General features: G+C 46.2%; 2 protein-coding genes across 3 annotated transcripts; one reads left to right on the top strand and one right to left on the bottom strand.

Moving 5' to 3' along the window:
- Positions 1–30212: 30212 nt before the first annotated feature.
- LOC121289037 (endonuclease 8-like 2) lies at positions 30213–50576 on the bottom strand. Its single transcript, XM_041207965.1, has 4 exons — positions 50439–50576; positions 49647–49984; positions 44515–44711; positions 30213–30549 (listed from the first exon to the last, which is right to left on the bottom strand). The coding sequence occupies exons 1-4, from the start codon at positions 50574–50576 to the stop codon at positions 30266–30268; spliced, it is 957 nt and encodes a 318-aa protein (XP_041063899.1). The 3' UTR covers positions 30213–30265.
- Positions 50577–63101: 12525 nt separating this feature from the next.
- Positions 63102–132914, top strand: gpn1 (GPN-loop GTPase 1). 2 transcript variants are annotated; one of them, XM_041175457.1, is made up of 14 exons: positions 63102–63278; positions 74970–75063; positions 75322–75361; positions 79137–79203; positions 80508–80545; positions 94099–94177; positions 97793–97887; positions 107891–107936; positions 108685–108831; positions 111454–111536; positions 119066–119105; positions 119234–119330; positions 132123–132236; positions 132471–132914. In XM_041175457.1, exons 1-14 carry the CDS (start codon positions 63129–63131, stop codon positions 132596–132598), a joined length of 1218 nt encoding a protein of 405 aa, XP_041031391.1. In that variant the 5' UTR covers positions 63102–63128; the 3' UTR covers positions 132599–132914. The 2 variants fall into 2 exon arrangements, with proteins under 2 accessions (XP_041031391.1, XP_041031394.1); XM_041175460.1 differs by having other exon boundaries at positions 132413–132914.
- The last annotated feature ends 11265 nt before the right edge of the window (positions 132915–144179 follow it).

The raw sequence follows: 144179 nt of genomic DNA, 5'->3' as shown, positions 1-144179 counted from the left end.
TGCAGTAGGATCTGCAGCTGGCCAAAGCGAACAGCCTACAGGAGGCTGCCAGACCTTCTTTTAAACAGACTACCCGCTGCAAAATTCACACTCCCGCTCTCCACGGGAGTTGGAAATACACTGGGCAGGCCTTAATTGGCCCGCCTGTGCAAATTGGCGGCATGGCCCTGATCACGGGTGGCAATCGGGTCCACGCCCGCCCGCGTCAGCACCTCCTCCGCCCGCCCGCCAGACAGAAAATTTTGGTCTAAATGTAATATCTTCAACTTTGCAGATGACACAAAGCTGGGTGGGAGGGTGAGCTGTGAGGAGGATGCAGAGATGCTTCAGTGTGATTTGGACAAGCTGAGTGAGTGGGCAAATGCATGGCAGATGCAGTATAATGTGGATAAATGTAAGTTTATCCACTTTGGTAGCAAAAACAAGAAGGCAGATTATTATCTGAATGGTGATAAATTGAGAGAGGGGAATGTGCAACGAGACCTGGGTGTCATTGTACACCAGTCACCGAAGGTAAGCATGTAGGTGCAGCAGGCGGTAAAGAAGGCAAATGGTATGTTGGCCTTCGTAGCCAGAGGATTCGAGTACAGGAACAGGGATGTCTTGCTGCAATTGTACAGGGCCTTGGTGAGACCACACCTGGAATAGTGTGTGCAGTTTTGGTCTCCTTATCTGAGGAAGGATGTTCTTGCTATAGAGGGAGTGCAGCGAACATTTACCAGACTGATTCCTGGGATGACGGGACTGACATATGAGGAGAGATTGAGTCGGTTAGGATTATATTCACTGGAGTTCAGAAGAATGAAGGGGGATCTTATAGAAACCTATAAAATTCTAACAGGACTAGACAGGGTAGATGCAGGAAGGATGTTCCTGATGGTGGGGGAGTCCAGAACCAGAGGTCACAGTCTGAGGATACGGGGTAGACCATTTAGGACTGAGATCAGGAGAAATTTCTTCACCCAGAGAGTGGTGAGCCTGTGGAATTCACTACCGCAGAAAGTAGTTGAGGCCAAAGCATTGTATGTTTTCAAGAAGGAGTTAGATATAGCTCTTGGGGCGAAAGGGATCAAAGGGTATGGAGAGAAAGCGGGAGCAGGCTATTGAGTTGGATGATCAGCCATGATCATAATGAATGACGGAGCAGGCTTGAAGGGCCGAATGGCCTATCCCTGCTCCTAGTTTCTATGTTTCTAAACTGAAGATACTGTATGCTTTATTAACTTCTCTCTCAACCTGTCCTGCCGCCTTCAATGACTTATATACAGCCAGGTGCCTCTACTCCTGCACCCCCTTTAGAGCTGTACCCCTTACTTTATACTGTTTCTCCATGTTCTTTCTACCAAAATAAATCATTTCACATTTCTCAAAAGTTACTGGTCCCCAACTGAGTTCATAACATAAATTGGGGACTCTTATGGGGATTTCAAATCCACAGGTATATATGAAGGCAAGGACTTGCAGAGGTTAAGGCTCATAAGATTTCAACGCTGAATTTTACTATACTTATTGAAAAGCAAAATGGCTTTGTCAGTTGCTATGACTTTTCTGGGTAGGGAAGATTTATCCCTGAGTGATTTGGAAAAATTAACTAAGGTTAGGTTAATCACATTAGCAGAAAAGTTGAAGTTAGAGTTAAAAGTAGGGTCTAATAAAGCAGACATAATTGAGGTAGTAATAGTACAGTAATTGATTGTCTGCACTGGAGTGCTTGATTTGAGTTTGGTGAGAAAGGGAGTTTGGTGAACAGAGAAGGAATTGAAACTATGAAGGTTTGAGATGTGAGTTGCTAAACATCGATTGAGGAACTTCAGTAAACGGCATGATGGTGGATAGAAAATGGCTAATATTTAAGGAACAAATGTATGCATTGCAACATTTATACATTCCTTTTTGGCACAAAAACAATGGCTAACAAAATAAATTAAGGATAGTATCAGATCCAAAGAGGAATCATATAAAGTTGCTAGAAAAAGTAGCAAGCCTGAGGATTGGGAGCAGTTTAGAATTCAACAAAGGAGGACTAAGAGATTGATTAAGAGGGGGAAAATAGAATATGAGAGTAAACTTGCAAGGAACATAAAAGTGGACTATAAAAGCTTCTGTAAGTTTGTAAAAAGAAAGAGATTAGTTAAGACAAATGCAGGTCCCTTACAGTTCAAAATGGGAGAATTTATAATAGAAAACATGGAAATGGCAGAGCAATTAAACTACTACTTTAGTTCTGTCTTCAAGGAGGAATACACAAATAACTTCCCAGAAACGCTAAGGAACCAACAGAGGAATTGAAGGAAATTAGTATTATTGAAAAAAACAGTGCTGGGGAAATTAATGGGACTGAAAGCTGATAAATCTCTAGGGCCTTGCTAATCTACACCCCAGGTTGCGAAAGGAGGTGGCTGTGGAAATAGCGGATGTGTTGGTTGTCATTTTCCAAAATTCTGTAGATTCAGGAACAGTCCCAACAGATTGGAGGGTGGCAAATGTAACCCCACTATTTAAAAAAGGAGGGAGGGAGAAAGCAGCAAATTACAGACCGGTTAGCCTAACATCAGTAGTAGAGAAAATGTTAGTGGTGGGAATGTGAGTAGTGAGGAGGTGTTAAGAGGCTTCAGGGTGATTTAGACAAGTTGAGTGAGTGGGTTAATCCTCATTATAAAGGATGTGATAACAGAACACTTAGAAAAAGCAACGGGATTAGACAAAATCAACGTATTTATGAAGGGAAATCATGTTTGACAAAACCTACTGGAGTTTTTTGAGGAAGTAACTAGCAGAATAGATAAGGGAGAACCAGTGGATGTGGTGTATTTAGATTTTCAGAAAGCTTTTGATAAAGTTCCACATAAAAGGTTAGTGTAAAATTAAACACATGGGATTGGGGTAAATATATACACATGGATTGAAAATTGGTTAGCAGACAGGAAACAGAGTAGGAATAAATGGGTCTTTTTCAAAGTAGCAGGCAGTAACAAGTGAGGTATCAGTGCTTGGACCCAGCTTTTCACAATATATATCAATGATTTGGATGAGGGAAGCAAATGTAATATTTCCAAGTTTTCTGATGACATGAAACTTGGTGGGAATGTGAGTAGTGAGGAGGTGTTAAGAGGCTTCAGGGTGATTTAGAGCAGTTGAGTGAGTGAGTTAATACACCATAGTTGGCCTCCAACAGTGTCAATGCTAGAGGAGCGCAGGGCAGCTCTATCTCACATCATCTTCCCCTTCTCCTCAAGGAGTCAGCCAGGGGCCTTTGGGCACCTGTTGGGAGGAAGATCAGCAGCTGCACACCCCAGGGCCATCTACCCAGGTGACTCTGGGAATATCCGGCTGATCCAAATCCCCTCTTCCTGTGACCCTGGCCTGAGCTCCAGCTCAACAGGCCAAGGAAGGTGCAGCTGACCGACAGCAGGACACCCAAAGCAGGCCAGGGCCCTCCAGATCTTGGCCTCCAGAGGACGCCCACCAAGGTAATCACAGACAGGATGTAGCAGTCAGCAGGCTGCCCCCACTTCCACTGTGGATGTCAGGGGAGCACCTAGACAGGGTTAGGAACATTAAGAAGCTGTAGTAGCACAGCTTGGGGATGAGTGTTAATCATTTGTACATAATGTTCACTATTGTCAATAAACTCCCAAGAATGTCATTTATGTTCTGAGGAACAGTGTTCGTGTCACTCAGATGTGAAACCTTGGTTCCTGCACAAGATAAAGGCAGGTGTCTCAGTCCAGGGCCTCTTCCCTGTGCAGCGTGTAACCTTCAGCCTCACACTCATTGGGAACATTACTGATGCCTGCACCTCGGCGATGCTGGTCATTGCTGCCAGAATGTGGTGGGCAGGCGTCACAGAGTTCCCTCATTCTCTCTGTGTGCTCTCAGCACCTCTGAGGTGGGGCTGGTCCCCATCTCTTCAGCATCTGTGATCGGTGATGCTGAGCTTCTGAAGGGAGCAGGTGCTGAAGACAGACAAAGAATCAGGTAACTTTAAAGTTTCATGACTGAGTCTCTATGATATGACCCTGATCACAGAGCGCAAGCGAGTTGCCCTCAGCCAGACAAGAGTCAGACATTCTCAGAGGCTCTGTGAAGATATATGGAGTCTTCTCACTGCATGTCATCATCATCCTCCTGCAATTGAGCGACTATTGGAGCCCCCACTTTGTCTCTAAGACAGAGGGTATTGGCGCTGAGATAAGCTAGACTGAAGTCAAACGTTCACAGATGCAAGGTGAGGATGTCAGGACTGCATCTTGTCATTATTCTCCACAAATCTTGCAGCTATGAGAGCCTCCCGAGCCTGCCTGCCCCATCTGGCCAGTGTGATGACCTCATCCCTGGCATCCTTGCCTTCATGGACCTCATCCCCTTCAATGTTCTTCTCATCGGAGAAGACTTGCAGCTCTTCTATCTCATCCTCAACCAGGTCCTCCCCCTGTTGCAGTGCCAGGTTGTGTAGCGCAGCAAGTGACAATGATGCGCGACACCCTCTGGGGACTGTATTGCAGGCTCCACCAGACCTGTCCAGGCACTGGAGCCTCATTTTCAAGATGCCTATCATTTGCTCCACCAAAGTCCCAGTTGCGAGACCAGCCTCATTTTACCATTGCTCTGCTGCAGTGTGAGGCCACCGCACAGGCATCATCAGCCACGTCCTCTGTGGGTAGCCCTTGTACCCAAGGAGCCATCCCTGCAGCCTCTGGGGATCCTGGAAGATGGAAGATGTCAGGGATCTGACACCTGCTGAGAATGGAGGACTCATGGACGGTCCGTGGGAATCGTGTGCAGACCTGCAAAACGTGTTTGTGGTGGTCACACACCAGCTGAATATTCAGCGAGTGGAAGCCCTTGCGGTTGGTGTAGTTGATTGCTTGTTGCCACGGAGATCTGAGCACCATGTGAGTGCAATCGATGGCTCCCTGCACCTGTGGGAAACCTGAGATCAGCGCAAGTCCCAGCACTTTTGCTTCCTGGCTTTCCTGATCCTGGGCGAAATGCACAAAGTTGTGTACCTTCGTAAAGATGGCACCCGTGACCTCCTGGATACACTTGTGTGTTGAGGCTTCCGAGATCTCATTCAGGTCACCTGTGGAGCCCTGGAAAGAGCCATTGGTGTAAATGTTCAGCAACGCGGTCACTTTATGGTCCCTGGCAGTGTCCCTGTGGCACCAAATCCTGCAGCAGGCAGCACATATGTTGCCTAGACATGTGTAATCTTTGGTGACACTGGTTCTCAGTCATTTGCAGGAATGATAAGTCCTGCTAACAGACCCTGGGTCTAGCGAGGCACCTCTGAGCGATGGCTCACAGGGGATCTTCAGCTGCATATGCAGCAGGCCCTGCCACACCTTCATCTCCTCTCTTTGCCGAGCCAGGCGCCTCCACCACTCTCTTCTTCTTCTCTGCTCTCTGTAACCATGAGACATTCCGCTAAATCACCAGGCTCCATGATCCTGATGTACTCCTCCTGCAGGGTCAAAGAGAGAGACATGTGGGTTAGCATGGGAGTACAAGAACCTCTCTTGGTTAAGTCTGAAGGCCCCTTCACACATGCAGGAGAGTGTTGGCCCCCACGTGGATGGCCAGAGTGTAGTGCACTCATTGGCTGTCTGAAACCCCGCCCACCTCCACCCCACTCCAGTTAACCGATTGGCAGCAGCTTTGCCCATTGGACTGCATGCTGTGCTCTCCGCTCAGGCACAGGCATTGTCCTAACCCACACCGCAAGGCTGCCCTGTTAGCTTGAACCATGGGGGAGACTGGTCCAAACCTGAATGATGACATTGCAAGAGGCTGTGAGCGTCTCCACCAGTGACTGCGCCATGGCTACATTTCACAAGGGGATTCTACAACTTACCCAGTTGTCCAATTGTTCTGCTGCCCCCTAAACCGCACATTAATTTGCAGTCGTGCCTGAGGGGTGAAAGGTTCTGGTGCGTTTGGGGAACTTGCACGCTTTTGCGTTGCTTGAGTGGGTACAAAAGTTTCAGAGGCCCCAATCCAAGTGCATCAATGGAGCTGCAGCTGAGCAGTCTCAGCTGTGGAAGAATGCTCCCTTTTGACAAACTTTCCTGCTCCCCTCACCCACTAGGTCCCATCGAGGTGTGTGTCTCTGTACTGGTGGAGGGTGTGGGTGATGCTGTGATGGGTCTTCAGGGAGGGTGTCATCAGATTCATCTTCCGAGATGTCTTCAGGGCTTGACTTGGAGGGCCTGGCTCATGGACCCCTCAGCTGTTTCCCACATGTGCCTGCGAAAACACACAGAGATAATTAGTGCACGGCAGTGGCCTGTGGAACAGGGGCTGACTCACGGCCTGGTTGTCTGATGGATGTTGCACTGCTGGATCCTCACTTGGGTGGAGCACTGCCAACCTCGCCATCAGCACAGGGATGGTCCAGATCCTCACCAGCCAGCTGGATGACTCAATTTTCAAAGTCCATGAGGACCTTGATTTCAGACATTCGTCCACCAGTCTGCGACCTCTCCCTTTTGTTGTGTGCCAGCTTGTCCTGCATGAATACAGATGGAGAGAGTATAAGCAGGACACCTGTCAGGGCAGATGAGAAGGATGCCCGGCATGTGTGTGGGTGGTGAGTGGTGCCATGGATGGGACGAGGAAACAATCCGCAGGGCAGATAAAACTGTGTGTGAGAGAATGAATGGTGATGTCCCTTGGTCTGGCAGTGAGTGAGCTCCCTGTGGAGGCAGTGGTGGGGGAGATGGTGGCGTGTTGGTATTGTCGCTAGACTAGTATTCCAGAGACCCAGGGTAATGCTCTGGGGACCTGGGTTCAAATCCCACCACAGCAGATGGTGAAATTTGAATTCAATTAAAAAATTCTGGAATTAAAAGTCTAATGATGACCATGAAACCATTGCCAATTGTTGTAAAAAACCCATCTGGGTCACTAATGCTCTTTAGGGAAGGAAATCTGCTGCCCTTACCTGGTCTGGCCTAAATGTGACTCCAGACCCACAGCAATGTGGGTAACACTTAAATACCCTCTGAACAAGGGCAATTAAGGATGGGCAATAAATGCTGGCCTAGCCAGTGACGCTCACATCCCATGAATGAATAAAAAAAAGGAATCTGTTATGGGTTTTTGAGTGTGTGAGTTGAGAGTGATGAGAAGAGTAACATTCCCCTGGTGGAAGGGAGGAGATCATTCATCCTCCTTAGGCATTGGGTGGCTGTCCTCTTTTGGAGGCCGTTGGCGCTGATCACTGCTGCCGCTGCCTCCCATGCTGGATTTGTCACCTTGGATGAGGTTCATCGTCCAGAGTGGGGGTAGAGGACTTTGCAGCAGCCTCCACTACATCCAGTAGGTGCTCAAAGGAGGCATCGCTAAATTTGGGGGCAGCACATTTCCTCCCTTTGGCAACCATGACTTTCCACCTACTTCCAGTCCCTGAGAGAGTGCGAGTTCTGTGCAGGAGCAACCTTTAAGTATGGCACACAGAATACAGAAGGCCTGAGGTGACAGCAGGGTGGGAAATCAGAGACTGCTCTGCCAGTGATCCGACGTGAAACCTGTCAACAGAGTGGCACAACATGACAGAAAAAGCCGCTATTGCCATCTGCAGATCAAACGCTGATTTCTCCGCCCATTTTTAGACTTTGCCGATTTCATGGAAATCCTGCCCTTGGATATTTAAATGTTGCTAATCTGAGTTGTTACATGTACTTGCTTTTGTTTGGGTTAAGCCTTTATAACTTTGTAAATACCATATGCATAATTGTGGAAAAAATGAAAAGGTTATTTGTACAGTGTGCAATAAGCTATTGTTAGACGTTTATGAGAAGAACTTAGAAACATAGAAACAAAGGTTTACCAGACTGATTCCTGGGATGGCGGGACTGACATATGAGGAGAGATTGAGTCAGTTAGGATTATATTCACTGGAGTTCAGAAGAATGAGTGGGGACCTCATAGAAACCTATAAAATTCTAACAGGTCTAGACAGAGTAGATGCAGGAAGGATGTTCCCAATGGTGGGGGAGTCCAGAACCAGGGGTCACAGTCTGAGGATACGGGGTAGACCATTTAGGACTGAGTCGAGAAATTTCTTCACCCAGACAGTGGTGAACCTGTGGAATTTGCTACCACAGAAAGTAGTTGAGGTCAAAACATTGTATGTTTTCAAGAAGGAGTTAGATATAGTTCTTGGGGCGAAAGGGGTCAAAGGATATGGGGAGAAAGCGGGAGCAGGCTATTGAGTTGGATGATCAGCCATGATCATAATGAATGGCGGAGCAGGCTCGAAGGGCCGAAACATAGAAACTAGGAGCAGGAGGAGGCCATTCGGCCCTTCCAGCCTGCTTCACCATTCATTATGATCATGGCTGATCCTCTATCTCAACGCCATATTCCCACTTTCTCTCCATACCTCTTGTTGCACCTAATATGCAAAAAATTATCAATTTCTTTCTTGCATATACTCAGTGACCCGGCCTCCACAGCCTCTGTGATAGAGAATTCCACAGGTTGACCACCCTCTGAGTGAAGAAATGTTTCCTCATCTCAGTCCTAAATGATCTGCCCCACATCCTGAGACTGTGGCCCAAAACTGGAGCCTTGTAGTATTTTCAAACCCGTTAGAAAGAAACCTTCACCATAGTGAAGCTTTCTTATTCCCAAGGGAGTGGGCTGTCACGAAATAATAACTTAAGACCATAGGAGCAGAAATTAGGCCATTCGGCCCATCGAGTCTGCTCCGCCATTCAATCATGGCTGATAAGTTTCTCAACCCCATTTTCCCGCCTTCTCCCCGTAACCTTTGATCCCATTACCAATCAAGAACCTAACCATCTCGGTCTTAAATACACTCAATGACCTGGCCTCCATAGCCTTCTATGCCAATGAATTCCATAGATTCACCACTCTCTGGCTAAAGAAGTTTCTCCTCATCTCTGTAATAAAAGGTGTTCCTTTTACTCTGAGGCTGTGCCCTCAGGTCCTAGTCTCTCCTACTAATGAAAAGATCTTCCCCACGTCCACTCTATCCAGGCCTTTCAGTATTCTGTAAGTTTCTATCAGATCCCCCCGCATCCTTCTAAACTCCATCGAGTATAGAGCCAGAGTCCTCAAATGTTCCTCGTATGCTAAGCCTTTCATTCCTGGGATCATTCTCGTGAACCTCCTCTGGACCATCTCCAGGGCCAGCACATCCTTCCTGAAATACGGGGCCCAAAATTACTTACAATATTCTAAATGTGGTCTGACCAGAGCCTTATAAAGCCTCAGCCGCACATCCCTCCTTTTATATTCTAGTCCTCTCGAAATAAATGCCAACATTGCATTTGCCTACCTAACTACTGACTCAACCTGCAAGTTAACCTTAAGAGAATCCTGGACGAGGACTCCCAAGTCCCTTCGCACTCCAGATTTCTGAATTCTCTCCCCATTTAGAAAATAGTCTATGCCTCTATTCTTCCTACTAAAGTGCATGACCTCACACTTGCCCACGTTGTATTCCATCTGCCACTTCTTTGCCCATTCTCCTAACCTATCCAAATCCTTCTGCATCCTCCCCGCCTCCTCAATACTACCTGTCCCTCCACCTATCTTTGTATCATCTGCAAATTTAGCCAGGATGCCCTCAGTTCCTTCATCTAGATCACTAATGTATAAAATGAAAAGTTGTGGTCCCAACACTGACCCCTGCGGAACTCCACTAGTCACTGGCCGCCATCCTGAGAAGGACCCCCTTATCCCCACTCTCTGCCTCCTGCCAGACAGCCAATCTTCTATCCATGCTAGTACCTTGCCTCTAACACCGTGGGCTCTTATCTTACTGAGCAGCCTCCTGTGCGGCACCTTGTCAAAGGCCTTCTGGAAGTCCAAGTAGATAACATCCATTGGCTCTCCTTTGTCTAACCTGCTCATTACCTCCTCAAAGAATTCTAACAGATTTGTCAGGCATGACCTCCCCTTGATAAAACCATGCTGATTTTGCCCTATTTTACCACGCACTTCCAAGTATTCTGAAATCTCATCCTTAATAAAGGACCCTAAAATCTTAACAATGACTGAGGCCAGGCTAATCGGCCTGTAATTTCCCATCTTTTGCCTCACTCCCTTCTTAAATGGGGGGGTTATATTAGCGATTTTCCAGTCCTCTGTGACCGTCCCTAACTCCAGTCACCACTGACACCTCCACTATCTCTTCAGCTATCTCCTTCAGAACTCTGGGGTGTAATCCATCTGGTCCAGATGATTTATCCACCTTCAGACCTTTCAGTTTTCCTAGCACCTTCTCCTTGGTAATGGCCACCATACTCACCTCTGCCCCCCGACTCTCTTGAACTTTGGGGATGTTACTCTTGTCTTCCACTGTGAAGACTGATGCAAAGTACCTATTCAGTTCCTCCGCCATTTCTTTGTTCCCCACTACTACTTCTCCAGCGTCATTTTCCAGCGGCCTAATGTCCACTTTTGCCTCTCTCTTACCCTTTATATATCTAAAAAAACTCTTGCAATCTTCTTTAATATTACTGGCTAGTTTACCCTCATATTTAATCTTCTCCCTCCTTATTTCTTGTTTAGTTGTCCTCTGTTGGTCTTTGTAGGCTTCCCAATCCCCTGGTTCCCACTGCTCTTCGCCGCATTGTATGCTTTCTCTTTAGCTTTTATGCTGTCCCTAACTTCCCTTGTCAGCCATGGTTGCCTCGTCCTCCCTTTAGTATGCTTCTTCTTCCTAGGGATGAATTTTTGCTGTGTCTCCCAAATTACTCCCAGAAACTCCTGCCATTGCTGTTCCACTGTCTTTCCTGCCAGGCTCATCTCCCAGTCAATTCTGGCCAGCTCCTCCCTCATTCCTCTGTAGTTGCCTTTATTCAACTGTAATACCCTTACATCTGATTCCAGCTTTTTCCTCTCAAACTGCAGGGTAAATTCTATCATATTATGGTCACTTCCTCCTAAGGGTTCCTTCACCTTAAGCTCTCTTATCAAATCTGCCTCATTACACATCACTAAATCTAGAATTGCCTGTTCCCTAGTGGCTCCACCACAAGCTGCTCCAAAAAGCCATCTCGTAGACATTCCACAAATTCCTTTTCTTGGGATCCACTACCAATCTGATTTCCCCAGTCTACCTGCATATTGAAATCTCCCAAGATCACTGTAACCTTGCCTTTCTTACACACCTTTTCTATCTCCTGGTGAATCTTGTGCCCCACATCCTGACTGCTGTTCGGAGGCCTGTACATAACTCCCATTATGGTTTTTTTACCTTTGCGGTTCCTCAACTCTACCCACACAGATTCTACATCATCTGACCCTACATCATTTCTTGCTATTGATTTATTTCATTTCTTACTAACAAAGCAACCCCACCCGCTCTGCCAAACTGCCTATCTTTTCGATAGGATGTATATCCTTGGATATTTAGCTCCCAGTCCTGATCCCCTTGCAGCCATGTCTCCATGATGCCCACCACATCATACCTGCCAATTTCAATCTGCGCCACAAGCTCATTTACCTTATTTCGTATACTGCGTGCATTCAGATACAACACCTTCAGTCCTGTATTTCCTGTCGCCTTTCACTTATTCGATCCGGGTGGAGAATGAGGACTCCATTTCCTGGCAGACCGAAGAGTTCTCTGCATGTGTGAAACTAGACAGAGTGACAGGCTGTGCATCCTCCGTTCTCACTTGTTTTTTCAGTTAAAGGCCTTGGCTATCTAGGACATCAGGAATATGCTTGCGTAGCATGAAAACAATGATCACAGTGTCCAGTTTTGCTGCTATAAGCAGGGGAGTCCTAGGAACGAGAGAGGGAACCAGTGAGAGAACCCGAGGAGAGTCCTCAGAAAGAGAGGACCTAGAGAGGGAGACCACTGGGGAAGGAGTCACCAGGAGGACACCACCTGGAGCACCCACCAGGGAGAGTAACTGCTATGGAGAACAGCAAAGATAGAGGCTTCAAGCAGCAAAAGTACTGCTGTTGGCAGGCTCCATGGAGTGAGGGCTTTGGAGAAGCTCTGGACAGCTAAAAAGGCAGTGAAAGGTTGGTGATTCTGTGCCGAAGGCCATTGGGGCAAAAGAAACCTTTTGGAGCAATGGTGCTCTGCTCATCATGGCCAAAGAGCTGGAGTTGTCCCTGTGAGTTGGTGCTGGAATGCAGCTTTCTGAACCCCATGGAAGGTAGTCTCAGGCAAAGAGATTGGACCATTGGGAAGTGTGCAACCATTGAGGCGGTCAGAGTCAGAATGGCTTCTGAGGGAATTCAGAAACTAGATCCTCAAAAGTGGAAACTTACACTCCCTTGTGATCGAGACTGTTTTAAAGAGACTGTAATTCACAGTGGACACTGATGTCTGGGTGGTTGCTGAGGAATAGGGAAAAGTGGGTTGCTGTCATTGGGGAATTATTAGAAGCTATTATTAAACATGTTGTAGAAGGGCACTTGTAAAAATTCAAAGCACTCGGGCAAAACCAACATGGTTTTGTGAAAGGAAAATCATATTTAAACAATTTATTAGAGTTCTTTGAAGAAGTAACATATGCTGTGGATAAAGGGGAACCGTACTGTACTGTATTTAGATTTCCAGAAGGCATTTGGTAAAGTGCCACATCAAAGGTTATTGTGAAAAATAAAAGCTCACGGTATAGGGGGTAACACATTGACATGGATAGAAGATTGGCTGGCTAACAGGAAACAGAGAATAAGCATAAGTGGGCCTTTTTCTGGTTGGAAAGATGTAACAAGTGGTGTGCCACAGGGATCAGTGCTGAGACCTTAACTTTTTACAATTTATATAAACAACTTGGGTGAAGGAACTGAAGGGATGGTGGCTAAATCTGCTGATGACTCAAAGATAGGTAGGAAAGTAAGTTGTGAAGATGACATAGGAGGGTACAAAGGGGTATAGATAGGTTAAGTGAGCGGGCAAAGATCTGGAAAATGGAGTATAATTGAGAAAATGTGAAATAGTCCATTTTGGAAGGAAAAACAAAAATGAAGCATATTATTTAAAAGGTGAGAGATTGCAGAGTTCTGAGTTGCAGTGGGATCTGGGTGTCCTAGTGCATGAATCACAAAAGGTTAGTGTGCAGGTACAGTAAGTAATTAGAAAAGTACTAGGAAAATGTTCATTTATTGTGAGGGGAATTGAATACAAAAGTAGTGAGGTTACACTTCAGTTATACAGGGCACTGGTGAGACCACACCTGGAGTACTGTGTACAGTGTTGGTCTCCTTATTTAAGGATGTAAATGCATTAGAAGCAGTTCAGACAAGGTTTACTAGACTAATACCAGGAATGGGTGGGTTGTCTTATGAGGAAAGGTTGGACAGGTTAGGCTTGTATCTGCTGGAGTTTAGAAGAGTAAGAGGCAACTGGACTGAAACATATAAGATCCTGAGAGGTCTTGATAGGCTCAATGTGGAGAGGATGTTTCCTCTTGTGGGAGAATCCAGTACTAGGGGCCAATGTTTAAAAATAAGCAGCTGCCCATTTAGGACAGAGATGAGGAGACATTTTTTCTCTCAGAGGGTCTTGAGTTGGAATTCTCTTTCTCAAATGGCAGTGGAAGCAGTGTCTGAATATTTTTAAGGCAGAGCTAGATAGATTCTTGAGAAGGGGTGAAAGGTTATCGGGTGTAAGTGGGAATGTGGGATTGAGGTTACAATCAGATCAGCCATGATCTTATTGAATGGCAGAGGGGGCTAGAACGGCTGAGTGGCCTACTCCAGCTCCTAATTCAGATGTTTGTAAGTAAATCCATGGGATTTGTCTTGGTTGCATCTGCCATTTATTGTGCAGTGTAGTGTGTTCATTCACATGTACCTCACGTTAATTCTGAACGTTAGAGTATAAGCTAGATTCTATAAATTGTTTTACTTTTCTGACTTTGTATAGTAAAGTTTGTTTTGCTTGTTTAACATCTATGGAGTTTGGTGGCTTTATTCTCTTAGTAAGTACCTGGCTTCTCAAACTTTACCTACTTTAAACAAAAAGTTCCTGGTCCCTAATGGCATCATAACAGATCTTGGCCAAGTGAAAAGTAAAGTCAGAGAAAAAATAATCATGGATTTGCCCAGATGCTCGTTCATAGCTGAAGGGTCACTTTCCACAGTCACTACTGCTTCTGGGGTTTCTTACTGGAACAATCATTCTGCACTTGTGATTGGCCGATTTTCTTTTCTCCTGGAGACAGTGGTGTTGATTTGGGATTCTCCTTTAAGAACACTTGGTTTGCAGCAATGAGGTCCTCTGGTAAGTTTTCAAATCACAAAAAGCTCATCTTTGATGAGAAAGGTTTGAGAGAGAGGCGGGTATACAGTTGCTCCTTCTATCCCTGTGGCAGTCTTTCTAACTGTTAATTCAAATCCAGTATATTTTACACCCAAGAGCTGGATCACATGACCTCCCTCTGGTTTCATTCTGATCTTATCTTAGCCACTGTCTCGGAGAGCTCGATAGTCTATGTGTCTCCATGAAGCAGCTTGTGTCCTTCTCAAATGCAACTTCGTAGTGCTGTAGGTCAGTGTCCTTTGCTTAGTAACAGTGTCCTTTTCAAAAAGTTAAATATATACATATGTCCAGCTGATGACATTATAAATTTATATTCTATATAACACATCTTCATAACACCTCTGCCTCACAGGGAATGCAACATGACATGTAGGTGCATTTCATTACCAGGTGTCAAAGGAAAAACCACCTGAACACCCTTTGGCCGAAACCCAGCTGACATGGTGTGGGGTGGGGGGTGGGGGTTGGGGGGTGGCGGAGAGAACAACAATATGGTGAGAAGGCCAAAAATCGGTTCCAAACTGGCGTGAAAGCACAATGGGATTGGGTGTCCACCACAGTGGATTGTCGATCCCACTGGAGGCCGGTATGAACACACTGTGCATCCTCCTAATGGGATACAAAGAAAGGCCCAACCAGAATCGTTTCCCCCCCCCCCAATTCACCATTACGCCAACGGGAAAACATTCCGGCCCAGAACACAGGGACAAGCGTGACGTGCAGAAGTCGGGACTTAACTTTAGGGCCTTGCTCAGATCACATAAATCAGAGGAGAAGAAGCTGCTGGGGCCCTGCAGTTAGGGGAGCTTGGAGGATCCCGCTGGGTGGATTCTCAAGCACTTGGCTCCGCCATGAAGCAGCTCTCGGAAGGTGGGAGGTCTCCGTTGATGCTTTGAGTCTGCTTCAGAACATCACAGTCTTGGCCATGGGCTGCTCGGTGGGATGATCGGTGAGGGGTGGGGTGGGGTCAGGGGGGGGAGAGGAGGGGCTAGCCACGTTGCGGAAGGTGCACTAGGACGGTGGGAGTGGAAGATCTAGGTTTGACTGGGAAAGGGAGGTGTACCGGGATGGGGGGGGGGTGGTTGAGGTTTGGAGGGGCGGAACAAAGGTTCGGGGCGGTTGAGGATGGGGGTGGGGAGTGAAGGTGTTGATGGGATTAGGTTGGGAAGGGGGAGGTAGGTGTAAGGGAAGGAGTTTGGAGTGGGGAAGGAGTCCAGGGGCTGGGGGAGGAAGGAGTAATGGTGAAGGAGGGAGTGTCCAGGTGAACATGCAAGAGAGGAGTCTCTGGAGTCAATGACTGCCTCCTGGGGAGCAAACTGAGGGCGGGTGTGGTAGGAGGGAATGGTGAGTGTGAGAGGGGGCAGAGGGTGAGGGTGAGATGGTAGCAGTAGAAGGGACAGCGAGGGTGGTTGGTGGGGACTTGGAGGCAAACGCAGACTCTGAGGGTGAGAAGGAGAAGGTTGGGAAAGTCAGTGTGGATGGGAGTGGGATTTTTGGGAAGCTAGGGAACGTGCACATTCACCTGGACATCCTGGAAAGAAAAGGATTTGGGTTGGTGGGTGACAGTGGGGAGGTGGAAGGTGATGCCTGGAAGGTCGACAATGATGGGACATGGGGGACTGGTGGAGGGGAAGGGTGGGAGGCTTGTGAGAAACTTAAGTACGACCATGATTTTCAAATCGAAAGTGAGCGGAGCGTCATGTTGGATGGGCACAGGAGCTGCCTGAGAGTGGACGGAGATGAAGGTCGGCCCAGATGGACAGCTGAAAGCGAGACGCAGCAGGCAGCATTGAGAATGCTCAGGACAGTGAGGTGAGTGTGCTGAGGGAGGACTCTGCGTGTGTGCGACAGGCTTGCACAAGGCTCCGATAGACCCTGCCTCACACACGCTTTTCCCTCTAGAATCACTTGTGGTCTGGCTGCAGGAGTGAAACCGCTAGTGGGGGGGATGCAGGAGGAGGACTCACAAAGCCTGTCAATGAAGCTGAAAGACACCATTACACGTTATTCAGTGAAAGTGAATATATTTTCCGATTATAAAGTGACTGAACGTGTTCGCCCATGTGACCACTTGTGATCAGAATTTTTTAACTTTTCTCGACCTAACACTTCCAGCTGTTGCCCTGCCGTCCACAGCTGGGGTGGGGACAGCCTGTGTAATGGTTGGCCCTGTTGTCACTGGTCACTCCGGTGTGGGTCCACTGGAGAGCCGAGGCCTAGAGGGCCCCAGCTTCCTTTGGCTGCCCTCCTGTGGTGACAGAGAATGAGGTTGGGGGGGTCACAGGCAAAAGGGTCTTGGAGGGAGGGGATCGCCTCTTAGATTCCTGAGTGGATGACCCAGGGGTGTCCAGCTGCCACTCCTCCTCCCTTCAGGTACCCAGGGGCCCTGGCCTGACTCCTTGAGGGGAAGGAGGGACATCAAGGTGCCCCATTTCACTCTCATGTTGCCACTGCAACATCTCCGCGTTCTGCTGGACCAGGGTCTTCATGGTGTCTGTCAACCTTCCCATGGAGACCTCCATGAGCACACATGTGGGCACCACTTCATCAGAGAGCAGGTGGACACATTCCTGTGACTTGTGAACCACTGTGTTGAGGGCTTCCAACAGCTCTGCATGATGTTCCCCTGCCTTCTGCTGACTCTCCACGATGAGTTGGAAGGCTGAATCCAGAGGCTCATCATCTGACTCGGACCTCACTGATGCCTCTTGCCCAGCAGTCCTCCGAGTGCCAGGGAGCTTATCTGAACCTGCCTCCTCCTGCTGCGGACACATGTCCATGTGGTGACCACTAGATTGTGAACCTGAGCCTGCTCTAGATCTAGGTCCCTCCGAGGTGTGTGTCTCTGTGCTGGTGGAAGGTGTGGGTAAGTGCTGTGAGGGATCTTCCAGGCTGCTTATTTCCAGCTCTTCAATGGAGGAGGTGTCCTCTTGGCTGGAGGTGAGGATGTGGATGGAGCTGAGGGACTGGCTGGCTAAGGGTGTCAGTCACCTGGCAGAGCTCCCTGTGAACCTAAGTAGAGATAGTTAGTACATGTCAGCAGAGTCAAAAGCAGGAGAGAGACACTCTCAGTTGCTTTGAGAGAGGGATGACGCGGTGCAGGATCCTCACGTGAATGTTCACCGCTGACCTCACTGTTGTCACAGGCAGGGTCCACGTCCTCACCAGTCAGCATGATAGCATCTCCTCAAAGTGAGTAAGGGGCCTAGTGTGAGCCACTTCCCCGCCCCCCCCTCCCTACCCCAAGCCTGGGACCTCTTCCTGCTGCTGTGAGCCAGCTTCTCCTGCGTGGGAGTAGATGGAGAGAGTGTGAACACGCAGAATGTTTACATGCTGAGTGGAGCCATGGACAGGAGGAGGATGTGATCTCCAGAGGATAGGAGCCTGATGGAGATGTGAGGGAATGTGTGAAAGTTAGCGGTGTTGTCTCTTGAAGTGACAACCTCAGTAAAAAGGCCTTCGTCTCCGTGCTCACTTCTTTGGGCAGAAGTCCTCCCCCTGGTTCAACTGATCCTTTTACCCATCTCCAATATTCTCCCTCCACCTGGACCCCTCCCTTTGGATTCTTACCTTCTCTTGATCTTTTCATTGAGAACTGTCGGTGTGACATCAGCTGTCTCAATTTCTCTGCTCCTCTCACCCACTCTCTTTCTGAACTTACTGCACTCCATTCTCTCAGGTCAAACACTGACTTTGTTATCAAACCCGCTGACAAGGGTGGTGCTGTTGTTGGCTGGTACACTGACCTCTGCCTCACAGAGGCTGAGCGTCAACTCTCAGACACTTCCTCCTACCTCCCCCTGGACAATGACCCCACCACTGAACATCAAGCCATTGTTTCCAGAACTGTCACTGACCTCATCTCCTCTGAAGATCTTCCTTCCACAGCTTCCAACCTGATAGTCTCCCAACCTCAGACGGTCCGCTTCTACCTCCTACCCAAAATCCACAAACAGGACTGTCCCGGTAGACCGATCGTGTCAGCCTGTTCCTGCCCCATGGAACTTATTTCTTCCTATCTTGACTCCGTTCTCTCTCCTCTTGTACACGGATATTCCCACCTACATCCGTGATTCCTCTGACACCTTACGTCATATCAACAATTTCCAATTCCCTGGCCCCAACCGCCTCCTCTTCACCATGGACGTCCAATCCCTCTACACCTCCATCCCCCACTGGGAGAGTCTGATAGCTCTCGGCTTCTTCCTCGAACAGAGGCCCGAACAATCCCCATCCACCACTACTCTCCTCCACAACAAAAACAGAATTACCTGGAAAAACTCAGCAGGTCTGGCAGCATCGGCGGAGAAGAAAAGAGTTGACGTTTCGAGTCCTCATGACCCTTCGACAGAACTTGCGTTCGAGTCCAAGAAAGAGTTGAAATATAAGCTGGTTTAAGGTGTGTGTGTGGGGGGCGGAGAGATAGAGAGACAAAGAGGTGGAGGGGGGGGGGTTGGGGGGGGTGTGGTTGTAGGGACAAACAAGCAGTGATAGAAGCAGATCATCAAAAGATGTCAACGACAATAGTACAATAGAACACATAGGTGTTAAAATTAAAGTTGGTGATATTATCTAAACGAATGTGCTAATTAAGAATGGATGGTAGGGCACTCAAGGTATAGCTCTAGTGGGTTTTTTTTTATATAATGGAAATAGGTGAAATAGGTGGGAAAAGGAAAATCTTTATAATTTATTGGAATAAAAAAAAAAGGGGAAGGGGGAAACAGAAAGGGGGTGGGGATGGGGGAGGGAGCTTACGACCTAAAGTTGTTGAATTCAATATTCAGTCCAGAAGGCTGTAAAGTCCCTAGTCGGAAGATGAGGTGTTGTTCCTCCAGTTTGCGTTGGGCTTCACTGGAACAATGCAGCAAGCCAAGGACAGACATGTGGGCAAGAGAGCAGGGTGGAGTGTTGAAATGGCAAGCGACAGGGAGGTTTGGGTCATTCTTGCGGACAGACCGCAGGTGTTCTGCAAAGCGGTCGCCCAGTTTACGTTTGGTCTCTCCAATGTAGAGGAGACCACATTGGGAGCAACGGATGCAGTAGACTAAGTTGGGGGAAATGCAAGTGAAATGCTGCTTCACTTGAAAGGAGTGTTTGGGTCCTTGGACGGTGAGGAGAGAGGAAGTGAAGGGGCAGGTATTGCATTTTTTGCGTGGGCATGGGGTGGTGCCATAGGAGGGGGTTGAGGAGTAGGGGGTGATGGAGGAGTGAACCAGGGTGTCCCGGAGGGAGCGATCCCTACGGAATGCTGATAAGGGGGGTGAAGGGAAGATGTGTTTGGTGGTGGCATCATGCTGGAGTTGGCGGAAATGGCGGAGGATGATCCTTTGAATGCGGAGGCTGGTGGGGTGATAAGTGAGGACAAGGGGGACCCTATCATGTTTCTGGGAGGGAGGAGAAGGCGTGAGGGCGGATGCGCGGGAGATGGGCCGGACACGGTTGAGGGCCCTGTCAGCGACCGTGGGTGGAAAACCTCGGTTAAGGAAGAAGGAGGACATGTCAGAGGAACTGTTTTTGAATGTAGCATCATCAGAACAGATGCGACGGAGGCGAAGGAACTGAGAGAATGGGATGGAGTCCTTACAGGAAGCAGGGTGTGAGGAGCTGTAGTCGAGATAGCTGTGGGAGTCGGTGGGTTTGTAATGGATATTGGTGGACAGTCTATCACCAGAGATTGAGACAGAGAGGTCAAGGAAGGGAAGGGAAGTGTCAGAGATGGACCACGTGAAAATGATGGAGGGGTGGAGATTGGAAGCAAAATTAATAAATTTTTCCAAGTCCTGACGAGAGCATGAAGTGGCACCGAAGTAATCATCGATGTACCGGAGAAAGAGTTGTGGAAGGGGGCCGGAGTAGGACTGCAACAAGGAATGTTCCACATACCCCATAAAGAGACAGGCATAGCTGGGGCCCATGCGGGTACCCATAGCCACACCTTTTATTTGGAGGAAGTGAGAGGAGTTGAAGGAGAAATTGTTCAGTGTGAGAACAAGTTCAGCCAGACGGAGGAACAATCCCCATCCACCACTACTCTCCTCCGTCTGGCTGAACTTGTTCTCACACTGAACAATTTCTCCTTCAACTCCTCTCACTTCCTCCAAATAAAAGGTGTGGCTATGGGTACCCGCATGGGCCCCAGCTATGCCTGTCTCTTTATGGGGTATGTGGAACATTCCTTGTTGCAGTCCTACTCCGGCCCCCTTCCACAACTCTTTCTCCGGTACATCGATGATTACTTCGGTGCCACTTCATGCTCTCGTCAGGACTTGGAAAAATTTATTAATTTTGCTTCCAATCTCCACCCCTCCATCATTTTCACGTGGTCCATCTCTGACACTTCCCTTCCCTTCCTTGACCTCTCTGTCTCAATCTCTGGTGATAGACTGTCCACCAATATCCATTACAAACCCACCGACTCCCACAGCTATCTCGACTACAGCTCCTCACACCCTGCTTCCTGTAAGGACTCCATCCCATTCTCTCAGTTCCTTCGCCTCCGTCGCATCTGTTCTGATGATGCTACATTCAAAAACAGTTCCTCTGACATGTCCTCCTTCTTCCTTAACCGAGGTTTTCCACCCACGGTCGCTGACAGGGCCCTCAACCGTGTCCGGCCCATCTCCCGCGCATCCGCCCTCACGCCTTCTCCTCCCTCCCAGAAACATGATAGGGTCCCCCTTGTCCTCACTTATCACCCCACCAGCCTCCGCATTCAAAGGATCATCCTCCGCCATTTCCGCCAACTCCAGCATGATGCCACCACCAAACACATCTTCCCTTCACCCCCCTTATCAGCATTCCGTAGGGATCGCTCCCTCCGGGACACCCTGGTTCACTCCTCCATCACCCCCTACTCCTCAACCCCCTCCTATGGCACCACCCCATGCCCACGCAAAAAATGCAATACCTGCCCCTTCACTTCCTCTCTCCTCACCGTCCAAGGACCCAAACACTCCTTTCAAGTGAAGCAGCATTTCACTTGCATTTCCCCCAACTTAGTCTACTGCATCCGTTGCTCCCAATGTGGTCTCCTCTACATTGGAGAGACCAAACGTAAACTGGGCGACCGCTTTGCAGAACACCTGCGGTCTGTCCGCAAGAATGACCCAAACCTCCCTTTCGCTTGCCATTTCAACACTCCACCCTGCTCTCTTGCCCACATGTCTGTCCTTGGCTTGCTGCATTGTTCCAGTGAAGCCCAACGCAAACTGGAGGAACAACACCTCATCTTCCGACTAGGGACTTTACAGCCTTCTGGACTGAATATTGAATTCAACAACTTTAGGTCGTAAGCTCCCTCCCCCATCCCCACCCCCTTTCTGTTTCCCCCTTCCCCTTTTTTTTTTATTCCAATAAATTATAAAGATTTTCCTTTTCCCACCTATTTCACCTATTTCCATTATATAAAAAAAAACCCACTAGAGCTATACCTTGAGTGCCCTACCATCCATTCTTAATTAGCACATTCGTTTAGATAATATCACCAACTTTAATTTTAACACCTATGTGTTCTATTGTACTATTGTCGTTGACATCTTTTGATGATCTGCTTCTATCACTGCTTGTTTGTCCCTACAACCACACCCCCCCACCCCCCCTCCACCTCTTTGCCTCTCTATCTCTCCGCCCCCCACACACACACCTTAAACCAGCTTATATTTCAACTCTTTCTTGGACTCGAACGCAAGTTCTGTCGAAGGGTCATGAGGACTCGAAACGTCAACTCTTTTCTTCTCCGCCGATGCTGCCAGACCTGCTGAGTTTTTCCAGGTAATTCTGTTTTTGTTTTGGATTTCCAGCATCCGCAGTTTTTTTGTTTTTACTACTCTCCTCCATCTGGCTGAATTTGTTCTCTCACTGAACAATTTCTCCTTAAACTTGTCTCACTTGCTCCAAATAAAAGGTGTGGGCATGGGCCCCAATTACCTGTCTCTTTATAGGGTATGTGGAAAGTTCCTTGTTCCAGTCCTACTCAGGCCCCCCTTTTCTCCGATACATCAATGATTGCTTCAGTGCCGCCTCATGCTCTTGTCTGGCCCTGCAAAAATTTATCAATCTTGCTTCCAATTGCCACCCCTCTTTCACATTCACATGGTCCATCTCTGACACTTCCCTTCCCTTCCTTGACCTCTCTGTCTCAGTTTCTGATGATGGACTGTCCACCAATATCCATTACAAGCCTACCAACTCCCACAGCTACCTTGACTACAGCTCCTCATACCCTGCTTCCTGTAAGGACTCTATCCCATTCTCTCAGTTCCTTCGCCTCCGTTGCATCTGTTCTGATGATGCTACTTTCCAAAACGGCACTTCTGACATGTCTTCCTTCTTCCTTAACCGAGGTGTCCCACCCACAGTGATTGACAGGGCCCTCAACCGTGTCCGGCCCATCTCCCGAGCATCTGCCCTCACCCCTTCCTCTTCCTCCCAGAACCAAGATAGGGTTCCCCTTGTCCTCACTTTTCACCCCACCAGCCTCCGTATTTAAAGGATCATCCTTTGCCATTTCTGCCAACTCCAGCATGTTGCCACCATCAAACACATCTTCCACTCAACCCCCTCTGAGCATTCCGTAGGGACTGTTCCCTCCAGGACACCCTGATTCACTCCTCCATCACCCCCAACACCCCAACCCCTTCCCACGGCACCTTCCCATCAATTGCAGAAGATTCAACACCTGCCCCTTTACCTCCTCCCTCCTCGCCGTCCAAGGGCCCAAACACTCCTTTCGGGTGAAGCAGCATTTCACTTGCACCTCCCTCAATTTTGTCTACGGCATTTGCTGCTCCCAATGCGGTTTCCTCTACATTGGAGAGACCAAACGTAGACTGGGTGACTGCTTTGCAGAACACCTTCGGTCTGTCCGCAAGCGTGACCCAGACCTCCCTGTCTCTTGCCATTTCAACTCTCCACCCTGCTCTCATGCCCACATGTCCCTCCTTGGCCTGCTGCATTGTTCCAGTGAAGCTCAACGCAAACTGGAGGAACAGCACCTCATCTTCCGACTAGACACTTTACAGCCTTCCGGACTTCAACAACTTCAGCCCATGAACTCTCTCCTCCATCCTCACCTCTTTTTTTATCCCCTTTCTTCAACGTTCATTTTTATTTGTTATTGACTTATTTTATTTTTATTTTTATTCATTTATCCATAATTTTATCCCCTTATTTATCCCATTTTCTATCCTTTTTGCCCGTTCACTCAACCTGTCTAAATCGCCTTGAAACCTCTTAACATCCTCCTCACCGCTCACATTCCCACCAAATTTCGTGTCATCATCAGCAAACTGGGAAATATTACATTTGGTTCCCTCATCCAAATCATTGATATCACAGAATCACAGAATCACACAGTGCAGAAGATGCCCTTCGGCCCATCGAGTCTGCACCAACAGGTGAGAAACACCTGACCTACCTACCTAATCCCATTTACCAGCATTTGGCCTTGAATGTTATAAGAACAAAGAACAAAGAAAAGTACAGCACAGGAACAGGCCCTTTGGCCCTCCAAGCCTGCACCGATCATATTGCCTGTCAAACTAAACCATTTTGCACTTCCGGGATCTGTATCCCTCTATTCCCATCCTATTCATGTATTTGTCAAGCTGCCTCTTAAACACCACTATCGTACCTGCTTCCACCACCTCCTCTGGCAGCAAATTCCAGACACTCACTACCTTGGTCCCGGTCCTGCTGGGGTGCAACCCGTCCAGCTTGTACAGGTCCCATATTCCCCAGAATTGGTCACAGAGCCTCAAGAATCTAAACCCCTCCCTCCTACACCCTCTCTCCAGCCACACATTCATCCAGTCTGTTCTCCTATTCCTGATCTCACCAGCATGTGGCACTGGGAGTAATCCTGAGATTGCTACCTTTGATGTCCTGACTTTTTATTTATTTCCTCATTCCCAATATTCTGCTTGCAGGACCTCATCCCTCTTTTTACTTATGTTTTTGTACTAGAACACCTAGATCCCCCTGCACCTCGGAATTCTGCAGCTGTTCTCCATTTAAGTAATACTCTGCTTTTTTATTCTTCCTGCCAAAGTGAACAACTTCACATTTTCCCACATTAAATTCCATTTCCCATATCTTTGTCCACTCACTCAACCTATCTATATCCGTCTGCAACCTCATGTCCTCTTCACAACATCCTTTTCTACCTATCTTTGTGTCATCTGAAAATTTAGCTACCATATTAACATATGAACAAAGAGCAGGAGTAGGCCATTCAGCCCCTCAAGCCTGGTTTGCCATTTAATAAGATTGTGCCTGATCTGATGGTAACCTCAAATTTGCATCCCACCTACCCCTGAAAACCTATCACCCCCCCTCTTGTTTACCAAGAATCTATCCAGCTCTGCCTTAAAAATATTCAAAAACTCTGCTTCCACCACCTTTTCAGGAAGAGAGTTCCAAAGACTCACAACCCTCTGTGTGAAAAAAAAATCACCTCATCTCCATTTTAAATGGGCCTTATTTTTAAACAGTGACCCCTAGTTCTAGATTCTCCCACAAGAGGAAACATCCTCTCCACATCCACCCTGTGAAGTCACCTCAGGATCTTACATGTTTCAATCAAGTCGCCTCTTACACTTCTAAACTCCAGTCCAACCTTGCCTCATAAGACAACTGCTCATTCCAGGTATTAGTCTGGTAAACCTTCTCTGAACTGCTTCCAACACATTTACATCCTCCCTTAAACAAGGTGACCAATGGGGAGGGGAGGCGGTAGCATGGTGGTATAGTCGCTGGACCAGTAATCCAGAGACCCAGGGTAATGCTCTGGGGACCTGGATTCAAATTCAATGAGTGGAATTAAAAATCTAATGATAATCATGAAACCATTGTCGATTGTTATAAAAACCCATCTGGTTCACTAATGTCCTTTAGGGAAGGAAATCTGTCACCCTTACCTGGCCTGGCCTACATGTGACTCCAGACCCACAGCAATGTGGTTGACTCTGAAATGGCCGGGCAAGCCCCTCAGTTGTAACAAACCACTACAAAGTCACAAAAAAGGAATGATTCTGGACAGACAACCCGGCATCGACCTAGGCACCGGAAATGACAATGGAAACCTCAGCCCTGTCGACTCTGCAAAGTCCTCCCTACTAACAGCTGGGGGCTAGTGCCAGAATAGGGAGAGCTGTCTCACAGACTAGTCAACAGCCTGACACAGTCATCCTCATTACAGATAATGTCCCAAACACCACCATCACCAATCCTGCCAGTGGGACAGGACATACCCAGCAGAGGTGGGGGCACAGTGGTATACAGTCGGAGGGAGTATCCCTGGGTGTCCTGAACATCGACTCCGGGCCCCATGAACTCTCATGGCATCAGGTCAAACATGGGCAAGGAAACCTCCTGCTGATTACCACATACCGCCCTTCCTCAGTTGATGAATCAATGCTCCTCCATGTTGAACACTGCTTGGAGGAAGCACTGAGGGTGACAAGGGCACAGAATGTACTCTGGGTGGGGGACTTCAATGTCCATCACCAAGAGTGGCTGGGTAGCACCAGTACTGACCGAGCTGGCCGAGTCCTAACTGACATAGCTGCTAGACTGGGTCTGTGGCAGGCGGTGAGGGAACCAACAAGAGGGAAAAACTTACTTGACCTCATCCTTGCCAACATGCCTGCCACAAATGCATCTGTCCATGACAGTGTCGGTAGAAGTGACCACTGCACAGTCATTGTGGAGACGAAGTCCCGTCTTCACATTGAGGATACCCTCCATCGTGTTGTGTGGCACTACCACCGTGCTAAATGGGATAGATTTTGAACAGAGCTAGCGACTCAAGACTGGGCCTCCATGAGGTGCTGTGGGCCATCAGCAGCAGAATTTCACTCAAACACAATCTGTAACCTCATGGCACAGCATATCCCCCACTCTACCATTACCATCAAGCCAGGGGATCAACCCTGGTTCAATGAAGAGAGCAGGAGGGCACGCCAGGAGCAGCACCAGGCATACCTAAAAATGAGCTGTCAACCTGGTGAAGCTACAACACAGGACTGCTTGTATGCTAAACAGCATAAGCAGCAAGTGATAGACGGAGGTAAGTGATCCCACAACCAACGGATCAGATCTAAGCTCTGCAGTCCTGCCACATCCAGTCGTGAATGGTGGTGGACAATTAAACAACTCACTGGAGAAGGAGGCTCCACAAATATCCCCATCCTCAATGATGGAGGGGCTCAGCACATCAGTGCAAAAGATAAGGCTGAAACATTTGCAACAATCTTCAGCCAGAAGTGCCGAGTGGATGATCCACCTCAGCCTCCTCCACAGGTCCCCAGCATCACAGACGCGAGTCTTCAGCCAATTCAGTTCATTCCACGTGATATCAAGAAATAGCTGAAGACACTGGATAGTGCAAAGGCTATGGGCCCTGACAATATTTCGGCACTAGTACTGAAGACTTCTGCTCCAGAACTTGCCGTGCCCCTAGCCAAGCTGTTCCTGTACAGCTACAACACTGGCATCTACCCGGCTATGTGGAAAATTGCCCAGGTATGTCCTGTACACAAAAAACAGGACAAATCCAACCCAGTCAATTACCGCCCCATCAGTCTACTCTCGATCATCAGTAAAATGATGGAATGGGTCATCAACAGTGCTATCAAGTGGAACTTGCTTAGCAATAACCTGCTCACTGACACCAAGTTTGGGTTCCGCCAGGGCCACTCAGCTCCTGACCTCATTACAACCTTGGTTCAAACATGGACAAAAGAGCTGAACTCCAGAGGTGAGGTGATAATAGTGCCATGGAATGTCAAGGGGCGATGGTTGGATTCTTTCTTGTGAGAGATGGTCATTGCCTGGCACTTGTGTGGTGTGAATGTTACTTTCCACTTGTCAGCCCAAGACTGGATATTGTCCAGGCCTTGCTGCATTTGGACATGGACTGCTTCAGTATCTGAGGAGCTGTGAATGGTGCTGAACATTGTGAACATCCCCACTTCTGACCTTATGATGGAAGCAGCTGAAGATGGTTGGGCCGAGGACACTACCCTGAGGAACTCCTGCAGTGATGTCCTGGAACTGAGATGATTGTTGCTGCTCCTGTCATGCCCTCCTGCACTCTTCATTGAACTAGGGTTGATCCCCTGGCTTGATGGTAAAGTTAGAGCGGGGTATATGCTGGGCCATGAGGTTACAGATTGTGTTCAAGTACAATTCTGCTGCTGCTGATGGCCCACATGGATGCCCAGTCTTGAGTTGCTAGATCTGTTTGAAATCTATCCCATTTAGCACTGTGGTAATGCCACACAACATGATGGAGGATATACTCTGTGTGTAGGTGGGATTTCGTCTCCACAATGACTGTGTGGTGGTCACTCCTACTGATACTGTCATGGACAGATGCATTTGTGGCAGGCAAGTTGGTGAGGATGAGGTCAAGTATGTTTTCCCCTCTTGTTGGTTCCCTCACCACCTGCCGCAGACCCAGCTTAGCATCTATGTCCTTTAGGACTCGGACAGCTCAATCTGTAGTGGTGTGACTGAGCCACCCTTGGTGATGGGGGCTTTGAAGTCCCCCACCCAGATTACATTCTGCACCCTTGCCACCCTCAGTGCTTCCTCCAAGTGGAATGGAGGAACACTGATTCATCTGCTGAGGAAGGGTGGTACGTGGTAATCAGCAGGAGGTTTCCTTGCTCATGTTTGACCTGATGCCATGAGAGTTCATGTGGTCTGGAGTCAATGTTGAGGATTTGCAGGGCAACTCCCTCCTGACTGTATACCACTGTGCCCCCACCTCTGCTGGACGTACCACAGGACATACCCAGGGATGGTGATAATGGTGTCCGGGACACTACCTGTAAGATATGATTCCATGAGGATGATTATGTCAGGCTATTGCTTAACTAGTCTGTGACTCCAGCACTAGCCCCAGATGTTAGTAAGGAGGTGTTTGCAGGGTCGACAGTGCTGAGATTGCCATGTGGTTTCCAGTGCCTAGATCGATGCTGGGTAGTCCTTCTGGTTTCATTCCTTGTTGACTTGCGTTTAGTGGTTTGATACAACTGAGTGACTTGCTCAGTCATTTCAGACGGCAGTTAAGAGTCAACCACATTGCTGTGGGTGGGTGTGGAATTACATGTCGGCCAGACTGGCAGGGGCATTAGTGAACCAGATGGGTTTTTACAACAATTGACAATAGTGGGTTCATGGTCATCATTAGACTTTTAATTCCAGATTCTTATTGAATTCACATTTCACTATCTGCTGTGGTGGTACTCGAACCTGGGTCCCCAGAGTATTACCCTGGGTCTCTGGATTACTAGTCCAGCGACGATACCACTACAACATCGCCTTCTACTTTGTCCTACATTGTGGTGACTGTTAGGGGGCCTGTAGACCCCTCCCACTAATGACTTATTTCCCCCACTAACCCTCATCTCCACCCAAACCGATTCTGCATCCTGACCTCCTGAACCAAGGTCATCTCTAACTATTGCAACAATGCCCTCTTTGATTAAGTGCTACGCCTCCACCTTTACCGAGCTTCCTATTCCTCTTGAATGTCATATACCCCTCAGTGTTCAGGACCCAGTCTTTGTTGTCCTGCAGCCACGTCTCCATAACGGCTATCAGATCATATTTATTTACTTTGATGTGCTCTATCAATTCAGTTACTTTATGAATGCTACGCACATTCAGATACAGAGCCTTTTGTTTTGTCTTTTTGTTATCTTTGTAACATCTAGTCTTGTCTGTTGGTGTATTGTTAGTAGTTTTTTTCTCTCTGTCCCTTCCTGACCCCCATTTCCCATATTACTGTTTTGCTCTCCTGCCTTGACTCTACCCTTTGCTATGCTACCTCTACACAAGCTTGATCCTTCACCCCTCGTTTAGTTTAAAGCCCTCTCTACTTCTCTAGTTATGTGGCTCGCTGGAACATTGGTCCCAGCATGGTTCAGGCATAAACCATTCAACACTTTCCCCAGTACTGCCAGTGCTCCATGAACTGGAACCCACTTCTCCCACACCGGTCTTTAAGCTACGCATTTGTTTCCCTAATCTTATCTGTCCTACATCAATTTGCATGATCCAGAGATTATTACCTTTGAGGTTTTGCTTCTTGTGGTGCTTAGCTCTTTATAGTGACTATGCAGAACCTCTTTCCTTGTCCTATGTCATTGGTACCTACACGGACCACGACAACTGGATCCTCCCCCTCCCACTGCAAGTTCCTCTCCAGCCCTGATCAAATGTCCCAAACCCTGGCATCTGGAATCTCTTTGCAGCCTCTGTGTCCTCCTCACAGTTTACATTCCTGTCTAGCTTTGTATCATCAGCAAACTTAGAAACCTTACTGAATCATTTGTAGATAAACTGAAGCCCCAGCACTAGCCCGTGCAGCACTCTAGTAGCCACAGCTGCCTCACCTGAAAATGCCCCATTTATCCCTCCAGTCTGCTTGCTGTCCATGAACCAATTCTCTATCCATGGGGTTCAAAGTCACCAAGGTTTTGAAAGATTAAATGAGGAGGAACGGTATCCAGTGGAAGAAGAGTTAGTAACCAAAGGAGATAGATTTAAGGCAATTGGAAAAAGAGATGAGGAAACTTTACTTATTAAAATACGAGTTGAGGATGTGGAAGCAGATTAAATAGTAACTTTTAAAAGGGAATTGCATAAAGGAAAAACTTAACAGGACCATGAGAGTAGAATGTGTAGACCAACTGGACTGTTCTTTCAAAGAGGCTCCACCTCACACATCTCCCAGTTTTGGATCATGAGCCATCCAGTCAAATTATTGCTTCAAAGACTGTAATGGACATGATGCAATATTTAAGCTATCAACTGTGCTTGGAAATTTGAGACAAAGAATGGCCCTCTCCATACACAGTGTGCTGGGTCCCACAGGAGAATAGGCTAATTGCAGAAAGGATCTTTTTATTTATACACTGGACACAATAACAAAGCGATGCCCTATGAGATCCTGCCACCTGAGCAAATAACACTGCTTCAGCCAGCAGCTTACTGCACCGCAGGTTGGCACACTGGGCACCACCAAGTGGCTCTCTGGAGCCCATGAGGTGGTCCCAGCTCTGCCCTCTCCACACCATGGCCCTCAGGGCACCGCTCCCTCTGATAGATGTGGTACTTTAAGCCTTTTCCCTTCGTCTTGTTGTCCAGCCATTCGTGGCTGAACTGGATCACCTGGTCCAGCAGAGTCTGGAGTTTCTCGATATCGAGCAGGCAGCCCAAAGACATGGGGTGAATCGCAGACAGATACAGCACCTCATTTTTAATGATATTACCTGGAAACAGAGAGTACAGTGTGAGACTAACAGAACAAAATAGCACCAAACCTAACTGAAAATAAACAGCAGGAAGAAAGGTCAAAGTGCAGCACAAAGAACAAAAGATCATGGGATAGTGACAGCAAGGCAGGCAACCTTTTCCAATGGAATATTCCCTCCTTGAAGGCTGGAAGGCAATGCAGACACACTAGGTAGAATAGCTATTTTATATGTGAAAATGTTAATTAAAGATATGAAACTTGTAAGAAAACATTGATGTTCAGAGAAGCTTGGGTGTATTCATACAAGGGACACAAAGTTAGCATGCAGGTGCAGCAAGCAATTAGGCAAATAGCATGTTTTCTTTTATTGCAAGCAGCATGGAGTCCAAGAATAAGGACATCTTGCTACAATTGTACAGGGTTTGGATGAGACCACACCTGGAATACTGTGCAAAATTTTGCTCTCCTCATCTTAAACAAGGATACACTTCCACTGAAGGCAGTCGTTGTCAGCTTTCCCCACAATTAAAGGGTGGTGTGGACTCAGGGTGGCAGATTTCTCCCATGGGTCTTCAAATGACTGAGCAGGTTGACTCAAGATCCACTCTGTTGGATGATGTTTTATGTGCCTGCATGCTATTGTAACGTAAAGATTCTCAGCAGGGCAAGAGTTTGTGGGACTGGAAAATACCATTACCCACAGTATGATGCATATAGTCACATGGTGACAGACACACAACACTCAAATCAGACTGCTCGGAGGTAACACCACCTTGCATGACAGTAACCTGGGATCTGTAAATACTTAAAGGTTGATAATAAAGGGTTCATTTTTAAATATACAAGTCTCAAGCTCTCATCATTGAGACATCTAAAGGACCCATAAAGGACCCATATTGCAACAGATCTTTAAGCACATGGGGCAACATGTTCCACAAGGTAGTGGGATACCGAGTGCAGGATTTGCTCCGTCCTTTTCCTTCTCTGCCTCATAATTAAGATGTTGAGACTCAAGCATGATGCAGTTTGATGGACAAGTTGTTGCCACTCTGAAGGATTGGTGGTAAGTTTCTCCCAGTCATTAATGTCAATGAAAATAAACCTTGGTTGTGGTTGTTGGAGGTCAATCATCTCAGCTCCAGGACATCACTACAGGAATTCCTGGGCCCAGCCATCTTCAGCTGCTTCATCAGTGACCTTCCTTCTATCATAGGTCAGAAGTGGGGATGTTCACTGACGATTGCACAATGTTCAGCACCATTTGTGACTCCTCAGATACTGAAGCAGTCCATGTCCAAATGCAGCAAGACCTGGACAAATCCATTCTTGGGCTGACAAGTGGCAAGTAACATTTGTGCCACACAAGTGTCAGGCAATTACCACCTCTAAGAGAAACCAACCATTGCCCCTTGATGTTCAATGGCATTACCATCACTGAATCCCCCACTATCAACATCCTGGGGGTTACCATTGACCAGAAACTGAACTGGACCAGCCATATAAATAGTGTGGCTACAAGAGCAGATCAGAGGTTAGGAATCCTGCAGTGGGTAACCCACCTCCTGACTCCCCAAAGCCTGTCCACCATCTACAAGGCACAAGTCAAGAGTGTGATGGAATACTCTCCACTTGCTTGGATGAGTACAGCTCCAACAACACTCAAGAAGCTCAACACCATCCAGGACAAAGCAGCCCCGCTTGATTGGCACATCCACAAACATTCACTCCCTCCACCACCGACACACAGTAGCAGCAGTGTGTGTACCATCTATAAGATGCATTGCAGGAATTCACCAAGGCTCCTTAGACAGCACCTTCCAAACCCACGACTATTACCATCTAGAAGGACAAGGGCAGCAGACACATGGGAACACCACCACCTGGAAGTTCCCCTCCAAATCACTCACCATCCTGACTTGGAAATATATCACCGTTCCTTCACTGTCACTGGGTCAAAATCCTGGAACTCCCTCCTTAACAGCACTGTGGGTGTACCTTCACCACATGGACCGTAGCAGTTCTGAAGGGGAAATTTGGGATGGGCAATAAATGCTGGCCTAGCCAGCGATGCCCACATCCCCGGAATTAATAAAAAAATCAATAGCCAGTGTTCCGGGTGGAGAAAATAAAACATTTCACGGGCACTCTGAAGCTCTCCTTTGTTGTGTGACTTTTGTGTTTAATTAGAGTTGAAGTACTTGCATTTTCTGGAATGCTTTTTTTGAATTTCTTCCTTTGTGCTAGGGATGACTCCAACCAGTGGAGAGTTTCTCCACCGCCCCCCCCCACCCCCCCGATTCCCATGACTCCAGATTAGCTGGGGTTCCTTGATGCCACACTCAGTCAAATGCAGATTTGATATCAAGGGCAGTCACTCTCACCTCGAGTTCAGCTCCTTTGTCCATGTTTGAACCAAGACTGTAACCAGGTCAGGAGCTGAGTGACCCTGGCAGAACCCAAACTGGGCATCAGTGAGCAGGTTATTGCTAAGCAAGTGCTGCTTGATAGCACTGTTGATGACCCCTTTCATCACTTTACTGATGCCAGAGTAGACAGATGCCATGAGGCTTAATGAGGTCTGGAATCGATGTTCAGGATTCCTCCCGACTGTATCCCACTGTGCTGCTACCTCTGCTGGGTCTGTCCTGCCAGTGGGACAGGACATACCCAGGGATGGTGACGGTGTCGTCTGGGACATTATCTGTAAAGTATGATTCCATGAGGATGACTGTCAGGCTGTTGCTTGTCTTGTCTGTGAGACAGCTTGCCCAACTTTGGCACAAGATCCTAGATGTTAGTAAGGAGGACTTTGCAGGGTTGACATGGCTGAGATTGCTGTTGTTATTTCCAGTGCTTAAGTCAATGTCGAGTGGTCTATTCAGTTTCATTCTTTATCCAATTTTCTGTAGTGGTTTGCTAGGGCATTTAAGTGTCAACCACATTGCTGTGGGCCTGGAGTGATACGTAGGCCAGACCAGGTAAGGACATCAGATTTCCTTCCCTAAAGGACATTCATGAACTAGATGAGTTTTTACGACAGTCAACAATGGTTTCATAGTCACCATTAGACAAATCCAGATCTGCCATGGTGGGATGCGGACCCAGGTCCCCAGAGCTTCACCTTGGGTCTCTGGAATACTAGCCCAATGACAATATGCCAATGTCTCCTCCAGGGAGATGCTTTTTGGTAGCTTGACAGTATTCAGTCTAAGTCGATTTTGCAGGAGTTTTGTATGAATGCTTCTGAAGCTGGCTTCAAGGACACCTTGTGTTTGTTCGATGGTCCTCCCAATAAATCTGCAGGCAGAGGCACTGCTGATGGAATTTCTCAAGCACCTTATTTGTCAGGTATACAAATGTCTCACTGCAGTACAGGAGTGTGGTGACTCTGTATAATACTGCTCTGTATATTAGGGCTTTTTTTGACATGGAGCTCTGTTGTTAAACACTCCCTGTAGTTTGTAGAAGGTTGAGCTGACGCTGCTGATTTGGTGTTGGACCTCCATCAATGGTGGCTTTTTGGCAGAGGTGGCTGCCAAGATATGGGAAGTGTCTCTCCTTCAACATATATGGGAGGTAGAATATTTGAAGCACAGGCTGAGTTTCTTGTTTGTAAAATTGAAGAGATCAAGGAGTGGCTCATAAATCCGGAGGAGTGGACACTGCAGTCATCCGCAAACTGTAGATTCCATATGTCTATGGTGGTCAGTCTAGTTTTAGATTCTGGAACAGTCCCAGCAGATTGGAGGGTGGCAAATGTAACCCCACTATTTAAAAAAAAGGGAGTAAACAGGGAATTACAGATGGGGTTAGCCTATCAGTAATAATGAAAATGATAGAGATGTGATAACCATTCAAAATATCAACAGGATTAGACCAAGTCAACATGGATTTAACGAAAGGAAAATCATGTTTGACAAGTCTATGAGAGACCTTTGAGGATGTAACTAGCAGAATAGATAAGGAAGAACCAGTGGATGTGGTGTATTTGGATTTTCAGAAAGCTTTTGATAAAGTCCCACATAAGAGGTTAGAGTGTAAAATTAAAGCACATGGGATTTGAGGGGGGGTAATATATTGACATGGGTTAAGAATTGGTTAACAGACAGAAAACAGCAGGAATAAATGGGTCTTTTTCCGAATGGCAGGCAGTGACTAGTGGGGCACCGCAAGGATCAGTACTTGGGCCCCAGTTATTCACAATATATATCAATGATTGGATGAGGGAAACAAATGTAATATTTCCAAGTTTGCTGATGACACGAAACTTGGTGGGAATGTGAGCGGAGAGGAGGGTGTTAAAAGGTTAAGGCGATATAGACAAGTTAAGTGAGTGGGCAAGTACATGGCAGATGCAATATAACATGGATAAGTGTGAAGTTATCCACATTAGTAAGAAAAACAGAATGGCAGAGCATTATTTAAATGGTGAGTGATTGGGAAATGTTGATGTACAAAGGGACCTGGGTGTCCTTGTACACCAATCACTGAAAGTAACCATGCAGTTGCAGCAAGTAGTTAAGAATGGAAATGGTATGCTGGCCTTCATTGTGAGAGGACTAGAGAACAGGAGCAAGGATGCCTTACTGCAGCTGTACAGGGCCTTGGTGAGACCACACCTGGAGTATTGTGTGCAGTTTTGGTCTCCTTACCTAAGAAAGGATATACTTGCCATAGAGGGAGTGCAGCGAAGGTTCACCAGACTGATTCCTGGGATGATAGGATCGTCATACGAGGAGAGATTTGGCTGTATTCACTCTGGAGTTTAGAAGAATGATTGTGGGGGGGCGGTGGGGGGTGGATCTCATTGAAACAAAATTCTGACAGGGATGGACAGACTGGATGCAGGGATGATATTTCTTCTGGCTGGGGGTCTAGAACAAGGGTTCACAGTCTCAGGATACGGAGTAGACCATTTCAGACTGAGATGAGGAGAAACTTCTTCACTCAGAGGGTGATGAAACTGTGGAATTCTCTACCACAGAGGTTGTGGAGGCCAAGACTGAATATATTTAAGGAAATAGATAGATTTCTAGACTCTAAAAGGTGTCAAGGGGTCTGCAGGGAGCACAGGAGTATGGCGTTGAGATACAGGATCAGCCATGGTCAGATTGAATGGTGGAGCAGGCTCCAGAGGCTGAATGACCTACTCCTGCTCTTATTTTTTATGGTTCTATGTTTTAGCACAGAGGTGACTGATGTTAAACAGTTTTCCATCTATGCAGTATTACTTATACCAGAGAACAGCTGATTTTTGACAAGGTGAATATCCACATCATGTAGATTGTAAACAGTATTGGGGAGGGAGGGGGCGGGGGGGAGGGGGTGCTGCTAATGTGCAGTCTTGTTGACACTGGTTTGGATTTTGAAGGCGTCTGTTTCAGATCTCCCACTAAAGGAAGCTGCAGTGACATCATGAAGCAGCACCTTGGACACCCAAATCTTTGGAGCACAATCCACATAGCCTGGTAATTTACTGAATCAATTACTTTCACCAGATTCTTCTTGATATTTTCTTGGATTTGACTGGCAACAAAGACCATGTTGGAGGTTCCTCTGGATGGTCTAAAGCCACACTGTCTCTGGGAGGATTTCATCAGCCACAGGAAATAGGTGATTCAGGAGAATCGGGATTTTCCCAACAGGGAAACTGCTCAATAGTGTCCACTATGACTTATCTCCCTTCTTGAAAATGATTACAAATGTCACATTCCTGAAGTTGGGGTGGGGGAGTTGATTTTCCTCCGAAATCTGTAGGATGGGTACAGGGAGTCTTGATGTGAGCAGAAGCTCACCAGCTTTGAAGATCTCAGCTGGGTGGCTGGTTTGATTCCAATCTGTTTCCAGATGAAATTACATTGTTTCATAGTTTGCCATTGTGAGATTTGAACTCTTGATCTTGGGGTTGCAAACCCAGTACCATAACCACTTGGCTATTTAGGCCAAGAGCACACGGAATTGTCAGTTGCTGATCAGAGTTGATTAGTTGTTGGGCTTTCACACAGAAGATGATTTGAGAGTTTCAGCACTGTGCCTGTGTTCCACACTGTCATAGGCACAGAAGACAACAAAAGCTGTTTCTATCTTCAGGCCTTTCTGGAACCCAGTCTAGATGAGTGAGGTTGGCTTTAGGACCTGCTGGGAGCAGTTGCCTGTTGTGGGCTGGGGAGCAATCACTGCTTCCAGGGTGGGGCTAAGTCTGGAGGAGGAGGAATTCCAGGACCTTTTGTACTATTGAAAGAAGAGCAATGGAGTGGTAGCTGCATGGGATGTCAAGTAGCTTCCCTGGCTTGGCAATGGGCACTATTTTGGGTTGCAGCTGCATGGTTGGCATGGTGTCTGTGCTGTGGGTGTTGGGTAAACAGTTTTACTAGCCACTTCCCTCTTATCTGATGTTCAGGAATTCTGGGTTATCCCCATTGGCTCTTGCTTAGCCAGACTAGGCGGCCATCAGGGCCTTGTCCACTTCCTCTCATGCAAGGGTTTGAGAAATCTGTCTGCTTTGGGGAAGTCTTGAGAGACTGCATCAGGGCTGCTTACCTTTACTCATGGCCAGCATCTTCCAGTTTATTAGGAGCTGTAAAGTGACTGCAAGTGTCCACTCTGCCTTGCTGATGTGGCTATTTCTCAGCTGCTTCCTGGCTCACAGGAGTTTCGACACCTTTTGGCTTGAGTCAAGGAAGTCAATCTTCTCCACTGTTTCCCTCCATCTTATGTGACATCCTTCACCAAGGGATGAGGAGTGCTGTAGCCCTATCAGCATCGACATTTTCCCGGTACCCATCCCGTGGCTGTTTACTTTGTGGCCCAGCATGGTGGGGGAGGGGAGGGGAAGGGAGTCTTTCTGAAGCTTCAGGGAAGAAATTTGATTGCTGCCAGTTTCTGAATATGTACTGTCAGCATCACAATGTGATTGTGGCTTTGAGGCAGATGCAAAAGGAGGCTGGGTGATATTGGGAGTGGGAGAAGATGGGCAGCTCATGTCAGGAACACATCAAGGAGGGAGAAAGCAACCTTCCTCCTGTTAAAATAAGCTTTCCAATCAAAAAAACAAATTCAATCCAGCCAATTACCGTCCCATCAGTCTACTCTCGATCATCAGGAAAGTGATGAAAGGTGTCATTGACAGTTCTATCAAGCGGCACTTGCTCAGCAATATTAGATGCAGGAAGGATGTTCAGAACCAGGGGTCACAGTCTGAGGATACGGGGTAGACCATTCAGGACAGAGGAGGAGAAATTTCTTCACCTAGAGAGAGTGGTGAGTCTGTGGAATTCACTACCACAGAAAGTAGGAGCGGTCAAAACATTGTATGTTTTCAAAGAGGAATTAGATATAACTCTTGGAGCAAAAGGAATCGAAGGATATGGGGAGAAAGCGGGAGCAGGCTAGAGTTGGATGATGAGCCATGATCATAACGAATGGCAGAGCAGGCTTGAAGGGCTGAATGGCCTACTCCTGCTCGTGGTTTCTATGTTTCTTTGTTTCTAATAACCTGCTCACTGACGCCCAGTTTGGGTTCTGCCAGGGCCACTCCGTTCCTGATCTCATTACAGCCTTGGTTCACACATGGACAAAAGAGCTGAACTCCTGAGGTGAGATGAGAGTGACTGCCCTTGACATCAAGGCAGCATTTGACCAAGTGTGACATCAAGGAGCCCTAGCAAAACTGGAGTCAATGGAAATCCTGGGGTGGGGGGGGGGGTGCAGGGAGAGAGACACACCACTGTTGGAGTCATATCTAGCATCAAGGAAGACGGCTGTGGTTATTTCTGGTCAATCTTCAGTTCCAGGACATCATTGCAGGAGTTCCTCAGTGTAGTGTCCTCGGCCCAATCATCTTCAGCTGCTTCATCAATGACCTTCCTTCCATCATAAGGTCAGAAGTGGGGATGTTCGCTGGTGATTGCACAATGCCCAGCACCATTCATGACTCCTCAGGTACTGAAGCAGTCCATGTCCAAATGCAGCAAGACCTGGACAACATCCAGACTTGAGTTGACAAGTTGCAAGTAATATTCACACCACACAAGAGCCAGACAATGACCATCTCCCACAAGAGAGAATCTAACCATCTCCCCTTGACATTCAATGGCATTACCATCACTGAATCCCCCACTTAATCCCCAGGATGTTATCATTGGCCAGAAACTGAACTGTACCAGCCACACAAATACCGTGGTCCCAAGAACAGGTCAGACGCTGGGAACCCTATGGAGTGTAACCCACCTCCTGACTCTCCAAAGCTTGTCCACCATCCACAAGGCACAAGCCAGGAGTGCGACGGAACACTCCCCACCCGCCCGGACAAGTGCAGCACCCACAACACCTAAGAAGCTCGACACCATCCAGACAAAGCTCACTTGATTAGCACCCCACCCCCAAACACTCACTCCCTCCACCATCGACACAGCAGCAGCAGTGTGCACCGCCCACAACACGCCGCAGGAACCCACCAAGGCTCCCTAGACAGCACCCTCCAAACCCACGACCACCACCATCCAGAAGGACAAGGGCAGCAGACAGATGGGAACACCACCACCTGGAAGTTCCCCTCAAAGTCACTCACCATCCCGACCCGGAACCACATCGCCGCTCCTTCACTGTCACTGGGCCAAAATCCCGGAACTCCCTGCCCAACAGCACCGTGGGCACACCCACACCACACGGACCGCAGTGGTTCAAGAAGGCAGCTCACCACCACCTTCTCAAGGACAATTAGGGATGGGCAACAAATGCTGGCCCAGCCAGCGAAGCCCACATCCCCTGAATGAATATTTTTTTTTTTAAATCTGCAAATACTGTCAAGAGGATGACTGCAACCTGGCAGAGGGCTCCCAGTCCAAGCAGTAAAACTCCCAGGATGTTGATAGTGAGGGATTCAGTGAGGGTAATGCCATTGGATGTCGAGGGGAGATGGTTGGATTCTCTCTTGTTGGAGATGGTCATTGCCACTTAACGTTCAGGCCTGGACTGGAATGTAGCCCGTCCTCTTAATTTAAGCCTTCCAGCACCAGTATTCTGATGAATATGCACTGCATCCCCTTCGATGCCAAAATATCCCTCTTGAAGTGTGGGGCTCAGAACCAAACCCATTTTCTGAGTAGGGTCCAGTCAGAACTCAGTATAGTTGCAACTTAAATTCCAATTTCTTGTATTTTAGCCCTCTGGAGATGAAGGCCCACATTCCATCAGCCTTTTAATTATTTTTTGTACCTATCCACTACTTGGTGATCTTGGTACATTGATTCCAAAAACTCTCTGCTCCCCACAACTTCTAGCTTCTCACCATTTTGATCCATCATTCTTAGGTTCAAATTGGATGAGCTCTCACTTTCCCCACATTGAACTCCCATCTGTCAGTTTTTCCTACTCCCTTAATCTATCAATATCCCTTTACATACAAAACACACAAATTAGGAATAGGCCATTAGGCCCCTTGAGCCTGCTCCACTATCCAATAAGATCGTGGCTAACCTGACTGCAGGCTCAACTCCACATTCCATCTACTCCCCCTATAGATTCTTGACTAAAAAAGGGAGTCAAAGGTTATCTAACTCTGCCTTACAAACATTCAATGACCCCACCTCCACCACTCTCCAGGGAAGAATTCCAAAGACACATGTCCCTCAAAAAAATTTCTCATCTCCCGTCTTAAATGAGACACCCCCTTATTTTTAAACTGTGTTCCCTAGTTCTAGTCTCTCCCACAAGGGGAAACATCCTTTCACCATCCACCCTGTCAAGTCGCCTCAGGATCTTATATGTTTCAATAAGATCACCTCTGAGTCTTCTAAACTCCAATGGATACAGACCCAGCCTGTCCGACCTTTCCTCAAAAGGTAATCCCACCTCCAGCCCAGGTATCAGCTGAGTGACCCTTCTCTGAACTGCTTCGAATGCATTTATATCCTTAAGGAGACCAAAACTGTACACTGTATTCCAGATGTGGGCTCACCAATGCCCTGTACAAGTGCAGCAAAACATCCCAACTTTTACTGGAACAGAAGTAGGCCATTCAGCCCATTGAGCCTGCTCTGCCATTCAATTAGATCATGGCTGATCATCTAACTCAACACCACTTTCTCACACTATCTTCCTACCCCTTGATGTCATTAGTCTTCAGAAGTCTGTCTTGAACATGCTCAATGACTAGCCTCCACAGCCCTCTGGTGTAGAGAATTCCAAAAATTCATCACCTTCTGAGTGAAGCAATTCCTCCTCATCTCAGTCCTAAATGGCTTGCCCCTCATCCTGAGATTATGTCCCCTGGTTTTAGGCTCACCAGCCAGGGGAAACACCCTATCTACATCCACCCTGTCACACCCCGGAAGAACTTTGTAAGTTTCAATGAGGCCACCCCTCAGTCTTTGAGACTCAAAAGGAATACTGACCCATTCTCCCTAATCTCTCCTCATAATCCCAGGAATTAATCTGGTGAGCCTCCGCTGCACTCCCTGTATGGCCAGTATATCCCTCCTTAGATAAGGGGATCAAAACTGTACACAATACTCCAGGTGCAGTCTCACCAAGGCTCTATACAATTGCAGCAAGACACCTTTACTCCGTTACTCAAATCTCCTTGCGAAGGCCAATATACCATCTACCTTCCTAATTGCTTGCTGCACCTGCATGTTAGCTTTTAGTGACTCGAACAAGGACACCCAGGTCCCTTTGGACCCCAACACTTCCCAACCACTCACCATTTAAGAAATACTCTGCCTTCCTGTTTTTTTCTACCAAAGTGAGTAAATTCACAATGTTTCTCATCATATTCCATCTGACACATTCTGATCCACTCACCAAACTTCTCCAAATCCCTTTGAATCCTCCTTACAGCTCACATTCCTACCCTGTTTTGTCTCATCAGAAAATTTGAGAATATTACATTTGTTCCCCACATCCAAATAATTTATATAGATTGTGAACAGCTGTGGCCCCAGCACTGATCCTTGTGGTACCCGACCAGTAACAGCCTTCCATCCTGAGAAATGATCTGTTTATTCCTACTCTTTGTTTTCTGTTACCAATTCTCAATCCATACCAGTACATTACCCCCAATCCCACGTGATCCAATTGCATTTACTAACCTCCTGTGTGGGACCTTATCAAAAACCTTCTGAAAATCCAAAGACACCACATCCACTGGTTCCCCTTTATCTGTGCGACAAAGTAACATCCTCAAAAACTCCAACAGGTTTGCCAAACATGATTTCCCTTTCATAAATCCATGTTGATTCGGCCCAATTTTACCATTCTTTTCTGAATGCCCAGTTACACATCCTTTACAATAGGTTCTAACATTTTCCCTACTACTGGCGTCAAACTAACAGGTCTGTAGTTCTCCATTCTCCCTCTTCCTCCCTCCTCTAGTGGGGTTACATTTGCTACTTTCCAGTCCACAGGAATCTTTGCAGAATCTATAGAATTTTGAAGGATAACCACCAATACATCCACTATCTCTACAGCCACCTCCTTCAACACTGGGATGAAGCTCATCTAGTCCAGGGGATTTGTCAACCTTCAATCCAGTTAACTTTTCAAGTACTACCTCTTTAATACTCATTTCTTTTAGTTCCTCAGTTGCACAAGTCCCTAGGTCGCCTAATATTTCTGGGAGATTTTCTGTATCTTCAGTGAAGACAGACACAAATTAACTGTTTAGCTTCTCCACTAACTCCCTGTTCTCTGTTATAAATTCCCTGTCTCCACCTATAATGGACCCACATTTATCTTTGCTAATCTTTTCCTTTTCACATACCTGTAGAAGCTTTTACAGTCCACCTTTATGTTCATCGCTAGTTTGCATTCATATTCTCTTTTCCCTTTCTCAGTTGCTTGGTCCTCCTTTGCTGGATTCTAAATTGCTCCCATTCCTCGGGGTTACCACTTCTTCTGGCAACCTTACAAATCACTTCCTTTGATCTATTGTAATCTATAACTTCTTTCATTAACCACAGTTCATTTACTTTTCCCTTTGGGTGTTTGTGCTTTAGAGGAATGTATATAGAACCATAGAAAAGTTATGGGGTAGAAAGAGGCTTTTCAGCCCATTGTGTCTGTGCCAGACTGATCTGTTATATTCTGTCCCCCTTGCAATTACTACCAACATTCCATTTGCCTTTCTGTACCTGCATAGTGGATGTATTTCACTTGCTGTACCTGCATACTAATTTTTGAGATTCATGTACCAGGACACCCAGATCCCTCTGTACCTCATGTTAAATTAAATTCCAATAGCTGCTTTATAACAAAGACAGAAACCAAGCCTTGACCTCTCCAAACAGAGTTTTATTCTGATCACATAAAACTTCAGACCCACTGTCTCCCTTGTGTTCCCTTCAAATACCCCGTGAAATGTTTAACTTGTTAACTTACAATTACCCACTTAAGCACTCCAACGGTTAACCATTTCCTTCCATAACAGCCGAGTTCTGAAATCTCTTAAACAGTATGCTGCTTTTCTATTCTTCTTGCCAAAGTGGACAAGTCCACACTTTTCCCACATTATACTCCATGCTTGCACACTCACTTAACCTGTGCCCCTTTGCAGACTCCTTATGTTTTCTTTACATCTGTCTTTCCTACCTGTCTGTCTCATCAGCAAATCTTACAACCACACATTGTCTCTTCATCCAAACGATTGCAGCTTTCAGCTATTTACAGTATTTACTGTGTCACCTGACCTAGTGTTGACCCAACCTAGTGCTGTCAGCAAACTTAAAGAACCCATGTCAATGATAAACGTAGTCAGACATTAAGGCTCCACTACTGATCGCTAGGGAACACCACTTATCACATTACACCAGAGAACATTCCCTTTAACCCAGTGCACTGTCTCCTACCTGTAATCTCTCCAAGTCTATGATACCTGATAAAAGAGCTTAGCCACTCTCATCTCAGATAACAAATTCAGTCACTTGCTCACAACTGATGTCAAACTGACAGGTCTTTAGTTACCTGGTTTGTCTCTCCCTCCCTTCTTAAATGACACAGTGACATAACCAGGGTATTGGAGGAGTTGTGGAACAATGGAGAGTTCTGGAATGGTGGGAGGAACAGAGTAGTAACAATCTCCGGACTGCCTGTGGTGGGGCTAACGTGTTTTTTATATTCGTTTATGTGATGTGGGCATTGCTGGCTGGGCCAACATTTATTGTCCATCCCCAATTGCCCTTGAGAAGGTGGTGGCCTTCTTGACTGCAGTCCATGTAGTGTAGGTACACCCACAGTGCTGTTAGAGAGGGAGTTCCAGGATTTTGACCCAGTGACAGTGAAGGAACGGTGATATATTTCCAAGTCAGGATGGTGAGTGACTTGGAGGTGGTGGTGTTCCCATCTATCTGCTGCCCTTGTCCTTTTAGATGGTAGCAGTCATGGGCTTGGAAGGTGCTGTCTAAGGAGGCTTGGTGAGTTCCTGCAGGGTATCTTGTACATGGTACACACTGCTGCTACTGTACATTGGTGGTGGAGGGAATGAATGTTTGTGGATAGGGTGCCAATCATGTGGGCTGCTTTGTCCTGGACAGTGTCGAGCTTCTTGACTGTTGTGGGAGCTGCACTCATCCAGGCAAGTGGGGAGTATTCCATCACACTCCTGACTTGTGCCTTGTAGATGGTGGACAGTTTTTGGGGAGTCAGGTGGGTTACTCATCGCAGGATTCCCAGCCTCTGACCTGCTCTTGTAGCCACAGTATTTATATGGCTAGTCCAGTTCAGTTTCTGGTCAATGGTAACCCCCAGGATGTGTCCGAGATTATAATGGGGTTACCACAGGTTATGAGGCAAAGGCACAATGGTATTTAGAAATTTCTTTCAACCCCTGACCCAGTTCTGAATTAGAATCAAAACAAATAAATTAATAAACATCACGCATGCATTCTGTCTCTCTCTCTCTTCCCCCCCCCACCTCCATTCACCAGCCTTGACACAAACACTCTCCCTATCCCTGTTTCTTTCTATGATGGAATGTGTTACTGACCCAGGCCAGAGAAGAGGTGCTGGTTGAGAAGGGTATAGCAGATAGGCTGAGCTAGTTGCAGTGCCTGCAGTGCCAGATTTCTGTCAAACTCTGGGCAGAGGATGTCTGAGGTGTGGCCAGAGGGAGGGCTGCCACAGGGACAGATCCTGCAGTTATAGAACACGAGGAACTGCCCTCCTGGAAAATACAAAACCAACCTGTGGAGAGGGAGACGGAGAGTGATTAGTATATCTCCTCAGAGAGCCACACTTCAAATTTCAACCTCCTCAGCCTCACCATTCCCCACTTTGGCACCATGCTTTCTCCCCCGCACCCAGCCTCTCTTGCAAACGTCCAGGTCCCAGTTGCCCTTCTAGGTGCTCAGTCCAAGAATCAATTCTCCCAGTCAGCCTGCACAGTGAGTGTCAGCATGCAGTTCCACCATGGGAAGTGTCCATTCACATCAGAGTCCAATACAACCCTAACCTGATCCATTGTCCCAAACTCCCAGCCAGAACCCCTCTACCTCAGGAAGGCTAAGTCCAGCTGCATTCCTAACCACTGTGCCTGGTTAGAACGTGCAAGATTAAGGGGAGAGACTGGCAGAATAGCACTAAGGGAAATGCTCAGAGAGCCGGTGCAAACACAATGGGCCAAATGGCTTCCCTCTGCACTATAACAATTGAGATTCTGTTCGATCAGGAAAACAGTGAAAACGTAAATAAATATTTCATAATTTTCACTGAACCTACATTTCATGGAGCAAAAAAATCTCAACAGTAAAAGAGATCGATCAATGGCTAAAGAGATTAAGGATATTTAATTAACAGAACCAAGGGTAATAATCCTCATCTATGTTATTTTAAAAAGGAGAGAGATTGCAGAACTCTGTAGTACAGAGGAATGTGTGTGTCCTGGCACATGAATCTCAGGAAGTTATTATTCCGGTACAGCAAGTAATTAGGAAACAAATGGAATGTTGGTATTCATTGCAAGGGAAAATAGAGTACAAAAGTAGGGAAGTTTTGCTACAACTGTACAGGGGCTTAGTTAGACCACATCTAGAGTGCTGCGTGCAGTTTGGTCTCCTTACTTAAGGATTAATATAATTTCATTCAAAGCAGTTTGGAGATGGTTCACTTGACTGATTCCCAAGATGAAGGTACTGTCTTATGAGGAAAGGTTGGGCCTGTATCCATTGGCGTTTAGAAGAATGAGAGGTGATCTTACTGAAACATATGAGATCCTGAGGGAACTTGACAGGGTGGATGCCAACAGGCTGTTCCCCCTTGTGGGAGATACTAGAACTACAGGACAGTTTAAAAATAAAGAGACTCCCATTTAAGATGGAGACAAGGAGATTTTTTTTCTCTCAGAGGGATATCAGTCTGTGGAATTCTAATCTCCAAAGAGTAGTAGAGGCAGAATCATTGGGTAGACTGAAAAATAGAGTTGAGGTCACAATTGGCTCAGCCATGATCGTATCAAATGGTGGAACATGCTTGAGAGTCGAATGGCCTACTCCTATATGTAGGATGTAGCTTGAGGGATTGGGAGAAGTTTAGATATCAGCAAAGTGCAATCAACAATTGATAGAGGATCCCAGGCTGTTCAAGGAGGCAAGAGAAGAGATATCAGGGGCCCTGGCAGTAATTTTCAATCCTCTCTGGCCACAGGTGAGGTGCCAGAGGACTGCTAACGTTATCCCATTATTAAAAAAAAGGAAGGGACAGGCCAGGAAATTACAGGCTAGTCAGACTAACCTCAGTGGTGAGGAAGTTACTAGAAAGAATTCTGAGGGACAGACTATATCAGCACTTGGAGAGACACAGATTAATTAGGGATAGTCAGCATGGATTTGTTAAGGGAAGGTCGTGTTTGACAAATTTGATTGAATTTTATGAGGAAGGCACTTTTTCCCCCATTTGTAGAGGGGTCAATAACCAGGGGGCATAGATTTAAAGGTAAGAGGTAGAAGGCCAAGAGGGGAATTGAGGAGAAATGTTCTCACCCAGAGGGTGGTGGGAAGCTGGAACTCACTGTCCGAAAAGGGTGGTTGAGTCAGAAACTCTCGTAACATTTGAGAGGTATTTAGATATTCACTTGTGTTGCCATAGCCTCCAGGGGTCTGGGCCAAGTGCTGGAAAATGGGATTAGTGTAGTCAGATCTTTGACTGGTGCAGACACGATGGGCTGAATGGTCTTCTGTGCTGTAAATGTCAATGACTATGAAAAAAAGAATGACAGCAAACTATACAGAAATATAAAAACATCTTGTAAGTAACAGCTTATATCCAGAAAGGGAGAAGAGTGGGTCCAAGACTAGTATTTTAAACTTAAATATGGGCATGAAAGCTGAGCTAGCTGAAGTGAACTAGGAAACTAGGCTAGAGGATAGATCAATAGAGAAGCTGTGGCAGACACTTAAGGGGATATCTCAGAGTATTCAAAATAAGTATATCCTATTATAAAGAAAAATTCTAAAGGGCGGACCCACCATCTGTGGTTAACTAGGGAAGTTAAGGAAAGCATCAAGCTTAAGGAAAAAGTATATAACAGCGCAAAGATGAGTGGCAGGACAGATGATTGCTCAGAATATAAAGAACAGCAGAGAATGACTAAAACGTTAATCAGGAGAAAGAAATTAGAGTATGAGAGGAAGCTGGCAATAAATGTAAAAATAGATAGCAAGAGTTTCTACGGGTATTTAATAAGGAAAAGAGTGAAGTTGACTTCTAGGGAAGAGAAAGTATATCCTATTATAAAGAAAAATTCTAAAGGGCGGACCCACCATCTGTGGTTAACTAGGGAAGTTAAGGAAAGCATCAAGCTTAAGGAAAAAGTATATAACAGCGCAAAGATGAGTGGCAGGACAGATGATTGCTCAGAATATAAAGAACAGCAGAGAATGACTAAAACGTTAATCAGGAGAAAGAAATTAGAGTATGAGAGGAAGCTGGCAATAAATGTAAAAATAGATAGCAAGAGTTTCTACGGGTATTTAATAAGGAAAAGAGTGAAGTGGACTTCTAGGGAAGAGAAAGTGGGGAGTTAATAATAAAGAAATGGCAGATGGAATGATCAAATATTTTGCTTCCATCTTCACTATAGAGGATACAGAAACATTCCAGTAATAGCTGTAAACCCGGAGTGGAAGGGAAAGAGGAACTTGGTGAAATTACAATCACTAGGGAAGCGGTACTGAGCAAACTGATGGAGCTGTGGGCCGACACATCTCCGGGTCCTGATGGACTTCATCCTAGGCTCTTAAAAGAGGTGGCTAATGAGATAGTAAGTGTGTTGGTGTTAATTTTCCCAAAGTTCCCTAGATTCTGGAAAGGTTCTGTCAGACTGGAAGGTAGTTAATATAACCCCGCTATTCAAGAAGGGAGGGAGGCAGAAGACAGGAAACTATAGGCCAGTTAGCTTGATGTTTGTCGTGGGGAAGGTGTTAGAATCAGTCATTAAGGAGGTTATAGCTGAGCACTTAGAAAAACTCAAGGCAATTGGGAAGAGTCAGCATGGTTTTGTGAAAGGGAAATCATGTTTAACCAATTTATTGGAGTTCTTTGAGTAACATGCACTGTAGATGTACTCTATTGGATTTCGAGAAGGCATTTGATGAGGTGCCATATCAAAGGTTATTGTGGGAAATAAAAGCTCATGGTGTAGGGAGTAATGTATTAGCCCGGATAGGAGATTGGCTGGCTGGCAGAAAACAGTAGGCATAAATGGGTTTTTGTTTGACTGGCAGGATGTGATGAGTGGGGTCTCACAGGGGTCTGTGCTGGGGCCTCAACTTTTTACAATTGACATCAATGGCTTTAGATGAGGAGAATGAAGGCATGGCAGCTAAATTTGCAGATGAAACAAAGATAGCGAAGAAAATAGAAACAAAAATAAAGCACTGGAAAATACTCAGCAGTTCTAGCAGCATTTGCTGAGAAGAAACAGAGTTAATGTTTTGAGTCTGTATAACCCTTCTTCAGAGTCATATTGGACTTGAATCATTAACTCCTCTCTCCACAGATGCTGTCAGGCCTGCTGAGTTTTTCCAGCAGTTTCTGTTTTTGTTTTATATTTCCAGCATCCACAGTATTTTGCTTTTATCTTAGGTAGGAAAGTACATTGTGAAGAGGACAGGAGGAGGTTGCAGATGGATATAAATAGGTTGAGTGAGTGGGCAAAAATCTGGCAGATGGAACTTAATGTGGGAAAATGTGAAGTTGTTCACTTTGGCAGGAAGAATAAAAAAGCAGAGTATTACTTAAATGGAGAATGGCTGCAGAATTCTGAGGTGCAGAGGGATCTAGACATTCTAGTGCTTGAGTCACAGAAAGTTAGTATACAGGTACAGCAAGTAGTTAAGGTGGATAATGGAACGCTATCCTTTATTACAAGCTAAATCAAACACAGAAGTAAGGATGTTATGTTTCAGTTATACAGGGTATTGGTGAGACCACATCTTGAATATTGTGAGCAGTTGTGGTCTCCTTATTTAAGGAAGGATGTAAATGCATTGGACGCAGTTCAGAGGAGGTTTACTAGATTGATACCTGGAATGAGTGGGTTGTCTTATGAGGAAAGGTTGGACAGACTGGGCTTGTTTCCACTGGATCAGCCATGATCTGATTGAATGGTGGAGCAGGCTTGAGGGGCCTACTTACGCTCCTATTTCATGTTAGCTACGAGCTCAAAAAAGAGAGCAGCTAAAGTAAATATGGGTCTCTTAGAGGCAGAGATAGGAGAAATTATCATGGCGAGTAAAGAAATGCAGAGGCCACGAGCAAATATCATGTCTGCCTTCACAATAGAATGCACATAAAACATGCTGGAAGCACTAGTTCCCAGCAGAGGGCTCTCCTCATCTGTCTATGGGGCCCCACCAAGGCCCTAGCTCCAATCTGTCCTACATATTGGGCCCCCCAGCTTCCACACTCCCAACTGGATCCTCCTGCTCTCTCCCTATCCCCCACCCAAAACCTGGCCTCCTCCTACCCTTGCTACCCTCCTAGCACAGCAATAGGCAGGCCACCCCCCCCCACCCCACCCCGCTTCCTGGCCAATGGGATGATGTCAGTTTATTAACTCTCCTCCCAGGTTGGGCAGCTTGGATGATAACCCATTTCTCTCACCAGCTCCTTTAAACATACCTGGGTGGTGGATCCTGCCAGTCGCCCCTCTTATTGGCACGTTTTGCCCGTGAGAACCCATTGGCCCGGACACTTCCGAACATCCCAAAGTGAAATTGTAGCCACTGCCCCTCCCGCTGGAGAGTCAATGGGCTCTGGCCAGAGAGAGCGCTGCTTCCCACCTCCACCTCCACCTCTCCCAGGGCACTATCCATTACTTGCTGCCGGCTGGGAATGTCCAGCACTGGCCCCAAGGCCAGGTCCGGCCTTTCCTGGCTTTGTGCAATCACCATCTCTGCACCCTTGGATTCCAGTCTGCAGCCAGAAGTGAATCCCAGGTAGAGCTTTTTGCCATGGACCTGGAGCAGAGAGAGAGACAGAGCTGGTGTTAATCAGAGAGAGACTGTAGGAGGCAGACAGTCAGCCAGAGCGAGCAAGCGAACTAGACCCAGAGTGAGAGCCACGAACCAGACCAAACAAACAGGGCAGCGGCTGCCAGAGTGAACGAGATGTAAAGTGAGAGACAGAGGAACAAAGCGAGAGAGGTAGGAGGTGAGGAAGAGGTAAAGGAACAACTCATTGCTATCATTACAGAAACAGAAATAGCTGGAAAAACTCAGCAGGTCTGGCAGCATCGGTGGAGGGGAACACAGTTAACGTTCCGAGTTCTCAGGACCCTTCAGTTCTCCTCTCACCTGCTGAGTTTTTCCAGGTATTTGTTTCTGGTTTTGTTTAGGATTTCCAGCATCCGCAGTTTTTTGTTTTTAATCTGTGTTTAATTGCTATCATTAAACTCATTACTATCAAACTGACCTGACACTGCCGCAGCTTCAAACCCACCAACTGTTCCGGACGCACTTGCCTGGTCCTCCCTGTAGCTCTCTGCACAACTTCCCCAACAAACAAACAGGCTAGAGAGTAAAACCTCCTCACCGAGGGGCCTTCAGGCATCTCTCACTCCCTCTGCCAGCTGTGTGACAAGCTCAGAGTGATGAACACTCACTATCTCTCTCACACTCAGATTTGGAACTTCCACGTGAATTCCATTCTTCTAATTGGTTCAAGGGCTGGGGAGAAAGGGAGCCAATTGGGACTGGAGCTCAATAATTCCAACTCACGGGGCGCATCATCCCGCCCGGTAATGACACTGATTTGATTTAGTAGCTTTCTTTTCACCTTTATGTTTTAGTTACAGCCCCACTGGTTTATTTATTTTAGTTTAATTTAGTGATTTTTGCTTTGATTAAAAGGATACAATTACAACCAAAACATTTGGCTTGGCCTAAATAGCCAAGTGGTTATGGCACTGGGTTTGTAACCCCAAGATCAAGAGTTCAAATCTCACAATGGCAAACTATGGAACAATGTGACTTCATCTGAAACAGAATGGAAACAGGTTTGTACTTGAAAGAGTATCAAGAGTTCAAATCTCACAATGACAAACTATGATTTAAAAGATTATCAAGAGTTCAAATCTCACAATGGCAAACTATTCAACAATGTAACTTCATCTGAAACAGATGGAAACGGGTTTGTACTCGCAAGAGTTACATATTCTTAACCTTCCTAACCCTGCTGCTATGTCTTGGTGCTCCCCTGACACCCACACAGAGGTTGCCTGACCACCGCCTCACAAGCCCGATTGGTGATATGGCTGCTCATCCCGCAGCCAGGGCAGGGGTAGAGGGCATCACCGCAGGCCTCCGGCACTTGAGGGATGCGTCATTAAGTTGGGGGGGGGGGGGTTGGGGGGCTGCAGTCCTTTTACCCTGCAGCGATACCTCTACGTCGAGCCTCCTAGATGGTGTGCCCTGATGACGTATTTCTTTCGTCAGGTGCACGGCCTGAATTATGACGTGCAGCTCCTGTTTATAGAACAGCTGGGCCCCGGTGGCTCCTTGCAGGCGTTGCCCGTCTTTTACCAGGACCTGATCAAAGTCTGGAAAGTGGTCGCCTCGCGACGCAGCTCTCCCCCGTCAGGAGTAGCGGCTATCGTCAGAGAGCCGCTGCTCAGGAATCCGCCCCTCCGTCCTTTTCAGTGGTTGGCGGAGAGGAGGGCTGTGGCCGCAGGGGTGACCAGGATCGGGGACGTGCTGGGTGGCGGAGGACTGGACTGGATGCTCCCGCAGGAGTTGGCGCGACGCGCATCTGTGAGTGTCCAGGTCGCAGCCGATGCCATCCAAGACCTGAGAACGGTTGTGCTCGGACCCGACGTTATTTTGGGTCTTGAGGTGGCCCAGGTGCGCGGTGGTCTTCCGTCTGAGCGTTCCCCTGTTCGGACAGAATTCCACATTGGCCCCAAGCCCCGAACCCTCCCTCGGGTGCTGGTGCCCCACAATATGAGCCGCCTCGGGGACATGCCCTCTGTGCCTTTTGGCACGGCAAAGAGGGGCTTTTTGTATGGACTGCTGCTGCACACCTTCCATTTTCTCGCCCTTGTCCATCGCCCGGACACGCCCTGGCGTACCTTGTTGCCGTCCAGCGGCGGAGGCCCCCGATGGGAGGCCCTCTACGGAGGTGTCCTCCCCCTTTCTATCGGGGACCTGGGTTGGAGGGTGTTGCATGCAGCAGTCCCTTATAATAAGAGGATGCATAGGTTCACGGACTCCCAGGACACGTGCCCTTTTTGCGGTCTTGTGGGGTCCGTGGACCATGTATACATAGGGTGTTGTAGGCTGCACTCCCTTTTTAGTTATTTGAAAAACCTTTTATTGATGTTTTGTTTGCACTTCAGCCCCACGCTCCTGATCTATGGGCACCCGGTGCGGAAGGGGGTCGGGAAGGAGGAGGACCTCCTCGTGAACCTGCTCCTGGGCCTGGCCAAGTTGGCCATTAACAGGTCCAGGCAGCGGGCAATCGACGGGGGAGTCCCGCCCGATTGTTTGTCCCTCTTCCGTGGCTACGTTCGCTGCCGGATGTCCCTGGAGAAGGAGCACGCGGTGTCTGCTGGCACTCTCGAGGCCTTCCGTGCTCGGTGGGCACCGCGGGGACTGGGGTGTTTTGTTGACCCCTTTAATCACATTTTGATTTAAAGTTTGTAAGTTTCCTTTAAACTTTGTTCTTGGTTTTACAGCTGACCTGAATTAGGGGCTGTGCCTGACTTATCCCAATTTTGTTGATTTGGTTTTCATTTAAAAGATTATCAAGAGTTCAAATCTCACAATGGCAAACTATGAAACAATGTAACTTCATCTGAATAGGAACAGATGGAAACGGGTTTGTACTCGAAAGAGTTACAACCAAAACATATGAGCTGCCTCGGAGACATGCCCTCTGTGCCGTTTGGGCACCGTGCCGAACCACATGATCCACCCTGACCAGTCCTACACCGTCCCGGACCGTACAATTTACGATAACATCCATCTGGTCCGGGACATCATCCACCATTCCCAGAGGGCTGGTCTGTCGAGTGCCTTCCTGTCTCTCGATCAGGAGAAGGCGTTCGACAGGGTGGATCACGGATACTTACTCGGAACTCTGCGAGCGTTCCGGTTCGGGAAGCGATTCGTCACCCGGATCCGACTTCTGTACACCGCCGCGGAGAGTCTAGTGAAGGTTAATGGGTCCCTGACGGCGCCCCTTCACTTTGGGAGAGGGGTACGTCAGGGCTGCCCCCTGTCTGGCCAGTTGTATTCTATTTGCGTGGAGCCTTTCCTGCGCCTCTTGCGGAGGAGGTTGTCGGGATTGGTTCTGCGCGGGCCGAGGATCGGGGTGGTCCTTTCGGCTTACGCCGATGACGTGCTCCTTATGTTTAGTGACCCGGCTGACCTGCGGAGGATGCACGAGTGCCAGGAGGTCTACTCTGCCGCTTCTTCTGCCAGGATCAACTGGGATAAATGTTCTGGACTCCTGGTCGGTCAGTGGCAGATGGACCCCCTACCCGAGGAGCTCAGGCCTTTCACCTGGAGCAGGACCAGCCTCCTCTACCTGGGGGTCCATCTCTGCCCTGCTGAGGAATCCTGGCCAGTGAACGAGCAGGCACTGGAGACGAAAGTCACCGCTCGCCTGCGGCGCTGGACAGGACTGCTCCAAGTGCTATCTTACCGAGGTCGAGTACTGGTCATAAACCAGCTGATCGCCGCCATCTTGTGGTATCGACTGGTCATTTTGACCCCTCTCCCGGACTTTGTCACAAGAATCCAGAAATTGTTAGTCGACTTCTTCTGGAACAAAAGATTGCACTGGGTCCCTGCTGAGGTTCTGAGTCTCCCGCTTAGGGAGGGTGGTCAGGCGCTAGTGTGCCTATGCACACAGGTGGCGACTTTCCGCCTTCAGACCCTGCAGCGATACCTCTACGTCGAGCCTCCTCCTAGATGGTGTGCCCTGACGACGTATTTCTTTCGTCAGGTGCACGGCCTGAATTATGATGTGTAGCTCCTGTTTATAGAACAGCTGGGCCTCGGTGGCTCCTTGCAGGCGTTGCCCGTCTTTTACCAGGACCTGATCAAAGTCTGGAAAGTGGTCACCTCGCGACGCAGCTCTCCCCCGTCAGGAGTAGCGGCTATCGTCAGAGAGCCGCTGCTCAGGAATCCGCCCCTCCGTCCTTTTCAGTGGTTGGCGGAGTGGAGGGCTGTGGCCGCAGGGGTGACCAGGATCGGGGACGTGCTGGGTGGCGGAGGACTGGGCTGGATGCTCCCGCAGGAGTTGGCGCGTCGCGCGTCTGTGAGTGTCCAGGTCGCAGCCGATGCCATCCAAGACCTGAGAACGGTCGTGCTCGGACCCGATGTTATTTTGGGTCTTGAGGTGGCCCAGGTGCGCGGTGGTCTTCCGTCTGAACGTTCCCCTGTTCGGACAGAATTCCACATTGGCCCCAAGCCCCAAACCCTCCCTCGGGTGCTGGTGCCCCGCAATATGAGCTGCCTCGGGGACATGCCCTCTGTGCCTTTTGGCACGGCAAAGAGGGGCTTTTTGTACGGACTGCTGCTGCACAGCTTATGTTTCCTCGCCCTTGTCCGTCGACCGGACACGCCCTGGCGTGCCTTGTTGCCGTCCGGCGGCGGAGGCCCCCGATGGGAGGCTCTCTACGGAGGTGTCCTCCCCCTTTCTATCGGGGACCTGGGTTGGAGGGTGTTGCATGCAGCCGTCCCCTATAATAGGAGAATGCATAGGTTCACGGACTCCCAGGACACATGCCCTTTTTGCGGTCTTGTGGAGTCCGTGGATCATGCATATATATTGTATGGTAGGCTGCACTCCCTTTTTAGTTATTTCAAAAACCTTTTACTGATGTTTTGTGTGCACTTCAGCCCCACGCTCCTGATCTATGGGCACCCGGTGCGGAAGGGGGTCGGGAAGGAGGAGGAACTCCTCGTGAACCTGCTCCTGGGCCTGGCCAGGTTGGCCATTAACAGGTCCAGGCAGCGGGCGATCGACGGGGGAGTCCCGCCCGATTGTTTGTCCCTCTTCCACGGCTACGTTCGCGGCTGGATGTCCCTGGAGAGGGAGCACGCGGTGTCTGCTCGCACACTCGAGGCCTTCCGTGCCCAGTGGGCACCGCGGGGACTGGGGTGCTTTATTGACCCCTTTAATCACATTTTGGTTTAAAGTTTGTAAGGTTCCTTTAAATTTTGTTCTTGGTTTTACAGCTGACCTGAATTAGGGGCTGTGCCTGATTTATCCCAATTTTGTTGATTTGGTTTAATTGTTTTCATTTAAAAGATTATCAGAGGGTCAGTACGGAGGGAGCGCCGCACCGTCAGAGGGTCAGTACGGAGGGAGCGTCGCACCGTCAGAGGGTCAGTACGGAGGGAGCGCCGCACCGTCAGAGGGTCAGTACGGAGGGAACTCTGTTGTCGAAGTCTCGGTACTGAGGTAGCGCAACCAAGTTTATTTCTAAGATAAAAGCAAAATACTGCAGATGCTGGAAATCCGAAACAAAAACAGAAATGCTGGATAAACTCAGCAGATCTGACAGCATCTGTGGAGAGAGCAAAACAGAGTTAACGTTTCAAGTTCATATGCCTCTTCAGAGCTAAAGAGAAGTAAAAATATGATGAAACTTATACTGTTCAAGGGGGTGGAGCAGGTGGAGCTGGATAGAAGGTCAGTGATAGGTGGATGCGAAGGAGAGATTGACAAAGATGTCAAGGACTAAAGGACAAAGAGGGTGTTAATGGTGGTGGGTGAGGACTAAAGGAGGTGCTGATGGTGACATTAAGGTCAGAAAGCAGAGTGTTATAATAGCAGGATAAGGGTAAGCACTCTGGAAAGAACAACATGAACAAGTGACTGATGGCCCCTGTGGGGTGGCGGGAGGGGACAGTGGTGGGGATAAAAGATTGAAAATAGGATAAAAGTTGGGGATAAAACAATGAATAAAAAATGAAAATATAAATAAGTTGATAAAAATATTGAGGAATGGATATGGAAAAAGGGGTAAAAAGGGTGAGGATCTTTTACCCCCTTTTTCCATACAGATCATGAACTCATCCCCTTTTTTGCATATTCATTTTCATTTCTATCCACTTATTTTCATTTATTCATTGTTTTCTCCCCACCTTTTATCCTATTTTCAAACTTTTATCCCCACCACCGTCCCCTACCCCCACCCCACAGGGGCCATCAGTCACTTGTTCATGTTGATCTTTCCAGAGTGCTTACCCTTATCCTGCTATTATCACATTCTGCTTTCTGACCTTAATGTCACCATCAGCACCTCCTTTAGTCCTCACCCAGCACCATTAACACCCCCTTTGTCCTTTAGTCCTCACCCACCACCGTTAACACCCCCTTTGACCTTTAGTCCTCACCCACCACCATTAACACCCCCTTTGACCTTTAGTCCTCACCCACCACCATTAACACCCCCTTTGTCCTTTATTCCTCACCCACCACCGTTAACACCTCCTTTGACCTTTAGTCCTCACCCACCACCATTAACACCCCCTTTGACCTTTAGTCCTCACCCACCACCATTAACACCCCCTTTGACCTTTAGTCCTCACCCACCACCATTAACACCCCCTTTGTCCTTTATTCCTCACCCACCACCGTTAACACCCCCTTTGACCTTTAGTCCTCACCCACCACCATTAACACCCCCTTTGACCTTTATTCCTCACCCCCCACCATTAGCACCCCCTTTGACCTTTAGTCCTCACCCACAACCATTAACACCCCCTTTGTCCTTTAGTCCTCACCCCCCACCATTAACACCCCCTTTGACCTTTAGTCCTCACCCACAACCATTAACACCCCCTTTGACCTTTAGTCCTCACCCCCCCACCATTAACACCCCCTTTGTCCTTTAGTCCTCACCCACCACCATTAACACCCCCTTTGACCTTTAGTCCTCACCCACCACCATTAACACCCCCTTTGTCCTTTAGTCCTCACCCACCACCATTAACACCCCCTTTGTCCTTTAGTCCTCACCCACCACCATTAACACCCCCTTTGTCCTTTAGTCCTCACCCCCCTCCATTAACACCCCCTTTGTCCTTTAGTCCTCACCCCCCCTCCATTAACACCCCCTTTGTCCTTTAGTCCTCACCCCCCTCCATTAACACCCCCTTTGTCCTTTAGTCCTCACCCCCCCTCCATTAACACCCCCTTTGTCCTTTAGTCCTCACCCCCCCTCCATTAACACCCCCTTTGTCCTTTAGTCCTCACCCACAACCATTAACACCCCCTTTGTCCTTTAGTCCTCACCCACCACCATTAACACCCTCTTTGTCCTTTAGTCCTCACCCACCACCATTAACACCCCCTTTGACCTTTAGTCCTCACCCACCACCATTAACACCCCCTTTGTCCTTTAGTCCTCACCCCCCCTCCATTAACACCCCCTTTGTCCTTTAGTCCTCACCCACCACCATTAACACCCCCTTTGTCCTTTAGTCCTCACCCACCACCATTAACACCCCCTTTGTCCTTTAGTCCTCACCCACCACCATTAACATCCCCTTTGTCCTTTAGTCCTCACCCACCACCATTAACATCCCCTTTGTCCTTTAGTCCTCACCCCCCCTCCATTAACACCCCCTTTGTCCTTTAGTCCTCACCCACCACCATTAACACCCCCTTTGTCCTTTAGTCCTCACCCACCACCATTAACACCCCCTTTGACCTTTAGTCCTCACCCCCCCTCCATTAACACCCCCTTTGTCCTTTAGTCCTCACCCACCACCATTAACACCCCCTTTGACCTTTAGTCCTCACCCCCCCTCCATTAACACCCCCTTTGTCCTTTAGTCCTCACCCACCACCATTAACACCCCCTTTGACCTTTAGTCCTCACCCACAACCATTAACACCCCCTTTGACCTTTAGTCCTCACCCCCCCACCATTAACACCCCCTTTGTCCTTTAGTCCTCACCCACCACCATTAACACCCCCTTTGACCTTTAGTCCTCACCCACCACCATTAACACCCCCTTTGACCTTTAGTCCTCACCCACCACCATTAACACCCCCTTTGACCTTTAGTCCTCACCCACCACCATTAACACCCCCTTTGACCTTTAGTCCTCACCCCCCCACCATTAACACCCCCTTTGTCCTTTAGTCCTCACCCACCACCATTAACACCCCCTTTGACCTTTAGTCCTCACCCCCCCACCATTAACACCCCCTTTGTCCTTTAGTCCTCACCCACCACCATTAACACCCTCTTTGTCCTTTAGTCCTCACCCCCCCACCATTAATACCCCCTTTGACCTTTAGTCCTCACCCCCCCTCCATTAACACCCCCTTTGTCCTTTAGTCCTCACCCACCACCATTAGCACCCCCTTTGACCTTTAGTCCTCACCCACCACCATTAACACCCTCTTTGTCCTTTAGTCCTCACCCCCCCACCATTAACACCCCCTTTGACCTTTAGTCCTCACCCTCCACCATTAGCACCCCCTTTGACCTTTAGTCCTCACCCACCACCATTAACACCCTCTTTGTCCTTTAGTCCTCACCCCCCCACCATTAACACCCCCTTTGACCTTTAGTCCTCACCCTCCACCATTAGCACCCCCTTTGTCCTTTAGTCCTCACCCTCCACCATTAGCACCCCCTTTGACCTTTAGTCCTCACCCACCACCATTAACACCCTCTTTGTCCTTTAGTCCTCACCCTCCACCATTAGCACCCCCTTTGACCTTTAGTCCTCACCCACCACCATTAACACCCCCTTTGACCTTTAGTCCTCACCCCCCACCATTAGCACCCCCTTTGACCTTTAGTCCTCACCCCCCCACCATTAACACCCCCTTTGACCTTTAGTCCTCACCCACCACCATTAACACCCCCTTTGACCTTTAGTCCTCACCCACCACCATTAACACCCTCTTTGTCCTTTAGTCCTCATCCCCCCACCATTAACACCCCCTTTGACCTTTAGTCCTCACCCCCCCACCATTAACACCCCCTTTGACCTTTAGTCCTCACCCACCACCATTAACACCCCCTTTGACCTTTAGTCCTCACCCCCCCACCATTAACACCCCCTTTGACCTTTAGTCCTCACCCACCACCATTAACACCCCCTTTGACCTTTAGTCCTCACCCACCACCATTAACACCCCCTTTGACCTTTATTCCTCACCCCCCACCATTAGCACCCCCTTTGACCTTTAGTCCTCACCCACAACCATTAACACCCCCTTTGTCCTTTAGTCCTCACCCTGCACCATTAGCACCCCCTTTGACCTTTAGTCCTCACCCACCACCATTAACACCCTCTTTGTCCTTTAGTCCTCACCCCCCCACCATTAACACCCCCTTTGACCTTTAGTCCTCACCCCCCCTCCATTAACACCCTCTTTGTCCTTTAGTCCTCACCCCCCCCACCATTAACACCCCCTTTGACCTTTAGTCCTCACCCTCCATCATTAACACCCCCTTTGACCTTTAGTCCTCACCCTCCACCATTAACACCCCCTTTGACCTTTAGTCCTCACCCTCCACCATTAGCACCCCCTTTGACCTTTAGTCCTCACCCTCCACCATTAGCACCCCCTTTGTCCTTTAGTCCTCACCCACCACCATTAACACCCCCTTTGACCTTTAGTCCTCACCCACCACCATTAACACCCCCTTTGTCCTTTAGTCCTCACCCACCACCATTAACACCCCCTTTGACCTTTAGTCCTCACCCACCACCATTAACACCCCCTTTGACCTTTAGTCCTCACCCACCACCATTAACACCCCCTTTGACCTTTAGTCCTCACCCTCCACCATTAGCACCCCCTTTGACCTTTAGTCCTCACCCTCCACCATTAGCACCCCCTTTGACCTTTAGTCCTCACCCTCCACCATTAGCACCCCCTTTGTCCTTTAGTCCTCACCCACCACCATTAACACCCCCTTTGACCTTTAGTCCTCACCCACCACCATTAACACCCCCTTTGTCATTTAGTCCTCACCCACCACCATTAACACCCCCTTTGACCTTTAGTCCTCACCCACCACCATTAACACCATCTTTGTCCTTTAGTCCTCACCCACCACCATTAACACCCCCTTTGTCCTTTAGTCCTCACCCCCCCACCGTTAACATCCCCTTTGACCTTTAGTCCTCACCCACAACCATTAACACCCCCTTTGACCTTTAGTCCTCACCCCCCCACCATTAACACCCCCTTTGACCTTTAGTCCTCACCCACAACCATTAACACCCCCTTTGACCTTTAGTCCTCACCCACCACCATTAACACCCCCTTTGTCCTTTAGTCCTCACCCCCCCACCATTAACACCCCCTTTGACCTTTAGTCCTCACCCACCACCATTAACACCCCCTTTGACCTTTAGTCCTCACCCACCACCATTAACACCCCCTTTGTCCTTTAGTCCTCACCCACAACCATTAACACCCCCTTTGTCCTTTAGTCCTCACCCACCACCATTAACACCCCCTTTGTCCTTTAGTCCTCACCCCCCCACCATTAACACCCCCTTTGACCTTTAGTCCTCACCCACAACCATTAACACCCCCTTTGACCTTTAGTCCTCACCCACCACCGTTAACACCCCCTTTGTCCTTTAGTCCTCACCCACCACCATTAACACCCCCTTTGACCTTTAGTCCTCACCCACCACCATTAACACGCTCTTTGTCCTTTAGTCCTCACCCACCACCATTAACACCCCCTTTGACCTTTAGTCCTCACCCACCACCATTAACACCCTCTTTGTCCTTTAGTCCTCACCCACCACCATTAAAACCTCCTTTGTCCTTTAGTCCTCACCCCCCCTCCATTAACACCCCCTTTGTCCTTTAGTCCTCACCCACCACCATTAACACCCCCTTTGACCTTTAGTCCTCACCCACCACCATTAACACCCTCTTTGTCCTTTAGTCCTCACCCACCACCATTAACACCCCCTTTGACCTTTAGTCCTCACCCCCCACCATTAACACCCTCTTTGTCCTTTAGTCCTCACCCACCACCGTTAACAACCCCTTTGACCTTTAGTCCTCACCCACCACCATTAACACCCCCTTTGACCTTTAGTCCTCACCCACCACCATTAACACCCTCTTTGTCCTTTAGTCCTCACCCACCACCATTAACACCCCCTTTGACCTTTAGTCCTCACCCCCCACCATTAACACCCTCTTTGTCCTTTAGTCCTCACCCACCACCGTTAACAACCCCTTTGACCTTTAGTCCTCACCCACCACCATTAACACCCCCTTTGACCTTTAGTCCTCACCCACCACCATTAACACCCCCTTTGACCTTTAGTCCTCACCCACCACCATTAACACCCCCTTTGACCTTTAGTCCTCACCCACCACCGTTAACACCCCCTTTGACCTTTAGTCCTCACCCCCCCACCATTAACACCCCCTTTGACCTTTAGTCCTCACCCACAACCATTAACACCCCCTTTGACCTTTAGTCCTCACCCACCACCATTAACACCCCCTTTGTCCTTTAGTCCTCACCCCCCCACCATTAACACCCCCTTTGACCTTTAGTCCTCACCCACCACCATTAACACCCCCTTTGACCTTTAGTCCTCACCCACCACCATTAACACCCCCTTTGTCCTTTAGTCCTCACCCACAACCATTAACACCCCCTTTGTCCTTTAGTCCTCACCCACCACCATTAACACCCCCTTTGTCCTTTAGTCCTCACCCCCCCACCATTAACACCCCCTTTGACCTTTAGTCCTCACCCACAACCATTAACACCCCCTTTGACCTTTAGTCCTCACCCACCACCGTTAACACCCCCTTTGTCCTTTAGTCCTCACCCACCACCATTAACACCCCCTTTGACCTTTAGTCCTCACCCACCACCATTAACACCCTCTTTGTCCTTTAGTCCTCACCCACCACCATTAACACCCCCTTTGACCTTTAGTCCTCACCCACCACCATTAACACCCTCTTTGTCCTTTAGTCCTCACCCACCACCATTAAAACCTCCTTTGTCCTTTAGTCCTCACCCCCCCTCCATTAACACCCCCTTTGTCCTTTAGTCCTCACCCACCACCATTAACACCCCCTTTGACCTTTAGTCCTCACCCACCACCATTAACACCCTCTTTGTCCTTTAGTCCTCACCCACCACCATTAACACCCCCTTTGACCTTTAGTCCTCACCCCCCACCATTAACACCCTCTTTGTCCTTTAGTCCTCACCCACCACCGTTAACAACCCCTTTGACCTTTAGTCCTCACCCACCACCATTAACACCCCCTTTGACCTTTAGTCCTCACCCACCACCATTAACACCCTCTTTGTCCTTTAGTCCTCACCCACCACCATTAACACCCCCTTTGACCTTTAGTCCTCACCCCCCACCATTAACACCCTCTTTGTCCTTTAGTCCTCACCCACCACCGTTAACAACCCCTTTGACCTTTAGTCCTCACCCACCACCATTAACACCCCCTTTGACCTTTAGTCGTCACCCACCACCATTAACACCCTCTTTGTCCTTTAGTCCTCACCCACCACCGTTAACAACCCCTTTGACCTTTAGTCCTCACCCCCCACCATTAACACCCTCTTTGTCCTTTAGTCCTCACCCACCACCGTTAACAACCCCTTTGACCTTTAGTCCTCACCCACCACCATTAACACCCCCTTTGACCTTTAGTCGTCACCCACCACCATTAACACCCTCTTTGTCCTTTAGTCCTCACCCTCCACCATTAACATCCCCTTTGACCTTTAGTCCTCACCCTCCACCATTAACATCCCCTTTGACCTTTAGTCCTTGACATCTTTGTCAATCTCTCCTTTGTCCCCACCTATCACTGACCTTCTATCCAGCTCCACCTGCTCCATCCCCTTAAACAGTATAAATTCATCATATTTCTTATTCCACTTTAGTTCTGAGGAAGAGTCACAGGGTCTGGAAACGTTATCTCTGTCCATCTCTCCACAGAGGCTGAAACCTGCTGACTTCCAGCATTTTCCGTTTTTGTTTCAAGCTTTTTTTCTCCTGGAGAGCGGGGATCCGGTCACGTGACTGATTTGAAGGGGCGGGGCCGCCATTGGTGCTGACGGCGCCGCCTGATGACGTCACACCCCCGCTGGAGCCGGGATGGAGTCGGCGCGAGAGGCGAGTGGCCCCGATCCGGATCCCGGTCCCGGTCCCGGTCCCGGTCCCGGGGGCCGCCCGCAGCTTCAGCCCAGCGCCGTCTGCCTCATCGTGCTGGGCATGGCGGGCTCGGGGAAAACCACCTTGGTGCAGGTACGGCGGGGAATGGAGGGAACTCCCAGCTGGTCCGCCAGCGCCAGCGCCGGCGCCGCTTCACCGGCCTTTCCCACAGCTGCGTCTCTCTGAGGCCATTTGGCCCGTCGTCCCTGCTGGGCCCGCTCCCGCTCCCGCTCCCGCTCCCGGTCCCAATCCCAGGCCCCTGCCTTCCCCACCTTTCCAAATACCCGCAGATAATTATCCAGTTTCATTTTGAAGCTGTGGTTGAACCTGCCTTTGCCACTGTGGAATGATGCATTTTGGAGGAAGAACAAGGAGCAGCGATTTAAAACCAGGAATTCCATCCTAAAGGGGGAGACCTGGGGCTGTATGTGCGCAAATCATTGAAGGTGGCAGGACGGGTTGAGAAAGTGGATGAACAGGCATATGGGATACTAGGCTTTATAAATAGAGGCTCAGAGTTTAAAACCAAGGAAGTGATGGTGAAAACGCTGGTTCAGCCTCATCTGGAGTATTGTGTCCAATTCTAGGTACTGCTCTTTAGGAAGAATACAAAGGCTGGAGAGAGGCTCCAGAAGAGATTTACAAGAATTGTTCCAGAGATCAGGGACTTCAGTTATGTTGAAAGATTAGACACTTGGGCTGTTCTCCTTGGAGAAGGTTGACAGAAGATTGAGAGGTTTTCAAAATCATGAGGGGTCTCGAATAATGGATCTTGGACTTGGCGATTATGATGGAGTGTAATGGCATACTCTCCACTTGCCTGGATGAGTGCAGCTCCAGCAACACTCAATAAGATTGACACTGTCCAGGACAAAGCAGCCCACTTTGTTGGCACCCTATCCATAATCATTCACTCCCTCCACCACTGACACACAGTAGCAGCAGCGTGTACCATCTACAAGATTCACTGCAGGAACTCACCATGGCTCCTTAGCACCTTCCAAACCCACAACCACTACCAACTAGAAGGGCAAGGGCAGCAGACAGATGGGAACACCACCACCTGGAAGTTCCCCTCCAAGTCACTCACCATCCTGACTTGGAAATATATCACCATTCCTTCACTGTCACTGGGTCAAAAACCTGGAACTCCCTCCCTAACAGCACTGTGAGTGTACCTACACCACATGGACTGCAGTGGTTCAAGAAGGCAGCTCACCACTACCTTCTCAAGAACAATTAGGGATGAGCAATAAGTGTTGACCCAGCCAGCGAAGCCCACATCCCATGAATGAATAAAAAGCAAAGTTTTGTGTCATCTGTAGATTTTGAAGTTGTGCTCTGCACACCAAGTCTACGTCAGTAATCTCAATCAAGAAAAGCAGTGCTCTTGTACTGGTCCCTGGAGATCAAGTTGGTTAACCACAATTTACCTTTAACAAACCCTTGCTGGCTTTCCTTAATTAATCCACCCCTTGTCCAAGTGACTATTAATTTTGTCCCCGATTATTGATTCTAAAAGGAGGATCAGTATTGTGATCCAGTTAGGAATAAACTACGCAAGTAAAACTCAGAGGTATGTTCCATTTTGGGAGTTTGAGTCTTTAGGATTTAAATTAAAACCCAAGAGCTCAAAGGTAATATTCCCTGGATTGTTACATGAGCCACTGGTTCAAACCGATGAGAGAATTAGATGTGGTTTAAAGAATGATGTGGTTAGAAGGGGTTTTGATTCATGGAGCACTGGCATCACCACTGGGGAAAGAGGGAGCTGTTCCATTGTGTCATGCTCAACTGATCAGTCTGGTTTCATTTCCCTGCAAATCATATAATTAGGGCTCTTGACAGGGCTTCAAACTAATAGAGGGAGGAGTCAAATGAAGAGCAATCAAGCAATCTAAAAAGAATAGGCAGCTGCAGTGCAGTGATTTGGCAAATGAAGAGATAAGTGGTTTATTGCTAATTGCCATTACAGACATTTTTTTTCTTTCGTGGGATGTGGGTGTTGCTGGCAAGGCCAACATTTGTTGGCCATCCCTAATTGCCCTTGAACTGAGTGGCTTGCTAGGCCAATTCAGAGGGCAGTTAAGAGTCAACCACATTGCTGTGGGTCTGGAGTCACATGTAGGCCAGGCTGGGTATGCCTGGCAGATTTGCTCCTCGAAAGGACCTTAGTGAACCTGCTGTGTTTACATCAATCAATGATGGTTTCATGGTCACTATTACTGAGACTAGCTTTCAATTTCAGATTTATTAATTGAATTTAAATTCCACCAACTGACATGATGGGATTTGAACCCCTATCCTTAGGGCATTAGCCTGGGCCTCTGGGTTACTAGTCCAGTGAAATTACCACTACCCCACCGTCTACCCCAAACTTGGTTTCAACGAGACTAAGGTATGAAATAAATATTCCAGGGTACACAACTTCTTGAAAAGATGGGACAGAATGGAAAAGGATGGGTTGCCCTGATAATAAAGGCTGACATAAGGACATTAGGGAAAATGGATCATGAAGTACAATCAGTATGGGTGGAGATTAGGAATAGCAAGAGTCAGAAAACTGCTGGGAGTAATTTCTAGGTCTCCTCATTTGTAAAAGTAGTCTGGCAAATTGGCAAAGGCACTGTGGAAGTAGAATGACCATAAAACATAGGAGCAGAAATTAGGTCATTCGGCCCATCGAGTCTGCTCTGCCATTCAATCATGGCTGATAAGTTTCTCAACCCCATTCTCCCCGTAACCTTTGATCCCTTTACCAATCAAGAACCTATCTATCTCGGTCTTAAATACACTCAATGACCTGGCCTCCACAGCCCTCTGTGACAATGAATTCCATTGATTCACCACTCTCTGGCTAAAGAAGTTTCTCCTCATCTCTGTTCTAAAAGGTCTTCCCTTTACTCTGAGGCTGTGTCTTCGGGTCCTAGTCTCTCCTACTAATGGAAACATCTTCCCCACGTCCACTCTATCCAGGCCTTTCAGTATTCTGTAAGTTTCAATCAAATCCCCCCTCATCCTTAAAACTCCATCGAATATAGACCCAGAGTCCTCAAACGTTCCTCATATGTTAAGCCTTTCATTCCTGGGATCATTCTCGTGAACCTCCTCTGGACCCTCTCCAGGGCCAGCACATCCTTCCTGAGATACGGGGCCCAAAATTGCTCACGATATTCTAAATGTGGTCTGACCAGAGCCTTATAAAGCCTCAGCAGCACATCCCTGCTTTTATATTCTAGTCCTCTCGAAATAAATGCTAACATTGTATTTGCCTTCCTAACTACCTACTCAACCTGCAAGTTAACCTTAAGAGAATCCTGGACTAGGACTCCCAAGTCCTGCACTCCAGATTTCTGAATTCTCTCCCCATTTAGAAAATAGTCTATGCCTCTATTCTTCCTACCAAAGTGCATGACCTCACACTTGCCCATGTTGTATTCCATCTGCCACTTCTTTGCCCATTTTCCTAAAATCCAAATCCTTCTGCATCCTCCTCGACTCCTCAATACTACCTGTCCCTCCACCTATCTTTGTATCATCTGCAAACTTAGCCAGGATGCCCTCAGTTCCTTCATCTAGATCACTAATGTATAAAGTGAAAAGTTGTGGTCCCAACACTGACCCCTGCAGAACTCCACTAGTCACCGGCCGCCATCCTGAGAAGGACCCCCTTATCCCCACTTTCTGCCTCCTGCCAGACAGCCAATCTTCTATCCATGCTAGTACCTTGCCTCTAACACCATGGGCTCTTATCTTACTGAGCAGCCTCCTGTGCAGCACTTTGTCAAAGGCCTTCTGGAAATCCAGGTAGATAACATCCATTGGCTCTCCTTTGTCTAACCTGCTCATTACCTCCTCAAAAAATTCTAACAGATTTGTCAGGCATGACCTCCCTTTGATGAAACCATGCTGACTTTGCCCTATTTTACCATGCACTTCCAAGTATTCTGAAATCTCATCTTTAATAATGGACTCTAAAATCTTACCACCGACCGAGGTCAGGCTAATCGGCCTGTAATTTCCCATCTTTTGCCTCACTCCCTTCTTAAACAGGGGGGTTACATTAGCAATTTTCCAGTCCTCTGGGACCCTCCCTGACTCCAGTAATTCCTGAAAGATCACCACTAACACCTCCACTATCTCTTCAGCTATCTCCTTCAGAACTCTGGGGTGTAATCCATCTGGTCCAGGTGATTTATCCACCTTCAGACCTTTCAGTTTTCCTAGCACCTTCTCCTTGGTAATGGCCACCATACTCACCTCTGCCCCCTGACTCTCTTGAACTTTGGGGATGTCGAATGCTTTTTTGACAGTTTGCTGGAATTAACTAGCGATAAAGCTATTTTGGATTTAGTATTGTGTACTAAGGCCGGTTTAATGAATTGCAAAGTAAAAAACGCTCTGGCAGGAGACGGGGTGGGGAGAGAGTGCTCATGATCGAATTGAATTCCATATTTAATTTGAAAATAACAGACTCCAGTACCAAACAAGAATCTTGAGCTTAAAGCCAATGACATAGGTCTGGTTACGATTGATTTGGTAAATAGACTAAAAGGTATGGCGATAAATTAACAATAGGTAACACTTAAACATTTCACAATGTTCAACAAAAATACATTCCATTTAAAAGGAAAAACTCAGCAAGAAACTTCTGGGGAAGTTGGAGATAGAATTGGATTAAAAGAAAAGGTTTATAATGTGGCAAGGAATAGTAAACCTGAGAACTGGGAATATTTTAGAAAGCAGCAAAAGGCAACCAAAAAGTCAAAAAGAAAAAATTAGATTGAGAATAAACTAACCAGAAATATAAAAACAGGTTTTAAGATCTTTTACACATATAAAAAATATATCTAAAGTAAACATTGGTCCCTTAAAGGCAGATGGGAAATGTGGAAATGTCAGAAATGTTGAATAAATACTTTGTTTTTCAACACAATAGAAAACATAAATTACTTATAGAAATAAAGGGGTAACCAAGGGGCTACTAAGAGTGAGGAATTAAAGTTAATCAATATCAGAGATAAAGAACTGGAAAAACCCAAGGGAGTAAATACTGACAAATCCCCAGGACCTGATGACCTACATCCTAGAGCTCTGAAAGAGGTAGTTACAGAGAGAGAGAGGATAAGCTGGCTATGATTTTCTAAAATTCCTCTCATTCTGGAACAGTCCCAGGGGATTGGAAGTTAGCAAATATAATACCGTTATTCGATAAAGGGCGAGAGAAAACAACGAAGTACAGGCCAGTTAGTCTGAATTTAGTCATCGAGAAAATGCCAGAATCAATTAATAAGGCCGCCTTAACAATGCTCTTAGAAAATCATCATAAGGACAGACAAAATCAACATGGTTTTTCAAAAGAGAGCTCATGTTGATAGATTGACTTTTTTGAGGATGTAACTAGCAGATTAGACAAAGAGGAACAAGTAGATATAGTACACTTGGATTTATAAAAGGTGTTAGATTAAAGGTGCCGCACAAAAGGTTAATATGCAACATAAGGGTTCATACAGTTGGGGGTAATATATTAGCAGGGATGGAGGATTGATTATTGGACAGGAAGCAGAGATTAGGAATAAATGGGGCATTTTCAAGTTGGATGTGACTGGTGAGGCGCTGTGAGGATCAGTGCTGGGGCCCCAGCTATTCACAATTTATATCAATAACTTAAATGAAGAAACCAAGAGTAATGGTACTAAGTTTGAAACATAGAAACTAGGAGCAGGAGTAGGCCATTCGGCCCTTCGAGCCTGCTTCGCCATTCCTTATGATCATGGCTGATCATCCAACTCAATAGCCTGCTCCCGCTTTCTCCCCTTATCCTTTGACCCCTTTCACCCCAAGAGCTATATCTAACTCCTTGAAAACATACAATGTTTTGGCCTCAACTACTTTATGTGGTAGCAAATTCCACAGGCTCACCACTCTCAAGGTGAAGAAATTTCTCCTCATCTCATTTGGTTTGCTGACACTAAAAGTTAGCTAAGCATCTAAGCTGTGAGGAAGATTTGAAGTTGGTGCAAAGAAATGTAGACTGGTTGGAATGAATGGGCAGATCAAATATAATGTTAGAGAATGTGAAGTTATTCCCTTTGGCAGTAAGAATAGAAAAGCAGAATATTTTTTAAAGGCGTGAAACTTGTAAATGTTGATGTTAAGTGGGTTTTGGGTGTACTCTTAAAAGGAACGCAAAGTTAGCATGCAGGTACAGCAAGCAATTGGAAAGGCAGATGACATGTTGGCCTTTATTGCAAGTGGATTTAGTACAGGAATAAGGAAATCTTGCTATAGTTTAAAGGGTTTGGTGAGATAGCACCTGGAGAGCCTTGCTCAGTTTTGGTTCCATTCTTAAGGAAGAATATATTTGCATTGGAGGCGGTACAGTAAAGGTTCTCTATGTTGTTCCCTGGGATGAGGAGGTTGTCCTATGATGAGAGGCTGAGTAAATTGATTTTATACCCTTTTGAGTTTAGAATGTAGAACATGGGAGCACAGTCCCATGAGATGAGAAATTTCTTCATTCAGATGCTTATGAATCTTTGGAATTTTCTGCCGCAGAGCATTGTGGATGTTTCATTGTTGAATATATTTAAGCCTGGAATACACAAATCTTGGGTGTCTCAGATAATCAAGAGATATGGGGAGCGGATGGGAAAGTGGAGTTAAGATCGAAGGTCAGCCATGATCCTACTGCGCAGTGGTGGAGGCTCAAGACAGGATAGTCTATTCTTGTTCCTATTCCTTACCACTATTTCCTACCACCGAGGTTAAACTGAACAGATTGTAGATGCTGGATGTAACATTTGCAATTCTCCAATCCGCTGCTTCCACCCCCTAATTAAGGCGGAGTGGAAGATTATGGGCATTACATCAGCTATTTCAGCCCTCACTTTCCTCAGCATCCTTAGATGCATACCCTCTAGCCCTGGTGACTTATCAGCTTTTAAGTACAGCCTGTCTTTCTAATATCTCCTCTTTAGCAATTTTTAGCACTCATTCAATACCTCGGCTAGCCCTTTATCTACGTGCATAGATCCTCTTTCTAGCCCTTTGTTATGACGTGGCAGAAGATGTGTGCCAAGTGGACCAAATCCACAAGGGAAACTTGGTTGTGCTATCACAATGGTTTTGCAATTTGTATTTATTATGAGAAGATGTGTACGCTGAATTCAGAAGTAATGAGTCCACCAAGACCTTTAGAGATTTGAAAAAAAATTAAGTTAAAATATTAATTAACAAAATAAAAGATTTCAAGCACATTACATACAACTACAATTACCACTATAACAAATCGTAAAATTCCTAATTGACCTGACTCCTAGTTATACACCCACTTTTAAGGCAAAATAGATTTTAGATTTAAAACAGAAGCAGCAAGTTAACTCAATATCCACTTGACAGTGGAGTTCCAAATGGTTTTCCCAAACTTCAGTTACCTTACATAGCAGACTTATGCACAAATGGCTGGAGGCTTCTTGAAGGCTGTTTCACACGCTCTGGTTAGATCTTAGACACATAGACGCGGCCTTTTCCACATAGCCTTTCATTCTCCTTTATATGTTTCTCTCTTTTTAATATGTAAATTCTGTTGTTCCATATGTCTTTGAAACTATCTTCCTCATATAAAAACTTTCATGCTACCAATATTGTCAGTAATCTTAGGGAAAAATAAACACACTCTTTAGCCTTGCTTATCTGGCTAGTTTTAAATAAACTAACATCCCTTTGAAATCCAACAATCCCTTCATTTATCTAAAAATGTAAATTCCCTCCACATCTTACATGCTAAGCCAGCTTCCATGTTTACTCATTAACATGTCAAGCGCATTTTTACACCTAGCTTCTTTTGATGATTTCAAGCTTGCAGTCTATTTGACTCCAAATGTAATTGAATCACCTTTGGTACCACCTATACTTACCTCCCATAAACCTACTTCACAAAAAAACAGAAAAATATTATGAAAATTATTATACTTTCGTCACACCTTAATCAGCCCACCACTTCTCTTAGTAACTTTTTATAAGGCATATGGCTGTAGAAGACTTTTGGCTTTCCCTCTATATTAGTTGCCAGGCTCTTCTCATACACTCTTACTCTTTTGCTACCCCGCTGAAATTTCTATATTCAACACGGCTTTCACTTGTATTGTCCACCAGATTTCGGTTTCATCGTACACGCTATCTTTTGTCAGGAAAGTAGGCTTTGCTTGTTCTAACTTTCCCTTTTTTGGGAATGTATCTCAACGGTACCCAAACCATCTCCTTTTTAAAGGCATCCCATTGTTCTCTTACACTTCTACTTGCCAATCTTTGACTTCAGTTCACCTGGATATAAAAGGTGTGTGAATGAGGGGAGAGTTTTTTTTAATTCATTGACGGAATGTGGGTTTCGCTAGCTGGGCCAGCATTTATTGCCCAGCCCTAGTTGAGGTGGCGGTGGTGAGCTGTCTTCTTGAACCGCTGCAGACCATGTGGTGTAGGTACACCCACAGTGCTGTTAGGGAGGGAATTCCAGGATTTTAACCCAGCAACAGTGAAGGAACAGCGATATATTTCCAAGTCAGGATGGTGAGTGACTTGAAGGGGAACTTCCAGGTGTTCCCATCTATCTGCTGCCCTTGTCCTTCTAGATGGTAGTGGTTGTGGGTTTGGAAGGTGCTGACTAAGGAGCTTTGGTGAATTCCTGCAGTGCATCTTGTAGATGGTACACACAGCTGCTAATGTGCATCGTTGGTGGAGGGAGTGAATGTTTGTGGATTTGGTGCCAATCAAGCTGGCTGCTTTGTCCTGGACGGTGTCCAGCTCCTTCAGTTTGTAGGAGCTGCACTCATCCAGGCGAGTGGAGAGTATTTCATCACACTCCTGACTTGTGCGTTGTAGATGGTGAACAGGCTTTGGGGAGTCAGGAGGTGAGTTCCCATGGCACGATTCCTAGCCTCTGACCTGCTCTTGTAGCCACAGTACTTATATGGCTAGTCCAGTTCAGTTTTGGTCAATGTTAAGCCCCCTGAATGTTGATAGTGGTGGATTCAGTGATGGTAATGCCATAATGGTTGGATTCTCCCTTGTGGGAGATGGTCATTACCTGACACTTGTGTGGCATGAATGTTACTTGTCAGCCCAAACCTGGATATTGTCCAGGTCTTGCTGCATTTGGACTTGGGCTGCTTCAGTATCTGAGGAGTTGCGAATGGTGCTGAACATTGTGCAATCATCAATTACATCCCCACTTCTGACTTTATGATGAAAGGAAGGTCATTGATGAAGCAGCTGAAGCTGGTTGGGCCCAGGACACTATCCTGAGGAACTCCTGGAGTGCTGGCCTGGAGCTGAGATGGTTGACCTCCAACAACCACAACCATCTTTGTGCTCGGTATGACTCAACCAGTGGAGAATTTTCTTCCTAATTCCCATTGACTCCAGTTTTGCTAGGGCTCCTTGATACCACACTCAGTCAAATGCTGCCTTGAAGCCAAGGGCAGTCACTCTCACCTCACCTCGGGTGTTCAGCTCTTTTGTCCATGTTTGAACCAAGGCTGTAATGAAGTCAGGAGCTGAGTGACCCTGGCGGAACCCAAACTGGGCGTCAGTGGGCAGGTTATTGCTAAGCCAGTGCCACTTGATAGCACTGTTGATGACCCCTTCCGTTACTTTACTGATGATGGAGAGTAGACTGATGGGGCGGTAACTGGCTACGTTGAATTTGTCCTGCTTTCTGTGTGCAGGACATACCTGGGTAATTTTTCACATAGTCGGGTAGATGCCAGTGTTATAGCTGTATGGAACACCTTGGCTAGGGGCATGGCTAGTTCTGGAGCACAGGTCTTTAGTAATGTTGCCTGAATATTGTCAGGGCCCATAGCCTTTGCAGTATCCAGTGCCTTCAGCCATTCCTTGACATCATGTGGAATGAATCGAGTTGGCTGAAGACTGGCATCTGTGATGCTGGGGACCTCCGGAGGAAGCCGAGGTGGATCATTCAATCAGCGCTTCTGGCTGAAGATTGTTGCAAATGCTTTTGCACTGCTGTGCTGGGCTCCCCCATCATTGAGGATGGGAATATTTGTGGAACCTCCTCCTCCAGTGAGTTGTTTCATTAATCTCCACTTTTCATGATTGGATGTGGCAGGACTGCAGAGCTAAGACCTGATCCGTTGGTTGTGGGATCGCTTAGCGCTGTCTATCACTTGCTGCTTATGCTGTTTGGCACGCAAGTAGCCTGTGTTATAGCTTCACCAGGCTGACACCTCATTTTTAGGTATACCTGGTGCTGCTCCTGGCGTGCCCTCCTGCACTCTTCATTGAACTAGGGTTGATTCCCTGGCTTGATGGTGATGGTAGAGTGGGGGATATGCTGGACCATGAGGTTACAGATGTGTTTGAGTACAATTCTGCAGCTGCTGATGGCCCACAGCGCCTCATGGATGCTCAGTCTTGAGTTGCTAGATTTGTTTGAAATCTATCCCATTTAGCACAGCGGTAGTACAACACAACATGACGGAGGGATCCTCAATATGAAGGTGGGACTTTGTCTCTAGAATGACTGACTGTGCGGTGGTCACTCCTACAGATGCGTCTGCAGGCAGTTTGGTGAGGATGAAGTCGAGAACATTTTTCCCTCTTATTGGTTCCCTCACCAACTACTGCTTTGTCATTTAGGTCTCAGCCAGCTCAGTCAGTAGTGGTGCTACCGAGCCACTCTTAGTGATGGATGTTGAAGTTGAGGAGCACTGATTCATCAGCTGAGGGAGGGCGGTACGTGGTAATCAGCAAGAGGTTTCCTTGCCCACGTTTGACCTGATGCCAACAGACTTCATTGGGTCCGGAGTCGATTTGCAAGACTCCCAGGGCAACTCCCTCCCTCCCACTTGTGCCACCACCTCTGCTGGGTCTGTCCTGTCGGTGGGACAGGGCATACCCAGGGATGGTGATGGTGGTGTTTGGGATATTATTTGTAAGGTATGATTCCGTGAGGATGACTATGTCAGGCTGTTGCTTGACTGGTCTGTGAGACAGCTCTCCCAAGTGGAGGGGGCAGGGGGTGGTGTAGGGAGGAGAGGGGGTGGGGGAAGAGGAACGTAATGGGGAAGTGAGAGAAAGAGGGGTTGAGGGAGGAAGAAAGGAGGAAAGGATTGCGGTTGAAAGGGGAGGGGAGTGAAATTTTGCAGGAAGAATGGAGAAAGGAAGGAAGGATGGGACAGAGCTGGAAAAGGCATGGGCAAGGGTAGGAGGGAGGGTGGCTGAAGGGAGGGTGGCTGAAGGAAGGGGACGGGGGGGGAGGGCAGAGAGGGAGGTGCGAAGGGAAAGAGGAGAGGGTGAGGGGCACAGAGGAGGAGGGGGAAATGTAGAGGGGTGGGGGGGTACAGGTTATGGGAAGGAGTGGTATGGGGGCAGAGGAAGAAAAGTAGTAGGAGCTGGCGGGGAGGGAGACAGTGGGAAAGGGAGAGGAGGAGGAGGTGGGGTAGGGTAAGTTAAGTGGGGGAGAGGTGACAAGGAAAGAGGACAGCAGGGATACAGAGAAAAGGACATTGAATGACGTGAAAGGGGGTCTTGGGGACAAGAGAAGGTGTGCAAAATAGAGCCGAACAAGCAGTAAGGGGTGGATGATGAGAGCTGGGGGGTAAGAGTGGAGAGAAATGAGGGAGCTAGGGTGATTAAGAGGATTAACAAAAGATGGAGTTAGAGAAAGAGAGAGAGAATGGAAGTGGGATGTGGGGTGCTGTGGTATGTGCATCATCTAAAGGTCACCATGTGATTCTTTTTCCCATTTATCTTTCCTTACAGAGACTGACCGGCTATCTCCACAGTAAGGGAGCTCCTCCTTACCTTATAAACCTGGACCCAGCGGTACATGAGATTCCATTCCCAGCCAACATAGGTGAGGGGCTAAATGGGGGTCAGGGAGCAGGTTCTGGACCTGGCTGGGGTGTGGGAGCAGGACAGGCGGGTGAGATGGGAATCAAAGTGGGGTATCAGTGGGGGAGAGTGGTTGGGACGCTGGTCGGAGGGGTCGCAGTATTAGGGTGGTGCAAGAGTTATGGATCAGGACTGGCCTGTGTCTCCACTTTCCCATGTGGCCAGATCTATGGTGTCAGTTGGTATGAACCACAATCTGACAGAGCTCTCTGTTTTGCAGATATTCGGGACACGGTGAACTACAAGGAAGTGATGAAGCAGTATCCTTCTCATGGAGGGGCTGTAGGGCTATCTGAGCGAGAAGTGTGAAGCATAATGCTGAATGAGCTTATGTGCATGAAAGGACGTGTGTTACATATAGTGTACAGAAACAGGCCATTCGGCCCAACATGTCCATGTTGCTGTTTATACTCCATAAGAGCCTTCTTCCACCCTCTTTGTCTAACCTCAGTCTAACTCTATTCTATTCATTCCTCCCTTAGGCTTATCTAGCTTCCCTTTAAATGCATATATGCTTTTTGTCTTAACCACTCTTACCTCGCAGTGGGTGAAGAAGTTTTTCCAGGAATGTGAAAATATGATGACGTGGCAATAACAGAGACCTGGCTCAAGGAAGGGCAGAACTGGGTGTTGTACAAGGTGTTCAGAAAAGATAGGAAAGGAGGATGGGTGGCGGTATTGGTTAAGGAGAGCATTGCAGTGCTGGAGAAAGAGGATCAAAGACAGAATCAATTTGGCTCGAGCTAAGGAGCAAAAAGGGTGCAATTACATTGCTCGGTGTAGTCTATAGACCGCCAACTAGTGAGAAGGATGTTGAAGAAATTGCAGAGATGCACAAGCATTTTAGAGTAGTTATAATGGGTGACTTTAATTACCTGAATGTAGACTGGGACGGTCGTAGTGTAAAGGGTGGAGAGGGGCAAAAGTTCCTTGATTGTGTTAGGAAAATTTTCTACAGCAGTATATGTCCAGTCCAACAAGAAAAGATGCTCTGTTGGACTTGGTTCTTGGAAATGAGGTAGGCCAAGTAGATCAAGTGTCAGTGGGGGGGCATTTAGGAGACAGTGAATGATGATAGAAAAGGACGATAGGCAATCAGGGTAAAAATAATTAACCGACTTCGATGGGGCAAGAACAGAGCTGGGTCAGATAGACTGGAATGAAAAAACAAAAACAGAAGTACCTGGAAAAACTCAGCAGGTCTGGCAGCATCGCCGATGCTGCCAGACCTGCTGAGTTTTTCCAGGTAATTCTGTTTTTGTTTTGGATTTCCAGCATCCGCAGTTTTTTGTTTTTAGACTGGAATGAAAGATTGGCAAGAAAAGCTGTAGCTGAACAATGGGCTACCTTCAAAAAAGAATTGGTTTGGGCACAGTCAAGATATATTCCATTGAAAGGGAAAGGCAGGGCAAACAAACCCAGAGCTCCCTGGATGAAAAAGGAGATTGAAATTAAGATAAAGAAGAAAAAGTGCACTTACGATAGGTATCAGGTAGAAAATAGAGTTGAGAACTAAGGAATACAGAAGGTTCAGAGGGGAGGTGAAAAAGCATATTAGAGAAGTGAAGAGGGATTATAAGAAAAGACTGGCAGCCAACATAAAGGGGAATCCCAAAGTCTTCTATAGGCATATAAATAGTAAATGGAGGAGGAGGGCCGATTAGGAACCTCAAAGAGAATTTACACATGGACGAAGGGGCCATGGCTGAGGTATTGAATGAATACTTTGCATCTGTCTTTACCAAGGAGGTAGATGCTATCCAGGTCATGGTGACAGACGAGACTCTGTCACTTGAAGGGGTCAAAATTGATAAGGCGGAAGTGTTGAATAGACTGCCTGTACTTGGTTGACAAGGCACTGGGACCGGATGAGATGCATCCAAGGATATTGAAGGAAGAGAGAGTAGAAATTGTAGGGGCATTGCCCATAATCTTACGGTCTTCCCTAGATTCAGGGGGGTTGCCAGAGGTCTGGAGAATTGCCATTACGCCCTTGTTCAAAAAAGGTTATGAGGATAAGCCCAGCAATTACAGACCAGGCAGTTTAACTTCAGTGGTGGGATTCTTGAAACAATTATTCGGGATAGAATTAGTAGACACATGGAAAAATGGGTTGATAAGGAAGAACCAGCATGGATTTCTAAAGGGGAAATCATGCTTAACTAACTTGCTGGAGTTTTTTGAAGAAGGAAAAGAAAAGGTCGATGAGGGTAATGCTGTTGATGTGGTGTACATGCATTTTGAAAAGGCATTTGACACAGTGTCACACAACAGACTTGTGAGAAACTTATTGCTCATGGAATAAAAGGGACAGTAGCAACATGGATACAAAATTGGCTGAGGGATAGGAAGCAGAGAGTAATGGTCAGTGGATGTTTTTCAGACTGGAGAAAGATTTGTAGTGGAGTTCCCCAAGGGTTGGTATTGGGACCCTTGCTTTGCCTGATATATATTAATGATGTAGATCTTAGTGTGCAGGGCACAGTTTCAAAGTTTGTGGATGATATGAAGCTTGGGACAGTTGTGAACTGCGAGGAGGACAGTGTAGAACTTCAAAAGGACGTAGACAAGTTGGTGGAGTGGGCAGGTAGGTGGCAGATGAAGTTCAATGTGGAGAAGTGTGAGGTGATTCATTTTGGTAAGAAGAACATGGACAGACAATATAAGAGGTGAAATTTTGAAGGGGATGCAGGAACTGAAAGACTTGGGTGTATATGTGCATGGATCATTGAAGGGGCAGGACAGGTGGAGAGAGCAGTTAATAAAGCATATATTATCCTGGTCTTTATTAATAGGGGCATAGAGTACAAGAGCAGGGAGGTTAAGTTGAATTTATATAAGACACTTGTTTGACCTCAGCTGGAATATTGTGTACAGTTCTGGGCACCACATTATAGGAAGGATGTGAACACATTGGAGAGAGTGCAGAAGAGGTTTACAAGAATGGGTCCAGGAATGAGAAACTTCAGTCAGGAAAATAGATTGGAGAGATTGGGACTGTTCTTGGAGAGAAGGTGGCCAAGAGGAGATTTGATAGAGATGTTCAAAATCATGAGGGGGCTGGACAGAGTAGATAGGGAGAAGCTGTTCCTGCTGATAAAAGGATCAAGAACAAGAGGGCACAGGTTTAAAATGATTTGCAAAAGAAGCAAATCTGATGTGAGAAAAACCTTTTTCATACGAGTGGTTTGGGTCTGGAATGCGCTGCCTGGAAGTGTGGTGGAGGCAGGTTCAGTCGAGGCATTCAAGAGGGTGTTAGATGATTATTTGAATAGAAATAATGTGCAGGGGTACAGGGGAAAGGCAGGGCAATGATACTAGGTCATGATGTTCATTTGGAGAGCCGTTGCAGACACGATGGGCCGAATGGTCTCCTTCTGTGCTGTTAAAATTCTGTGATTCTGCGAATTCCTTCTTGGATTTATCAGTGACTCTTGCATTCACGTTTCCCACAAGTGAAGCATCACCCCTACGTCTACCCTATTGAATTCTTAAATAATATGAAAGATCTCTATTAGGTCACGCCTTAGCCATTTCCTTTCTAGAGAAAATACCGCTAAACTGTTTAATGTTTCTGACAGGTATAACCTCTCAGCTCTAGCATTATTCTAGTAAATATTTTTGTACCTTCTCCAGCGCGTGTATGTCCTCTTATGAATATGGAGATAAAAAGTGTTCACTCTACTCCCAAGTGTGGTCTAACAAGACCAGAACTCTGCACATTCACTCGATGTGTCCTATACATGTTTAACATCATTTTAACAAAAGCCTCTGCTTTTCGATTTTACCTTTCTAGAAATGAACTCCAGTGCTTTGTTTATCCTATTTGTGACTGACCCGCTCGGCCCAGCCCAACCAGTGCCAGCTTCCCTCCCTATCCGGCCCGGCCGGTGCCAGCTTCCCTCCCTACCCGGCCCAGCCGGTGCCAGCTTCCCTCCCTACCCGGCCCGGCCGGTGCCAGCTCCCCTCCCCTCCGGGCCCGTGCGCCTGTTTTAAGTCTGTCAGATGATTTCTTTTCCTGAACCACTGCTCCAGGTACGGTCTTGGACCCAATGGTGGCATCGTCACAGCTTTGAACTTATTTGCCACGCGGTTTGATCAGGTGAGAGGTCATTGATTGAGGGGAGGGGTGGGAGGAATAGGTTAAATTTTTTTGTAACTTTTAAACATGATTTCTTCGCTTCATCCCACTCCCCTCCAATACCATCCTCGCTGATGGCCTTGGTCACGTTGCCCCTCCCCCAACCCCCCGCTGCCCTCTGTCACCTTGCCCCTCCCCCCGCTGCCCTCTGTCACCTTGCCCCTCCCCCCGCTGCCCTCTGTCGCCTTGCCCCTCCCCCCGCTGCCCTCTGTCACCTTGCCCCTCCCCCCGCTGCCCTCTGTCACCTTGCCCCTCCCCCCGCTGCCCTCTGTCACCTTGCCCCTCCCCCCGCTGCCCTCTGTCACCTTGCCCCTCCCCCCTGCTGCCCTCTGTCACCTTGCCCCTCCCCCCGCTGCCCTCTGTCACCTTGCCCCTCCCCCCGCTGCCCTCTGTCGCCTTGCCCCTCCCCCCGCTGCCCTCTGTCACCTTGCCCCTCCCCCCGCTGCCCTCTGTCACCTTGCCCCTCCCCCCGCTGCCCTCTGTCACCTTGCCCCTCCCCCCGCTGCCCTCTGTCACCTTGCCCCTCCCCCCGCTGCCCTCTGTCACCTTGCCCCTCCCCCCGCTGCCCTCTGTCACCTTGCCCCTCCCCCCGCTGCCCTCTGTCACCTTGCCCCTCCCCCCGCTGCCCTCTGGCGCCTTGCCCCTCCCCCCGCTGCCCTCTGTCGCCTTGCCCCTCCCCCCGCTGCCCTCTGTCGCCTTGCCCCTCCCCCCGCTGCCCTCTGTCGCCTTGCCCCTCCCCCCGCTGCCCTCTGTCGCCTTGCCCCTCCCCCCGCTGCCCTCTGTCGCCTTGCCCCTCCCCCTGCTGCCCTCCGTTGCGTTGCCCCTCCCCCCCACCGCCCTCCATCGCGGTGCCCCTCCCCCCCACCGCCCTCCGTCGCGGTGCCCCTCCCCCCCACCGCCCTCCGTCGCGGTGCCCCTCCCCCCCACCGCCCTCCGTCGCGGTGCCCCTCCCCCCCACCGCCCTCCGTCGCGGTGCCCCTCCCCCCCACCGCCCTCCGTCGCGGTGCACCCCCCCACCCACCTTGGTCAACTTGACCCCCATACCGCACCCGTCGCCACTGCCCTCAGTCATGCTGTGCATGCTCCCACCCCCCCCAACACTCCCCTCCTCGCTCCCCTCCCCTTCCTCGTGACTCATTGACATTCTAGCCTTTGATTTTCCTGTATTCATCCTCTGGTGTTTTAACTTTGAGGAACATGTCATTTTAGACAATGTTTGTAATTTTTGTTGTTGATGCTATTCCTCTTCACTTCGTCTCAAGCAGGTTATGAAATTTATTGAGAAGAGGCAGCAAGACTGTCGGTGAGTGAATTTTCAGCACAAGTGGAGGCCTTTTGAAACATCAGTTGGTGCTCTACTGCACCCTTTCCTATTTCCTTATGAACTGGTTTTCCAATCTCTGCCTCCACTGTCCCGATGCTTGAAACATTCTCAATTGCAATAACCCAAATTCTTCAGGTTGTTGGGAAGAACTGGATCACCGCTCTGTAGTGTGACCATCATGTTCAGACAGAATCCATCTAGAGAGAACTGAAATGGCCAATAAGTAATGAAATATGATGTACCGAGCACAGTACAGTTAGGTTGAATGAAAGAACATGAGGGAGACCGGAGTCAAAGATAAGGTCCTAGGCTACAAAAAAGCAATGTTCAGTGAGACAAGCGATCTGGGTTGAAAAATTAAACAGGTCAATGGATCAACAGTGGGTAAACTTCAAATGCAGTGGAGACAATATGTTTGTAAAGTACCAGGAAAAAGATCTATCAATGAATAGAGTTCTGTGAATAAATAGGGGGATTGAACTAAACTGAAACAGAAAGGAGGGTGTGATAAAGATCAGGCAATGCACAAGGAATCTTGAGAAATGCAGAAGGTTCTAATGACAAGATGCTAAGAGAAGAAAGGTTTGGGACTTAAGAGTTTCTTCAGCAGTGGACATACTGAAGCCTTCACACTGAGATTCCACTCAATGGATCCTGGTGCTGCCTGGCAGAGTACTTCTAATGTTCTTAGTTCTTGTTTGAGAATACCATCATCCACGTTATTTAGCTATTGTATATTTGTAAAGATTAATGGGGAATATGTCAAAAAGACTAAGAGACAATTTCTAAGAAAATAGTGTGGGCTTTTATCAGCATATTTGTTTTGGATGGATTCTGGGTGACTGGGAGAGAGAAAGTCATCAGGATCATTTTGCAATTAGTACAGGGTTACGGCAATAGTGGGGCACTGACTTCAAATTGGGATTGATAGAGGGCTGTGGGGAGAGGACATAAGGACATTAATAGGAGCAGGAGAAGACCCTATGGACTCCATTCAATAAGATCATGGCTGAACTTTTATATCAGCTTCACTTTCCAGCTAAAATACTATTTGCCTCCCTAATTGCTGCACCTACAGTGGGCTGAGTTTTGGATTAATACAGGTCTGTGGGGAGTTGGATTAGCTTTGGAGAAGACACCTTAAAAGAACTGAGATCTCCCCAACACCTACTTTTCTGCATCCATTTTGTTAGTCCTGCTATGTTTCAGCATTAACTGCTCTTCCTTTCACATTTCTTAACAATAACTTCAATGTTACACATCCTGATTACGTAGGATATGTGCTATAGAGACAGGGCATTCTGCCCAGTCAGTCCATGCTGATGTTTCTGCTCCTTTTGAGCCTCCTCTCATCTCTCCTCAGCTAAATCTATCATCAGAACCCTCTATTCTCTTCTCCCCGGTATGCTTGTCTAGCTTTCCCTTAAATGTATCTGTACTGTTTGCTTCAACCACTCACTGTGGTAGCGAGTTCCACATTCTTACCATTCTTAGATAAGGAAGTTTCTTCTGAGCTCCTTATTGAATTTCTTGGTGATTAGCTTATAGAACCATAGAAAACTTACAGCACAGAAGGAGGCCATTCGGCTCATCTTGTCCATGCCAGCCCGAGGACACCCAGGTGCCCTTTCTAATCCCACCTTCCTGCACCCGGCCCACAACCCTGCAACTTACAGCACTTAAGGTGCAGATCCAGGTGCTTTTTAAAAGAGTTTAGAGTTTCTGCCTCTACCACCAACTTGGGCAGCGAATTCCAGACACCCACTACCCTCTGTGTAAAAAAAGTTCTTCCTCATGTACCCCCTACACCTTCTGCCACTTATCTTGAATCTATGTTCCCTGGTTCTAGAATTCTCCATCAAGGGAAACAATTTTATCCTGTTCACTCTATCTATTCCCCTCAATTTTGTACACCTCAATCAAGTCACCTCTCAGCCTTCTTTGTTCCAGGGAAAATAACCCCAACCTATCCAATCTCTCCTCGTAGCTACACTTTTCTAACCCTGGCAACATTCTTGTAAACCTCCTCTGCACTCTCTCCAGAGCTATTACGTCCTTCCTGTAATGTGGTGACTAGAACTGCACACAATACTGCAGTTGTCGCCTCACCAGTGTTTTATACAATTCCAACATTATATCCTTACTTTTATATTCTATACCTCTGCCAATGAAGGAGAGCATTCCATATGCCTTCTTTACAACCTTGTATACTTGAACTGCTGCCTTCAGGGACCTGTGTACTTGTACGCCAAGATCTCTCACTTCATCTACCCCTCTTAGTATATTTCCATTTATTTTGCAATCCTTGTGACTGTTTGACCTCCCTAAATGTATGATCTCACACTTCTCTATGTTAAAATCCATCTGCCACTTTACCGCCCACTCCACCAACCCGCGTATATCATTTTGGAGATTATGGCTATCCTTTACACTATCCACTACTCGGCCAATCTTTGTGTCATCTGCAAATTTCCCAATCGTACCCCCCACGTTCACGTCCAAATCGTTAATATATAACACAAACAGCAAGAGTCCCAACATCGAGCCCTGTGGAACACCACTTGAGACAACTTTCCATTCACAAGGGCATCCATCGACCATTACCCTTTGTTTCCTGTTACAAAGCCAACCTTTTATCCACTAAGATAAAAGCAAAAAACTGCAGATGCTGGAAATCCAAAACAAAAACAAAAATACCTGGAAAAACTCAGCAGGTCTGACAGCATCTTCAGCAGAAGTGTCATACAGACTCAAAACATTAACCGTGTTCCTCTCCACAGATGCTGTCAGACCTGCTGACCTTTTATCCAGTTTTCCACATTATCCTGAATCCCATGGGCTTTTACTTTCCTGACCAATCTGCCATGTGAGACTTTGCTAAAATCCATGTACACATTTACTGCACTACCTTCATCAACCCTTCTTGTCACTTCCTCAAAGAATTCAATCAAATTTGTGAGGCAAGACCCTCCTTTAACAAATCCATGCTGACCATCCCTGACTAGTCCATGCCTTTCCACATGACAGTTAATCCTATCTCTCAGGGTTGATTCTACTAATTTGCTCACCACCGATGTAAGACTAACTGGCCTATAATTGTTTGGCTTTTCCTTTGATCCCTTTTTAAACAATGGAACTTATATCGAAGGCCTTTCAAAACAGAATCACAGAATTGTTAGAGAGTAAGGAGGCCATTTGCCCATTGTGTCTGCACTGGCTCTCTGAATGAGCTATTCACTTAGTGCCACTCCCCTACCTTCTTCCTGTAATCCTGCACATTCTTTCCTTTTAGATAACAGTCTAATTTCTTTTTGAAGGTCTCAGTTGAACCTGCCTCCACTGCACCCACAGGCAGTGCATTCCAGACCTTAACCACGCGCTGTGTGGTAAAGCTTTTTTTCTCATATTGCTTTTGCTTCTTTTGCCTGTAACTTTAAATCTGTGCTCTCTGGTTCTCAATCCTTTCACAAGTGGGAACAGTTTCTCCCTATCTACCCTGTCCAGACCCCTCATGATTTTGAATACCTCTTTCAAATCTCCTCTCAGCCTTCTCTTCCCCAAGGAAAACAGTCCCAGCTTCTCCAATCTATCTGATCTATCATAACTGAAGTTCCTTAAAGAGTCATAGGAAGTTTATGGCACAGAAAGAGGCTTCTTGGCCCATCACGTCTGTGCCAGCCAATAAAGGAGCCACCTTACCTAATTTCACAATGCAGCATTTGTTCTGTAGCCCTGCAGGTTACTGCACTTCAGGTGCATATTGAGACACCTTTTGAATGAGTTGAGCGTTTCTGTCTCTATGACTCTTTAAGGCAGAGCGTTCCAGATGCCCACCACCCTCTGGGTTGAAAAGCTTATCCTCGAGTTCCCCCCAAATCCTTCCACCAATCACCTTAAAACTATGCCCCTAGTCACTGACCTCTCTGCTAAAGTAAATAGGCCCTTCCCATCCATTCCACCCAGGCCCCTCACAATGTTGTACATCTCAATCAAACCTCCTCTTGGCCTCCTCTGTTCCAAGGAGAACAACCTCAGCCTATCCGAACTTTCCTGCAATTTTCCAATCCTGGCAACATCCTTGTAAATCTCCTCTGTACCCTCTCTAGTGCAACTACATTCTTTCTGTAATGAGGTGACCAGAACTGCACACGGTACTCAAGTTATGGCCTGACTAATATTTGATACAGTGCCACATAAGCCTTGCCAAAATCCATGTTGACCACATCATGATTGTGCACATCAACTGCACTACCCCCATCAATTTTCCTTGTTACTTCCTCAAAAAAATTCAGTCAAATTAGTCAGACATGACCTTCCCTTAACAAATCCACGCTGACTGTCCTTAATTAATTTGTGCCTTTCTAAGTGGCAGTTTATCCTGCCACTCAAAATTGATTCCAGTAATTTGCCCAACCCCAAGGTCAGACTGTCTGGCCTATAGGTCTATCCCTCACCCCCTTTTTAAACAAGGGTATGACGTTATTGCATGACTCTTAGCTATTCTCTCTGCTCGCTCCTCAAAAAATTAATTCAGTTTGGCCAAGCAAGATTTGCCTTTTGAAATCCATGCTAAATGTTACATTTTTCTTTCTAGCTTTTCTTCTATTCTTTCCTTTAGTAGGGAATTTTATTATTTTGCCTATAACCACTCGTGTTGCTACTGCTTATTAGCAGAGCGAATTGGCTAACTTCACCTGTTGTTCAAATGTTTGCGACACCTTACCCTTCCAGGGGAATCTAAGGTAGACTGGGCATTTTCTAGGACCGAAAGTGGCAGCCTTAGGCCCATTCATGAGTTTGCGCGAGCAAGCAGCGATCTGATTGGGTTAGCCATTATTCCACCAGACAGCTTTGATGCGCTCTATTTCGGCATCAAGCTTGTCCGGTGAGCCTGTTTTAACGAGGTTGCCGATGTGATTCCATGATTGGATATTGCTTACTAAGTAATCCTGATTGTGCTAAGAATTACACTGACAACCAATTTAAAATGATCAGTCAGGTTCGTAGTGTGGCTCACTTGCGCATGCTAGAAGCTACTTCTAGTTGCACACAGGGCCATGTCCTTTGCAAACAGAAAGAACATGTCCATATATTGTACCTTTTTCAACTAAATAAAAGCTTGGGGGAATGTCATTATCTGGTTCATTCCACATGGCAATGCATTGACGATAGACTTGTAGATATTTCAGCACAGAAGGAGGCCATTCGGCCCATTGAGTCTGTGCTGGTCAACAAAGATCTGACTACACTAATCCCATTTTCCAGCGCTTGACCCATAGCCCTGGTGACTTTTGCCACCCTCCAATCTGTAGGAACTGCTCCAGAGTCTATGGAATTTTGAAAGACGCATCCAATATTTCCAGGGCCACTTCCTTTCGTACTCTGGGATGTAGATTATCAGGTCCTGGGGATTTTTCAGCCTTTAACCTCATTAATTTCTCTAGCATCAATTTTTTTACATATCTGATTTTCTTCACTTCCTCCCTCTCACTAGACCTTTGGTTCCTTGACAATTTTGGGAAATTATTTGTGTCCTCTTTTGTGAAGACAGAACCAAAATGTGTTTAATTCTTCTGCCATTTCTTTGTTCTCCATTATAATTTCCCCTGTTTCTGACAGAGTCACATAAGGGGGGACATGTTTTATTACATTTTTATTTTCTTTGTTATAATCTCCCTGCCTCGGAGATTATGCAGCACCCACTCGCGCACGTGCGCTAAGTTCACGCTTGTCCTATTCGCCCTTCTCCCACCCCCCCGACCCCACACACACACACACACACACACACAGACAGTGTGAAATCGCAGTGCTGTGCTGATCGCAGGTGGCAGGCGGCTTCCCGACTACCCCTGCTGAGCCCGTCTGCCAAGGGCAAAATTCTGCCCATGGTTCCCCTTTGCCCGCCCATGGTTCCCCTTTGCCCGCCCATGGTTCCCCTTTGCCCGCCCATGGTTCCCCTTTGCCCGGCCATGGTTCCCCTTTGCCTGCCCATGGTTCCCCTTTGCCCATGGCTCCTCTTTGCCTTCCTAATTGCTTTTAGACTTTTCTCCTAATCTATCGGTCTTTTGTAACAGAAATCCATGAATTCCAACAGCTTTTTAACCATACCATCTGTGGGGGGGTTACTTTGCCTTGTGAGCAGCCATTTGTCTGATGCAAACTGCATCAAAGCTTTCTAAAAAACATTTTTTTATTTATTTGTTCACGGGATCTGGAGCATTTAGGTGACCGGGCATGGCTGGTGAGGCCAGCTTTTATTGCCCATCTCTAATTGCCCTTGAGAAGGTGGTGGCGAGCTGCCTTCTTGAACCGCTGCAGTCCATGTGGTGTAGGTAGACCCACAGTGCTGTTAGGGAGGGAGTTCCAGGATTTTGACCCGGCAACAGTGAAGGAACGGCCATATATTTCCAAGTCAGGATTGTGAGTGTTACTGGATGCAGTTGATGTAGTTTAAAAAAAAAAGAAAATAAATCAGTAGCACAGAAACAAAGTACTGCAGATACTAGAAATTAGAACGGTCACTGACCTGAAACGTTGGGCAGAATTGTCCGTGCCCACTGGCGTCAGGCGTGCTCGACTGTGAGCAGAAAAATTGGGTGAGAAGGCAAAAATCGGTTTCACGACATTGTGAAACCAGTTTGCGATCATCTGCTCAGCCTGTTGATGGCTCCTCTGTATCGGGGAGGTGAATGGAAGTGGGATTTTTGGGAAGCAGGGAATGGGCACGTTCACCTGGACATCCCTGAAGGAAAAGGGTTGTGGCTGGTAGGTCACAGAGGGGAGGTGGAAGGTGATGCCAGGGTGGTCAACAGTGTTTGGGGGAGGGGCGAAGATGGGGGAGCTTACCAAAAAGCGAACCAAGACCATGCTGTCTAAATTGAAGGTCTTTTTTTGATTAATTCACGGTATCTGGGCTTCACTGGCTGGGCCAGCATTTATTACCCATCCTTAGTTGCCCTTGAGAAGGTGGTGGTGAGCTGCCTTCTTGAGCCGCTGCAGTCCATGTGGTGTAAGTACACCCACAGTGCTGTTAGGGAGGGAGTTCCTGGATTTTGACCCAGCGACAGTGAAGGAACTGCAAAGTATTTCCAAGTCAGGATGGTGAGTGACTTGGAGTGGAACTTTCAGGTGTTGGCATTCCCATCTATCTGCTGCCCTTATCCTTCTAGATGGTAGCAGCCGTAGGTTTGGAAGATGCTGCCTAAGGAGCCTTGGTGAATTCCTGCAGTGCATCTTGTAGATGGTACACACTGCTGCTATTGTGCGTTGGTGGTGGAGGGAGTGAATGTTTGTGGATGTGGTGCCAGTCAAGCAGGCTGCTTTGTCCTGGACGGTGTCAATCTTGAGTGTTGTTGGAGCTGCACTCATCCAGGCAAGTGGAGAATATTCCATCACACTCCTGACTTGTGCCTTGTAGATGGTGGACAAGCTTTGGGGAGTCAGGAGGTGAGTTACTTGATCCAGCATTCCTAGCCTCTGACCTGCTCTTGTAGCCACAGTATTTAAATGGCTAGTCCAGTTCAGTTTCTGGTCAGTGATAACCGCCAGGATGTTGTTCGTGGAGATTCAGTGATAGTAATGCCATTGAATGTCAAGGGGTGATGGTTAGATTCTTGTTGGAGGTGGTCATTGCCTGCCACTTTGTGGTGTGAATGTTACTTGCCACTTGTCAGCCCAAGCCCTGGATAATGTCCAGGTCTTGCTACATTTGGACATGGACTGCTTCAGTACCTGAGGAGTTGTGAATGGTGCTGAATATTGTGCAACTTCTGACCTTATGATGGGAGGAAGGTCATTGATGAAGAAGCTGAAGATGGTTGGGCCTAGGATGCTACCCTGAGGAACTCCTGCAGTGATGTCCTGGAGCAGAGATGACTGACCTCCAACAACCACAACCACCTTCCTTTATGCTAGTTATGAAAGGGAAACAACAGTTGTGGGTGAAATCAGATGCTGCATTGGAGCGTGATTGTTATAGAGTTGATTTTCCAGGCAGCTTTTCTTGGTGGAAACATTGGGCAGCAGCAGTAGCTACATGTGTGCATCTAACTTTATAACTAAAGAAGAACTCCCTATTGGCGATTTCCTGTGCTGCAAACTGATTGGTTTACATAGTTGATCTGGGTTACATTGGTTGATCTTACAACACATGATTATTCTTAAAGTTACAGTGCTACGTTTATCAAAATTATAATTACTACATTCCTCTCCCTTTAACTTTTCTGTACATTTTATATTTACAAGGATATTTATCTCATGACATTGCAATATTTACACAGGGTCATGAAATTACAAGTTCAGTCTTTCAGGTGGTTTCCTGATCCATGTAGAACGTCGCAGCTCCACGACTTCTGATTCTTTGACAGGAACCACATTCCCTGGAACCACATTGACATCAGGTACCTCATTAGGCACAGGCGGTTCAGTGTCATCCACTCCAACAGAGATATCGGGCATGTCTGTCCTTGGTTGAGCAACTTCAACAGGACCCACAGGTTCAGCAATGGTTACAGGTGGAACGTCATTTTGCTGGGATGTCTGTCTTCTTAAATGGTCCGCGTACTTATGGGTGATCCGGCCCTCCACTTCTGTGTGGTACGATAAGGGTCTGGTCACAGAGCTTACTTCACCAGATAACCACTTCGGTTCTCCACCGAAATTCCTTACATATACTGCTTCACCAACAGTAAATTCTCATTCATGACTGCAAATCATGAGTTGCTTTTTGGCTCCCTTGACTTTTCTCCACCTTCCCCTCCAAATTGGGAAGTATCAGGCTTAGCATTGTTCGAAGACAACGCCTCATCAGTAACTCTTCTTCCTCCTTCCTGTGTGTCTTCCTCTTTCTACCACAGAATTTAGTCTCGGCTTTTACTTTGGCTCCATTGTTGGCCAGATTTCTCTCAGGTGAAATCTCCACTTGTCTTAGTTCGGTAGTTGAGCTACCCATAACTTCATTATCCGCTTGCATCTTGGAAAGTTCTATGACTTTTCCTACCAATGCCTCTTTAGCTTCATTCAACTGATTTTTCAGCTCTTCTTTCTCTCTCTTGTATCTGTTGGCTTCCTCCTGGAAGCTTGAACATTGGTGCATCTTCTCTGCCAACTGGTTCCTCGGTTTGTTCAGAGTGACGATAAATCCTTCCTGTTTCTCTTTGTAATTTTCTGGAGGTACAAGCTTTGATTTGAAAGATCCTTGTAGTGTGTGAAGGTCTTCCAACAAATTTCCCCTTTTCCTTTTCTTGACTAGTTTCATCTTGAGACTTTGCAGAATGACAGAATTCCTGGTGTGCTTTCACGCCACTGCTTAAGACAGATTTCATTTCCTCAAGTTTCTGAATGGCTATACACTTCTTTTTCATCCAGTTATGGTCCTTGGACTCTCCAGGCTCTTTCTGAAGTACTTTGCCTTGTTCCTTTTCCAACTCAGGAACTCTTCCAACTTATTTTTGAAATCTCACTGGCCAATCAAAGTTGATTTCCCTCAACCAATTTCGACCCAGAAGGCTTGGTCCTCTGCCTTCTAATACCATCAGTGGTAGTTGTACTGTTTGGTGTTTATAAGAAACAGGTACACTAGTAATACCCTTTACTTGGATTTCTTTGCCTATATATGTTTTGGCAGAAGTCTGTTCCAAAATTAATTGTTGAGCACCTTTAGTTAAATACCTGAAAGTGTGTTCTCCTGTTACAGTGGTAGAAGCATCAGTGTCTACTGCCATTTTTAAGGGTCTTCCATTCACCTGTAAAGTGAGAGTCATTGGCTCTGTCTTCCCAACTTTCATGCTGAATAAGAAATAAATGTCAGAATTGGTTGTTTCCACATTATTTACTTCATTGGACTTGTTTGTTGCCTGGAAGCCTGTTTTAATCTTACCTTTGCAATGTTTCAATATGTGCCCTCTTTTGTGACAAAAATAACACTGCATCTTTTTAAATCGACAGTTGTTAGGAGTATGACTGTTTCCACGTTGTTAACAATTAGTTTTCGATTTTTCTTCAGAGCTGTTTCCTGTAAATTTTTTGTTAGCGGAGGCTGTTTCCCGCTTTGCGGTAGAGTCCTGGCTTTTTGTGTTACTTTTGGCTGACTGTTCCCAGCCAGCTAGGAAATGGCATCATTTTGCGCATCTTGAATTGCTTGTGAATCTCTTACAGCACTTTCCATGGTAAGCACTATTTCTAACGCTTTCTTAAAATCAAGATCCACTTCAGCCAGTAATCTTTGCTGAACAGCATCGTCTTGCACGCCACATACCAAACAATCCCTGAGCATATTATTCAGGGTTTCACCAAAATTACAATATTCCATTAGTTGTTTTAATTTCGCCATATGGGTAGCAGTGGTCTCGCCCGGGGCTCTCTTCTGTGAATTGAACCTGAACCTCTGCATTGTGACTGAGGGTTTGGGTTGAAAATGTGCCTTAATGAGGTCGACCAATTCACTGAAGGTCTTCCAATCAGGGGCACGAATTAAACAGTAGGTCTTCCTCCCACAAATACTTAAGAGAATTGCTCTCCTCTTTTCCTCTCCCGTGATTTTGTTGGCTTGGAAGTAGAACCTAAGAAAATCTATATATTGGGACCAGTTGCCTGTGGCTGGCTCAAAGGGATCAATTCTGCCAAACTGTGGCATTTCGGCTGAGTATATCTTTCTTTCTTTTTAATTATCTTAGACACTCGCAATCGATGGGCAAGGGACAGCACCGTACCTGATTTATCCTTGTCACCAGTTTGTTATAGAGTTGATTTTCCAGGCAACTTTTCTTGGTGGAAACATTGAACTTAATTTACAAGACAGCAGCAGCAGCAGCTACATGCGTGCATCTAACTCTATAAGTAAAGGAGAACTCCCTCCTAGAGATTCTCCACACTGCTAACTGATTGGTTTACATGGATCATGTGATATTACAACAAAGGATTATTCTTAAAGTTACAGTCCAATGTTTATCAAAACAATAATTACAACAATGAACATTGGGTGGGCGGAAATGCAGGTCAGCTCAGATGGACAACTGAAAGCAAACCCCAGCAGGCAGCATTCGAAATGCTCAGGACATTGAGGTGAGTGTGATATGTGAAGGATCCACGTGTGTGAGAGTGCGCTTGCACGAGACGCCGAAAGGTCCTGCCATGCGCGCGCGCGCACACACACACACACACACACTTCTCCCTCCAGAATCACTCGGCCAGCTACTCCCTCTGCGGTGAAGGAGGATGTGTTGAGGGGCTTACAAGCAAATGGGACTTGGAGGGAGAGGACAACCTCTGAGATTCCTGAGTGGATGACCCAGGGGTGACCAGCTGCCACTCCTCCTCCCTTTGGGTGCCCAAGGGCCCTGGCCTTGAGGGGAAGGACCACCTGGGGTGACATTGAGTTGCCCTGTTTCCCCCTCGTGTTGCCACTGCAGGAACTCGCCTTTGGCTCTCGCGATAGAGTGCAGGTCTGTACACATCTGTGTTCTGCTGCACCAGGGTCTCCATAGCGTCCACAATCCTCCCCGTGGAGACCTCCATACACGCACATGTGGGCACCACTTCATCAGAGAGCAGGCGGACGCACTCCTCCGATTCCCATGTCACTCTGAGGGCTTCCAGCAGCTCTGCGTGATGTTCCCACGCCTTCTGCTGACTCTCCAGGTAATGAGTTGGAAGGCCAAACTGGTCATCTGACTCTGATCTCTTGGATGCCTGTTCCCCAGTAGTCCTCTCTTGAGTGCTGGGGTGCTCGGCCGAACCTGCCTCCTCCTCCCGCTGCAGACATGTGTCTGTGCGGTGACCGTCAGATTGTGAACCCGAGCCTGCTCTGGATCTAGGTCCCTCTGAGGTGTGTGTCTCTGTGCTGGTGAAGGATGTGGGTAAGCACTGTGATGGGTCTTTCAGGCTGCTTATTTCAAGCTCTTCAATGGAGGAGGTGTCCTTTTGGCTGGAGATGAGAATGTGGTTGGAGTTGAGGGACTGGCTGGCTAAGGGTGTTGGTCCCTTGGCAGAGCTCCCTGTGAACCAAAGTAGAGATAATGAGTGCATGGCAACAGAGTCAAAAGCAGGAGAGAGAGCACTCAGTTGCATTGAGAGGGAGATGATGTGGTGCATGATCCTCACAAGGGTGTTTGCCACCGACCTCGCCGTCAGTGCAGGGACAGCTCATGTCCTCACCAGTCAGCACGATGGACCTCTCCCTGCTGAAGTAAGCAGGCTTCTGCTGCATGGGAACAGGTGGAGAGTGTGAGCAGGACACATGTCACTGCACGGAATGTTTGTGTGGTGAGCGGAGCCATGGACAGGGCATGAGCCTGTTGGAGATATGAAGGGGTGGGAGAGAGTTAGTGGTGTTGTCCTTTGAGGTGTGAGATCCCTGTAGATGTGTGATGGATTTGTGAGTGAGAGCTGAGAGTTACCCTGGTGGAACTGATGCGACCATTCGTCCTGTAGTGGCACTGGTTGGCTGTCCTCTTTTGTAGGACATTGGCACTGACCACTGCTGCTACCACCTCCCATGCTGGAGTGGTGATTCAACTGCCCATCCTGTAGACAGAATGGGATTGGAGGATATCACGGTGGGCCTGCTGGGCATTCAAAGGCGCTCGAGGGACGTGTCACTGAATCGGGAGGGGGGTGGTGGGGTGGGGGCTGCAGTCTTTCAGGACCATCCTGTCTTCTGTGCAGCAGTCCTGGACTGGAAGCTGCACTTTAAATGTGGCGCCCAGCGTGATGAAGCGGTGAGGTGATGGCGTAGCGAGCAAATGAGAGTGCACTCTCCATGGAAACGGCATGTTTCCCAGGAATGCATAATTAATGTGGCAGGTTTGGGATGATACAGTGTGAAAAGCCAGTAATGCATTCGGTGGGTAAAATGATGTTTACCCACCTGCTACTGCACTTAGTGCAAATCTGGGACAATTCAGCCCCTTGTTTCTCTCTCCGCAGTTGCTGCCAGACCTGCTGAGTATTTCCAGCCTTTTCTCCTTTTTAAAAAATCATTAGCAGTCTTATTTGATCAACCCTTTCCCAACAATCAGGTTGGTTTTTAACAACATTTGTAGGAATCCTTGCCTTTATTAAATAGAGCCATAAAGGTACAGAAGCTGGGACACTATGCCAAACCTTTATCATAAATTGGTTATGCCTCAGCCAGAGTATTATTCTAATTCTTAAAAAGCCAGGTGGTGAGGGACAGAACTGAAGCCTGATCTTTACACACATCATAAGCTTTTATTTAGAAATACAGATTATAAACATACGCCTCCCAATCTAACAATCATAGTTTGTCTGCTCCTATGTTTGGGCACAAGTGAATCTCCAGTTAATGTCCACCAGCTGAATATAATTTAGCACTCAATTAATATACAGTTAACAATTGTGCCCAATTCTGGGCCCCACACTTAAGAGAGGATATCAAAGCCTGGTGAGGGCTCAGAGGAGATTTACTAGAATGATACCAGGAATGAGAGACATCTGTGATGCAGCGAGACTGGAGAAGCTGGGATGATTCTCCTTAGACTACTGAGTTATGTTCTCCTCTCTTTTATTTTAAGGTTTGTTCTAATAGACACTCCTGGACAGATTGAAGTATTCACCTGGTCCGCATCAGGAACCATCATCACTGAAGCTTTGGTAGGTATTAAAACACAGAATGGATCTTTTGATTCCTGTCAGTTCATTCCAACCAGTGGTTTCACTCATGGACAGTACAATCCATCTACCTTTGTTGAACTGCTTGGGGTGGGTATATATTCTGTATCTAACCCCGTGCTCTACCTGCCCTGGGAGTGTTTGATGAGGACAGTGTAGAGGGAGCTTTACTCTGTATCTAACCCCGTGCTGTACCTGTCCTGGGAGTGTTTGATGGGGACAGTGTAGAGGGAGCTTTACTCTGTATCTAACCCCGTGCTGTACCTGTCCTGGGAGTATTTGATGGGGACAGCGTAGAGGGATTCAACTCCACTTTCTTGCATGCTTCCCATATCCCTTGATCCCCCGAGAGGTCAAAAATCTGTCCATCTCCACCCTAAATATATTTAACAATAGATTGGGGGGGGGGTGGGGTAAACACATTTCAAAGATTCACAACATTTTGAGAAACGAAAATTTTCTCCTCAGTTCTAAATGAACGTCCCCTTACCCTGAGACTGTGCTCCATGTTTCAGATTCCCCAGCCAATGGAAACCATGGACTGAATTTTACGGGTGGGCAAACAGGTGGCTGAACCCATAAGTTAGGGCACTGTGCTGCCTCTGGCCCCGTCTCCTCCATAATTTACAGGTGGCAGGTGAGGCATTGGGTGGGTCACCTGTCCATGGTCTTAAGTGGGCAATTAATGGCCTCACCCCACTGCTGCTGCGATATAATGGAGGGTGGGAGAGGCCTGCACCCAACGGTTTAACCTTGCAGGCTCTGATCAGTGAAAGGGTGGGGCCTAGCTCCTTCCTGGCCTCCCAGTACTATTGGGGTCCCCGCTCCCACGACTTTGCCCTCCCAAGTCCATCCTCTACTCTGTCCTACCAAACATGTCCCCACCGCCCATCGCTTGGGCCTGTCAGCCTGACCCCTACGACATCTCGGACATGGCTGGCTGTCCCGGTCCATTGCTGACTGCTGCCTGCTTGGCCTACCTGCACTACCAGTCGTGGCCACCGCTCCTGCTTGGCGCTGCTGGCCTCTGGCTAGGAGATCTATGAGGTGGGATTTCCTCCCGAAGATGTTCTAAAGTCCTGCCTCATACTAAGTAAAGGGCCATTGCCTGAAAACTTGAAGCGAGGTGAGCCGGCTAAGCAGAATTAGGCCTGCCCCAGAAATTTATGCAAGGGTGTGAGGAGCTTGCCGTCAGCGTAAAATCCAGCCCAACCTCTGTCAACCCTGTCAAGCCCCTTCAGAATCTTGTATGTTACAATGAGAAGCCATCCTATGTCAAATTGATGCTGTACCTGCCCTGGGATCTTTGATAGCATGGACAACGAGAAAGTGGGTAGGTCTGAATGGGGCTATAGGGGGAAGGTGTGTTGGTCAGGATGGATTTATGGGAAGAGGTGAGTGGATGCTGCTGGTTATATGCAAGAGAAAGTGTATAGGTTTGGATGGTGATTAAATAGGATTTTGGCTTGTTTCACTGCCATTTCAGCCCAAGTAGTTCATGTCAGTGTTTATACTCCACTTGAGCCTCCTCCCATCTTTTCTTATCCAAATTTACCATCATAGCCATCTGTTCGCTCCTCCCTCACCTGCTTGTCTAGTTTCCCCTTAAATGCATCTAAACCATTTACTTCATCCATTCCCCACGGTAACAAGTTCAATATTTTTTATTACTTTTTGGATGTAGAATTTTCTTCTGAATTCCCATTTGGAATTTTTGGTGACTGTCTTATATTGATGGCCTCTAGTTATGTTCATGCCCATAAGAGGAAACATTCTCTCTGTATCCACACTATCAAAACCATTCATTTTAAAGACCTCGATGAGGTCACCCCTCTTTTTTTCAAGAGAGAGACCCAGGCTGTCAATCCTCTCCAGACCTGTAAATCCACACGTTTCTAATATCATCCTTGTAAATCTTCTCCACTGATGTCAAACTGATTGCTGTATAATTCCACGAACATGTTCAGCCTCCCTTCTTAAATGTAGGAATTACACTAGCTACCTGCCAGTCCTCTGGCACACCATTTTCTATCAAATTACTAAATATGGGGGAGGTGGCAGCTGGAGATGTTAGGAGGCAGATGTGTAGATGGGTTTATGGGGAGAAAGTGTGTACCGATGGGGCTGGGGACAAAGGAGAAGGTGTACGGGTGGGGCTGGGGGCATGGGGGAAAGTGAGTAGGTGGGAATAGTTTTCTGGTGGTGTTATGATGTGTGCCAGGTGGATCAAATCCACAAGGGAAACTTGGTTGTGCTATCACAAAGGTTTTGCAATTTGTATTTGTTATGAGAAGATGTGTGCACTGAATTCAGCAGTATTGAGTCCACCAAGACCTTTAGAGATTTTTAAAATTAAATTAAAATATTTATTAAAAGGAGAAAAGATTTCAAGCACATAAGACTACAATTATTACTGTAACAAATCCTAAAATTCTTAATTTGTCCCGACTCCCAGTTATACACCCCCTTTAAAGCAACAGTCCAAAATAGATTTTAGATTTGAAACAAATCAGGAAGTTAACACAATACCCACTTGACAGTGGAATTCAAAACGACTTCCCAACTTCAGTCACTTTACATAGCAGACTTATGCACAAACAGCTGGAGGCTTCTTGAAGGCTGTTTCAAACACTCCTGTTAGATCTTACATTGCCATCTCTTCACACAGCCTTTCATTCTCCTTTATATGTTTCTCTCTCTTTAATACGTAAATTTTATTGTTCCATGTCTTTGAAACATGAAAAAAGACATTGTTCCATATGTTTTTCTCATAATATAAAAACTTCCATATTGCCAATATTGTCAATAACCTTTGGGAAAATAAACACACTCCTTAGTATTGCTTATCTAACTAGTTGTAAGCAGAGAAAGACCCCTTTGAAATCCAACAATCCCTTCCCTTTATATAAAAATGCAAATCTCCTTCCCAGCTTCCATGCTAAGCCAGCTTCCATGTTTACTTATTAGCATCTCAAGTACATTTCTACACCTAGCTTCTTTTGACGATTTCAAGCTTGCAGCCAAATGTAAATAAATCACATGCAACCACCTAAACTTACACCCATAAACCTACTTCACAATAAACCAGAAAAATATGAAAATTATTATACTTGTGTCACAGGGGAGAAGGTAGGTAGGTGGGGAGGAAGGTAGGTGGAGTTGAAGCCTCCCTCTAGGGTGAGTCCATAATCTAGAAGATCCTTCAGGACAGTTGTGAAGGTTGGATGTGGGTGTTGTGGTTTGGGAGATGGGTTGAAAGGTGTAGATGGGTTAGGTGGATCCACTAGTCCTCATCCCCACCCACACCTTTTCCTTCAATATCCCCGGCCCCACCTAGCCATTTCCCCCCATGTCCTCAGCCCCACCTATATACCTGACCCACCTTCTGTCCACAAATCCACCTACATCTACACATCTTCGTCCCCTGGCCCCACTTCTCCCTACCATATCCCCAGCCCCACCTACCCATCTCTTGCCCATATTTAGTGCCAGCTTAAAGGCTGTCTGTCCTCCCAGTGTCTTGCCTTACTCTAGATGTTAGTGTTGTAGCCTGACCACAACACTTCTGTAATTACATTAACTCTGATCTTCCCACAGGCCTCCACCTTCTCCACAGTTGTCGTCTATGTGATGGACACATCGCGCAGCACAAACCCAGTCACTTTCATGTCCAACATGCTGTACGCATGCAGGTATGAGCCCAGGCTTTGTATCGGGAAGAGAAACTAGTCACTCTGCAATTCAGTGATTTGGATATCAAGCTGGAGAGGGAGCAGTGTTCAAGTTTACAGATAATTGTAAAATGGAAGGGATAATAAATAATTGAGGACCAAAGGAAGCTGCAGGGGGACATTAATACAATAGTGAAATGGACAAAAACTATTAGGTGGAATTCAGTGTTTGTAAATACAAGGTGAATCATTTTGGTAAAGTAATTTTTCTTTTTGGGGGAGCAGAAGGGTTTGGGTTCACAGGACATTTTAAGAACAGCTTAAGTTGATAAGGGTGTGAAAAGACTAAAGGAATGCTGGAATTTATGGAATATAAAGGTTGAGCAGTAGTGGTGAATCTGTATCAAACCTTACTCAGACCACAGTAAATGTCAATTTGCAATTTTGGACTTTACCAGATGGGGACAGCACAGTAACTAAGATTCTGCCCGATATTAGAAAACGTCAATACTAAAACATCAGGGCTGTTTTAATTAGAACAAAGGGACTTAGAGGATGATTTAACTGAGATGCTTAAAATGATAAAGTGATAGGACAGAATACGAGACAGCATGTTTCCAGTCTAGAATTAGGGGCATGGATACAACATTAAACACAGATTTAAGAGAAGCTTTTTATAAGGAAAGTATTGAGGCTTTGGAACTCAGAGTTGGTGATTGAAGCAGAGATCAGATCAACGTGTAAGAGAGGCTAGACAGGTGGCTGAGGGAATTGAGGAGAAAGGGGTATAGGACCAGTGTGGGCTTGTGTTTTTAGGATACTGCTCATGTGGAGGGTCAACACCCAAATTGATTGATTGGGCTGAGGGTCTGGTTGCAAGCTGGATTCTCTGTAGAACCCTTTGGAACACCATTATTCACCACCCACTCAGACTGCCCTTAAGTCCAAAATTAAAACAGAAAATTCTGGAACCTGAAATGTTAACTCTGTTTCTCTCTGCACAGATGCTACCTGACCTGCTGAGAATTTGCAGCATTTTCTGTTTGTATTTCAGATTTCCGTTATCTGCAGTATTTTACTTCTATATTAGCCCTTAAACCCAACTCTGTTTCCTCCCACCTAACCATCTTTAAACCAGCTTTGTCCCCTGCCCCTCAATTTAAACCCCTTAATCTACTCCAGTGACCTCTTGTGTGGTCCTTTGTCAAAGACTTTCTGAAAGTCTATGCTCACCACACCTGCTGCAGTTCCCATCTAACATTTCCACCACCTCCTCAAAGAATCCATCTGCTTTATCAGCACCACATTCACTCCTACAACTTGGGTTTTTAATTCTGTATGTTTTGGGAATTGCATTCTCTCTTCTGTTTTCTTCCGACCCCAACAATGAATTCAAATCTTTGACGTCAATCATGCTGTTATTCCTAAGATAAAAGCAAAATACTGCAGATGCTGGAAATCTGAAATAAAAACAGAAAGTGCTGGAAAAACTCAGCAGGTCTGACAGCATCTGTGGAGAGAGAAACAGAGTTAATGTTTCAAGTCTGTATGACCCTTCTTCAGAGCTAAAGAGAAGTAGAAATGTGATTTAAAATTTATACTGTTTAAGAAGGATGGAGCAGGTGAAGCTGGATAGAAGATCCGCGATAGGTGGGGGTTAAGGAGAGATTGACAAAAATGTAATGGACACAAGACCAAGGGAGTGTTACTGGTAGTGGCAAGGGCTAAAAAAAGTGCTGATTGTGGCATAAAGGTTAGAAAGCAGAATGTGTGAATAGCAGAACAAGGGTCAGCACTCTGTGAAAGAGCAACATGGAACAAGTAACAGATGGCCCTTTGGGGGTGGGCTAGGGGAGGGGCGGTGATTGGAGGGAGAAAAGATAGAAAAAGGGATGAAAAAGGTGATAAACCAATGAATAAAAATAAAATTAAAAATAAATATAAATTCCTGCTCTCTTGCCCGCATGTCTGTCCTTGGCCTGCTGCATTGTTCCAGTGAAGCTCAACGCAAACTGGAGCAACAGCACCTCATCTTCCGACTAGGCACTTTACAGCCTTCCGGACTGAATATTGAGTTCAACAACTTCAGACCATGAGCTCTCTCCTCCATCATCATCCCTTTTTGAATCCCTTTTTTAAAATGTATTTTTATTTTTCATCTATTTTATTTTTATTCATTTATTCATTGGTTTGCCCCTTTTTTTGCCCCCCACGCCCCCATGACCAATGCAGTTGGTAAAGTGGAGGTATTTAAACATCACAAGGGAAACTTTAAACAACTGTCATAACCTATAATTTTAAGTGTTATGTTTAAGATGCGACTCCAAATTCAGGAACCAGTTCTCGAGGCTTTACATTAAACTAATTGAAACATTTTATTAATTTTTATTATTTTAAAATTTATTTCCATCTTCATTCATTGTTTCATCCTCACCTTTTAGCCTTTTTTGATCTTTTTCCTACATCGTCCTCTCCTCTCACCCGCACTAGGGCCATCTGTCACTTGCTCATTCTGCTTTCTACTCTTAATGTCACCATTGGCACCTCCTTTAGCCAGTATCACCACCATCAGTACCCCTTTGATCTTTTGTTTGACATCTTGCGCAATCTCTTCTTTGCCTCCCCTTGTCACTGACCTATCTAGCTTCACCTGTCCCACTCCCTTTAAGCAGTATATATTTCACCATATTTTTACTTAGTCATAGAGGTCTACAGCACAGAAAAAAGCCCTTCAGCCAATCGAATCTGCGCCAGTCAAACAAGTACCTAACTATTCTAATCCCATTTTCCAGTACTAGGCCCATAGCCTTGTATGTCATGGCATCGCAAGTGCATATCCAAATACTTCTTAAATGTTATGAGGGTATCTGCCTCTACCACCCTTTCAGGCAGTGAGTTCCAGATTCCCACCACCCTCTGGGCGAAAGAATTTTTCCTTACATCCCCTCTAAACCTCCTGCCCCTTACCTTAAATCTATGCCCCCTGGTTATTGATCCCTCCACCAAGAGGAAAGGTTCCTATCTATGCCCCTTAATTTTATACACCTCAATCATGTCCCCCCTCAATCTCCTCTGCTCCAGGGAAAATAACCCCAGCCTATCCAACCTCTCCTCATGACTAAAACTCACCAGCCCAGGCAACATCCTGGTAAATTTCCTCTGCACTCTCTCTAGTGCACTTCTCTTCAGTTCTGGAGATGAGTCATACGGACTCTATCTTTCTCTCCACATCCACATCCCTTAACATCTTCGTCAATCTCTCCTTAACCCCCATCTGTTGCGGATCTTCTATCCAGCTTCACCTGCTCCATCCTTCTTAAACAGTATAAATTTTAATCACATTTCTACTCTTTAGCTCTAAAGAAGGGTCATACAGACTCGAAACATTAACTCTGTTTCTCTCTCCACAGATGCTGTCAGACCTGCTGAGTTTTTCCAGCATTGTTTGTTTTTGTTTCAGATTTCCAGCATCCACAATATTTTGTCTTTATTTTATTAATTTACACAGGTTAAGATATATATACATGGCTGCGAATTACTATCATCATAACTTTGAACAAATTCCCAAATGAATCTCCATTAAGGCAATAGCAACCCATAGACTTAACCAAACACCAGGCAAAGCATTTTCACCTTATGAATTCAAAATGAGGTTCTTTTCACTGTGGAGCCAGTTGAAGACTTACAGCTGCCTTTTGATCTCTCATTGCCTCTGCTGTGCACACCCGAAAACTACTGAAGTTATACCTACTACCACTGATTGAATTCAAATTGTCATTGGCTCACCAGTCTCTTTGTACTTTACCTTTTAACAATGAAACCCCATTCATTGTACCAAATTTTATTAGTAATATAAACCTATTGCTCGGTAGCTGCTAGAAAGGCGTCAAGTTTTCACCCCCACTTCTTGAATTCTCTATTCAAAAAATGCAAATACGCTCTACCTCTCTCTGTTTAGATCTCAAACTAGTACATACCCAGACTGGCTGTCTTTAATCCAATTAAGACACACCCACAGACTAAACCTCTATTTTAAAAGAAAAATATTTTCCAAAATATATATATTATATATATTAATAGCTTCATGACATCTCCCTCCTTATCGAAAAATGAACCGACATAATTCTAAAAGGCGGCGGCTTCATTTTAATAACCCATCTCACACCATCTCTAATGCTCATTACACTATTACATTACCAGATGCATGCATTAACATAAATTTACATATGCAAGTCCTTGGTATCAACAGAAATCACTCCAGTTCAGTGTCCAGGTTTTTTTTTAAATGCCCCATTATCCTTTTAAGCCTCAAACTCTTGATAATGCACCTGCAAACAGAATTTCTCTTCCAGCAACATGTATAATATGTAGTTTAAATAGTTCTAATAATAGACTCCATCTGAAAAGCCTTGCACTTTTGTCACAAAATTTGTCCAAAGACTTCAAAGGATTATGGTCTGTATAAACAACTGTTTCTGATGAATTGTTTGCGACATAATTTTCAAAATGCTGCAAAGCTGACACCAAACTCAAAGTCTCTTTTTCAATCGTTGAATATCTTCTCTGTTGTACATTCAACTTAAGTTTTTCAATCCCAGTATTATCATCTTGTAACAGTACAGCCCCAATGCCTATATTGCTTGCATCAATGGCCAACTTAAATTGCTTGGCATAATTGGGTACTGCCAAAACTGGTGTCGTAGTTAATTCAGTTTTCAAACTATCGAGTACCTCCTGACACTCCAGTGTCCATTGAAACTTCCTGTTTTTTTTAATAGTTCAGTCAGTGGAGTAACCGCTTGGCTGAAGTTTGGTACAAATTTCCAGTAAAACCCACTCATGCCCAGAAATCTAACTTCTCGTTTGTTGTAGGCACTGGGAAATCCACGATAGCCTTGACTTTGGTATCTCTCGGAGCCACCTTACCATGTCCAACGATGTGGCCTAAATATCTAACTTGTGCTTTTGCAAATTCACTTTTAGCCAAGTTCATCACCAAATTAGCTTCTTGTAGTCGAGTAAATAATCGTTCCAGATGCTATAAGTGCTCCTCCCATGTCTGACTGAAAACAATTAGATCGTCAATATAAACAACGCAATTACTTTGTCAGTCTTTGAAATGTCGCAGGTGCATTCTTCATACCAAATGGCATGACTTTAAACTGATATAGTCCACTTGGTGTTACGAAAACTGAATCCCCTTTGCTCTCTCCGTCAACAGTACCTGCCAATGTCCTTTTAGTAAGTCAATCTTTGTGATAAATTTTGATTGTCCCACTTTCTCAATGCAATCCTCCAATCATGGTATAGGATATTAATTTGCTTTTGTCACCGCATTCACCTTTCAATAGTCCACGCAGTCTGTGTGTTCCATCTGGTTTCTGTACCAGTACATTATGCAAACTCCAGTTACTGCAGCTAGACTCAATATCATTTTGAAGCATTAAATCAATTTCTTTTTGTACTTGTGATAACTTTGCTGGATTTAATCTATAAGGTTGTTGCCTTATTGAAGATAATATTTCTATATATACATCATGTAAGGCTAAATATGTTTTTCCCAACTTATTTCCTCAAATAGGTTTGTGAGACTGCAATAGCTTTTCCAAGTCACTTTGACACTTGCTTGGAAGGCTACTCAATATTTCACTTAAATTTTCAAGCACCCCCTCATTTATCCAATTTGATTAGAGGAAAATCAATTTCAGAGTCCTGCACTCCTACCTCTTTCTCATCATCCACCATCACTAACACCTCTTTTTGTCCTTCTTCCCTGTCAAAGTACTTTTTAAGCATATTTACATGACACACCCTCTGCTTCTTTCTTCTATCTGGAGTATTTATTAAATAATTCACTTCACTCAATTTCGTTTCAATCTTGTCAGGCCCACTAAATCTTGCATTTAAGGAATCCCTTAGTACTAGTAACAAAACTAATACTTTCTCTCTCGAAATAAAACTCTGAATTTTAGCCGCCTTATCTGCTTTCACTTTTATCATTTACTGTGAGATCTTTAAATGTTCCCTAGCCAACTCTTATTCTCTGTTCAAACTTTCCCTGAAATTTGAAACGTATTCCAGGAGAGTAGTTTCTGAATTTTGACCCACCAATTTCTCATGACTCAACTTCAGTGGTCCCCTTACCTCATGACCATAAACTAGTTCAAAAGGGTTAAAACCAGTCGATGCATTAGGAGCGTCTCTAATTGCAAATAACAAGAATGGAATTCCTGTATCCCAATCCTGTGGATAATCCTGACAGTACGCTCTTATAATTTTTATAGTTTGAGGCCATCTTTCCAAAGCCACTTGTGACTCCGGATGATAAGCTGTTGACTTCAACTGTTTTATCCCCAAACTGTTCATTACTTCCTTAAACAGCTGAGACATGAAATTTGACCCCTGACCTGACTGTATTTCCTTAAGTAAACCATATCTTATACAAAATGTAATGAACTCCTCCACGATCTTCTTAGTTATGTTTCTTAAAGGTATCGCTTCAGGAAATCTAATAGACAGATCCATTATTGTTAATAAATACTGATTTTCACTTTTAGTCTTAGGGAGGGGTCCCACACAATCAATCATGACCTTAGTAAAAGGTTCTTCAAATGCTGGTATTGGAATTAAAGGCACTGGCTTAATTACTGCTTGTGGTTTTCCTGTTATTTGACATATATGACAGGTTCTACAGAATTTGAATACATCCCTATGCAACCCTGGCTTAAAAAATACCGCTGTACCTTTTCCTGTGTTTTCCTAATTCTTAAATGTGCCCCCATTGGAATTTCATGAGCAATCCTCAGAATCTCATTTCTAAATCCTAATGGGATAACAATCTGATGCACCTCCCTCCAGCTTTCATTTGCTGAGACATGATCCAGCCACCACTTTCTCATTAGTATATTCCCTCAAAGATAATAAAATACTGGAATACATTTTGCTTCGGTTTCTGAATAAGCTTTCTGATAGAACTGTTTTAATTACAAATCATTTTTATGTAACTCCACTAACCTCTGAGTTAAATACTTCAACTGAACTGCCCTACATTCCTTCCTCCTGAACAATGTCATCAAACACAGTGCCAGCTAATTGAATCTCGACACCACCTTCTTGCCTGTGAACTGCCTGCTTATCTTGTTTAATTTGTTCCTCCCAATGGGCCTTTGATCTTGTTATAATACAATCAGGAAACAATCCAGGATGTTTCTTTTGTAGTATTTCTGTTGAAAACTCTTCTGCAGGCTGCTCAACTACCACAAGCATCACCCACATTTGCGATCCAGCTATATCATTACCCAGAATAAATTGAACCCCTGCAATGGGCATTTTTTCCACCACTCCAACAATGACTTCACTGTTCTTCCAATCTGCTCTTTAAATTTACCTTCCACAACGAAATAGATTTAGCATCTCCATGAACCCCACTTATTACCTTCTCTTGCAACACTCCCTCTGAACAACAAATATCACTATCCCACAACATTAAGGATTAACTAGCCTCTTGTGTCTCTTAAAATGTTAACATCTTTACCTACTCCACCTGTACACATGGAAAGACATTCCCTTCACATACAAAGTCTTTTAAACATTTTTGCGACCTGCTCCTCAGAATTCTCTTGGTAAACTATGAACTCATTCCCACTTCTTTACCTTCCACTGATTCTCCCTGTTTCACCTGTACACAAACCACTGGCTTCTCCTGTGCCTGAACTTCAGAACCCACAGTACTTTCACTTCCAGAGCTTTTCTATACCCCAATAATTCCTACAGATTTTCCCTGCAACCTCCAACACACTGGCTTTGTGTGCCCCACTTTATTACAATGAAAACACTTCAATTTTCGAATGCCACTTCTACCTTCAGCAACTTCCTTTTTATTGAGAAAAAACTTCCTGGGAATTTCCAGCTACTCCTCTTCCCTGACTACCTGCCTTCCTTTCACCTTCCCACTTTTTATCCTTTTCCAGTTTGAAAGGGTGATGGAGAAAAGGTTTAGCTCTATGAACTAACTCATAAACATTAGCTATCTCTGCTGCTTATCTTACAGAATCAACCCTCTGTTCCTCCTCATGAGTTCTCACTACCAAAGGGATTGAATCTTTAAATTCTTCCAAGAGAATGACTTCCCTTAGAGCCATAGGTTGTCTCTACTTTTAACGCCTGTATCCACCGGTCAAAATTACTTTGTTTTACTCTTTCAAACTCAATCTAAGTTTTCCCAGGATGCTTTCTCAAATTCCTAAATTTCTGCCTGTATGTTTCAGGAACCAACTCATATGCACTCAAAGTAGCTTTTTTCGCCACATCATAATTCACCGACATTTCTTCTGAAAGCGAAGCATATACCTCAAGTTCCCTACCTAACAACTTACACTGTAATAATAATGTCCTGTTTTCCTGTGGCCATTTAATCTGTTTAGCTAGCTTCTCAAATGAAATAAAGAATGCTTCAATATCTGTTTCCCCAAACTTTGAAAGAGCTTGTACAAATTTAAACATATCCCCACTGGGTTCTACTCTAGAGATAAATCCTTCCTCACCTAGTGACTTCTCTTTTCTAACTTCCAACATTTGCAATTGAAATTCTCTCTTTTTCCCTTTCTTCCTTCTCTTTATCTTCACAATTCCTAATTCCCTTTTAAAAGCCATTTTTCTGTCCATTGTTTCAATTTCAAGCTTTTTCAGTTCCTTTGCTTGTTCAAATTCAAGCATCTTCATTTGTAACTGAAGTCTCACTACATCCAGTTGTGACTCACTAGTGTCAGGTTTCACTTCCATCTGTAGATACTGTGCTATACTTTTAACTATATCTGATTTCCTAGCACCATCAGGTAACCCCAATTTTAACTTATCCCCCAACTCTGTTAACTTACTTTGGGTTATTCTCTCCACCCCAATTAAAGTTATCTCTTCTACTGCCAGACAAGTCTTAGCAATTGCCAAAGCCATCTTGCAGTCTCGTCACTTCTAAAATACCTCACCAACTCCTGAATTCAAAGTGCCTCTCGTACTCATAAGCTTAAGATTCACCAATTCCTCACCAATTGAGGAATTAGAAATATAATTTACCCTGGCACAGCTCCCAATTGTTATGACCGATGCAGTTGGTAAAGCGGAGTTATTTAAAAATCCCAGAGGGATTTAAACAACTGTCATAACCTATAATTTTAAGTGTTATGTTTGAGATGCGACTCTAAATTCAGGAATCAGACCAGTTCTTGCATTAAACTAATTGAAACATTTCATTAATTTACACAGGTTAAAATATATATACATGGCTACAAATTACTAGTACAAATTCCCAAACTAATCTCCATTAAGGCAACAGCAACCCATAGACTTAACCAAACACCAGGCAAAGCATTTTCACCTTATGAATTCAAAATGAGGTTCTTTTCACTGTGGAGACAGTTGGAGTATTCCAGCTGCCTTTTGATCTTTCATTGCCTATGCTCTGGACATCCAAAAACTACTGAAGTTATACCCACCACCACTGCATGAATTCAAATAGTCATTGTCTCACCAGTCTCTTTGAACTTTACCTTTTAACAATGAAATCCCATTCATTGTACCAAATTTTATTAGTAATATAAACATATTGCTTGGTAGCTGCTAGAAAGGTGTCAAGTTTTCACCCCACTTCTTGAATTCTCTATTCAAAAAATGCAGATACGCTCTACCTCTCTCTGTTTACATCTCAAACTAGTACATATCAAAGCACCCAGATTGGCTGTCTTTAATCCAATTAAGACACACCAGGCAAAACCTCCATTTTAAAAGAAAAAATTTCCCAAAATGTTATACGTATTAATAGCTTCATGACAATCCCCTTTTTCTATCTCCACCCCCCCCGCCCTGTTTCTGTCTCTTTCTCCCCCCCGCGCCCCCCGTTTCTCTATATCTGATCTCTGCTCATACTGACTCTGTATAAACCTGTTTCGTAAATGCATTGGGCTGTCCATTTCCTGGATGTACAATGGCACTTTAAGTTAGACTATAATGTCACTCTCTCCCTTTTTAGTATTCTCTACAAGACCAGACTGCCATTCATTGTCGTCATGAATAAGGTAAGAAACATTTCAACTTGGGGCAATGTAGGGGTCACTCACTGACCTTTCACCTCTTGACTTGTGTTCAGTGGTGTCCCAGTCAGAAGGGCTTAGTGTCTCCTTCTGGCTGTAAAGGACCAACAGTAGAGCCTCACACCAGTTAATCAGGCTACATAATGGCTAGAGTGGATAATAGGAAATACTGAGCTTTATCATAGTGGGTCAGTTTTTGAAAGGTGGGTCTTGGGCATACTTAGGGACAGTGTATAGGGAGCTTTACTCTGTATCTAACTACAAGCTGTACTTGCCTTGGGAGTGTTTGATGGGACAATGTAGAGGGAGTAATTGAATGCTATGGGACAATAGTTAAGTGGGATTGAGGATATGGGCAGTGGGTGGGTAGATGAGATTAAGGAATATGGTGAGAGGTGGGGTTAGGGGGTATAGTGAGAAAGTGACCAGTTGGGATTTGAAGGGAATATAGCCACCAAGTGGGGATGTGGGTAGCGGGGAGCCATGTGCATGTTGTGGGGGGATTTGGTGAGCAGGTAGATTAATGTCTGAAGAAGAATTGGTTTGTTGTAACTAGAAAGCCTTCTGCTCCCACTTGCTTCAGGAGAAAGCCTGTTGCTGTGATTGTACATTGATAAATACCCTGTCACTGTGATTGTAAATTAATAAATACCCTGTCACTGTGATTGTACATTAATAAGTACCCTGTCACTGTGATTGTACATTGATAAATACCCTGTCACTGTGATTGTAGATCGATATTGTGGACCATTGCTTTGCTGTGGAGTGGATGAAAGATTTTGAAACTTTTCAGGACGCACTGAACCAGGAGACGACATTTGCCAGTAATCTGACGCGCTCCATGAGTCTTGTCCTGGATGAATTCTACAGCAAACTGCGGGTGAATTGTGTGCTATGTTTTAGTGCATTCTTAGTCTTTCTCCACTTTATTCCTCATCTCCTGTTTTCCTATCTTACTCCTAGTGTTAGTTGGAGGGTTGAGACCAGTCTCAGTTTCCTGATCATTTTCTAAAGGAGGCTTCTAACTGTCAGGTTCATGATACAGTCATGAACCAAGATAAATGTAGAAAAGTACAGGGGAGAGCTGAAGGGCAAAGAGAAAGTTGAGAACAGCAGCTAACATAAAAGGGAACGTAAAAGCTATTAACAGAAATAATAAATGGGCTTTCAAAGGAAGGGTGGTATGTGCTCAGTATGATTCCAGCCATTGGAGAGTTTCACCCTGATTCTCATTGACTTCAGTTTCACAAGAGGCCCTTGATGCCACACATCTCCATGTGTTGCCTTGATGACCAGGATAGTCACTCGTCTTACCTCTGGAATTTAGCCCTTTTATCACATTTGGAGCAAGGCAGTAATGAGATCTGGAGCCGAGTGGCCATGGCAGAACCCTTACTGAGCATTGGTGATTAAGTGCTGCTTGTTAGCACTGTCAATGACACATTCCCTCAATTTGTTGATTGAGAGTGGACTGATGGGCAGTTATTGGCTGGGTTGGATTTGTCCCTGCTTTTTCTGGACAGGACATAACCTGGGTAATTTTCTGCTTTGAAGAAGAGTCATACAGGCTCGAAATGTTAACTCATGCTGCAGACCTGCTGAGTTTTTCCATTGTTTTCTGTTTTTGTTTCAGATTTTGCTTTTAATTTTCTGCTTTGTTGGGTAGATGCCAGTCCTGTAGCTGCACTAGAAAAGCTCGGCTAGGTCAGCTAGTTGTGGAGCACAAGTCTTCAGCACTATAGCTGAGATGTTGATGGGGCTCATAGCCTGTGTCATCTCTGGTGCCTTCAGCACTTGCTGTATCATGTGGACTGTATTGTTTTGTCTGAAGACCGGCATCTGTGATGTTGAGGATCAGGGGGGAGCTGAAATGGATCATCCACTCGGCACTCCTGGCTGATGATGGCTGCAAAAGCTTCAGCCTTGTCTTTTGCACTGATGTGCTGGGCTCCTCAATCATTGAGGATGGGGATACTCGTGAAACTTCCTTTCATAAGTAGATTAATTGTCTACCACAGTTCATGACTAGATGTGGCAGGACTTGATCTGATTCATTGGTTGTAGGATTACTTACCTCTATCTATAAATAATATGCTGCTTCTGCTGTTTTAGTATACATGGAGTCTTGTCATAGCTTCACTAGATAACCCCTACCAATGCTGTCTTGGACAGATGCATCTGTGTCAGGTAGATTAGCATGAGGATGAGATTAAGTAGTCTTTCCCCCTTGTTGGTGTTCTCACCACCTGCCGTAGACCCAGTCTGGCAGATATGTGCTTTAGGACTCAGCAGCTCAATCAGTAGTGGTGTTACCAAGCCACACTTGGTGGCGGACATTGAATTTCTCCACTCCTGCGACAGTGAAAGAATGACACTATACTCCAAGTCAAGAAGCTGTGTGACTTGGAACTGGAGTATCCATGCATCCCCTGCCCTTGTCCTACTAGGTGTTTGCTCTAACCTAGTTTGAGAGGTGCTGTCGAAGAAGCAAGTTGTTTCAGTGCAACCAGTCAAGAGGGTGTAGAGGAGATTTGATAGAAATGTTGGTACAGGTGGGAAATCTCTGGTAAATGTTTCTCAAGCTACAATTTAGATTAACAGTCAGACTCTGACTTTAAAACTCCAACCTAGTTTAACATAAAGTGCTTGGCAGTGGCAGTTAATCTGTCAAACAATTGAAAGTGATCCTGAATAGGTGTTAATTACTGTAGCAGGAAGCTGATTTAGCAGTTTGAATTATTGAATTGGGTTTTAGAATTAGCCACTCAGTTCATAGGCAATTAGGGATAGGCAACAAATGCTAGGCTTGGCAGTGACACCCACAAAATTATTCTTTCATGGGTTGTGGGTGTCGCTGCCAATTTGTTGCCTATCCCTAATTGCCTGTGAATTGAATGGCTAATTCTAACACCTAATTCCTCTGTAAAAGCAGACAGGTTTTGCTACTGCACAGAGTGGGAGTAGAGTTGAGATCTGAGTGCGATGAGGAATAAAGGTCCTAGAGGGTTGTGGATGTGCCATAATAGAATATGTTTAAAGTTCGATAGACAGATTTTTGAGGTCCCAGGGAATCGAGGCGTATGAGAAGCAGATGGGAAAGTGGAGTAAAAGTCCAAGATCAGCGGAGCAGCTCAGTGGGCAATTTGATCCACTCCTACCGCTTGTGAGTCGGATAATTGGGTAGCTTTTTCAAAGAGCTGGTACAGGTATGGTGGGCCAACTGGCCCTCTTGTACACTGTTGGCTTCTATGATGATGAGCTGTGCTGGATTAAAAGGAGGAGCCAAGATACTGTTTCACGTTTGTTACCAATGAGTTTTGCTGGGAAGCGCACTGTGGTGGGATCGTGCTCCACAATAAACCCCTCCCTTCTCTCATTGCTGAATATCCTGATTAGACCTGATGTATGGGTTTACAGACGAAGATGAGGTGTTGGTGGAGGTCCTGGGAGGGGTATGGGGAATGTAGCTATCGATTGCTCTAACGCCTGTTGTTTTTGTCAGGTGGTTGGGGTATCGGCTGTGGACGGCAGTGGGATGGATGGCTTTCTTCAGCAGGTCACTGATGCTGCGGCTGAGTATGAAACGTAAGCATGGCAACTGAGTGATGTTTGGCGGTGTAGATGAAATTTTAAAAAAAATTATTCTTTCATGGGTTGTGGGTGTCGCTGCCAAGCCCAGCATTTGTTACCCATCCCTAATTGCCTGGGAACTGAGTGGTTTTTTACACCATTTCAGAAGGCAGTTAAGAGTCAATCATGTTGCTGTGGGTCTGGAGTCACATGTAGGCCAGACCAGGTAAGGACAGCAGATTTCCTCCCCTAAAGGACATCAGTGAACCAGATGGGTTTTTACGACAATTGATGATGGTTTCATAGTCACCATCACTGAAGCCGGTTTTTCTATTCCAGATTATTAATTGAGTTCAAGTTCCACCAGCTGCCATGGTGGGATTTGAACCCTTGTGCCTAGAACATTAGCCTGGGCCTTTGGATTACCAGTCCACAGGAACATAGAAACAGGAGTAGGCCTTTTGAGCCTGCTCAACCATTCAATAAGATCATGGCTGATCTGGTTGTGGTCTTAACTCCATTTGTGTACTTTCCATAACCCTTGACCCCTTTGCCTAACAAAAATCTGTCTAACTCTGCCTTGAATAAATTTAAAAACACAGCCTCCACTACTTTCCGTGGAAGAGAATTCCACACACCAGTCACCCTTTGGAAGAAAAAAAATTCTCCTCATCTCTGTCTTAAAAGGGAGACCTCTTATTTTTTAAACTACGATCTGTAGTTTTAGTCTCCTCCACAAGAGGGAACTTCCTCTGGGTATCCACCCTGTCAAGTCACCTCTCATTCTCCTAAACTCCGTTAGGTATATCCCAACCTGTTCAACTTTTCTTCATAATATAAGTCCTTCATCCCAGCAAGAGTCCAGTGAACCTTCTCTGGCCTGTTTCTAAAACAGTTATCTTTTTTTAAAAATAAGGAGACCAATCTGTACACAGTATTCCAGATGTGGTCCTGCCAAGGCCCTGTACAGCTGCAGTAAAACTTCCCTATTTTTATATTCCATTCCTCTTCCAATAAACACCGACATTCCATTTGCCTTCCTAATCACTGGAGTCGCTCATTTAAGACAGAGATGAGAAATTTTGAGGGTAGAGAATCTTTGGAACTCTCTTCCTCAAAAGGTGGTGGAAGCAGAGTCTTTGAATATTTTTAAGGCAAAGCTCAATGGATTCTTGATTAATAAGGGGGTGAAAACTTATTGGGGGTAGGCGGGATTGTGGAGTTGAGGTTACATTCATATCGGCCATGATTTTATTGAATGGCAGAGCAGGCTCAAGAGGCTGGGAGGCCTACTCCCAATTCACATGTTCGTACTTATCATTTTTTTGAACCTGCACACTAACTTTGTGATTAAGGATACCCAGATCCCTCTACTACTGAGTTCTGCAACCTCTCTCCATTTAAATAGTATACTGTTTTTCTATTCTTCCTGTCAAATTGGATAAGTTCACATTTTCCCACATAATTCTCCATTTGACAAATTTTTGCCCACTTAACCTGTCTATATCCCTTTGCAGACTCTCTACCTCCTCTTGACATCTTACTTTCCCACCTATCTTGATGTCATCAACAAATTTAGGTACCATACATTCAGTCCCTTCATCTAAGTCATTGATATAGATTGTAAATAGTTGAGGTTCCAGCACTGATCCGTGCTGCACACCAGGAGTAACAGTTTGCCAATCTGAGAAAAACCTGTTTATCCCTTCTCTCTGCTTCTTGTTAGCCAACCAATCCTTTATCAATGCTAATATGTTACTGCCTACACCAGGCTCGTCCAAATGATGGCCTGAGGCCCACAAAGCCCCTCTGTGGCCCGCGGAGCCACTGTTCAAAAGCTGAGAAGTGAAATTCAAGATTTTCCAAGATGCTGCTCCTCCATTCAAGGGCTGTTCCTTTCACACGTTTGCTGGTAGTGAGCTTATTAGCAGCAAAAAAGAGATAGGAACAGTCTCTGATTGGAGGAGCAACAAACGCCAGCGGTGGAGTGTGCTGAGGGCCGCTGCGCCCAAGGGAAGCAAAGATGTGGCAGAGCTGGAACCTGGGGAGCGAAGGTATGCTGGGGCCAGAGCCCAGGGAGGGCAGCGTTATGGTGGGCCTAGGGAGGGCGTGGAGCCGTGGTGGGAGTGAGAGACTGAGTGCTAGTCTGTTTTACTCCCAGTCTCGGGTTTCTCTCTCACTCTCAACCACACATCAGCACATACCCACACACACCCACAGTGGGTGAGGGTGAGTGAGTGAGCTGGATGCGCACACACTGACACTCTGGTCATTTTCATTAATTATTCTTTTTTAACTTAACGAGTTATTGTTATGAAATTGCTTTAATTTTGCTCAAGAAATGTTTCTTTATTGATACCTCAACTGTTTTTTTGAAATTCAGTTTTTTGTTGTGCCAAGCCTTATAGGAACATAGGGCACTGGCTTTTGCCTGTTCTTTTCAGTCCGTCGAGCCTGCTCCACCATTCAATTTGATCGTGGCTGATCGAACAATTCAATGCCTTTTACCCACACTATCTCCGTAACCCTTTATGTTATTGTTAATCAGAAATCTATCAATCTCTACCTTAAACACACTCAATGACAGCTTCCACAGCCCTCTGGGGGAGAGAATTCCAAAGATTCACAACCCTCTGAGTAAATAAATTTCTCCTCATCTCAATCCTAAGTGGCTTCTTCCTTATTTTGAAATTGTGTCCCCTGGTTCTGGGTGCCCCAACCAGGGGAAACATCTTACCTGCATCTACCCTGTCTATTCCTTTAAGCATTTTGTAAGTTTCAATGAAATCACCTCTCATTCTTCAAAACTCTAGAGAATACAGGCCTAGTTCCCCCAATTTCTCTTCATAAGACAGTCCTGCCAGCCCCGGGAACAAGTCTTTCCGAAATTTGCTCATTGGGCCCTTGAGTGAGGAAAAAAATGCAACTCTGGTCCCCTGAGCAAAAAGGTTGGACAAGCCTGGCCTAGGCCATGTGTACATGTGTAATAATGTGGTACTTCATCAAATGCTTTTTGGAAATCCAAGTACACCACATCTACAGGTTCCCCTTTAACCACCTTGAATGTTACTTTGTCAAGAAACTTTAACAGATTGGTTAAACACGATATCCCTTTCCGTGACATTACCCCATGCCATCATCTCATCCTTGGGCAGGAGAGCAACATGGGGCAGCCACCCAGTGTCACCAGTATTGGCGCTGCTCTTAGTCAAGGCTTGGTAACTAGATAGGACCACAGGAGTAGTATTCCTCCGCACCTGGGGAGGCTCTGGGCCTTGTACCTGTACCCCCACCATTGAACCATAAAGTTATGGCACAGAGAAAGTGGCCATTCAGCCCATCGTGTCTGCACCAGCCAAAGAAAAATGAAACTTTTAACCCCACTTTCCAGCACCTGGTCCATATGCTTGCAGTTTACAGCACTTCAGGTACAGATCCAAGTATCTTTTTAAGAGTTGACCATTTCAGGAATTCCTGATGTCCACCACACTTAAGGTGAAAATGTTTTTCCTCGAGACCCCTCTAATCCTTGTACCAATCACCTTAAATCTGTGCCCCCTGGTAATTGACCCCTCAGCTAGAGGTCTTTCCTGTCTTATTAAAATTCATGTAGACAACATCCACTGCACTACCCTCATCAATGCTTCTTGTTACTTCTCAAAAAAATTTGACTAAATTAGTAAGACATGACCTTCCGCTAACAAAACCGTGCTGGCTATTCCTGATCATTCCATACCTTTCGAAGTGATGGTTTATCCTGTCTCTCAGAATTGATTCCAACAATTTGCCTACCAAGTCAGCCTGACCGGCCTATAATTTTCTGGCCTATCCGTAATGGTACAATGTTCACAGACCTCCAATCCTCTGATATCCCACCTATATCTAACGAGGGTTGAAAAATGATCCTCAGAGCATCCAGTATTTCCTCCCTAGCTTCCTCTAACAGCCTGGGATACAGTCCATTCGTCCCTGATGACTTATCCACCTTCAAGGATGCCAGTACGTCCTCTCTCTCTATTCTTATTGTATCTAATATTTCACACTCCTCCTCTTTAACTAGAATGTCTGCATCATCCCTCTCCTTAGTGAAGTCAGAGACAAAGTCCTCATTGAGAACCCTGCCCACATCTTCAGTATCAATGCATGAATTACCATGTACACCTCTGATAGGTCCTACCCTTTCTTTAGTTAGTCTCTTGCTCTTCATGTACTGCTAAAACATGTTAGGATTTTCTTTGATTTTACCTGTCAATATTTTTTCATATCCTCTCTTTGCTTTCCTAATTACCTTCTTTACTTCACCCCTGTACTTTCTATATTCCTCTGGTCTTTCTACACTATTAAGTTTTTTGTGACTGCTGTAAACTTTCTTTCCCTGCTTTATCTTACCCTGTATGCTTCTATTAACCAGGGGACTCTAGATTTGGCAGTACCACCCTTTCTCGTTGTGGGCACATGTCTACACTGTGCCTGTAGAATCTCGCTTTTGAATGCCTCCCACTGATTTGACACTCTTTTCCCTTCTAGTAGGTGTGTCCAGTCCACTCTCACCAGCTCATCTCTCTGATTTGTAAAATTTGTCCTCCCCCAATTTAGAACTATTACTCCTGTTCTATCTTTACCCTTTTCCATAATGATGCTAAATCTAACTATTATGGTCACTATCTCCAAAATGGTCCCCCACTGCTACTTCATCCACTAAGATTAAATCTAGAATTGCGCCCCCTCTCATTGGGCTTGTTACCTGCTGTCTAAAAAATTTCTTTTGGATGCTTTTCAAGAATTTTGCTCCCTCTGCGCCCATCACAATGTTCATATCCCAGTTGATGTTAGGATAGTTGAAATCTCCCACTATTACTGCCCTATTGTTTCTGCACTCAGAAATTTGCCTACATATTTTGCTCTTCTATCTCCCTGTCACTATTTGGGGGTCTGTAGTACACTCCTAACAGTGTGGCTGCCCCTCTTTTTATTTCTGAGCTCAACCCATGTTGCCTCATTTGATGATTCATTTAGTATATCATCCCTCCTCACAACTGGAATTGATTTCTTAGCCAATAATACTACAACCCCACCTTTTTTATTCCCCTCTCTATCCTGCCTGAAAACCCTATATCCAGGGCTCTTGAGTTGCCATTTTTGTTCCTCTTTAAGCCAAGTTTCTGTTATAGCGATGATATCATGCTGCCATGTCTATCTGTGCCCTCAGCTCGTTGGCTTTATTTGCTATACCCCTTGCATTTACATATATACCTTATAACGCTGCCAAATTCCTATGCTGCTTCTGTCTTTCAGAATTGCTCACGAATTTCCAATCTCCCGTTCCCTGCTCTGAGTTTGCCCTCGAGCTCCCTGCCCCTGCCAATCCGGTTTAAACCCCACTCCCACCAACAGCACTAGCAAATCTCCCTGTGAGGATATTTGTCCCAGTCCTGTTCAGGTGTAGGCTGTCCGGCTTGTACAGGTCCCACCTTCCCCAGAACTGCTCTCCGTGCTTCTGAAATCTGATGCCCTCCCTCCTGTACCAGCTTTCCAGCCACGTGTTTATTCACTCAATTCTCCTATTTCTTTACTTGCTTGTACGTGGGACTGGGAGTAATCCTGAGATTACTGCTTTAGAGATCCTGCTTTTCAATCTCCTTCCTAGCTCCCTAAAATCTGCTTTCAGGACCTCATCCCCTTTTCTACCTAAGTCATTGGCACCAATGTGGACCACAACCTCTGGCTGATCACCCCGCCTGCCCCCTTGACCCTGGCAGCAAAGAGGCAACACACCATCCTGGAGTCATGTCTACAGCCACAGAAACACCTGTCTGTTCCCCTAATTAACAAATCCCTTATCACTATAGCTCTTCCTTTCTTCTTCCTCCCCTCCTGTCCAGCAGAGCTGCCTGTGGTGCCACAAACTTGGGTCCAACTGCAGTCTTCCGAGGAACCACCGCCCTCACCGGTATCCAAAATGGAAAACCAATTGGCAAGTGGGACCCCATGGGACTCCTGCAATACCTGCCTAGTTCTCTTGGACTGCCTGGTGGTCATCCATTCCCTTTCTGCCTCCAGGCTCTTAACCTGCGATGTGACCACCTCTCCGAATGTGCAACCTACATAACCGCTGTTCGAGTTCCGAAATCTGGAGCTCAAGGTTCTGCAATCGGTGACACTTCCTGCACATGTGGTCATCTAGGACACTGTCTATGACACCGGTAGTGTCCACAACTTCCCACGTGTTACAGGATACACATTCCAGTAACTGAGCTGCCCTGCCATGGCTTCTGTTTACTTCCTGGAGAGAGACTGGGCCCTGTACCCCCCTCACCCGGGGAGGAACATAGGAGCAGTAGTAGGCCATTCATCCCATCAAGCTAGCTCCACCATTCAATATGGTACAGTATGATCATGGCTGATCATCCACTTTGATGCCTTTTTCTCACACTAACCACATATCCCTTTATTTCATTGGTATTTAGAAATCTGTCCAACTCTGCTTTAAACATACTTAATGATTGAGCTTCCACAGCCCTCTGGGGTAGAGAATTCCAAAGATTCACAACCCTCTGAGTAAAAAGATTTCTCTTCATCTTGGACCTAAGTGACTTGCCCCATATTAGGTAAGGGGACCAAAACTGCACACAGTACTCCAGATGTGGTCTAACCAAGCTTCTATACAATTGAAGCAAGACTTCACTCCTGTACTCAAATCCTCTTGCGATAAAGGCTAACATTCCACTCACTTTCCTCATTGCCTGCTGCACCTACACGTTAGCTTTCAGTGACTGAGTGACATGGACAGCCAGGTTCCTTTGTACATCTGCACTTTCTAATCTCACCATTTAAGAAATATTCTGCACATCCGTAGCTCCTACGAAAGTGCATAACCTCACAGTTTTCCACATTATAGTCTGTCTGCCATGTTCTTGCCCACTGGTCAAGGCTGTCCAAATCCCTTTGAATCTGCTTCGCATCATCTTCCCAGCGCACACTCCCACTTAGCTTTGTGCCGTCTGCAAACCTGGAAATACTACATTTGGTCCCCACATCCAAATCATTGTGAACAGCTGGGCCCCAAGTACTGATCTGTGCAGTACCCCTCTAGTCACAACCTGCCAACACAGGAATGACCTGTTTATTCATACTCTTTTCTGCCTGTTACCCTATCCTTAATCCAGGCCAGTATAATCCATGCCACACCCGGGGAGGGACTGGCCCCTGATTTCTCTCCCCACCCCCCCCACCGGCCCCCAACAAACACCTGGAGAGGGACTGGATGGTATGATATGGGGGTGTCACTGTGGATGGGGTGGCTCTGGGTTGCTGTGGGTGCTAGTGGTGTCACTGAGTTGGGGCTGACTTTGTGTGGTGGTTTATGGGAGGGGGGCACCGAATTGGGATGCAGAGGCTGTCTGTGTAAAGGATCTATAGGGGAGTTGTTACTGTGATTGTGGGTATACAGAGGTGGTTTCTGTGTGGAGCGGGAGACGTGGTGAGTGTGGTACTCTGATAGGTGAGGGACGTTGGTTAATTAAACTCTGTTCATCTCCCCACAGTGAATATAGACCGCATTATGAGAGACTGCGACAGGATCTGGTGAGTGAATCTTTATAGATAGAGACTGGGGCCTATTCCCTTTGCTTTGCTTTCTTTCCTCTATGGGCCTTTTCCTCTCTTTGTTTGCTGGGCCTGCTTAATCCCTTGTTCTCTCCTGTCTGTTCCAGGCTGAGGCAGAGATGAAGAAAAGAGAAGAACAGCTGGAGCAGTTGCAGAGGGATATGGGGGATGTTGCCATGGATTCTAGCCACATTCATGCTAGTGGTAAGTAGGAGTCGGAAAGACATTGGAAGAGGATGTTCTGACCAGCCATGTCAAAGGTTGAGAGGATATAGAAGGATAATTCAAATTTCTGACGTTGATAAGAGCTATTTCGGTATTGTGGCAGGGACAGAAACCTGATTGGAGGGATTCAAACATGGAGTTCTGTGAGCGGTGATGTAGAGGTATTGTCACTGGACTAGTATTCCAGGGATTCAGGGGAATGTGCTGGGGACCCGGGTTCAAATCCCACCACAGCAGATGGTGAAATTTGAACTGATGACCATTGAAATGTTTGGCACGCAAGTAGTCCTGTGTAATAGCTTCACAAGGTTGACACCTCATTTTTAGGTGTGCCTGGTGCTACACTTGGCATGCCCTCCTGCACTCTACACTGAACCGGTGTTGATCCCCTGGCTTGGTGGTAATGGTAGAGTGGGGGATATGAAACCATTGCTGTTCGTTGTAAAAACCTATCTGGTTCACTAATGTCCTTTAGGGAAGGAAATCTGCTGTCCTTACCCGGTCTGGCCTACATGTGACTCCAGACCCACGGCAATGTGGTTGACTCTTAAATGCTTCCTGAAATGGCCGAACGAGACACTCAGTTGCGTCCACTGCAAAGTCTATAAAAAGGAATGAAACTGGATGGACCACCCGGCATCGACCTAGGCACCAGAAACGACAACGGCAAACTCAGCCCTTTCGACCCTGCAAAATCCTCCTCACGAGCATCTGGGGGCTAGTGCCAAAATTGAGAGAGCTGTCTCACAGACGAGTCAACAGCCTGTCATAGTCATACCCACGGAATCATTCCTTACCAACTTCACCCATCACCATCCCTGTCCCACCGGCAGGACAGAACCGGCAGAGGTGGCAGCACAGTGGTATACAGTCGGGAGGGAGTTGCCCTGGGAGTCCTTAACATCGACTCCTGACCCCATGAAGTCTCATGGCATCAGGTCAAACATGGGCAAGGAAACCTGCTGATTACCACATACCACCCTCCCTCAGCTGATGAATCAATGCTTCTCCATGCTGAACACCACTTGGAGGAAGCACTGAGGGTGGCAAGGGCGCAGAATGTACTCTGGGTGGGGACTTCAGTGTCCATCACTAAGAGTGGCTCAGTAGCACACTACTGACTGAGCTGGCTGAATCCGAAAGGACATGGCTGCTAGGCTGGGTCTGCGGCAGGTGTGAGGGAACCAACAAGAGGGAAAAACATACTTGACCTCATCATCACCAACCTGAATGACCATAGCACAGTCGTAGTGGAGGTGAAGTCCTCAAATCTTCACATTGAGGATACCACATTGCTAAATGGGAAAGATTTCGAGCAGATCTAGCAACTCGACTGGCAAACCATGAGGCGTTGTGGGCCATCAGCAGCAGCAGAATTTCACTCAAACACAATCTGTAACCTCATGGCCTGGCATTTCCCCACTCTAACATTACCACCAAGCCAGGGGATCAACACTGTTTGAACAAAGAGTGCAGGTGGGTCTACCAGGAGCAGCACCAGGCATAACTAAAAATGAGGTATCAACCTGGTGAAGCTACAACACAGGACTACTTGTGTGTCAAACAGCATAAGCAGCAAGTGATAGACAGAGCTAAGTGATCCCACAACCAACAGATCAGATCTAAGCTCTGCAGTCCTGCCACATCCGGTCGTTAATGGTGGTGGACAATTAAACAACTGACTGGAGCAGGAGGCTCCACAAATATTCCCATCCTCAACGATGGAGGAGCCCAGCACATCAGTTCAAAAGATAAGGCTGAAACAATTGCAACAATCTTCAGCTAGAAGTGCCGAGTGGGTGATCGATCTTGGCCTCCTGCAGAGGTACCCCACATCACTGATGCCAGTCTTCAGCCAATTCGATTCACTCCACATGATATCAAGACACTGGACACTGCAAAGGCTAGGAGCCCTGACGATATTCTGGCAGCATTGAAGACGAGTGCTCCAGAACTTGCTGCGCACCTAGCCAAGCGATCAACGGTAAAGTGATGGAAGGGTCATCAACAGCACTTTCAAGCAGCACTTGTTTTACAATAACATGCTCACTGCTTAGTTTGGGTTTTGCCATCTCCTGACCTCATTACAGCCTTGGTTCAAGCATGGACAGAAGAGCTGAACTCCCGAGGCGAGGTGAGAATTTCTGCCCTTGACTTCAAGGCAGCATTTGACTGCGTGTGACATCAAGGGGCCCTAAGAAAACAGGAGTCAATGGGAATCAGAGGGAAAACTCTCCACTGGTTGGGTCATACCTAGCACCAAAGAAGATGGTTGTGGCTGTTGGAGGTCAGTCATCTCAGTTCCAGGACGTCACTGCAGGAGTTCCTCAGGATCCCATCATCTTCAGCTGCTTTATCAATGACCTTCCTTCTATCATAAGGTCAGACGTGGTGATGTGCAATCATCAGTGAACAATGTTCAGCACCATTTGCAACTCCTCAGATACTGAAACATTCCATGTCCAAATGCAGCAAGACCTGGACAAAATCCAGGCTTGGGCTGACAAGTGGCAAGTAACATTCATGCCATACAAGCGACAGGCAATGACCATATCCAAAAAGAGAGAACTTAACCATTGCCCCTTGACATGCAATGGCATTACCATCACTGAATCCCCCACAATCAACATCCTGGCGGTTACCATTGACCAGAAACTGAACACACAAATACTGTGACTACAAGAGCAGGTCAGAGGCTAGGAATCCTGTGGAGAGTAACTCACCTCCCGACTCCCCAAAGCCTGTCCACTAGCTACAAGGCACAAGTCAGTAACGTGTTGGTACATTCTCCACTTGCCTGGATGAGTGCAGCTCCATCAACACTCAAGAAGATTGACACCACCACCCAGGACAAAACAGCTTGCTTGATTGGCACCACATCCACAAACATTCACTCCCTCCACCACCGACGCACAGTGGCAGCAGTGTGTACCAACTAAAAGATGCATTGTAGAAACTCACCAAGGCTCCTAAGGCAGCGCCTTCCAAACCCATGACTGCTACCATCTAGAAGGACAAGGGCAGCAAAAACTTGGGAACACCACCACCTGGAAGTTCCCCTCCAAGTCACTCACCATCCTGACTTGGAAATATATCGCCGTTCCTTTATTGTCACTGGGTCAAAGCCTGGAACTCCCTCCCTAACAGCACTGTGGATGTACCTACACCACATGGACTGCATCAGTTCAAGAAGGCAGCTCACCACCACCTTCTCAAGGGCAATTAGGGATGGGCAATAAATACTGGCCCAGCCAGCGATGCCCACATCCCGTAAACTAATAGAAGGAAAAAATGTATGAAGGAACCTGGGTATCTTCAGCAATAAGTCACTGAAGGCTAACATGCAGGTGCAGCAAGCAACTTGGAAGGCTAAAGGTTTGTTTGGACTGCATTAAAATGCTTAAGTTGGAGCTTGATGAGAGAAGGACTTTTAAGGGTTAATTTATATCTAAAAGTCTAGTCTGTCTTTAATTTTGCAATTAACTAAAAGTTGCTGTTTGGTTGGAAGAAGGTAAGTTTTAGTCAAGCTTTTAAACGGGTTATACAGGCTCTGCTTGCAGCTGCGGCTAGTTAATTACATAGCTGGTTTAAACAGCTTTTCAGATGCTAGATTCAAACAGCATAAAAGCAGGCAATCTACGGTGCTGCTTTGGACTGCATTAGAGTGCTTAAGTTGGAGTTTGGTGAAAGAGGGTTTTCGATGAAGGGGGAAGGAAAGATCCTTTTATTTTCTAACTTTCCTCAAAGAAAAACAGTGGCCTCGGTAATTAGGACCTGGTGAGTATTTTTTCTGTCCTTAACTAGAGGAAGTAAAAGTAAAGGGAGCAATTTAAGGGTAAGTCATGGTAAGGCAGCTCAGCCAAGTGGAATGCTCTTCCTGTGTGATGTGGGAAGTCGGGGACACTTCCAGTGTCCAGGGCAATCACGTGCAGGAAATGTCTCCAGCTGCAGCTACTTGAAATCCGCTTTTTGGAACTAGAGCTGCAGCTGGAGTCACTGTGGAGCATCTGCAAGGATGAGATCATTGTGGATAGCAGGTACAGTGAGGTGGTCACTCCGCAGGTAAAGAGTGCACAGGCAGGAAGGGAATGGGTGATTGCCAGACAGAGTAAAAGCACTTGACAGGTAGCGTAAGAGTCCCCTTGGCCCATCTGTTCCTCTAACAGATTTTTGGCTTTGGATACTGCTAGGCAGATGGTTTCTTAGGGGAATGTAGCAAGTGCCAAGTCCATGGCACTACAATTGGTTCAGTTGCACAGTGGGGAGAAGAAATGAGTGGGAGAGCAATAGTGATAGGGGATTCTATCGTAAAGGGAACAGATAGATGTTTCTCCAGCCGCAGATGTGACACCAGGATGATATGCTGCCTCCCTGGTGCCAAGGTCAGGGTGGTCACTGAGTGGCTGCAGGACATTCTGATGGGGTAGGGTGAGCATCCAGAGGTCATGGTCCATATTGGTACCGATGACATACGTAAAAAGGACAAGGTTCTGAAAACAGAATATAGGAAGCTAGGAAATAAATTAAAAAGCAGGACCTCCAAGGTAGTAATCTCAGGATTACTCCCAATGCCACCTGCTAGCGAGATCAGGAATAGGAGAATAGACCAGATGAAAGCATGGCTGGAGAGATGGTGTAGGCGGGAGGGATTTAGTTTCCTGAGGCATTGGGACCGATTCTGGAGAAGATCGGACCCGTACAAGCTGGACAGGTTGCACCCCAGCAGGATCAGCATCCGACCAATACCCTCGCAGGGGTATTCGCTAATATTATGGGGGAGGGTTTAAACTAAAGTGTCGGGGGGATGGGAACCTGAGCAGGGAGGAACAAGAGAGGTAAACTATGATAGGAAGGAAAGGCAGAAAATTAGAAAGCAAAGTGGAAGGCAGAGGAAACCAGAGTTAGCAGCAAATAGGGCCATAGTACAAAAAAGATTTGTCAAAACGTTAAAAAGACAAGTCTAAAGGCGCTGTATCTAAATGCATGGAGCATTCGCAATAATTAACAGTGCAAATAGATGTAAATGGGTACCATATAAATGCGATAACAGAGATGTGTCTGCAGGGTAACCAAGGCTGGCAACTGAATATCCAAAGGTACTCTAAAGGAAAAGGAAGTGGCGTGGCGTTGTTAGTTAAGAATTAAATTAATGCAATAGTGAGAGAGGATATTGGCTCAGAAAATCTAGATGTAGAATCAGTCTGGGTGGAGCTAAGAAGCAACAAGGTGTGGAAAACATTAGCAGGAGTTGTCTGTAGGCCTCTAAACAGTAGTGGTAAGGCAGGGGATGGCACTAAAACAGGAAATGAGAGGTGCATGTAACAACGATGCGATAGTAATCATTGGTAACTTGAATATACATATAGATTGGGCAAACCGAATATTTTTTTCAATTTCATTTATGGGATGTGGGCATCACTGGCTGGGCCAGCATTTAATGCCCATCCCTAGCTGCCCTTGAGAAGGCGGTGGTGAGCTGCTGCCTTGAGCCGCTGCAGTCCATGTGGTATAGGTACTCCCACAGTGCTGTTAGGGAAGGAGTTCTAGCATTTTGACCCAGTGACAGTGAAGGAACGGCGATATATTTCCAAATCAGGATGGTGAGTGACTTGGAGGGGAACTTCCAGGTGGTGGTATTTCCATCTATCTGCTGCCCTAGTCCTTCTAGATTGTAGTGGTCGTGGGTTTGGAAAGTGCCGTCTAAGGAGCCTTGATGAATATCAGCAATGATGCAGTGGTGGAGAATCCCTGGAGTGTGTATGAGATGGTTTTTTTTTTAGACCAGGACGTCAAGGAGCCAACTAGAGAATGGACTATTCTAGATTTGATATTGTGCAATGACAGGGGGTTAATTAATAATCTTGATGTGTGGGGTCCTTTAGGGAACAGTGACCATAACATGATAGAATTCTTCATTTGGATGGAAAGTGAACGAGTCCAATCTGAAACTAGGGTCCTCAATCTAAGCAAAGGAACTATGAAGGCATGAAGCGTGAGTTTGCTAAAATAGATTGGGGAACTTCATTAAAAGGCATAGCAATAGCTAATATTTAAGGAACGAATATGTGCTTTGCAACTGTTAAACATTCCTTTCTGGCACAAAAACACAACAGGAAAAGCAGCCCAAACATGGCTAACAAAAGAATTTAATGAGGGCCAAGAAATTATTTTTCTCCTCTTAATCAGAGTGAGAGTAAACTTGCAAAGAATAAAAACGGGCTGCAAAAGCTTCTATAAATACGTAAAAAGAGAAAGATTAGTGAAGACAAATGTAGGTCCCTTACAGTCCAAAACAGGAGAATGTATAATGGAGAACACGGAAACGGCAGAGCAATTTAAAAAACTACTTTAGCATTCTCTTCACAGAGGAAAATACAAATAGCTTCCCAGAAATGCTAGAGAACCAAGGGCCTAGTGAGAAGGAGGAACTGAAGGAAGTTAATATTACTAAAAAAAAATAGTGCTGGAGAAATTAATGGGATGAAAGCCGATAAATCCCCCGGGCCTCACAATCCATATCCCAAGGTATTAAAGGAGGTGGCCATGGAAATAGTGGATGTGTTGGTTGTCATGTTCCAAAATTCTGTAGATTCTGGAACACTCCTGGCAGATTGGAGGGTGGCAAATGTAACTGTCCTATTTTAAAAAGAGGAGGGAGGAAAACAGGGAAATACAGACTGGTTAGCCTAACATCACTAGTAGGGAAAATGCTAGACTCTATTATAAAGGATGTGATAACAGGACACTTAGAAAATATGAACAGGATTAGACAAAGGCAACATGGATTTAGGAAAGGGAAATCATGTTTGACAAACCTACTGGAGTTTTTTGAGGACGTAACTAGCAGAATAAATAAGGGAGAACCAGTGGATGTGGTGTATTTGGATTTTCGGAAAGCTTTTGATAAAGTTCCACATAAGAGGTTAGTGTAAAATTAAACACATGGGATTGGGGGTAATATATTGACATGGATTGAGAACTGGTTAGGGGGGAACAGGAAACAGAATAGGAATAAATGGGTCTTTTTCAGAGTGGCAGGCGGTGACTAGTGGAGTACTGCAGGGATCAGTGCTGGGGCCCCAGTTATTCACAATATATATTGATGATTTGGATGAGGGAACCAAATGTAATATACCCACAGAGATAAAAACAAAAAACTGCGGATGCTGGAAATCCAAAACAAAAACAGAATTACCTGGAAAAACTCAGCAGGTCTGGCAGCATCGGCGGAGAAGAAAAGAGTTGACGTTTCGAGTCCTCATGATCCTTCAACAGAACTGTTCTGCTGAAGGGTCATGAGGACTCGAAACGTGAACTCTTTTCTTCTCCGCCGATGCTGCCAGACCTGCTGAGTTTTTCTGTAATATTCCCACGTTTGCTGATGATGTGAAAATTAGTGGGAATGTGAGCGGTGAGGAGGGTGTTAAGAGCTTCAGGGTGATTTAGACAAGTTGAGTGAGTGGGCAAATACATGGCAGATGCAGTATAACGTGGATAAGTGTGAAGTTATCCACTTTGGTAGGAAAAACAGAATGGCAGAGTATTATTTAAATGGTGAGTGATTGGGAAATGTTGATGTACAAAGGGACCTGGGTGTCCTTGTACACCAATCACTGAAAGAAAGCATGCAGGTGCAGCAAGCAGTTAGGAAGGCACATGGTATGTTGGCCTTCATTGCGAGAGGACTAGAGTACAGGAGCAAGGATGTCTTACTGCAGCTGTACAGAACCCTGGGGAGACCACACCTGGAGTATTGTGTACAGTTTTGGTCTTCTTATCTAAGAAAAGCTATACTTGCCTTGGAGGGAGTGCAGCGAAGGTTCACCAGACTGATTCCTGGGATGGCAGGATTGTTGCATGAGGAGAGATTGGGCCGCTAGGCCTGTATTCACTGGAATTTAGAATAATGAGAGGGGATTTCATTGAAACATATAAAATTCTGACAGGGCTGAACAAACTGAATGCAGGGATGATATTTCCTCTGGTTGGGGACCTGGAACAAGGGATCACAATCTCAGGATATGGGGTAGACCATTTAGGACTAAGAGGAGGAGAAATTTCTTCACTCAGAGGGTGGAGAACCTGTGGAATTCTGTACCACAGAGGCTGTGGAGGCCAAGTCACAATATATTTAAGAGGGAAATAGATTTCCAGAAAGGCATCAATGGGTATGGGGAGAGAGAGCAGGAGTACGCTGTTGTGATAGAAGATCAGCTATGATCATATTGAATAGCGGAGCAGGCTCGAAGGGCAAATGGCCTATTCCGGCTCCTATTTTCTGTTTCTATGTTTATCGCAAGAGAAATTGAGTATAGGAATAGTGAAGTCTTGCTCCATTTGTATAGAACCTTGGTTAGACCGCACCTGGAGTACTGTGTGCAGTTCAACCCTAACCCTTATCTTATGAGGGATATTATTGCCATACAGGGAGTGCAACAAAGGTTCATCAGACTTGTTCCCAGGATGATAGGACTGTCCTATGAAGAGAGATTGGGGAAACTGGGCCTGTATTCTATAGAGTTTCGAAGAATGAGAGGTGATCTCATTGAAACCTACAAAATACTTAAAGGAATAGACAAGGTAGATGCAGGTAAGATGTTTCCCCTGGTTGGGGAGTCTAGAACCAGGGGACACAATCAAAAAATAGGGGGGAAGCCACTTGGGACCGAAATGAGGAGAATTTTTTTTTACTCAGAGGATTGTGAATCTTTGGAATTCTCAACCCCAGAGGGCCGTGGAAGCTCAGTCACTGAGTCTGTTTAAAGTAGAGATTGATAGATTTCTAAATCCCAATGACATAAAGGAATATGGGGTCAGTATAGGAAAAAGGCATTGAAGTGGATGGAGCAGGCTGAGTGGTCTGAATGGCCTACACCTCCTTTGTTCCTAACTTAGGGTCATATTGGGAAATTGGCCAGCTGAGAGAGAGCAATGGTTTTACTGGGAACGAGGGCACCAAAAATGGAAGTAATGGTTTGGTTGAGCAAATCAGGAACTGCAGAATGTGGTGAGCAGAGGGCCAAGTGCAGTGAAAAGTGCATTTGTGATAGTTTTTTTTTACAAGGTTTGGAGATAAAGTAGGTTTGGAATGGGGAAGGTTGATCTGGGCGGAGAGTAATAACAAAGAAACAATAGGCGTGAGATACAGCGTTAAAGAGATGGGCATGTATAGGTTGGGGATTTTATAGGGAGGGAGAGAACAGTGAACTCAGGACAGTGAGCATGATGTGTTGAGAAAAGAAGTGGCTGTCTGTCTCCCTCTCACTGGCCACCCAACCACGCCTCTTTTACTCTCTCCATCCCTCCCTGTCATCCCCCTCCCACTTCCTCCAAACTGGCAGGTTCTGGCGATAGAGGTGGTAAGCCAGAGTTTGTGAGGCCATGGTGGGTGGGCAACCTGGGGTCAAGCATAAAACCTTGGGGGAGCTCCTCTGGTGAGCCTAGGGGCCTGTTAAGGAAGGACTCCAAACCTGCCCGCCAGCAGTCCACACAGGGAAACCTGTCAGGCTGAATGTTTGGAATGGGCCTCTCCTGCCACCGGTTAAATATCAGTTGCCCAATTACTCACTTCAGGGCTGACAGGATGCCTGACACTACCTCTGCTGCTTGTAAAATTGCAGTGGAGGCAGGGGCAATGGGAGGGTAGCAAGCAGTCTGCCTGCCTGCTGGAGACAACAAACCTCCCCAGCTTTTGAAGCCACCAGGGGAGCATTAGACCCAGCCCTTTGGTTAGTAGCATTCTTGCCTCCGAGTCAGATGATTGTGGCTTCATGTCCTGCTCTAGGAGTATGAAAATCTAGGCTGATAACCTGCTGCGGTACTGAGGCAGCACTGTCAGAGGTGCCATCGTTCAGACAAGATGTTAAAACAAGGCACTCTGCACTGTGAAGTGGACAAAAGATTCCCTATTTCCTGCACACTTAAACCTTCTCATCACCACTCTGCCCTCCTCCTTTTCTACTGTCCCCTCTGGCTACCTTCTCTCTCTTTCTCTCTTCCCATCCCTCTCTCCCCCTCTAGCCACCCCCCCCCCCCCTCCCTCTCCACTTCTGGCCTCTCCCCCCTTCTCTCCTGATTAAGCAACACCTCAATTTTAAAATTCTCATCGTTTTCAAATCCCTCTATTATTTTCCTGCTCCAAATTTCTGTAACCCCTTCCAGCTCCTACACCCTCCCTATCTCTGTAACCTCCAGATACCTCTGCTGTTCTGATTCTGGAGCATCTCTGATTTTAATCATTCCATCATTGGCTGCCTAGGTCCTAAGCTCTGAATTTCCTTCTCTAAACCTCTCTGCCACTCTAACATTCCTCATAGATTCATAGAGTTGTACAGCACAGAAACAGGCCCTTCAGCCTATCGTGTCCGTGCCAGCCATCAAGTCCCAATCTATTCTAATCCCATTTTCCAGCACTTGGCCCATAGCCCTGTATGCTGAGGCGTTTCAAATGTTCATCTAAATATCTCAAATGTTGTGAGGGTTCCTGCCTCTCCCACCCACTCAGGTAGTGTGTTCCAAATTCCAACGCCCCCTGGGTGAAATAACTTTTCCTCACATCTCCTCTAAACCTCCTGCCCCTTACCTTAAATCTATGCCCCCTGGATATTGACACCTCCACTAAGGGGAAAAGTTTCTTTTTATCTACGTCCCTCATAATTTTGCACACCTCAATCAGGTCCCCCCCTCAGCCTTCTCTGCTCTAAGGAAAATAACCCTAGCCTATCCAGTTTCTTATCATTGCTGAAACACTTCAGCCCAGGCAACATCCTGGTGAATCTCCTCTGCACCCTCTCCAATGCAATCACATCCTTCCTATAGTGTGGTGACCAGAACTGCACACGGTACTCCAGCTGTGGCCTAACTAGCATTTTATATAGCTCAATCATAACCTCCCATTTCTTATCTTCTATGCCTCAGCTAATAAAGGCAAGTATCCCATATGCCGTCTTAACCACCTTTTCTACCTGTGCTGCTGCCTTCAGGGATCTATGGACATGTACACCAAGGTCTCTCTAATCCTCTGCACTTCCTGGGGTCCTACCATTCATTGTGTATTCCCTTGCCGTGTTAGTCCTCCCAAAGTGCATTGCCTCACTTCTCAGGATTAAATTCCATTTGTCAATGCTCTGCCCATCTTACCAGCCCAGCTATATCGTCCTGTAATCCTAGGCTTTCCTCCTCACTGTTTATGACACCACCAATTTTCGTGTCATCTGCAAACTTACTGATCATCCCTCCTATATTCACGTCCAAATCATTAATGTGCACGACAAACAGCAAACGTCCCAGCACCAATCCTACGGTACATCCCTTGTCACAGGCTTCCAATCGCAAAATCAACCTTTGACATCTGCCTCCTGCCACTAAGCCAATTTTGGATCCAATTTGCCAAATCGCCCTGCATCCTGTGGGCTCTTACCACCTTGACCATTCTGCAATGCGGGACCTTGTAAAAAGCCATAGTGAAATCCATGTAGAGATCAACTGCATTACCCTCATCTACACAACTAGTCACCTCCTCGAAAAGCTCCTCCTTCAATTCTCTAATTAAACACTTTTTTGATTACCTGCATAATACCTGTTTGTGGCTCAATGTTTTACTCCTGTGAAGGACCTTGTCACATTGTCTTCATCCAGCATCCTTAGCTTCATGATACGAGTTGTTAGTGCCCCTCTTGCCCTCTTTCCCTCTGGCAGTGCCTCCCTCTCTATCCCTGCCCCCTCCTCCCTCCCTCTCTCGCCTTGCCCCCTCCTCCCCATCTCTCTCATCCTGCCCCTCCTCCCCTCTCTCTGCCTCTCTCCCCCTCCTTCCCCTCTCTCGCCCTGCCCCTCTTTTTTATTATTCATTCACAGGATGTGGGCTTCGCTGGCTGGGCCAGCATCTATTGCCCATCCCTAGTTGCCCTTGAGAAGGTGATGGTAAGCTGCCTTCTTGAGCCGCTGCAGTCCATGTAGTGTAGGTACATCCACAGTGCTGTTAGGGAGGGAGTTCCAGGATTTTGACCCAGCGACAGTGAAGGAACGGCGATATATTTCCAAGCCAGGATGGTGAGTGACTTGGAGGGGAACTTCCAGGTGGTGGTGTTCCCATCTATCTTCAGCCATTGTCCTTCTGGATGGCAGAGATTGTGGGTTTGGAAGGTGCTGCCTAAGGAGACTTGGTGAATTCCTGCAGTGCATCTTGTAGATGGTACACACTGCTGCTAATGTGGGTCGGTGCTGGAGGGAGTGAATGTTTCTGGATGTGGTGCCAGTCAAGCAGGGCTGCTTTGTTCTGGATGGTGTCAAGCTTCTTGAGTGTTGTGGGATCTGCATTGATCCAGGCAAGTGGGGAGTATTCCATCACACTCCTGACTTGTGCCTTGTTGATGGTGGACAGGCTTTGGGGAGTTAGGAGGTGAGTTACTCGCTGCAGGATTCCAGCCTCTGACCTGCTCTTGTAGCCACAGTATTTATATGGCTAGTTCAGTTTCTGGTCAATGGTAACCCCAGGATGTTGATAGTGGGGGATTCAGCAATGCTAATGCCATTGAACATCAAGGGGCGATGCTTGAATTCTCTCTTGTTGGACATGATCATTGCCTGACACTTGTGTGGTGCGAATGTTACTTGCCACTTGTCAGCCCCAAGCCCTGGATATTGTCCAGGACTTGCTGCATTTCTTTCTCTGTTGCCCTCCCTCCCTCCCTCCCTCTCTGTCTGGGGATGTTTCTGGGGTGAGAGTTAGTTATGTGTCCTGGGATTAATTGTGCTGCTTGCCTTTTCCCCTAGTGGATGCTGAACATGATGCGGAGCCAGGACCCTCAGCCCTGATCCTGACCCGTGGAATCGCTGATGAGCAAGATGAGGAAGTGGATTCAGATACAGATGACCTGGATCATCACAGTAAGAGGCACAAGTCATTGGGTATGGGTGACATGGTGTGGTGCGTGGGGGGAGGGAGTGGTCTGTTGGTGGGGTATTTGTGGGGATTGTGATGAGGGAGTTCTGGGGTAGTGGTTGCTGCCAGTGAGGTGCAGTGAGGGGTAATGTTCACATTCAGACCTGAGGTTTGTGTTCAGGGGGACATGCCAGCTGTTCAAAACGAAGCCTGTCTAAGTGTTTGCTTTTGGTGAGCAGAGGCGGAGGAGCAGAGTGAGGAACCTGCCTTCCGAAGATACCTGGAACAACGCAAGTGCAGAAATCACACTGCAGCCAGACTGAGAGGTGAACCAGGATTCCAAGCCAAGAGGAGCAACCCTGATTGAATATGAGCAGCCAGCAGCGCTCTGCTCTACTGCTGGGACTTTGTACTCACCAATGGGACCCTGCGGGTTGTTGCTCAGGATTGGGCTGGAGGTGCTAACTTCCATCAGCATTCTGCTCCTCAGGCTACCTGGACCCAGCCCAGATGCTGAGTGATTTACTGGGTCAACTCCCCCGCCCCTTCCCCTCCCTCGAGCTGGACATGATCTTGTCTCGTCCTCTCCACCTGAATATTTGAGTCTTCTCTTGTCTGTAACTTCAGAAATCATGGTTTTTGAGATATTTATTTTAGAAATAAAGCTTTTATTTCTGTTAAAACTCAGGAATCTCCTTTCTGTGTGTGTGAAGGTGCATGTGTGCAGTGGGGAGAGACACATGTTTCTCAGTTAAAAGCAAAAAACTGAGGATGCTGGAAATCCAAAACAAAAATAAAAATACCTGGAAAAACTCAGCAGATCTGGCAGCATCTGCGGAGAGGAACACAGTTAACGTTTCGAGTCCGTATGACTCTTCAACATGTTTCTCAGTAACTCAGAACTCTGAAGGGGGTGCAGGAGCATAGGGACCTGGGTGCATGTGTGCATAAGTCATTGAAGGTGGCAGGACAGGTTGCAAGAGCAGTTAATAAAGCATTTTTGAACTTCTACGTAGATAGATTGGAGAAGTTGGGACTGTTTTCCTTTGAAGAGAAGCTTGAGAGGAGATTTGACAGAGGTATTCAAAATCATGAGTGGTCTGGACAGAGTAGATAGAGACTGTTTCCACTTGTGAAACGATCAAGAATAAGAGGGCACAGATTTAAAGTAATTGGCAAAAGAAGCAAAAATGATGTGAGGAAAGACTTTTTCACACAGCGTGTGGTTAGAGTCTGGAATGCTCTGCCTGAGAGTGTGGTGGAGACAGTTCAATCGAGGCCTTCAAAAGGCAATTAGACTGTTATCTGAAAAGGAAGAATGTGCAGGGTTACAGGGAGAAGGTGGGAGAATGGAACTAGGTGAAATGCACATTAACAGAGCCAGTGCAAGCACCACTGGCTGAATTAGTTCCTCCTGTAAAAAGGTCCACTGAGCAAGGGAAAGACTCCTGACTGAAGAAGTGGGTACGAAGGTGACAGAGGAAGAGCTCAGCATTGTGCTGAGGCTGGAATTCATTGAGGTGGGGGCATAAGGTGATGGATCTGAGGCCTTTGCTGACGATAGATCATTCAGAGTCAGAGGGGAAAGGTTAGAATATTGTCAATATTTAGCAATAGGTAAGATTCAAAGAAGAGATGAGGTCAAAGGGAAATGCAAGGGGAAAAGGGTCAAGAGACGAGTTGGTACCTGTGTGTTGAAGCTTGTGATCTTTAACACCTGAAAGGAAGATAAAAGTTTTTAAAGTGTCAGATAAGACGAAGGATGAAATAAAACTGGAACAGAGTGGCTTTGAGACAGTGAGTTGATGCTACTTAAGAGAGGTGGAGAGGGTGCGTGTGGTAGTGCACACGTGTTAATTTCTGGATGCAGTGAGAACTACAGCTTGAGGAATGCTGGATATTTGGGAGATATCTGTAATCGTGGATGGACCCAAAACATGAAGGCTGCAATTTCATTTGGAACCCTTTTATCACCACCTCACAATCCAAGGCCCCAAACACTCCTAAGTGAAACAGTAATTTATGTATACTTCTTTCAATTTACTATATTTACTGCTAACAATGAGGTCTGTATATTGGGGGAAACCAAACACAGACTGGGTGACTACTTTGCAAAACGCCTCTGCTCAGTCTATAACCATGACCCTGAGCTTCCAATTGCCTCCCATTTTAAATCTCCACCTTGCACCCACTCTGACCCCTCTGCCCTTGACCTGCCTCAATCATCCAATGAAGCTCAAAGTACAGCACCTCATCTTTCAACTGCGCTGAGTTGAGGTGGCTGCTATCTTGTCATTCACACCTCATTTAGACACACCTCTTTATTTACTTGTACTATTAGCATTTCCTTTGGGCTTGCACCATGGAACCTTTTATCACTTAATGTCTCCTGCCCTCCACCTACCACAGACCTTCCCTTTTGTTGTTCCTGCTTTTTCTTCCACCAGTACCCCCAACCCCTTTCACTGACACACAGCTTCTAACTTTTCTCAGTTCTGAAATTGGGTCACAAGCCTGTAACATTAACTGTATCTTTCTCCATAGATACACTCAGACCTGCTGAGCATTTTTACTTTTTTAAAAATATATTCTTTTGTGGAACTTGAGTGTGGAACTTAAGGGCCAGCATTTGTTGCCCATCCCTAATTGCCTGTGAACTGAGTGGCTTGTTAGGCCATTTCAGAGGGCAGTTAAGAGTCAACCACATTGCTGTGGGTCTGGAGTCACATGTAGGCCAGACCAGGTAAGGACAGCAGGTTTCCTTCCCTAGGGAGCATTAGTGAACCAGATGGGTTTTTACAACAATTGATAATAGTTTTATGATCATCATTGCTAAGTCTAGCTTTTAATTCCAGACTTATTAATTGAATTTAATTCTATCAGCTGCTGTAGTGGGATTTGAACCTAGCCCCCAGAGAATTAGCCTGGTTCTCTGGATCACTAGTCCAGTGACATTATCATTACAACACCATCTCCAGCAGTTTCTGTTTTTATTTCAGGCAAATGCTGCTTGATATCGAGGATAATCAATTTCACTTATCCTCTTTAATTCCTCTCTTCTGTTCGTTTTTGGGCTAAGGTCTAGAGCCAAGTTGCTCTGACAGAACCAAACTGAGAATCAGTGAGCAGTTATTCCTGAGTAAGTGCCGCTTGATAGCACTGTCAAGAAAGATGGTGGTGTAGTGGCATTGTCATTTGACTAGTAATCCAGAGATCCAGGGTAATTCTCTGGGGGCTCAGGTTCAAATCCCACAGCAGGTGGTGGAATTGGAATTCAATAAAAAAAAGTCTGAAATTAAAAGATTACCACGAAACAATTGCTTAGGGAAGGAAATCTGCTTCCTTACCTAGTCTGGCCTACACATGATTCCAGACCCACAGTAATGTTAATCTTAACTGCCCCCTGAAATAGCCCATCAAACTGCTTGTCAACAAGGAATGAAGCCAGCTTTGACCTAGGCACAGGAAAAGACAATGTCGACCTTGCAAAAATTGAGAGAGCTGTCTCCTAATCAGCCTGATATAGTCATGCTCATGGAATTGTACCTTACTATTTACAATGGGAGGAGTGTGTGAATTATCAATTAGTTTAAATGTTTAATTTTCTCACTGAAATGGCCAATTGTTAACCATGTTTCTTTCCAAAAACTCAATGATTAGTTTATTTTAAAACAAAACTTCTTTCAGCAAGTTGCAAGTACTGGTTAACACACAATTGTAATCGGTAAGTATAACTTTCTATCTCTCCCTAAAAAATTCCCCCATCCCCCCACACGGACACAGGCAAACAAAGGACAAACAGGCAGAGTCTCTCTGCAGAGATGGCCTTTGGAGGATGGGCGTTATAAAATAAAGGATAAAGTCCGCAGGGTCTCGCGCTGTTGACCTGGAGTTCTCTCGTGTGCAGTTGGGCTGCTGGTCCCAGTGGGTGCCTGGTAGTTCCCACCACTGGCCTCAGCTCTGTAGGTCTAAATGCAGACTGGTTACACTGAGATGAGGGTTCTCTGGCTACATGTTGATAGCCACACATAATGTTATGTCCTGTCCAACCAGCACTCTATCCACAAACATCCACCACCGACGCAATGTGTACCATCTACAAGATGCACTGCAGGAATTCACCAAGGCTCCTTAGGCAGCATCTTCCAAACCCACAACCACTACCATCTAGAAGGACAAGGGCAGCAGATAGATGGGAACACCACCACCTGGAAGTTCCCCTCCAGGTCACTCACCATCCTGACTTGGAAATAAACTGCCGTTCGTTCACTGTCACTGGGTCAAAATCCTGGAACTCCTTCCCTAACAGCACTGTGGATGTACCTACACCACGTGGACTGCAGCGGCTCAAGAAGGCAGCTCACCACCACCTTCTCATGGGCAATTAGGGATGGGCAATAAATACTGGCCCAGCCAGTGAAGCCCACATTTTGTAAATTAATAAAAAACTGGTTGACACCTTCCATCATTTTGCTAATGATTGAGAGTAGACCGATGGGATGGTAATTGGTCATATTGGATTTATCCTTTTTCTGGACAAGACATACGTGGGCAATTTTCCCCATTGTGTAGATGCCCATGTTGTTGATGTATTGGAGCAGCATAGGTAAAGTTCTGGAGCACAAGCTTCAGTCCTACAGCTGTGATGGTTTTGGGTCCAGTTGTCTATGTGTGCAGTGCGCTCAGCTGTTTCTTGATATCACAAAGTGAATTGGGAGTGGCTGGGGATCTCGGGAGGAGACAGAGATGGCCATCCACTTGACTTCCAGATCCATTTCTAGCTGAAGAAAATTGTGTTAGAATCATAGTTTAAAAGACAAGTTTTCTTTTGCATGACCTGGACCTGTGGATGTTAACCTGGGATATTTTTAAATAGGTCCTAAGTTCACCTTGGAACTGTAAACAAGCAGGCCTCTTCCAAGAAATCACCTGATCTTTTTGAGAAGGAGTTGTTTGTTTGAACTGAAAAGCACTTTAATTAATGAAAACCTGGGAGACAAAGGCAATCACATGGCAGAGAAAAAGACAAGTTGTGAACCTGCTTGTTTTGAAGGCAGTTTTGTTGGGGAACAAGCTGAGGACACAAAGCTACCTTGACTGGCTCCCTCTCTTTAACTTTCCTAAAATTATGTTTAGCTATCAACCTGTAGCCAGAGGATCCTCAAATCAGTGTAACCTGTCTCCATTTCGACCTGCAGAGCTGAGGCCAGTGGTGGGAACTGCCAGGCACCCACTGGGACCAGCAGCCCAACTGCACACGAGAGAACTCCAGGTCAACAGCTCGAGACCCTGCGGACTTTATTCCTTATTTTATAACACCCATCCTCCAAAGCCTATCCCTGTCACTTGTCCTTTGTCTCTGCCTCTGTGTGTGTGTATGTGCTGGGGGGGATTTCTGTAGTGTCCTCAGCCCAACAATCTTCAGCTGCTTCATCAATGACCTTCCCTCCATCATAAGAAGTGGGGATGTTCGCTGATGATTGCACAATGTTCAGCATCATTCACGACTCCCCAGATACTGAAACAGTTAGTGCCCATATGCAGTGTGTACCATCTATAAGATGCACTGCACTCCAAGGCTCCTTAGGCAGCACCTTCCAAACCCACGACCACTACCATCCAGAAGGACAAGGGCAGCAGACACATGGGAACACCACTACCTGGAAGTTCCCGTCCATGTCACTCACCATCCGGACGTGAAAATATATACTTTCCCCGATTACAATTGTGTGTTAACCAGTACTTGCAACTTGTTAAAAGAAGTTTTGTTTTAAAATAAATTAATCATTCTGAGTTTTTGGAAATAAGCCTGGTTAGAGTCTCTTCTGGATACTAGAAGTATAGGCAAAAAATTGGTCTTTTTGGTGAGAAAATTAAACATTTAAGTTAGTGTTACAGACGCTGGAGTAGTGGGGCTTGATAATTCACACACACTCCCATCCGAGCTGTAACAATTGTGAATAGTTGAGAAGAGGAAATCGGGTGATTGACAATTAACTGTCAATCACCTGAAGCCTGATTCGGGCCTGAATAGGTATTGATTACTATTTGAAGCTTAACCAGTGAGAGTCAGCGCAGCTCACCTCAGCTCTATTTAAGAAAGGGCAGAGACCTCATCCTCAGTGAGACACAGCCAGAGTGAGTGTGGTATTGGCAATTTGGTGCACAGTGGGAATCTGGTGCAGAGGGGAAGAGGTGCTCTTTACATTTTTTTCTTTGCTATCCAGCTTCTTAAATCTTCAGAGAGTGATCTTGCCCTGCTGCAGCAGTAGAGGCTACAAGGGACAGGAATGACTGGTAAGTAGTGGGTAAGGTCGGGGTGGTATTTACTACTTTCATTGCTTATAGTTTAAGGTCTTTTTGTGGTTTATAGTTTGTATATTCTGTAGTAACGAGGATCAGGAAAGAAGGGCCCCAGAGTAATTGATTTAAAAGGTTTAATTTAAAGGAATAAGTCATGGCAGGAGAGCTCAAAGCCGTGGTGTGATCCTCGTGCTCCATGTGGGAAGCCAGGAATGTTTCCAGTGCCTGGGACCAGCATGTGTGCAGGAAGTGTGTCCAGCTGCAGCTCCTGGAAGCTCAGGTTTCAGAGCTGGAACAGCGGCTGGGGACACTATGGAGAATCCGTCAGTCTGAGAGCATCATGGATAGCACGTTTAGAGAGGTGGTCACACCGCAGCTGAAGGGACTTGAGGAAGGGAGGGAATGGGTGACCACCAGGCAGTCCAAGACAAACAGGCAGGTAGTTCACGAGTCCCCTGGGGTCCCGCTTGCAAATCAGTATTCTATTTTGGAGGCTGATGAGGGCGCCGGTTCGTCCAGGGAGTTCAGACAGAACCAAGCTTCTGGCACCACAAGCAGCCTGTCTGTACAGGAGGGGGTAAGAGCAATAATAATAGGGGATTCTATAGCCAGGGGAACAGATAGGCGTTACTGTGGCTGTCAATGTGACTCCAGGATGGTGTGTTGCCTCCCTGGTGCCAGGGTCTGGGATGTCACTGAACGGCTGCAGGGCATCCTGAAGGGGGAGGGTGATAAGGCAGAGGTCATGATATATGTTGGTACCAATGACATCGGTAGAAAGAGAGATGAGGTCTTGCATCAAGAATTCAGGGAGTTAGGCAGTAGACTAAAAAGCAGGACCTCTCAGGTTATAATCTCTGGATTACTCCCAGTGCGACGTGCTAGCGAGCTCAGAAATAGGAGAATAGCGCAGATGAATACGTGGCTTAAGAGTTGGTGCAGAAGGGACGGTTTTACATTCCTGGATCACTGGGACCGTTTCTGGGGAATGTGAGATCTGTACAAGCAGGACAGTCGACATCTGAACCAGAGCGGGACTAACATCCTTGTGGGCAAGTTTGCTAGTGCTGTTGGGAAGAGTTTAAACTAATTCGGCAGTGGGAGGGGACACATAATGTTAGCAGAATAGGGACACATCAAAATACAGTAAAACAACCAAGTCAGAGGGAGTAGAGCTGCATTAAGCTTCAAGGGAGTAAGGCAAGGCTGGATGGCCTCTACTTTAATGCCAGGAGTATTACAGGTAAAATGGATGAGTTAAGGGTGAGGATTGACACATGGAATTGTGATATAGTAGCCATCACTGAGACGTGGTTGAGGGAGGAGCAGGTTTGGCAGCTCAACATTATGGGATAGAGAATCTTCAAGCGAAACAGGAGAGGGGGTAAGAGAGGAGGAGGCATTGCAATATTAGTTAAAGAGTCAGTTACTGCAGTAAGGAGAGATGATATCTTAGAGGGGGCATTGAATGAAGCTTTGTGGGTTGAGTTTAGGAATAAAAAAGGGGCAGCCACAATGTTAGGTTTTTATTATGGACCCCCAGATAGTCAGCCTGAAACTGAGGAGCAAATATGTGCACAATTTGTGGAGGTGTATAAAAACAATAACAAAAGGGTAATTATATTCGGTGATTTCAACTTTCCCAACATTAATTGGGATAGACATAGTGTTAAGGGCTTGGATGGAGTGGATTACTTGAAATATGTACAGGAGAACTTTTTAGGTCAATATGTAGAGGGTCCAACAAGGGACGGTGCATTGCTGGACCTTATTCTGGGAAAAGAAGCCGGACAGGTGGCTGAAGTGGTGTTGGGGGAGCATTTTAGTGATAGCGATCACAACATCCTAGTTCTGTTGAAGGGTCATGAGGACTCGAAACATCAACTCTTTTCTTCTCCGCCGATGCTGCCAGACCTGCTGAGTTTTTCCAGGTAATTCTGTTTTTGTTATAGTACAGTTTAAGTTTGTTATGGACAAAGGAATAGACAAGTTGCAAAAAAATGTTTTGGATTGGGGGAGAGTGGATTTTAGCAAAATAAGGCAGAATCTGGCCAAGGTACACTGGGAACAGTTACTTGTGAGGAAATCTACAGAGGAGCAGTGAGGGGTTTTCAAAAAGGAAATGGGAAGGGTACAGGTTCAACATGTTCCCTCTAGGGTGACAGGAAGGAGTAACAAGCCCAGAGAACCATGGATGACCAGAGATATTCAGGTTACGATGAGAAGGAAAAGAGAGGCTTTTAACAGGTACAAAAGAAGCAAAGCAGCAGAGGCATTAGTGGAGTACAGACTGTGCAAGGTGGAGCTTAAGAAAGCAATTAGGAGAGCAAAGAGGGGATATGAGGAAGCTCTTGGAAAATCCCAAGATATTCTTTAAGTATATCAATGGGAAGAGGATAACCAAGGAAAGAGTGGGGCCCATAAGGAACCAAGGAGGCAATCTTTGGGTGGAGCCAGAGGACATCGCTGGAGTGTTGAATGAATACTTCACATCCATCTTCACCCAAGAGAATGAGGGTGAAGGTATCGAACTTGGGGAGAGAGACTGCGAGGTTCTTAAGCAAATTGATATAGGAAGTGACAAGGTATTGGAGGTGTTGGTAGGCTTAAAAGTGGACAAATCTCCAGGTCCAGATGATTTGTGTCCCAGACTGCTGAGGGAGGCAAGGGAGGAGATCGCAGGGGCTCTGACCCAAATTTTGAATTCCTCTCTGGCCACGGGGGAGGTGCCAGAGGACTGGAGAACAGCTAATGTGGTTCCGTATTTCAGAAGGGTTGTAGAGATAAGCCAGGGAACTACAGGCCAGTGAGTCTCACGGCAGTGGTAGGGAAACTATTGGAGAAAATTCTGAAGGAGAGAATCTATCTCCACTTGGAGAGGCAAGGTTTGATCAGGGATAGTCAGCATGGCTTTGTCAGGGGGAGGTCATGCCTAACAAATGTGATTGAATGTTTTGAGGAGGTGACCAGGTGTGTAGATGAGGGGAGTGCAGTTGATGTAGTTTATATGGATTTCAGCAAAGCCTTTGACAAGGTCCCACATGGTAGACTTATAAAGAAGGCAAATGCACATGGGATACAGGGTAATTTGATAAGGTGGATTCAAAATTGGCTTAGTTGTAGGAGACAGAGGGTGATGACAGAAGGATGCTTTAGTGACTGGAAGCCAGTGTCCAGTGGCGTACCACAGGGATCTGTGCTGGATCCCCTATTATTCGTCATTTATATAAACGACATAGATGACTATGTGGGGGGTAGGATTAGTAAGTTTGCGGATGACACAAAGATTGGCCGGGTGGTTAACAGTGAGGTTGAGTGTCTTGGGCTACAGGAAGATATAGACGGGATGGTCAAATGGACAGAAAAGTGGCAGATGGAATTTAATCCTGAAAAGTGTGAGGTGATACAGTTTGGAAGGAGTAATTTGACAAGGAAGTATTCAATGAATGGCATGACGCTAGGAAGTTCTGAGGAACAAAGGGATCTTGGCGTGTGTGTCCATAGATCTCTGAAGACTGAGGGCCATGTTAGTGGGGTGGTGAAAAAGACATATGGGACACTTGCCTTTATCAATTGAGGCATAGATTACAAAAGTAGGGAGGTCATGTTGGAGTTATGTAGAACCTTGGTGAGGCCACAGCTGGAGTACTGTGTGCAGTTCTGGTCGCCACATTATAGGAAGGATGTGACTGCACTGGAGGGGCTGCAGAGGAGATTCACCAGGATGTTGCCTGGGATGAAACATTTAAGTTATGAAGAGAGGATGGATAGACTTGGGTTGTTTTCGTTGGAGCAGAGAAGACTGAGGGGCGACCTGATTGAGGTGTACAAGATTATGAGGGGCATGGACAGGGTAGATAGGGAGCAGCTGTTCCCTACCACTGACATGAGACTCACTGGCGTGTAGTTCCCTGGGTTATCTCTGCAACCCTTCTTAAATAGCAGAACCACATTAGCTGTTCTCCAGTCCTCTGGCACCTCCCCTGTGGCCAGAGAGGAATTCAAAATTCGGGTCAGAGCCCCTGCGATCTCCTCCCTTGCCTCCCTCAGCAGTCTGGGACACAAATCATCTGGACCTGGAGATTTGTCCACTTTTAAGCCTACCAAGACCTCCAATACCTTGTCACTTCCTATATCAATTTGCTTAAGAACCTCGCAGTCTCTCTCCCCAAGTTCGATACCTTCACCCTCATTCTCTTGGGTGAAGACGGATGTGAAGTATTCATTCAGCACTCTAGCGATGTCCTCTGGCTCCACCCATAGATTGCCCCCTTGGTCCCTTATGGGCCCTACTCTTTCCCTGGTTATCCTCTTCCCATTGATATACTTATAGAATATCTTGGGATTTTCCCTACTTTTACCAGCCAGCGCTTTCTCATATCCTCTCTTTGCTCTCCTAATTGCTTTCTTAAGCTCCACCCTGCACTGTCTGTACTCCACTAATGCCTCTACTGATTTGCTTCCCTTGTACCTGCTAAAAGCCTCTCTTTTCCTTCTCATCGTAACCTGAAGATCTCTGGTCATCCATGGTTCTCTGGACTTGTTACTCTTTCCTTTCATTCTAGAGGGAATATGTTGAGCCTGTACCCTCCCCATTTCCTTTTTGAACACCCCCCACTGCTCCTCTGTAAATTTCCTCACAAGTAACTGTTCCCAGTGTACCTTGGCCAGATCCTGCCTTATTTTACTAAAATCCACTCTCCCCCAATACAAAACATTTTTTTTCAACTTGTCTATTCCTTTGTCCATAACAAACTTAAATTGTATCATAAAAACAAAAAAACTGCGGATGCTGGAAATCCAAAACAAAAACAGAATTACCTGGAAAAACTCAGCAGGTCCAGCAGCATCGGCGGAGAAGAAAAGAGTTGACGTTTCGAGTCCTCATGACCCTTCGACAGAACTGTCGAAGGGTCATGAGGACTCGAAACGTCAACTCTTTTCTTCTCCGCCGATGCTGCCGGACTTGCTGAGTTTTTCCAGGTAACTCTGTTTTTGTTTTAAATTGTATCATGTTGTGGTCGCTATTACTAAAATGCTCCCCCACCACCACCTCAGCCACCTGTCCGGCTTCATTCCCCAGAATTAGGTCCAGCAATGCACCGTCCCTTGTTGGACCCTCTACATATTGACCTAAAAAGTTCTCCTGTGCATATTTCAAGTAATCCACTCCATCCAAGCCCTTAACACTATGTCTATCCCAATTAATGTTGGGAAAGTTGAAATCACCTAATATAATTACCCTATTATTATTGTTTTTACACACCTCCGTGAATTTTCTGCTGACTATCTAGGGGTCTATAGTAAACACCTAACAATGTGGCTGCCCCTTTTTTATTCCTAAGCTCTACCCACAAATCTTCATTTGATGCCCACTCCAAGGTATCATCTCTCCTTACTGCAGTAACTGACTCCTTAACTAATAATGCAATGCCCCCTCTTCTTTTACCCCCTCCCCTGTCTCACCTGAAGATTCTATATCCCAGAATGTTGAGCTGCCAATCCTGCTCGTCCCCCAACCACATCTCAGTGATGGCTACTATATCACAATTCCATGTGTCAATCCTCACCCTTAACTCATCCATTTTACCTGTAATACTCCTGGCATTAGAGGCTATCCAGCCTTGCCTTACTCCCTTGAAACT

The sequence above is a fragment of the Carcharodon carcharias genome, chromosome 2 (assembly GCF_017639515.1).
Source record: "Carcharodon carcharias isolate sCarCar2 chromosome 2, sCarCar2.pri, whole genome shotgun sequence".
Lineage (NCBI taxonomy): Eukaryota > Metazoa > Chordata > Chondrichthyes > Lamniformes > Lamnidae > Carcharodon > Carcharodon carcharias.
Note: the sequence above shows the minus strand (reverse complement) of the source record. Positions and strands in the feature narration are given on the sequence as shown.

Bases quoted from the DNA above. Each gene is read 5' to 3' on its own strand.
- LOC121289037 (XM_041207965.1), bottom strand. From the start codon at position 50,576: ATGCCTGAAGGCCCCTCGGTGAGGAGGTTTTACTCTCTAGCCTGTTTG. The intron at 49,985-50,438 runs GTCAGTTTGATA...TCTCTGCTCCAG, and splicing joins TGAAGCTGCGGCAGTGTCAG to GTCCATGGCAAAAAGCTCTA. The intron at 44,712-49,646 runs GTATGTTTAAAG...CCCTCTCCACAG, and splicing joins TGGCAGGATCCACCACCCAG to GTTGGTTTTGTATTTTCCAG.
- gpn1 (XM_041175457.1), top strand. From the start codon at position 63,129: ATGGAGTCGGCGCGAGAGGCGAGTGGCCCCGATCCGGATCCCGGTCCC. The intron at 80,546-94,098 runs GTGAGTGAATTT...TTTTATTTTAAG, and splicing joins AAGAGGCAGCAAGACTGTCG to GTTTGTTCTAATAGACACTC. The intron at 119,331-132,122 runs GTAAGTAGGAGT...CTTTTCCCCTAG, and splicing joins TAGCCACATTCATGCTAGTG to TGGATGCTGAACATGATGCG.